Raw genomic sequence first — 144179 nt, forward strand, 5'->3', positions numbered from 1 at the left:
GTAAAATCAGTGTGGAGGTTCCTCAGAAAGCTAGGAATAGATCTCTCATATGATGACGTTCTACCACCCCTGGGCATCTATCTAGAACTCTAGGTCTTACTACAGAGGTACTTGCTCATCCATGTTCTTGCTGCTCTAATCAAAATATTTAGGAAATGGAATCAGCCTAGATGATTGATGAATGGGTAAAAAAATAATGTGATACATATACAAAATAGAATCATGTTCATCTTTAAAGAAAATTGAAATTATGGAATTTTTAGGTAAATTGATTGTCATGATTAGCTTTAGTTATTAACTTGACAGAATCTAAAGTGACCTAATTGTGGAGCCTCAACTAAGTGCCTTTTGCAGATAGGTATAGGCATGTCTGTGAAGGACTATCTTCATTGTTATTTGATGCAGGTGGGCCCAGCACACTGTGAACTGCACCATCCCCAGGCAGGTCAGTACCAGGCTATATAAGAAAGTTAGCTATGCAGGAAACAAAGGAAGCCACCAAGCCATCTTCCTCCATAGTTTCTACTTCTAGGTTCCTGCCTCGAGCTCTTGCCCTGACTTCCTTCAGTGATAAATGATAACTTGGAAGTGTAGGCCAAATAAACCTTTTCTTCCCAAGTTTCTTTTGGTAAGAATGTTTTATCACAACAACAGATATCAAAAGAGAACAGGGGCAGAATTAAGAAATTTTAATACTGAGTAAAGTAACTGTGGTGGTTTGTATATGCTTGGCCCAGGGAGCGGCACTATTAGAAGGTGTGGCCCTGCTGGAGTAGGTGTGTCACTGTAGGTGTGGGCTTTAAGATCCTCATCCTACCTGCCTGTTGTTCTTTATAAGACTTGCCTTCGTCATGATGTCTCTTCACAGCAGTAAAACCCTAAGACAGAAGTTGGTACCAGGGACTGGGGTGTTGCTGTGATAGGCCTGACCATGCTTTAGTTTGAAAAAAAATGTGGATTTTGGGACTTTGGATTTGGACAGCAGTAAAACAGCTTAAAGTTGGTCTTAACGAGCCATTTTTGTAGGAATATGAAAGACTTTGTTGATGTGAATGATTTGAACTATGCTGACCTGGCCCAAGAGGTTTCCATGGAGAACTTTAATATGTGGCAGAGAGACTGTTTTTGTGATGTTTTGGCAAGGAACCTGGCTGCTTTTTGCCATTGTCTAAAGGGACTGCCTAAGGCTAAGTAAGGTAAAGAGATTTATATTAATTGCATTGATAAAGGAAGTCTCAAAAAAGCCCAGCAGAGACTTTGTTCTCTGCTTAAGTCTCACAAAGAGGGTTTTGAACAAGAGTACCAAGCTTACAAAGGAAAAATATAAAATATGTGGTTCAAGTATTAAAGGGGCACCAGGAAGTGAAATGAAATTGAATGTTATGTCCTAGGAGATAACAGACTAAGGAACTTTAGGGGTAAGATTCTACCCAGATAAATTTAGATGCAGCCATGGTTGTACACACCTTTAATACAAGAAGATAAAGCCAAGCAGATCTCTGAGCCCAAGGCCAGCCTGGGACAGAGCTAGTTCTAGGTGAAGAAAAGCTTAAGTCCAGGTACAATGGTACATGCCTTTAATCCCAGGAGACAGGCATGCAGATTTCTGAGTTCAAGGTCAATCTACAGAGCAAGATCCAGGACAGCCAAGCTTAGGCAGTGAAGGAGTTGGAAAACAGAAAGCTGGTGATGATGTAATAGAACAAGGGGCCATGTTCCAGCTCCAGCAAGAAGCAGAACTTGGCAGCTTTGGTCATGTGGCTCTGGCTTTAGAGTTCAGAATACGAGAGACTACTGGGACAATTGGTGCTGGTTAGCTGGAGCTAAGAATTAGTGGTGGCTAAGAAGAACTCAGCATTACTGAGATGAAATCTTCTAGGAAGTGTTTTCTGAGAGCACAAAGCTGTGTTCCAGAGATAGCCTAGGCTGTACCTCATGCTGCAGCTGTACTTGGTAATGTGTAAGAATCACCCAGGTGGTACCAGTTTTGAAGGCATGAAGGGGTCATGAAGAGCAGCTGAGGCTTGGCACTGTGAGAGGCTATGGAAGACCATTGGTGAAGGTGCAGCCTCAGTTGCAGTTAATGGCCCAGGACTGAGGGGGCATGCAAAGGAGTTTAAGGCTTTGGACCATGAAGAAAGCCTATGAGAGGCTACTGGTGAACCTAGTCGCAGAGGAAACCTCAGTGTATTGGAGATGCCAGTACCATGAGATGATCATCAAGAACAGCAGCAGCAGTGGAGTGGATCAACCTGAGCTTAGAGTGTTACAGAGGGCAGAGCTGGAGAAGTAATGCCAGCCCTTTGGAGGAGTCCAGAAGATCATGTATGGATCCCAGACACTGAAGCAAGAAGCTATAACATTGAAGTTGCCTTGGAGACTCCAAGATGTTCCAGATGCCAGAGCCATAGGCTATCTGCTGAGGAAAGCTGCTAACAGGGAGTCGAACCAGCCCAGGAGAAAGAAGTTTGTTGCAGTCAACAAAGATAAAAAAAGAGTTGGAGATCTGAAGACCGCTTTGACACCAGACACGGAGATGCAGAGTTTTGAGTTTTTCCAGCTGGTTTTCTTTCTTGCTTTGGGGATTGCAGTTAAGTGATTGTATGAATCTCAGAAGAGACTTTGAACTTTGGACTTTTAACATTGTTGAGACTTGAATAGACTATGGGGATTTTGGAAGTTGGACTAAGTGTATTTGGCATTATGCTATATTTAGGTATGGCCCCCATAAACTCATATTTTTGGACAAGCCTATGGGGGTCAGGGAGTAGAATGTGATGGTTTGTATATGCTTGGCCCAGGAAGTGGCACTATTAGGAGGTCTGGCCCTTTTGGAGTAGATATAGTTTTGTTGGAGGAGGTGTATCACTGTGGGTGTGGGTTATCAGACCCACTTTCTAGCTGCCAGGAAGTCAGTCCTCTCTTAGAGGCTGGCAGATGAAGTTGTAGAACTCTCAGCTCTGCCTCCACCATGGCTGCCTGGATGCTGCCACGTTCTTGTCTTGATGATAATGGACTGAACCTCTGAACCTGTAAGCCAGCCCCAAATATATGTTGTCTTTTATAAGACTTGCCTTGGTCATGGTGTCTGTTCACAGCAGTAAAACCCTAACTCATACAATAACCCAGACCCACAAAGACAAATGACACATGCCCTCTTTCATATGTACAATATAGCTTTAGATCTTTAGATTTATGTGTTTAACCTAGTGTCATTGTGTAATCCAAAAACAAGGGCCATTGGTGGTGATAGAGGAAAAATATAAGGGAGAAGATAAAAGAACACAAGCAGTATGTATTGGAAAAGAGGAGTAAAGGGAGTATGTTAAGTGAGGAAGGAGATGAGAAGGTAGTGCAGAGAAGAGGGAAGGATAGCTAACATTAAAGACTTTGAAAAAGTTATATAGGAATTTATTTCATAATTTTTCTAAAAATACATAATTTCTTAAAATGAATTTAACTGACATCACCCTACATAGGGTAATGGCATTTCTCACAGAAATAAGTTATCAAACAAAAAGCCTAGTGCTAGTTGAAGAATCTTTCTCTCTTAAGAGTTGCTGTACAAAGGAGTCCCAAGCTGCCATACTCCAAAATAACACAGGTTATTGCCATTGCTCTTGGCTGCCCACCAGAACTTCATGGTAAGACTCTATTGCTGAGCTGAGAATACTTTATATATGCCTTTAATTACCAGACAGAGGTGGGAAATGTTATATGAGTTCAAGACCATCCTAGTCTACATAGTAAGTTCAAAGACAGCTAGGGTTATATAGTGAGACCATGTAGCCAGTCTTTGCAACACTGTAAGTATTTTTTTTACCCACCCTTTATCTCCCTGGTTTCACCACCTAACACTAGATAGGAAAGAAATAAAGATAGAGGGGAGAAAGGAATTAAGAAAATCTCTGAATCGAATTTCTTTCTTTTTGATTCTTCTTTGAGGACAACTACTAACAAGCCACAAACAACTCACCTGAATGACTAACAACCACCCACCCTCTACTGGGGCTCTATCATTTATATACCCTCTGAAGAGGTCCCAGAATTCCAAATATCACAAAACCACAGAAACTTTGTAAAATATGTAGCTGGCAAAACCATACCTCTACTAGAGCACGAAGCAAATCATAGTCAACTGCTGTGGACAATCTGAAACAACCCTAAATATCCACACTTGAGATTAAAATTAAAATACATTCTTATAATATTTTTATGTTTTTGAAAGAAATTAAAGTTCTGTAATTGTCACTAAAAGACCCTGTTCCAAAACAAAATAAACAAAAACCTATGGCTAAAGACAACAGAAGGCACTATGCAAGCTGCTGGGGGAGAAAAGTAATCAACCGTCTTACCTGCAATTATGACTGGCCTGGCAAGATATGTCTATTTTTTCTTTAGTAGCATAAATGTTGTGGGGTAACCAACAGCTTTCTAATTGAATTTAAGGCTCACCCCATAGGAAGGAACTCATGTGTCTTACTGTAAACTGAATAGGAACACATCGCTGGGAAAGTTATAGGCCCTAGTAGACATTACACTATCATTTTTCTACTAAATGGACATAATACCAAACTGCCTTCTGAATACTATCCTTATACCTACAGACATGTACAGATTTTATCCCTCACCAGAGAGTGTTCTTTATGCAGTAGATGGCAGTTAGTATAGAGATTCACAACTGAACAAAGTGTAGAGAATAAGTTCCGATGGAGTACTCAACCCGATGGAATAGGAAACTCCTATTGTTCACTCACCAGTTTGAGAATACTAAGCACTATTATATCATAGTGGTATTTCACTCTGGTGACTCATGTGAAATCTTTAAATAATTTTCCCCAAACCATTGATAATCATGCATTCTACAGTTCCTGTTACTATGTTCTAAATGTTTGTGTTCCTCATCTGTTGAAACTATAACCACCAAGATAATGATATTAAGAGATAAAACCTGGAGAGATAATTCAGATGATCAGATTGCTCATGAGTGGGATGTGTTGCCTTGTGAAAGAGGACTGAGGGAACATGTTGCCCCTTTTAACAGGAAATGAACTGAGTAGGCATCATTTATAAATAACCACCCAATCCCTCACCAGAATCAGTTGCATTGCACCTTCATCTCAGACTTCCCAGCATCTAGAACTGTGAAGGGTAAAGTTATTTTATATATACATTACTTAGTTTATGGCATTTTGTTATATAATCCTAAATGTATTAAGATATCTGTTTAATTTTGAAGATGAAATTAACGAATGAATTATTTGAATGTATCTTAAAGATTTTGATGTTTATCTTGTGTGCAAACTATCTTAATAACTCTCTAGTGGTTAAATGTTCTTAAAGTGATCATGCCGCTGTGTCCTTGTGGTTACATGCAAGAGTCATTTAATTGTATAAAAATATGATTAGAGAAAAAATTTGGAACAAGTACATATATATGTATATACTGTATGGGATACACAATATAAAATATATATTTAATGTCTTCTAAACTTTGCAATTCTTTGTCAATACTGAATCATAAACATTTCATTTGAACTATTCCTATAGGCTCATATATTGGAGACTTGATCCTTAGTTGTTTTACAAGGTTGTCCAAAGCAGAAAATACGGCCTAGCTGGTGAGAGAAATTCACTGAAAGAATGCCCTTAACACATACATGCTAGGCCTAGGATCTGACTGTCCTCTTTTGCTTCTTGGATGCTGAGGGCAAATAGCCTTCCTTAAAACCAGCCCTGCTTCCATGATATTTCTGTCTTATAACGGGCTTCAAATTAGAGAATCCAGTGGGCCATGGACTAAAATCTTTCAAACTGTGAACCCAAATAAATCTCCTTCTTTTAAGTTGTTTATGTCAGCTATTTGCCATGATGAAAGAAACGAGAGAAATCACCCTACCTGTTTGCCATGTAACATGAGTGGTACATAGAAAAAAATTCAACATGGGCTGAAGTATTTAAGAACCTGAGGACCCAGCTATACCATTCCCTGGCATACACCCAAAAGATGCTCCAACATATAACAAGAAAACATGCTCCACTATGTTCATAGCAGCCTTATTTATAAGAGTCAGAATCTGGAAAGAACCCAGATGTCCTTCAACAGAGGAATGGATACAGAAAATTTGGTACATTTACACAATGGAGTACTACTCAGCTATTAAAAACATTGAATTCATGACATTTTTAGGCAAGGCCCGTGCCCTGAGCAGTCCTAGGGTGCCAGCTCTGCACCCAATCCCCCCAAACTCAGAAGAGACTGGACTCCCAGGAGCTCTAACACACCCAGGATCATAAGCAAGAAGGCCCCAACACCCCTCCCCCAAACAGGAAGTAATTACTACCCACAGAGACCCAGGAACTCCATCACAGCCAGTGGCTCAGGATCTTTCTGGTCTGTGCTGGTGCCCTGAACAGTCCTAGGGCTTCAGCTTTGCACCCAATCTCCCAAAACACAGAGGAGGCTGGACTCCCAGGAGCTCTAACACACCCAGGAACATAGGATAATAGGATCACAGGATCTCAGGAGCTTGGGCACACCAGGATTTCAGGAACCCAGAAGCAGCCTGACTTCCAGGAGATCTTACACCCAGTATCTCAGTATCACAGGATCACAGAGACAGCTAAACTATGAGGAGTTCTGACACAACCAAGATAACAGGACAAACAGACTCTAGTAAGAGACAGTGAGTGAAGGTAGCACCAGAGATAACCAGATGGCAAAAGGCAAGCACAAGAACATAAGCAACAGAAACCAAGGTTACTTGGCATCATCAGAACCTAGTTCCCCACCATAGCAAGTCCTGAATACCCCATCACACCGGAAAAGCAAGATTCAGATTTAAAATCACTTCTCATGTTGATGATAGAGGACTTTAAGCTCCTAACCCAAAACATCCAGGAAATCCAGGACACAATGAGAAGACCAAACCTAAGGATAACAGGTATAGAAGAGAGTGAAGATTCCCAACTTAAAGTGCCAGTAAATATCTTCAACAAAATTATAGAAGAAAACTTCCCTAACCTAAAGAAAGAGATACCTACAAGAACATACAAGAAGCCTACAGAACTCTAAATAGACTAGATCAGAAAAGAAATTCTTCCAGTCACATAATAATCAAAACACAAAATTCACAAAACAAGGAAAGAATATTAAAAGCAGTAAGGGGAAAAGGTCAAGTAAATTATAATGGCAGACCTATCATAATTATACCAAACTTCTCACTAAAAACTATAAAAACCAGAAGATCCTGAACAGATGTCATACAGACCCTAAGAGAACACAAATGCCAGCTCAGGCTACTATACCCAGCAAAACTCTCAATTACCATAAATGGAGAAATCAAGATATTCTATGACAAAACCAAATGTACACAATATATTTCCACAAATCCAGCCCTACAAAGGATAATAGTGGGAAAGCTCCAATACTGTTGGGAGCCGACTTTTAGCAGAAAGTAGCTAGAAAGCAGCTATCCACATGCTATCCATGCCATACATGCCTGCAAGGCGCACGTGGTATCTACGCCTGCAAGGCACATGGTGCATGTGCTATCCATGCCTGTAAGGCTTACGTCATATCCACTCACCTACAAGGCAAGTGGCAAAAGTGTATAAATATCCCAGATTTCCCTTCAATAAATGAGACTTGATCAGAACCTCTGTCTTGTCTCTATTCTGTGCATCTCTTCCCCTTATCCCCACTCTCTCTCTCTCTCTCTCTAGACACTGACCCAAAGACCTGAGCAGCAGTTTGAGCCGAGCAGTGGTGGGGCACGCCTTTAATCCCAGCACTTGGGAGGCCAAGCCAGGCAGAGCAGAGCAGGTTGCAACATTTTTGTTATAGTAACTATTCAGGCATTGTTAAGTCTTTTGTCTCTAGCCAGGCAGAGCAGAGCAGGCCACAACATTTTTGATGCTCAACGAGAGGCAGAGGGAACCAGAGACCCAGTGAGGGACTTTAGGAGAAAGTTAGGAACGAGAGACCCAGTTAGGACGTTAGAAGGATCTGCAGATTGCCACAGGAATCTGCTGTGTCGAGAAAGGTATGATAAAAATGGGGCAAGAAATAAGTCAGCCTGAACTTAACTCTCTGTTCTTGTTTTGTTGTTTGCTGCTCACATGTGTTAACTACCTGCTTTTGTTTCACTGTTTGAATGCTGTCTTTCATATTCAAAATAAAAAGAAACTTATATATCTGAAATTAGAATCCAAAAAAAAACAACCAAAGGTTGATGACAATTTGTCAGAGCCAGATTGTGCTGACCTAGAGGAAGAGGCAGTTAAATATTATGACCATGAAAGGCGCTCTCCCAGTGCCCCTCCACTTCCAGAGGCTCCCATTGTGGAGAATGGTGGTTGTAGATCCCAGAAAGGAGTTACAGGATAAAATTTCTATTCTTAAACAACTAATAGAGTTGGAAAAAGAGTATCAGGACTTAATTAATCAGCTACAAAAATTAAGGACAGGAAAGAGGTCTCGAGAGGCCAATTGAGAAAATCCCCTGGATTTTCAGGTTCCTCAACCCAGTGTCCAAAGGCAGTCCCTATCCTCTAGCCTTAGTTCAGCTACAGATCAGCCAGAGGAGGGAGACTCTGAGGCTTTCCCTGTATCAGAGACCAGAGATGCTCAAGGGGTTGCTTGGAGACATCACACAGGGTTTAATTTTCAAATTATTAAAGAATTAAAAAATGCAGTATCTCAATACGGTGCCACCGCTCCCTTTACTCTTGCAATTTTAGAGTCTCTGGCAGAGGATTGGCTGACTCCTAGTGATTGGAATACATTAGTGAGAGCAGCTCTTAGTGGTGGAGACTATCTTATTTGGAAATCAGAGTATCATGAGAATTGTAAAGAGATAGCTAGTAGAAACATTCAGGCAGGCAATGGTTGGTCCTTTGATGCCTTAGTAGGAGAAGGGCAATTTGCTTCTAGTGATAACCAGATGCAATATGATCCAGGTTTACATGCTCAAATTCAAAATGCAGCCATGAAGGCTTGGCGTAAACTCCCGGTAAAGGGAGACCCTGGTGCATCTTTAACAACAGTCAGGCAAGGGCCTGATGAATGATTTTCTGACTTTGTTCATCGATTAATGACAACAGCAGGGAGGATTTTTGGTAATGCAGAGGCAGGTGTAGACTATGTGAAACAACTTGCAAATGAAAATGCCAATTCTGCCTGACAAGCAGCCATTAGACCCTACAGGAAAAAGACAGATCTTACAGGGTATATCAGACTCTGTTCTGACATAGGTCCCTCCTACCAACAGGGCTTAGCTATGGCATCTGCCATGCAAGGACAGTCAGTAAGAGAATTTTTGGCAAGAAAATATTTTTTTAAAAAAAAGCCTGTTTTAAACGTGGCAAGCCTAGACACTTTGCAAGAGATTGCAAGGCAGAAAATGAGTTAACCCAGAGACAGCCCAGCAAACAGCCTGGGCTCTGCCCACTTTGCAAACGTGGAAGGCATTGGGCTAGCGAATGTAGGTCCAAAAGAGATGCACAGGGAAACACCCTTTCCCATAATCAGGGAAACAGGAACAGGGGCCAGCTCCAGGCCCCAAACCAACACAAGCCAAAACAGGCTTATGGAGCAGTCAGTGTCATGCCAGCAAACACCAATCCCTTTCTGAACTTAGTTGAGCAACACCAGGAAGGGCAGGACTGGACCTTAGTTCTGCCACCCACACAGTATTAATCCCAGAAATGAGACCTCAGGCCTTACCCACTGGAGTGTTTGGACCGCTCTATCCAAATGTGTTTGGCCTGATAGTGGGAAGAAGCAGTGCTACTATGCAGGGACTACAAATTTTTCCTGGAGTTATAGACAATGATTATCAAGGTGAGATTAAGGTAATGACCCAGGCAATTTAGAATATAGTCACTATTCCTACAGGAAGGAGGATAGCTCAACTATTGTTACTTCCATTGTTCCCTATTAATCACAAATATAAGAATCCTAAAAGAGGGGATCAAGGCTTTGGTTCCTCTGATGCATACTGGGTATAGCCTATAGTTAAACAAAAACCTATGATGACAATTTGGTTTGATGGAAAGGCATTTCAAGGCTTGGTTGACACAGGAACTGATGTGACTGACTATCCTAAAACAAAGTGATTGGCCTGCTACCTGGTCTCTGACCCCAACCTTAACCAACTTAAGGGGTATTAGCCAAAGTCAAAACCCACAACAAAGCTCTAAGGTGCTGACGTGGAAAGATAAAGAAGGAAATACAGGAAATATACAACCCTATGTCATCTCAGGCCTTCCCATTAATCTCTGGGGCTGAGATCTGTTATTCCAGTTGGGATTGATTATGGGCAGCCCTAATGAAATAATCATGGCTCAAATGGTAAACTCTGAGCTTTCCCCAGGCAAAGGATTAGGAAAAGATGAAGAAGAAATTACTCATCCTACTGATGTTTATGAAATGAAACAATGAAAGAAGAGGCTTGGGGTATTTTTGATGGGGACTACTGATTCAGCTGCACCCCTAGGGCTTTGTGCGGATCCCATCACTTGGAAGGGGGACTCGCCCATCTGGGTGGATCAGTGGTCCCTAACCACTGAAAAATTACAACCTGCTCAGTTGCTACTGAAAAATCAATTTGAAAAAATTAAAAAAGGGGAATGTACCCTACTAAGGGATCCCCCAGAAATTTTAAATTTTCTAACTTTGGATTCTGAAGGAAAATCTGCTGCAGATAGATTCTGGTGGCATCCTGATACCAAAAAGAATTTTGCAACAGTCCTCTGGAAAGACCCATTAACTGGAGCCTGGAATGGGCCAGATCCAGTGCTTATCTGGGGAAGAGGTTCTGTTTGCATATATTCCCAAACTGCGGATGCTGCACGTTGGCTGCCAGAGAGACTGATTAAACAAATAGACAACAATAACAAATCCAGGGAGGAAAAACTCCCTGAGAAGCATATTTTTTCTTTGCAGGAAATAGGAAGGAAACATGAAGATGCTTCACAATTGCCTTCAAACTGGAACAGATCAACGAGCAAACCTGACTTGGGAAGTTCTCAATGCTGAAGGAGACATCACCACCTGAATCTCCAGGGTGGCTCTATTGGACTCTTGATTCTCTGACTTATGATTTATTGGGGTACATTGTTTAAACCCACTACCACAGTTGTTATAGTTGTTTTGGGGGTTTATGCTGTTCAACAGACTGATGGCTTTTGTATGGCAACAGATAGATGCTATTCAAATGAAACCCATACAAGTCCATTATTACAGGCTGGAAGTAGGGGACTCTGAAACCTCTGTCATCAAGACTCACGAGGATTAACCCCTACCTACTCGCTAAGCCGGATAGTCAATAATGGGTAAGAGAACATATTGAGACCCTTGTCCCTAAAAGAAGGGACACCTCACAATCCTAAGACAGGAGCTCAACCAATGGTTGTTGAGTATCCAAGGATGGGAAAGGGAGGCTGGGTCCTTTGTTCCAACCTAAGACAGGCATGGTTTCCATAAGTTTTCCCAGCCTTCCCTTTTGTAAAAATAATTAAAAAGGGGGACCTGTTGGGAGCTGACTTTTAGCAGAAAGTGGCTAGAAAGCAGCTATCCACATGCTAGCTATGCATCCAAGGCTTACATCATATCCATGTGCCTACAAGGGGCGTGGCAAAAGTGTATAAATACCCCAGATTTCCCTTCAATAAAAGAGACTTGATCAGAACCTCTGTCTTGTCTCCATTCTGTGCATCTCTTCCCCTTATCCTCTCTCTCTCTCTCTCTCTCTCTCTCTCTCTCTCTCTCTCTCTCTCTCTCTCTCCCTCTCTCTCTCTCTCTCTAGACCCTGACCAAAGACTGGAGCAGTAGTTTGAGCTGAGCAGTGGTGGCTTACGCCTTTAATCACAGCCTTTGAAAGGCCAAGCCAGGCAGAGTGGAGCAGGCCACAACATATTAACTATTCAGGCTTTGTTAAGTCTTTTGTCTCAAGCCAGGTAGAGCAGAGCAGGTTGCAACATAATTCATCACACAAATGAACTCAAGGACAAAAATTATATAACTATCTTAATAGACACAGAAAATCCTTTAAAAATTTCAATGAGCCTTCATGATCAAACTTGTAGAGTGCCTAGAGATAGCACATACGTCAAAATTAATAAAAGCTCTACATAAAAATCCTATGGCCGAAATCATGCTAAATGGAGAGCTCAATACATTTTGACTAATACCAGGAACAAAATAAGGTTGTTGACTTCCTTCATTCTTAATACAATATGATCTCTGAAATCTTGATTATAGCAATAAGAAAAGAGAAGGAAATAAAAAATATAAATAAGCGAATAATTAGTCAAAATATCCCACTTTGCAGATGATATGATTCTATATGTAAAAGATGCTAATGACTACCCCCAAAAAACTATTTGAGCTAGAAAACATATTCAGTAAAGTGGCAGTATAAGAAGTTAATACACAAAAGCATCATTCTCCCTACATATCAATGGCAAACATACAGAAAAAGAAATATAAGTATGTTGGCTAGAATTATGTCAACATGACACAAATTATAGTCATCCAACAGAAAGGAATCTCATTTGAGAAAATGCCTCCATATGATTGGGCTGTGGGCCAGCCTATAGAGCAGTTTATTAATTAGTAATTGATGCGGGGGAGATCCAGTCCATTATGGATGTTGTCATGCCTAGGCTAGTGATCCTAGGTTCTATAAAAAAGCAGGCTAAGCACACTGTGGGGACCAAGCCAGTAAGCAGCATCCTTCCATGGCCTTTGCATCAGCTTCTGCCTCCAGGTTCCCTGTTGGAGTTCCAGTCCTGACTTCTTTGATAATGCACTACAATGTGGAAGTATAAGTCAAATAAACCCTTTCCTTCCCAACTTACATTTTAGTCATGGTGTTTCATCATAGTAAGAGAAATCCTAGGATTTCACCTAGGATTTCATTCACCACTGCCTTAAAAATAATGAGCAAGAGCATTCTACAGTGAAAACTTTAAAACACTGAAGAAAAACCTGAAGACACTAGAAGAATAAAAGACTTTCCATACTCATGGATCAAAAATATTAATTATGTGAGAATGGCTGACCTAAGTCCAGGTGTGCTGTCATATATCTTTAATCCAAGTGCTTGGGAGGCAGAGGCAAGGTGCATCTCTGTGAGTTCAAGGCCATCTTGGCTTATAGTGAGTTTCAGGTTAGCTAGAGCTAGACAATCAAACCATGCCTCATGTACAAAAACAAAATAAACTGGTAAAAATTGCTGGTTCATATGTAATTGGAGTCAAATTCACAGGCATAAAATAATATTAAAATTTACATGGAGGCACAAAAAGCTTCAGCAAACAAGAATAGGCAAAACATCCTACAAAAATAATTATTTCAAATCCTATTTCAGAGCAATTATCATATAAACATCATGGTATGGGCACAAAAACAGTCACATCAAAGGAAATAGAATAGAGGGCAGAGTTATAATAAGTCCATGCAACTATAGTTACTCTACTTTTTATTTTATTTTATTTTATTTTATTTTATTTATTTCATATACTTGATGTTTTGCCTACATCTAGGTCTGGGCTTCAGTAGTATGTCTGATGCCCGCAAGCCAATAGAGGATACCAGATCTCCAGGAACTAGAGATATAGACGGTTGTAAGCTGTTGTATGGATGCTTGGAATGGAACCAGGGTCCTCTGAAGGAGCAGCCAGTGGTCTTAGCAAATGGGCTATATCTTCTGTCTGCATGCTACCTGATTCTTGACAAAAAATGGCAAAAATGCAGATAGAAGAAAAGACAGCATGTTCAATAAATACTACTGGGAAAACTAAATTTCAATATGCAGAAAAATGAAAGTAGATTCTTATCTCTCGCCTTGCACAGAATTCAACGAATAAGGAATCAAGGACTTCAAAATAAGACCATATACCTCATCCTGCTGAAGCAAAAGTAGAAAGTATACTTCAAATTTTAGGCATAGGTATAAATTTCTAAATAGGATTCTAATAGTAGTGGAAACATGACCGATATTTGATAAATGGGGTCTCATAAAATAAAAAAGCTTCTATATAGCAAAAGAAACTGTCAAGTGAAGAGCCAACACACAGACAAGAAAAAAGTCTTTGCAGCTATATGTCCAATTGAAAATTAGTTCCTAGAAGGTACAAACAACAACAACAACAAAAAAACCCTAGACATCAAGATACATTAAAATGCAGACTCTGGAATTGTGGTTTGCATAGGAATGGCCTCCAAAGGCTCATACATTTGAGTGCTTGGTCATTAGGTAGTAGTCATGCTACTTGATGGAGATTAGGAGGTATACCCTTACTGGAGGAAGTGTATCATTGGGTGTGGGTTTTGAATGCTCAAGTCAGGCCCAGTGGCTCTCTCCTCCTGATGCCTTCAACTCTGGATTAAAACTCTCAGCTACCATGTCTGCCTGTATCTCACCATGCTCCCCACTCTAAGGATAATGGATTGAACCTCTGAAACTGTACCCAAGCTCAAATTATATTATTTCTTTTTGTAAGACTTGCCATGATCATAGTATCTCTTCACAGCAATGGGACACTGACTAAGCAGAAGTTGGTACCAGGGAGCAGGGTACTGCTGTAACATGTCATGCCGCTTGTTGACAGAGTGTGGACTTTGAGACATTGAACTAGAAAAGCGGTTGGATGTTTAAAGCGAGGCTTAATGGACCACACTAGTGGGAGCAGGGAAGACAGTGGTGCTAAAAGCAATACAGATTAGATACACTGACTCAAGAGGTTTCAGAGGACAAGAATATTAGTAATTGTTCCAGAGATTTTTCTTGTGATATTTTGGCCAAGAATGTGGCTGCTTTTGTCCCTTCCCGAAAAAGTCTGTCTGAGCCTAAATTGAAGAGATGTGGATAGAGGAGATTTCAAAGCAGCCTAGCATTGGCTAATAATTAAATAGTTATTAGTGGCTACTCTTATGCTGGTCTTATAATGAAAAGAAGCAAACTGAACAAGGAAAATATACACTGTACAGACTGAGAAGAACGGCAGTACCAGGAAGTGTGATGGAGCTAAGCCCAGTACTCAAGGAGATAAAAAGTTTAAAGAATAGCCTGATCCTAAATGGAATAAAGGGAGTGTTGGCCTCAGGGCAAGACCACAAGCTTCTAACTTGTGAAAAGGAATTAAGAAAAGCTTAGGGTTAGGTGTGGTGGTACATGGCCTTAATACCAGCATGTGGGAGACACAGGCAGGTAGAATTTTGAGATGGAACCATCCTGTTCTATAGAACAAGTTGTAGGACAGCAAAGCTTGCACAGAAAAGGAAACCACTGAAAATAGAAAGTGGTTGAACATATATATGAATAGGATTTAGGACAACCAGCGTAGTCAGTGAAGGAAGCCATTTAAAAAAAAAAAAAAAAAAAACCAGAAAGCTGTTAAAGATGTAATTGAATGAGGGGTTCATGTTCCAGATCGAACAAGCAGCAGAATTTAGCAGCTTTGGCCATGTGGTTCTGGTTTTGGAGTCAAGGATACCAAAAAGGGATTGTTGAATCTCCCTCCATGACTAAGGGAAGCTGTTGAGGCCAGCCATGTGTCAGGGCTGTCCCTATATGGAGGCCAAGAGAGGCCATTGCATGAAGCTGTGGAGGTGAAGCCTGGGTTTCATTGGAGACTCCAAGAAGTTAGAGATGCCAGAGCTGTGGGATACCTTCTGAGGAGAGCTGCTAACAGGGAGTGGAACCAGCCCAAGAGGAAGAGGTGTGTTGCAGTCAACAAAGATGAAAAGAGTTGGAGATCTGAAAAGCATTTTGATATCAGTCATGGAGATTCAGAATTTAGAGTTTGTCCTGCTGGGTTTCAGTCTTGCCTCGGTCCAGTATTTCCTTCCTGTGCTTCCTTTCCTCCCTTGTGAAGTGGTAAACTGCATTCTGTGTTATTGTATGTTGGAACTATGTGGTCTGCCTTTTAGTATTGATTTTACAGGGCATTACAGTTAAGAGATTGCCATGAGTCTCTGAAGAGACTTTGAACTTTGGACTTTTAAACAGTGTTGAGACCGTAATAGACTCTGGGGACTTTTAATGTTGGAGTGAAAATATTTTTGCATCATAATATTTATAACTTCAAGCCTATAAGTGTTAGGGAATGAAATGTGGTGGTTTGAATAGGAAAGGCATATATATATATATATATATATATATATATATATATATATATTATAATATATTTCAATGCTTTGTTATTAAGGAGTGATTCTACTTGACACGGATTAAGAGGTGTGGCCTTGTTGGAGGAAGTATGTCACTGGAGGTGGGTGGGCTTTATGGTTTCAAATGTCCATCCAGGCCCAGTGCCTCTCTCTTCCTAGTGCCTGCTGATCTGGATATAGAAGTCCAAGCTCCTTCTACAGCACTGTGCCTACTTTTGTGCTACCATGAAACCCACAATACTGATAATGAACTAAATGTATGAAACTGTAAGCAGGTTCAAATTCATTTCTTTCCTTTATAAAAGTTACTCTGGTCATGGTGCCTGTTCATAGCAATAGAACACCTACTAAGACTAATCAAAAATATTTTCACAAGGAGAAATACAAATACCTAGTAAACATTGAAAAGAAACACATAACACCCTTAGTCATAAGGAAAATGGAGTTTGAAACTATCTTAAGATCCCATCTCACCACAAAATCAGAATAGCCACAATCAGGAATTCAGATGAAAAGAAATGGTGCCGTGGATGTGGCAAGTGAGAAACTGGTATGTATGGCTGGTGACAGCACAAACTACTACAGCCACTTTGGAACTCAGTCTTGAAGCTCCTCAAAAGATTAGAAATTAAACTATCATACAAGACTATAACACAGCTGCGCATGTTCCCAAAAGACTTTACAGATTACTACACAGACACTTGGACATTCATGTTGCTTACTACTCTTTTCACAATAGTTAGGAAACAGAATCCATAAAGATGCCCATCAAGTGATGAATAGATAAGAAAACTGTTGGTACATACAGGGAATTTTCTCAGATGTAAATAAAAACTAAATCATATTTGCAGGGAAATAGAACTAAAACCGTGTATACTTAATGAAGCATTCAGGATAAAGAGGACAAGTGTGACACATTCTCTCTCATATGTGGATCCTAGCTTTGAACCTTTTGCATATTTAACTTATAGTAATATATATATATATATATATATATATATATATATATATACATGCATATATATACATGTATGTGTGTACATATGCATATATATACATATATATGTATACACACACACATATATATATATATATATATATATATATATATATACATGGAATCCAGGAAACATGAAAGAAACCATTGAAGAGAGATGTAGGAAGATGGCAAGGGTAATAGTATATAAGTAAACTGATAGTGGAGACTGATAGTGCCAGAAGTAGAAAGTAGTTAATGATTTAAGCAGAAAGGGAGATGGAGAGTGGGGGAAATGAAAGTGTGTGCATGGGTACCATATCACCCTAGTCAAAGTAGCTATCATAACAAAGACAAATGGCAACAAATGCTATCAAGAGTGTGTAGAAAGGGCAGATCTCAGGCAGCAGCTCTGCCCCCAATCGCACAGAACCCAGAGGGAGCAGGGCTCCCAGGAGCTCTAACCCTGGCAGTATCTTAGGTAAGCAGACAGCAAGTCTGCCCCAAACTGGGAGTAACTGGGACCTACTAGGACCCAGGAAGTCACTCCTGGCCAGGAGCACTGGTACTTTTCCTGTCTGTGCCTGACCACTGAGTAGATTTTGGGCCCCAGCTCTTACTCCACTAGTAACACCCACCCCACACAGTTCTGATACAACCAAGATAATAGGAAAGACAGGCTCAAGTCAGAGATAGGGCAGGTAGCACTAAAGAGATCCAGATAGCAAAAGGCAAGCGCAAGAATATCAGCATCAGCAACCCAGGGTACTTGGCATCATTAGAACCTAGTTCTCCCACACTAGGAAGTCCTGAATTCCCCATATCACCAGCAAAGCAAGACTCAGATTTAAAATCACTTCTAATGATGATTATAGAGGACTTTAAGAAAGACATAAATAACACTCTCAAAGAATTTGAGGAGAACACAGGTAAACAGCTAGAAGCACTTAAAGAGGATACACAAAAATCCCTTAAATAATTACAACAGAACACAACCAAACAGGTGAAAGAATTGAACAAAACCATCTAGGACATAATCTGGAAGTAAAACAATCAAGAAATCGCAAAGGGAGACTACTCTGGAGATAGAAAACCTAGGAAAGAAATCAGGAGTCATAGACGCAAGCATCACCAACAGAATACAAGAGATAGAAGGGAGAATCTTAGGTACAGAAAATATTAACACAACTGTCAAAGAAAACACAAAATGCAAAAAGTTAACACAAAATATCCAGGAACTCCAGGACACAGTGAGGAGACCAAACCTAAGGATAATAGGTATAGATGACAGTGAAGATTCCAAACTTAAAGGGCCAATAAATATCTTCAACAAAATTATAGAAGAAAACTTCCCTAATCTAAAGAATGAGATGCCCATGAACATACAAGAAGCCTATAGAACTCCAAATAGACTAGACCAGAAAAGAAATACCTCCCGTCACATAATAATCAAAACACCAAGTGCACAAAACAAAGAAAGAATATTAAATGCAGTAAGGAAAAAAGGCCAGGTAACATATAAAGGCAGACCTATCAGAATTACACCAGACTTTTCACCAGATATTATAAAAGCTAGAAGATGCTGGACAGATGTCATACAGACCCTAAGAGAACACAAATGCCAGCCCAGCTACTATACCCAGCAAAACTCTCAATTACCATAGATGGAGAAACCAAGATATTCCACGACAAAACCAAATTTACACAATATCTTTCCACAAACCCAGCATTACAAAGGATAATAGCAGGAAAGCTCCAATACAAGGAGAGAAATTATACCCTAGAAAAAGCAAGAAATTAATCCTCTTCCAACAAATCCAAAAGAAGATAGCCACACAAAGATAATTTCACCTCTAATAACAAAAATAACAGGAGACAACAATCACAGTTCCTTAATATCTCTTAACATCAATGGACTGAGTTCCCCAATTAAAAGATATAGGCTAATGGACTGGATACAAAAACAGGACTCATCATTTTGCTGCATACAGGAAACCATGCCTCAGTGACAAAGACAGACTCTACTTTAGAGTAAAAGGCTGGAAAACAATTTTTCAAGCAAATGGTCCTAAGAAACAAGCTGGAGGTGCCATTCTAAAATCTCCAGCCCGAGAACACAAAGGGAGGGACTCATGGCTCCACCTGTTGAGGGTGGCCTTCCCAGGCATCAGTGGAAGTGGACAGCCTTGGTGCCTGAAAATTTGGATTCCTTAGTGTTGGGGAATTTTGAGAGCAGGGAGTCAGGAATGAGAGGATGGTAGGAGCACACCCTCATAGTAATTGGAGGAGTGGGGATGGGGCAAGGGGTTAGGCATCAGTGGAAGTGGAGGGCCCTGGTGCCTGAAAGTTTGGATTACCTAGTATGGGGAATTAGAGTAGGGAGGTGAAAATGGGAGGATGGTAGGAGCACACCCTCATAGGAACTCCCAGAAGTATATGGATTAGACCTGACAGAGGCAGGCCACCAGAAGACTAGATTCCAGAATTCAAACAAAAAATTATCTTGATACTAAAATTTGTTTTGAGAATTGTATATTGCAGAAGACATAACCTTAGTGTATCTACTCATCAAGCAAGCTGAGCAGACCTACTAGAACCTCTGATGTCCTGGAATTTCAGCTGGATGCAGTGAAGACACAGCATCAGAGGCTTATCAATTTACTCTTCCACCCCCCCGCCCCTCTCCTAATATCTCAACGCCCATAATCAGCTTGAAGTAGTTAATGAAGAGTTGGCATCCCTATTCCCTGGGCTTGGGGACTGAGGTGGTTAATATTGGGTTGTCTTTCTAGGGAAAAGTAGTGGTTTTGTTGGAACGGGGAGGATTAGCTAGGATTTATTGCATAGCCATAACCTACTGGTAGAAATCTGTATAATTATTATCAAGATGAAGTTATAATTTCTTAAATGGTACAAAATTTACTTTGATTTCAAATTTAAGGTTTTCATTGGTATGAGTTTCCTATTGATATAAAAGTCAGATGAATATTGTTACTCTCATAGGCATTGTGCCTGTATAACACATTTAGGAATACAAGGCTTAGACCCAGTCCTTCTTTAACTTTTTTAACTGATTTGAGATGGTTAGCCTGTGAGTTAAGGGCCTATAGCAAATCCATGGCTTTGAGTTTATTGTTAGGGTATTTTCTATATTATGTTTAGAAATAGCTGAGAGGAGTTAACAGACAACAGTCCAGATGACCTTACATGTATAGTTGGTTTTCAAAACATCAGAAGTCCACAGAATTGACGTTACAAACATTTCTATAGTAATGTTCATTTTGATTTGAGACCTGTCTGCTCCTGACAGCTTCCTGTATTGGATTCTAAGAAGAAATTGAGCATCTTTGGAGTTATTCCAAATCTGGTGAGTCAGCCACCAGGCAAGAATTGCCTCTTTCCATCTACAAACAAATTATTGTCCAGAAAAGGACACACTTGCAGAATAGTTGGCTGATTATATCTGCCAAGACAGAGTAATCAGCCCTTAATAATTCTGCATCACTAGGTCTGTCAGATGATTCTGGGCCAGAAGACTGAAGATCAGATGCTCCAACGTTTTGTAGTATAGGGACTGTCCAGGTGTTCAACAGTCTCTATAATTTGGCTAAGTTTTAGAAGCTATGCTTTATGCTTCAGTTAACTCAGTCATTCTGGACTTCTGACAGGATTGTATACTTATAGTCTCATAGCCAATCCTGGCTATTTACTTTGAGAGAAAAGATTTGAGAGGATAGTTTTCAGCTGACATTCATTCTAAAGCCAAGAAAAAAAAACCAGGTTCAGAACTAAGTCTCTTAGTTAGGAGAGATAACAGAGGTTCTGGTTAGTCAACAAAATGATGGTCTGGGTATTTTGTCTATCTTGTACCTTACTGACACAAATTGGCATACTTATGATCTAATGGTATTTTGAGAGAAAAGTTTTATTTTAACAGAAAGGGTGATATGTAGGAGGAGCTAAGTTGGGAGGAGTATGGAGAGGAAGAGGAGGAGTAAGGAGAGGAGGAAGAGAAGAAGAGGAGGATCTAGGTGATGAGAAAGAGAAAAAGAGGGGGGGACATGGAGGCAGATATTCACATGTCTCTGCCAGTCTAAGATAGTTGATATATCTAGGTTGGGTATTGGGTTACACTTTTGATTGATATTGAGCACTACCAAACTTATAAAGCCTTTGGTTAACATTAAAAAAATTGTATAAAAGCAAAAAGGAGAAGGGGGCATGAGATAGGGGTTTTCTAGGGAGGGGAAATGGGGAAAGGGGATGGCATCTGAAATGTAAATAAAATATCCAATAAAAATGAAAAAAATGCATAGCTAAAAATATAGATTAAGACTTCTATGAGACATCTTCAGGCTGGTTGTGAAGATAAAGGCATATGCTGCCACCTGTACAAAGATGTCAGCCCAAATCATGCAAACTGACGTCATAATAATGTGTAGTCGAGCTTACCTCTGACCTGCCACATGGGAGTCATGCTAACAAGAATTTGTTGGAATATTGACTCTCTGAAATGGTTTTGTTGATTTTTCATGTAGATGATCTACCAATTACAAGTGTGTTAATTCTGTTTTCCCTGTACCCTGAGCCTAAGATGTTCAGATCCTCTCTCCAGGGAGGTGATGGTTGGGTCCTAAAGTGAAGTAGTGGAAGAAAGTTGTGTGAGGATAGACATGTGATACAAGCAACCCTTAGTTGTTAATAGTTAATGTAGCTTTCCTTGATATAAATGTCTGATGATTCTCAGTGCCTGGTACACACAGGCCTGCAATTCAGTTGGTGATGAATTGAATGAATGGTAAGAAGTGTATGATATAAATACGTAAGAATTTAATGTATGCCCAAGCCCAAAGGAATGTAAATCTGTATACACCATGATGTCAACCACAAAGATCTGGGGTTTAATGTAATGTAATTAAATGTTTAATTATCTACTTTTGAAGCCTACGTCACTCAGGTTAAATATGTGTGGAGTAATAAAAGTCATAAATAATTCAGTGTTTACAAAAAAAGAATGTGTAGAAAGGAGAATCCTTATATACTATTGGCGGGAGAATAAATTGAATTCATTATGAAATACAGTGTAGACGTTTCCAAAAAAAAAAAAAAAAAAAAAAAAACCTGAATCTAAAACTACCATATGATCTATCTATACCAGTCCTAGACATAAATACAAAAGGCTCCATATATTCATACACAGAAAATTGCCATGTGCATGTTTCTTGTTGCCCCATTCACAATATCTGGGAAATAAAAACAGTCTAGACATCCATCGACTGTTCAATGGATAATGAATATATAGTACATATCTGCAGTTTTGTTCAACAATACAGAAAAATGAAATAAAATTTGAATGAAAATGGGTGAAACTGGAAAATATTATATTGAAAAAGTATATAAGTACAGTAAGACAAACAAAAAATCTTCTCTATTTGTAATATCAACAGATATCAGGAAGCTAAAATAAGCTCATAAAGGGTGACTGAAAAGGTCTTAAGGGATGATGAGATGATAAAACACATGCTATATAAAAGTAGTGGGAAAGGATACTGAGGGTTAAAAGTTAAAGTGGGGATGTGGGCAGGTAGACAGGAAAGAATAGAGGGCTGGTGTACATTAACACAAGCAAATGATACATGAAAAATCTTATGATGGCTCATTATTCTGTAAGCTAATAAAACTATAATTTTTTAAAGTTTGAACATTTTTATGGGTAGACAATGCTTCCTCTATATGACATAGGTTATTTAATGAAAATCACAGTGCCAGGTGGAAGATACCTCCCTATGAGTTACTGATAAACATGGGCTATTTTCATTGCTTTTTTGCCTGCCCACAATAAATAGAAGGGAATACCCTACTGTTGAAGACATAACACACTTTGATTATGGGTTGTAGAAAAAATAAAGCTAGAACTTATCTGAAAAATGTCTTCTCTATTTATTGGCTTTCATAACACCAGAGGTACTATGCAAAGAAAAGTCAAGAAAAGTCATCAATGGACCTAGCAGTGAACCCCAAATGCTGACCAGACAAGCAAGATATGCTCCATTGGTGCAATATTGGCATGAAAATTATGGAGGTAATCAACCAGATTTTTTTACTTGATTTGAGGCCTTCTTGATAGGAGGAAATTTAATTACCTGATGTTGTAAAGCTATTAATGTTATTTTCCTAAATATTTATGTTGTTAAACTTTCTAAACTTATTTTTATACATATAGATCTACATACATGCATGCAAAATACTCATAAAAATAAATAAATGTATCAAACCAGTAAAAGTGTTCCTCTTTCTAGGTTCATGCCCTGAGTTCCTTCCCTGATTTTCCTCAGTGATGAACTATAAAGTCTAAGCTGAAATAAACCATTTCCTCTCCAAGCAGTTTTTGGTTTATGTTTTATCATAACAGTAGAAACATGATTGGGACACAGTGTATTGATTATAATTCCACCATTTGGGAAACAGTTACAAATTTAAGGCAAGACTAGTATACAAAGTGAACTCTAAACCAGCATGTGCTACACAGCTAGATCTGGTTTTTAAAAATAAAGTTAAATCTAGAAATGTAAGCTAATCTACAGAATCAGGAAGCCAATCACTTTTTTCTGGGGCTAGAACTGGAAGAGATGAAGTGTAAAAGAAATAGAGAACAAAAAAAAAATCTCAGTATCTTGATTATAACAGTCGTGTGTGTGTGTGTGTGTGTGTGTGTGTGTGTGTGTGTGTGTGTGTATAGGGGGCAAGGTGTAGAGAAATTTTAATCCAGTAACATGGATGCTCTGATTACATCTGTGTGATCTGGTTGGAATGCAGATATGCCAAAAACCTTTAAACCCTCTGGCTGGAATATAGACATGCCCTTAGTATACTACTTTAAGAAAAAAAATTACTTCGTAGAAGGAAGCAGCCATGTTTGAAAGTGACATCTAATTGAGGGGCAGACAAAGTGATGAATCAGAGAAAGATTTGACAGGATAAGTCAGAGATATGATATTCCCAACTCTCATAAGAACAGAGAGGAAAGAGAAGCTAATTAAGAGCAGTGTAGGGTAAGAGAATCAGTCAGTTGGAATTAGTTCAGTTCCTCAGTTGAGTTCAGTTGAGTTGGGAGTTGAGTCAGTTTGTCAGTCAGTTGGGAGTCAGTGCAGTGAGTGCAGTGCCATGGAGTTTAGTTTATTCATGAGTTCATGCAGTGCAGTTCAGTGCAGGTCAGCAGAGGCAGCTGAAACAAGAGAATAAGAAGAAGCCAAAAGATTAGAGCACATTGCCAGAGTTAGCTTGAGGCCAAGCAGAGCAATTCAGTCAGAGGTTGAGAAAGAAGCCCGATTGAATCAGTCTGCTTGGAAAGGACTTTGAGCCAGAACAGCTGAGTTGACTGACATGCCAGAGTTCAGAAAGAACTACAAAGGGTGAGCTTATTCAGTAGTGAGTCTTTGAGATGACAATTGCATCAGGCAAATGAAAGTTACTTTTATGGGGGGTGGGATATTTGTGTCAAAACTATGAAACTGTGTTTTTTAATGGACATCCTGTGCTGTATATAAACATTTCAAAAAATGGAAAAAGTAATTCACATACTACTGATTTTTTTGAGATTGTTCAAGTAGGTCATATTTTCTGAGGCCTCTAGGCTAATATTATAGTGCTCTTTCCCTTAGGACATGCCTTACCCTCCTTGTGTTTCCAACCTCACATAAGTGAACTCTGTCTCCCTCCTTTAAAATTAGCTTCCTGGGGCCATGGCTCATCGGTTAATAGCAATTGCACTGCTTACAGAGGACTGGAGTTTGATTCCCAGAACTCAGATGGTGGCCTACAAACTGTCTGGCCCCCAAGGCCACTAAGCACAATTGTGGTGCACAAAGACAAGCCTACACAAATAAATTAAAATTAAAGTGAAAATTCGTTTGCTGCTAGCAGTGATAAAGCTTTCTCATAAAATCTGTAGCAGGTGACCTCTTAATTCATGTGTGTGTGTGTCTCTGTGTGTGCATGTGTGTGTCAGAGAGAGACAGAGACATGGGGGGCTAGGAGACAATAGAGATTGAATCTAAGGCCTCTCTTATGTAAAGTGGTCCTCAAGTGTATAAGACAGCATGAGAAATGCTGCAAGCAGTGTTCTTCCACAGTTTCTGCTTAATATTGATGCCCTGTCTTCCCTCAGTGGTGGGATATAACCTATACATGAAATAATTTCTCCTCCCACCTAAGTTGCTTTTGCTCAAGTGTTTTGATACAGCAATAAAAGAAACTGAAACATGTCATTAACACTCTCCCACTGTGCTAGATCCACAGACCTTTCGTTAACTTTTATGTTGAAACAAAGTCTGTTTAAATTGGGAAGGTCAGCCTTCAAATCCTTCTGTTGAACATAACAACCTTGAGCTTGAGACCTCTCTCTCTGTCTTAGCACTACAGATAGAATTACAAACCAGGTTTGGCTTGTTGTTGTTGTTTTACTATGCAGTCCAGACTCATCTGGAACTCACTATGTAATTGAGCCTTGACTTGAACTTGTAAACCTCCTGCCTCAGCCTTGAAAATACTGGAATTATAGGTGTCTATCTAACACACATGGCTCATGTACTTTTCATTGTTTCTATAGCATTCCATACACATAGAAATATATATATCACTAAGACGTTCACCTTCTGTGCACATCAGACAACAAGGTCTGAATCATAAATTCCCACTAGTATCCCAACAATGTGGATACTGAAAAATGTCCCAAAGTGTTCACCATAACACTGGAGAAAATTTCTTAAGGATTCCACTTCAATTCAGTCCCCAAAATATGGTATGTGTTATCACTTGAAAGCAGATTAGCAGTCTGCTGGTTTAAGCAAAGTGAAAAGACTACAATCATAAAAACTTTCCCACCCACGCCCCCAAATCCCTTGAGTATCAGCTTTCTTTCCATACAGGTCACTAATTATCTCTAACTCACATATAGACGTGAACCAAAACACTTGGCTCATCTAATGAATTAGTGAATTCTACATTGCTCCAGGGATACAATAGGGAGGACATAACTAGAATGCATGAGCATAACACAACTATTTCATGTCAGAAATTATTTCTTACCAGGATAATTGTTCAAAAATGGGAAAAGCTATTTCAGGCTTTATGTACATTGCATGTGAGTGGAGCACTTTGAAAGAGGTGACCAACCATATGCCCTGGAACAGAAGATGAGTATGGTGGTAACTAAAGTCCTGATTTGCCACTGCAGTTGCCCCATCCACTTTTATATCCTTTTCTTTGCTTTCTTTTCTTGAGTATTTTTATGATTTTTTAAACCTTTTTCTTCTTTGTACAATTTTTTTTCACTGTGGAAAATCAGAACTTGAATAAAAGGAGACCCATGAGTCAGAATCTGTTGTAGTTGGCAGTTGAGAGCCCAGAAGCTGAGGTCAGACATCTCTTTTTTTTCAACCCCATGTCTGCCAAATCTGTAACTTTAAATTCTTTAATGTTTCTTATTTTAACCTTTCTTTCTTGTCTGTATAACTTGCGTAATGTTCCTTTCTTCACAAATGTTATGAGAATTAAACAATATAATGCATGCAAACCATCTAGTTCACACAAAACATTTACTAAAAATATTATCTCGATTTTCAGTTCCTACAGTTGATAAGCAGAACATCCAGGTGTAGAAGTTCATTCCTATAAGCCTCACTTACGAGGCAGAGGCAGGAGGATTGTTCCAAGTTTGAGGCCACCCTAGCCTATATAATGAGACCCTGTCTCAAACAATCATAGCAAAACAGAGCATTCTGGCATCAATCCAAGCAATTTTGAATTGAGTTCAAAATTTTTAAATGATGAAAAATCATTTAGAACAGGCTGGCATGGTCTGTTCATCTTCTAATGCCAAATGCTAAGGTTTTATTGACACTCAGTAACTTTTGTGCAATAGTGAAGTGATCCAGGAGATCTTGATTGGATACGTTTGCTTTCCCTCAAGATTTAAATGATCTTTGACTCAAGACACTCATGTTTTCTATTTCAAAATTAACCACAGAAAAGCAAAGGGCATTCCAAAAGTCATTTCCATAATAGCAGTAGTTATATAATCAAGGAGGTTCTTACTAAAGTCAAGGACTTTAAGAAATTAATTCAAACTCAGGAATGCGAGCAAAGGCATTCTTTGTCATTGAAATCAGCAAACCATCACATATCTGTGAAGCATTAGTCACCTATGACAATAAGATATGTAGTACCTTGACTCATGCAGTCTTTTCTGATAACATTTAAAAGGCTGAATTTTCCCAAGCTGAAGTTCAACCAGAGATATTTACTCTACAATTCTCTCTCAAGTATTCTTGTTACTTTGGTAATGCCTGCAGTTTCAGTTAGTGAAGTAAAGCAGACTAGAAGTCAGATGTGGAGGGATGACTCCTGTGTCTTAATATGTGAAAACTTTCATGTAATTTTTGCTCACTTCTTTTAAATACAGTTTCAGGTACCCCAACCTGGCAATGAACTCACTATGTAGCTGAGGCTGGTCTTGAACTCTCAAGTGCTATAATCGTATCCATGTATCACCATACCCTACAACAAATGCAATTTATGTATCACCATACCCTGCAAGGATTGCAACTTGTATTTTAAAATATCTAACTATTTGAAATGCAAGGTTGAAATACAATATGTAAGGCTCTGAATTATGTAGGGCTTAAACATGTCAGTTCCAGCATGGAAGATAAAGCTAAACCCATCAATCAGCAAGTAAATTATGGAGCATCTATGATGGCTCTGCCATTCTAAGACCAAGTGAAGTTAAATATAAATGTTGACTGATTAAGCTAGTCAACATTCCTGTCCAGTCAACATTCCAGTATATATAGGGACAAATGTAAGCACATAGCATCTTCCCTAGAAAAATGTTTAAGTACATGTATTAGTATGCTTTTGGTTACTATAATTAATTTCCTGAGGCTGGGTACTTATAAATACATTGGAAGCTGACTTTAAGCAGAAAAAAAGCAGCTAGAAAGCAACTATCAACTTTGCAGCCATCTAAAACCATATACCCTGATAGGGACTTGTTTTTCAATAGCCTACAACAGATGAAGCACACTCTGATAAATGTCTTGTTTATCCCACATAGCTTGTTTTACTGTTTAGTGACCCCAATTACATGGTACACGTGATAAAATGTTTTCACCTGTGTTCTCCTACTTGTGCTTATAAATACCCAGGATTTCCTTGTAGGGGAGTGGTGTGTGGGTGGTGGTCAATAGAAGGTGTGAATTTAGTCTGTGGGAGACAGTAAAGGAGACTTGACTACAGATCCTCTGGCTTGTCTCTATTCTTCGAGTCTCTTCCCCTTCTTCCCCTGCCCCCGCTCTCTCTCTCTTGCTAGACCCTGACCGGCAGAACAGGGCGGGCCATTACATAAATAAAAGAGGTTTTATTCATGTTAAATGTTCATATTAAATGTCCCAACATGCCAGTATGGATAGGGGAAGATCTCATAAGGCCTCATCCCTAACTGAGATGCTATAAACAGCTAATAGATGCTGGAGGAAAAAGAATCAATTTTCTCCAGGGCTGTGGCCTCTGGTAGGTTTGCCATCCTCCAGTAGATATCTTGATATCTAAGCACACATCAGCAGCAATAATTAATCTCAGTAGGTTTAAAAAATAATGAAAGGTAGAGGGAGTCCAGGAGGAGGGGTTAGATATGATAAGTTTGTATTGATCAAATATACAAATATACAAAAATATATTTGTGGATGTGTTAAATTCTCAAAAAGTAAACTAAAAAATAAATGTAAATGCTGAATATACAATAAATATACAATGAAATAACTTTTTCAGGGTAGATATAGTTAACAATCAGGTATTTCGTGTGTAATATTTAAATATGGTTTGAGTTTGCCCCCTAAGGCAATAGTTCTGAACCTGTGGGTCATGACCCCTTTGGCAAACCTCTATCTCTAAAAATATTTACATTATAATTCATAAGTATAGCAGAATTGCAGTTATGAAGTAGCAGTGAAATAATTTTATGGTTAGAGGAGTCACCACAACATGAAGAACTCTATTAAAAGCTGGCAGCATTAGGAGGTTGAGAACCACTGCCCTATGGGTTCATATGTTGGATTCTGCTTGTTCATTCAGTGATGTAGAAATGGTGGAGCCTTTAAGAGATGGTGCCTGTGAGTAGCTTGTTGCTCCTATGGGACTCCTAAACAGTTGGAGTAGGGGTTATTCCTGACTCTCTTGCCTACATATGGGACCCATTCCTCCAAAGTAGGTTGTCTTGTCTAGCCTTGATGTAATGTTATGTGCCTGGTCTTATTGTAGCTGGTTATGTTTTGTGTGGTTGATGTCCCTGGGAGCCTGCTCTTTTCTGGGGGGAGGTGAAAGGGGGATCTGGAGGAGAGGGGAGATGGGAGATAGGAAGAAGACTGGGGAGCAGGGGTGGGAGGAAAAAACTGCAGTTGGGATGTAATATATTAGAAAACAATTTTAAAAGGAGCAAAAGAGAGATGGCACCTAATGGGAAATCTTTAGGTCACAGTAAGCTCTGCCCTCAGAGGAGATTAAGGTAGTTGCCCTGGGACCCAGAGTTTGTCCTTATAAGAAATTGATTTAAGATATCTATCTTGGCTCCTCCCCTCACTGGCATTTGGATCTAATGGATCCTCCTGCCACTGTGATGCCATCACCCACTAGGAGATACAGTTAAGAGTGCCCTTAGGTGGGGATTAGAGTCGGCTCAGTGGTTAAGAGCACTTGCTGCTCTTCCAGAGAACTTGGGTTTGGTTCTGAGCATCCATTTTGGGTGCCTCGCAGCCTATAACTGTAGCTCCAGAGGACCTGACACATATTCTCACCTCTAAGGGCACTACAAACATGTGAGACACACACACACACACACACACACACACGCAATAAATCTTTAAAACAAACAAACAAACAAACAAACAAAAAAAGACAATGAAACAATAAGTGCCCCAGTAGAATCAGTGTACTACATTTGGACTTTTTACCTCCCAGATGTGGGATTGAACCTCTTTTATTTATAAATACCCAGTACTTAATATTACATGCACTTAAGCATTCTCAAGGGCATATGCCATGTTAAATGTCTATGCCACCAATAAAGAAAAATTAAAGAGAAATAAGAAACTTTTAAAGATGATGGATATGGTTTCATTGACTGGACTGTTATATTATGTATGTATATATATATTTATATGTGTGTGTGTGTATGTATATATATATATAACTTGATGCACTAATTATAGGCACTTGCTTTATACTAATTATATATCAGCAAAGTGAAAATATCTATAGACTATTGACCTAACTTTTATGTAATTTATGTTTAATACTTAGATATATAAGTGCATATAGACACCATAATGTACTCTAAGGAAAGATTAAGAAAATTGTGATCAAGAGGTGAGAAACATACTCTGTAGCCAGTTTGCTTTGGTATGCATCCCAAGGAGCTCTGTAGCTGTTTGCCTTCAGTCTTCTTTTGTTTTTGTTGGATTTTGGTTTCTTATATTTGATTTGTATGTTTATGTATTGATTTTGTTTGTTTTAAGACAATGTGTCGTAATGCCCAGCCTGGCCTCAAACTAACTTTGTAATGAGACTAGTCTTGAATTCCTGATCTTCCTGACTCAGCCTCCCCTAAGTGTTGGAGGAATTGCAGGTATACCCCACGGCGCTCAGGTACACCTCAGGCATGGTCAAGCCTTTGGTACCTTAGTTCGTTCACCCGCAAAGTGCAGAAAATGATCCTATAGATCTCCTTGGATTGGAATTACTTAGTGTTTCTGACGCATTTATAACAATACCTGCAACTGAGGGTTGTAGTTCTTTGGTAAAGCACTTGCCTATTATGTATGAGGCCCTGGCTTCAAGATGCAGCACCTCAGGGGGGAAAACATACAAAACAAATAAAAATACAAAATATGTAAAAATACAAGGATGCTTGTTAAGTACATAAAAGAGATTAAAAAAAAATAAAGAACACATAACGCTTTGATTCTGATTGTCTAAATAAAAAGTTCATTTACTTTTATCAAGTGTTAAATGTATCAAACAAAATGGTCAAACTGGCAATTCACATTTCAATGAGGGAATTTAATTGACTTGCCCCAATTAATTCTTATGCAGATGATAAACTACAAGAAGTAATTAGAGCACAGGGATAATACTGATACAGCAGTAAATGACAGCTTGGGTTTGAATTTGAGCTCTCTTGACTGTCAACTATGGAAAATAGGGCACTTGGTTTCTCTGCACTTTAGACATTTAGCAAAATAAGGAAGAATATAGGGTCATCACACATATTTGAGAGTGTTAATACATGTCCCTGACATTCTTATAGCTTATAGTTATAACTGTGCTTTGGTGTACACATTCTATTACTTCAGAACTATTATAGTGGTATAAATATTGGATATTAGATTGCTAAGGATAAAAATCAAATTACCATAGGTTATATTTATGCTGAATCAAACAACCAGATTGGCAAACTAAACCATCAGGGTATTTGTTATGGAAATATTGGAATGTCTACCTAATTATACAAGAGTCAACTGTCCTGTTTTGAGTCTGAGCCTGGTTTCTTGTTTACTCTAAAACCACAATGATCATTTTAATAACAAACCAACTCTTTCCTGTTTAACACTCACTGATTCTTCATCTCTCACTGCCCAAATCCATCTCGCCTCAAATAACAAATTAAATGATCATTATAATCATATATAACATTCGTCTTTGTTTCTAAGAGGTCAATTTTCCCCTCAATTTTTTCTATACCGTTATATTTTCAGCTCTTTTTTTCTTGCTTTAAACCTTGTTCTGCAAAGTCTCTTTGCTCCCCTGAAATCTGATCCTTTCTCTAATGTTCCCAATGATGTTTCCATTAATAAACACTATCTCTCCCCTTGACTTAATACCTAACACATATGTAGTCAGTTGTTTAGCCCCTTTCACTCTCTCTATTATGAATAAGGACTGGATAAGGACAGTAGTTGTTCTAAATGTTGAGTCCACAGGACTGAGCACAAATTTATCCAGGTATTGCAGATGAGGTCAGCAAGTATTTGTTGAAAGGAGAAAGAGAAAAAAAAAAAAAAAAAACACAACGCAGCATAGGCAGTGGGCTTCTCAAAGCCTCCTAATGCTGTGACTTTCTAATACAGTTCCGCATGCTGTGGTGACCCCCAACCATAACATTATTTTCATTGCTACTTCACAACTGTAATTTTACTACTGTTATGAAGCTGATATGCAAGGTGTCTGATCTGTGACCCTGTGAAAGGGTCATAAAACCTTCAAAGGAGTTGCAATCCACGAGTCCAGAACTGTTGCAATGAAGCATTTAGCAACAATTTCCCTGGCTTAACCCCAATTCCCTACCCTTCCAAAACATGTTTCTCCATTACTACTGACCCTAGAAAACTCAAATCCTTTGCCAGTCCATGTGACCTAAATTCTGCTTCTTGCCACCTTGCCCAATGAGATAATTTTAAAAACTGGATTCAGGGTTTCCCAAACTCAATGCTACTAAATAGATCTTTTCCTCACGATGTCCCTCAAGGGTCCACATTTCAAGCATAAGAAAATATGATTAGCTTATATGTATGCTACAATATGAGAAAATTCTGTCATATTCACCAGCGCAACTCCCATTTTGCAACAGTTCACTCCTTGAGCAGTGATGGTATCCTCCTTAGCTTGAGCCGCCAGCTTGACAGAGCCTAGAGTAACATGAGAAGGGGGTCTCAGATTGGCCTGTAGCTCTATCTGTGGGGCATTCCCTTGATTATGAATTGTTATATGAGGGCTAAAGCCAGTGTGGGCAGACATCCCTTGGGCAGGTATATAAGAAAGCTAGTAAAGCAAGAGTCTGTGAGAGAGGCAACATGCAATGTTCCCCCGTGGTTTCTGCTTCAAGTTCCTGCCCTTACTTCCCTCGATCATGTCCTGTAACCTGTAAGATGAACTAAACCACCATGTCCCTTAAGTTTCTTTTGCCCAAGGTGTTACCACAGCAACGACAAGGAAACTAGAAAATATACTAAAGCTGGCTTATACAGTTGCATGGGAATCTACTGTGTATATTTGTTCTCAGCCTGGTATTCAGTGACAGCATATTCGTAGCTTAAAATCACCCACAGTAGGAGAATGTACAGCACAGGCATCATCAAAAGCACTAAAGGAGGATAACTTTTTCCAGAAAAAAACATTTACTGGGACACTACTGACAGCAAGCTCCAGTTGCTACCATGGGAACAGTAATCAGTCCTTGATTAAAATGTAGTATTAATGCTACACTGAGCAAAGTGTATTGGTGGGGATAGCTTACACATGAATATAAACAACAGAACTATTTCTTCAGGCTGTGTATTTTAGCTCAAGATGGCCCATAAGTAGGTTTCAAGACCAGGGTTTAAGTGCAAGTGACAAAAATCCCAAAGAGCACCAGCCGCTTGTCAAATGTGGAAGAAATACAAGGTGCCCTTGTGAGCAGCCTCCTGTGATGGGCAGTTGAGGGACAATTCCATTGAAACCATTTGAATTTGCACAACTCACAATTATTTCAACTAAAAATTAGGATGGGGCGGGTATTTACGTACAAGACTCTGCCCACAATAGGTCTGCAGGCTTTAAGTCCATGAGCTAGTTTTTAACCTATCAAAGCATACTTGCAACATGTAGAAAATATTCTCAAGCAGAAACTCAGAAACACACACTATGAAAAAACATGGGCTTGTGTTAAAGAGGGCAATAATGTGTCAGAGAAATGAATGATCCTGACTTAGCACTGCAGAACTTTTCCGCTGGAGATATTCAATCTCAAAATGTTCTTTTTCCCACCAAGGTGATGTGCCATCATGACTCTACCATCTACCAGAGCAGACAGACTAAGGCTATTTTCCAATTAGTCACTGCAAAGTGAGCAAAAACAGTAAGTTTCACTAAAATGCATCTCGAAAAATATGAATATTAGTATATGAGAAACAAAATAGAATGATGACATTTGACTTGCCTAGGATGCTGGGCTTAATATTTTAACTGTGAGTAATGGACTTTTGTTAAAGTGAGAACCCTCTTAAAGTGATAGAGACTCTTTTAAGCAGGGGCAAGGCTGTGAACTGAACCAGTGTTGAAGAACTTGCCTAACACATGAAAGGATGTGAGCTCCATCCATCTTCTGTACTGCCAAAAACTTTTTTTTATCTGTAGAAGGAAGGGTTCCGGTAAGAAACAGAAGGGCATTCACATACATAACTTGAAAACACATACATGAACCAAAGACATTTCTCTTACATAGTAGGACCTGACTACATTATTTGAAATGTATTACAATTAGAGTTTCTAAAATTTAGTACACATTATTTGAGTCATCTCACAAGATGTTCCTCTTTTTCAACTTAGTCTTCCAGTTATTGTAAGGCATTTTAAGAAATTCTTTTTATTATAAAGGGATAATGGATGAATAAAACAATTATATGATATTATTTGAGCAGGTCCTGTTCACATCATTGAAAAAGGAGACAGTGATAGCATAGAGTATACAAATGTTATTTTGGTTTTATGCATAAAGAAGTTAAATATACAACAACAGTTGTATTTATTTAATCATGTGTTGGGAGCCAACTTTTAGCAGAAAGCGGCTAGAAAGCAGCTATCCACATGCTAGCCACGCCATACATGCCTGCAAGGCGCACGTGGTATCTACGCCTGCAAGGCGCATGGTGCACGTGCTATCCATGCCTGTAAAGCTTACATCATATCCATGCGCCTACAAGGCACATGGCAAAAGTGTATAAATACCCCAGATTTCCCTTCAATAAATGAGACTTGATCAGAACCTCTGTCTTGTCTCCATTCTGTGCGTCTCTTCCCTTTATCCCCACTCTCTCTCTAGACCCTGACCGGAAGACCAGAGCGGCAGTTTGGGCCGAGCAGTGGTGGCGCACACTTTTAATCCTAACACTTGGGAGGCCAAGCCAGGCAGAGTGGAGAAGGTTGCAACATTTTTGTTATAGTAACTATTCAGGCATTGTTAAGTCTTTTGTCTCTAGCCAGGCAGAGCTGAGCAGGCCACAACAATCATGTATTTATTTGCTGTTCAGTTTTTCTAGGAGTGGAATACAGGGACCCTATATTCAAGCACTCTATTACTGAGCAACAACATCATCCCAGAAATGGTTCTTGAAACATCATATGAGAATATTTAGAGATCCCTGATACTGTCTCGTGGCTTCCTGAAGTCAAATTTTCTTTCCTAGTGCCAAGGTTCTTTTTTTCTTTTTCATTTGCCATAGACAATGGAATATATATTATTCTGTATAACTCAGTGATGAGGCCACTACTCTTTCCTGGCAGCCTATGGAATACATCTTTTTATATTCTTATGCTTAAAATAACAGAGTTTTAGTTGTTGTTGTTTTAGACAATATCTTACTATTAAGTTTTGCTAGGTGGCCTGGAACTCACAGTGTAGAGCAGGCTGAGTCTGAAATTACATCGGTCTTTTTGCATCTACTTCTGGAGTGCTGGGATTAAAGGCATGTGCTATATTGAGCAGTACACTATTAATTTGAGTAGTATACATGTCAAAGGATTGAGTCAACAGAAACAAAAGCTCTTCAGGGTTCAAAGTAATTTGGGGGAGCCCTGGGGCTAAAGTGCTTGAAAACCACTGTTCTATGGTATTCCTTAGTATTAAGAAAAGGCATCTACTATAAATAGGGAGGGGGTAAATGACTTGATATGCAAGCATCAATTTGGATACTGAGCGCTCATGTAAATGGATAGGTATATGTCTATAAACCCAGCACTGGAGAGACACTGTCTTCAAATATAAGGTTGAAACTGATTAAGGAAGACACCTGTCCTAGGTATCTTTAATTAGCAATTTGACACAACCTAGACTCTTCCTTCATGAATGAAAAGCCTTGATTAAGGAATTGCCTATACCAGATTGGCTTGTGAGCATACCTGTGTGAGATTGTCTTGATTGTTGATTGATGCAGGAGAGCAGAGCTAACTGTGGCTAGTACTATCCCTAGGTAGTCTCTGAATGTCTAAGACAGATAGTAAACTGTGAGCCTGTGACTTATCCAGAGAACAAGGCAGCAAGGAGACTTCTTCCAGGTTTCCTGCCTCAAGTTTCTGCACTCATTTTCCTCAGTGGTGACCTGTGACCTGGAAGTATAAACCAAATAAACCATACCCTCACCAATTTGCATTTGGACAGTATGTTTTATCACAACAACAGAATTCCAACTACAATATCTAACCTGTCATAGACCTCTGGCCTCCACATGCATGTATAGTCACACAGACTCAAGAACACACACACACACACACACACACACACACTTTTTTAAAAGAACATGTATTTAAAAAAAAAAGCTGGAGATGGCACAGTGGTTAAAAACACTGGCTGCTCTTCCAGAGGGGTTTGATTCCTGGAACCACATGGTAACTCACAACTATTGATAACTACAGTTCAGGGTAGCAGATACCCTTTACTGGCTTCTCTAGGCTCCAGACATGTACATGCAGGTGAAACATCTACCCGCATAAAGCAAAAATAATTTTTAAAAGTACACTGAGAAAATTACAAAAACAAAAACAGGAATAGAGACAAAAGAAGAATTTTAAAAGGTGAAAGGCCTTTTGTTTCCTAACCTCTTTTAGATAAATGGAGAAAGTAAAACTGATAGGTATGGTTTCAGATAAGAAAAGAAAGGCCAATTATTTCACCTCTCCTAATATACTTTTTTAAACTAAAACCTGAGGATAGTCTTTCAAAACAACATAGAGAGGTATCCGAAGTAAATGCAAAGAAATCAGGGGTTATTCTACCTAAGATCACTTTCTCAGATTCCTTACTTTAGATTAGGTACTCTAAATAAGTCCCAAAGTCTTCCTAAAATTCCAGACATCTGTAGATGTAACTTCAAGGGAAAACACACAGAATACATAACTGGGCAATAGTTATGATTGTAATTAGTGGGAAAGTGGGAGCAATATACTAGAACAGGTCAGCTTAGGAAAAGGATAATAAATATCATTTCTGAAGTGTCAGAAAACAGGCTTCAAACTCCTAGCTGTCAGAACAATTGGACTTGAGAAGAAAGGGGGCAAGTATGGCAAAAACTATGAATAACCGTAGGCTTTCTCTGTAATATTTGTCCTTTCCATATGTTCTGCTTTTTACCCAGAGTCATATCTTCTAGTTTATGTTAATAAAGCTAAATTCAAATCAACAAATGAGGTATTTGCTGATAAAGACAGCTTTCATCCTGTGACATTTATATTTCAAACAAGGTCTCAAATGGCCAAATAGCTTGAAGGCCTAAAGGAACATACTTATAAATGAGAAAGGTCAGACTAAATATCCCTTCTGACATCATCTGTAATATTTTCAATAATATGTAAAATGCTACTGTATAACCAAGGAATACATTATGAAGCAATCAACTTATTCTTAGAAGTATCCTCAATGACAATAAACTTATTATCTTTATTCATCAAATATGTTGGACAATATCTCAAATGCTGTGAACTAACAATTATTAACCAAGGTAAAATCTGCTTACAAAATAACTTTCATGAGTAGAGAGCCTAGCAATAACTACAGTGTGGTATTTAAATTAAGGGTCACCTGCATTTTCTCTGTCATCAACCATGCATGACTTTGGACTGCTATTTAATCTTCTATCTCTTTCCCCATCTGTAAATAAAAAAAGGATCACAACAGTAACTGCCTCAAAAAGGTGCTATAGAATAAGGGAATAAGTATTTCTATTTAGTACAGTGTTTCAGTTACTTTTTTCTTTTACAGTGATAAAATACCCTGACAGAAGCAAGGAAGGAAGGCTTTGTGTGTGCAGTCACAAAAGTAAAGAAGGAAAAGTTTCTTTTTGGCTCACACTTTGGAGAGACTGTCCATCATTATAGGAAAAAGTCAAGGCAGCAGGAGTTGGAAGCAGCTGGTCATATTGTGACCATAGTCAGGAAGCAGTGTTCAGCAAGCTTTCTCCTTTTTATGCAGTTTAGGGCTCAATCCCAGGGAATGGCACTGCTTACTTCTAGAGTGGCTCCTCCCACATCAATTAACCTAATCGAGATAACCCCTCACAGCCTGTATAAAAGCTACCCTTACCTAAGTAGTCCCCCATAGGTGTGCCTGAATGTTTGTCTCCCATTTGATTCCAGGTCCCATCAAGTTAAGAGCCAACACTAACCGTCACATAGACTAACTCAGATGACCTGTTCTTCTTAACAGATCAAAAAACTGATTCTAAAGTGAGGTTGATATCCGTGCTATGTGTCAATATTAGACAACTAACAAAGTAGACAAATTTACTTGCTTTGTAAAAAAATTGCTATAAGAAAAATTCTAAATAGGAATAAACTTCAGGTCTACATCCTATGAATACCGGCAACAATACACAAAGAACTCAAAAAGTAAGCACCATGAAAACCACAACAAACAAACACTTTTAAAATATGCTACAGAACTAAACAGAGAGAAATCTCAGAGGAGGAAATGCAAATAACTGGGAACAGTTTCTATTCAACTGCCTTAACCATCTGAAAAGTTCAAATTGAAACCTACATACTGCTGGTGAACGAGTAAAGTAATCCAGCCACTTTGGAAATCATTCTTAGGTTTCTCAAAGAAACTAAAATTAGAACTGCCATATGAAATTATATAACACTATATAATTATTATATGACACTATATAAGATTCATATATTCAAAGAACTCACTACCCTAAAACAGGGATACTGACACACCCACGTCCACTACTACCATCTTCACAATAGACAGGAAATAAAAGCAACCTAGATGTCCATGAAGTAATGGATAAGCAAAATGTACTACATATACAAATAAAATTTTATCCAGCTGAAAAGAAAAAAGCGAAATTATTAAATTTGCAGGGAAATGGGTGGAACTGAAAATACAAACACACATACACACACACAGAGAGAGAGAGAAAGAGAGAGAGAGAGAGAGAGAGAGAGAGAGAGAGAGAGAGAGAGAGAGAGCCCACATATTCTTTCCTGTGCATAGATATTGGCTTCTACTCCTTAAGTTCTTCTTGTTGAACATGGAATGCTTGTTCATGTTGAACATGATGGAAGCCAGGGGGAAACGTTAAGGGAGATGGAGGGGGGGTACCTTGGATGAAGGAACATAGTAGAACAACAATCAAAGGAAAATAAAAAGACAGAATACTATAGGTGGAAAGAGTTACGTAAGGAGAACCTGTGTTCTGGATTGGAGAATGGTTAACAGTCCCAAGTATGAGATACTCCACAGGAGTGCCTCATGGTCGGTCCAGAAGCCTCCAGTAATATGAGCTCTTATCAATACTGTTGGCTGCCTAGCAGAACTCGAAGATAAGATCACATTACAAAATATACCACACACCTTGACTGTAAGAAAGCAGGCTGGCACTGAGCTGGAAACATCCTTCATACTGGCTAGCATCTGAACCACCAGAGGGTGCTGAGGGAGAAAGGAATCATTGTCTTAGCTAACTGAATGGGAAGATATGCCAACCTGTGCAAAAATGGCATGACTGTTGTGGGGCTAAACAACTTTCCTATAATTGGATTTAAGGCTGCTTCCATGGAGGGGTAGAGTCAATTCAAATCTGATACTGTATGTCCAGCTAACACTCAAGGTCTGGAGAGGTTACAAGACCAGGCAGGAAACTTATTGCTGATGTTTCAAGTAAACTGACATAGCAGAACTATCTTCTAAATATTTATGGTTATTCATTCTCATAGACAAAGCCACATGTAGTATAATTATAAGCATAAAAACAATCTAAAAATGAACACCCTCTTCTGAAAGAAAGAAAATCAGTGATCTAGGGGAAAGGCATTGACCATGAATTGGTCATAGGCATTAAGGAAAAGCAGAAATGTCTTATTTGTGGTAATAAATAATTGCATACATTCAATAGAAACCTTATACAGCAAATAGTTCAATTTAGTGACACTTTGAACATAGATTAGAGCATAGTAAAGCTACATTTAAAAAAATTAACCACTGGGCATGGCATCTCACACATAACCCAGCACTCAGAAGGCTTAGTCAGAAAGATTATTATAAGTTTGATGCCAATCTAGATCAGCTGAGGCAATAGAGTAAATCATATTATGATGATAAAAAGAGTATTTATAAATTTCATAGCAAGAAACCACAAATTATCTAATTTTCTTTAGAAATAGAAAATTAATTAATTTTAGTGTACTGATTTCCTAAGATGTTATACTTCTCTAGAAAGAAGCAGATATTCAGAATTACAATAATACCATTTATGAAATTTTCATAAATACCATTTATGAAAAAATTATATATAAATGATCTGCCTTCACCATAGTTCTAAAATGAGACTATTGTTAACAAATGAAGAATCACCATTTTATTATAATGAAAAGCACTATTTCATTGTAGCTTACATAATGGATTATTCTTTAAATAAAAGAATCATTCCCAACTCAAATGTAACAATAGATGTGCATTCATTAAAATTCCCTTTCTAGAACCAGGTGTGTTGATTCATGCCTATAATATTAGCACTCGACAGACAGAGGTAGGCAGATTGTTATAAATTTGAGACCACCCTGGGCTACTTTCTTAGAATCCCATTGCTGTAATAAAGACCCTGATAAAAAGCAAATTGAAGTTGGGAAGGATTACTTGGCTTACACAGGGTAGATCACAGTTTATTGAGGGAAGCCAAGACATGAGGAATTCAAGGTAGAAACCTGGTAACAATAAAATTGCAGCAAGAATGTACTAGCTAGAGCTTACATCTGATCCACAAGCAGTGGGCAAGGAGAGAGCCTAACCTCAATGACAAATCTCCTCCAATAGGGCCATACCTCCTAATCCTTTGCAAACAGTTTCAGCAACTGGGAGCCAATTACTCAAACATAGGACTCTTTGGTCTTCATTCTCATCCATAATATAACATTTCACTGTGTACTCCCTTAGCTAATCAAAAGGTAATCACGAATTTGAGAAAGAACTAGGGAATACATGGAAGATGCTGGAGAGAGGAAAAAGGTAAACAATGATGTAATTACATTTTTAATATAAAATAAAAAACATAAGAAGTTCTAAAAATAATGATAAAGATAAAATAAGAATGACTGAAGAGATGGCTATGCTGCTATGAACCCTGGCTGCTCTTCCATAGGACCTGGGTTCAATACCAAACATCCAAACATCCACAAGGTTGCTCGTAAGCATCTGTAATTCCACTCCTAAGGGTCCAAACACTTTGTTCTGACCTCTAAAAGAACTCATACGTATGGTACACAGACATATATGCAGGCAAAACACACACACACACACACACACACACACACACACACACACATAATATTGTATTGTTAATTTTAGTATTGTTGTTTGTTTTGTAGAACTGTGTTTTGTTTTGTTTCATTTTTGTCCCTGGTTACAAAGAGTGATTACACTGAGATGAAAATGGACTACTGCAGAACAAATCATTTGACAGTTATTAACTTTAGGCAGTGACATCCTAGCTTCTCAAAACACAGAAAGGGCTTATTTTTCAATGTTGGGAACAAGAAAAACACCCTATCTAACCCCATTTAACTCTTTGAAAATATTATAAGAAATTCAAATGTTAGGAGGTTACCTTGCCTTGACTAGAACCACTAGGAAGTTTGTTGTCCAGTCATTACCAGTGGATACTCATATTCTACCCCAAGTAGTCCCAAAAAGTGTAGCTCTTTTGCTATGTCTCTTCAGTTCTTCAGGATATCAGATGCCATTATATCCAAAACCACAAATACAGGGGTAACTTATAAAGATGTTCAGCTATATATTGTCCTGTACTTCAGTATTTTTGCTTATGTAAGATGAATTCACTGTCCAATGTCATTAGAAGCTTTGCTGCCTTAGCCACATCTTGCTGAAATATAACTTTCTATAATTCTCAGACTCGTGTGAGACCAAGTATCAACAGGAGCTGATACAGACAAGGCTTTCCAAGTAAGTCAAAAAAAACTGTAGAGGATGAAACATAAATATGGCACATATATGATGGTTGAAATGGACAAAAGGGCTGGCTTTTAAAATAAATTCTGGTTTTATTAATATTCACTTTTATAAAGAACTGAACTCTAGTCTTCTGTTTAAGACAATGAGGTTCTCTTATTGGTACTGGTCTAGGGATTCGTAACATTTCCAACAAAAATATTTTTTAATATAATTGTTTTCAGCTAAGCTTTCAATGATTTTCACTGCTTGGGAAACTGAGTGTTTACAAAATCAGAATTTGTTTTAAAAATCAGTTCATTTTTTTTCCCTGAGCTTTGTCAAATGTTATACAAAAATTGGTTATTTTCTACAAGTTGGGTGAAACAGCAGACCAACCTTGGAGCACTGAGCCAAAGAATGAGAGGATGAAGAAGACAACCCATAATTTGGTGCTCCCCCCCCCCAGTGTTATCTAGAACTTAGGAGGTGATGGGACATTTCTAAAAGGGTCCAACAACTCTGTACGTTGTCTGCTCCCTTGATCAGAGGATCTGTGGAAAGCACATACGTTGGACTCTAACAAGTTTTCCTTCTCCCCGGTCACTGCAGAGAGAAGACACATGGTCACCAAGGCCCTGGCCCATCCCAGCAGAGGATACAACTTGAAGAGGAAAGATAAAAGGCACTGAGACCTTTCCTTGAGACTTTAAGGATGTTTGACTGACTTTGACAGTAAAGAGAAAGATTAATTTGAGCTGCCTAAATGGTCTTAAAACACCAGAAGAAAAATATAGCCATAAAACAAAATACCTAATAATATAAAAGAAACTCTACAAACCCACAGCCAAGATTCTCACCTTGGCCTTGTTCAGCCAGGAAACATAGCACTCCAAAAAGACCTACTGACATTGTCATTTAGATAACCAGCTTTAGCCAATTTGAAAAGGGCAGCAGTCCAGTAACTGTCAAACTCCATGGTGTTTGTTATCTACTGGGTTTACCTGTCTGGGATAAAAATCATTTTCCAGGATGTGCTCAAAACAAGTTATAAGAGATCCCTACTGGGAAGCAAACTAATAAGGGATTGATAATTTCAGTTTAGAAGGAGGCTGTCAATGTTGTTATGTCAAGGTTCCCTCAGAAAAGGGTATTAGATCCCCTTGAAATGGACTTACAGGCAATTGTGAGTCACTTAACATGGGTACTAGGGACCAAACTCTGGTCCTATGGAAGAGTAATCAGTACTCCTAGCCTCTGGATGATTTTCCCAGTTCCTGCTTTGGAATCCTTTATTATTCAATGACTGTTTTGTGTTTTCTTCTGATTTTTTTCTCAAGTTCAAAATCAGCTGGTATCCAAAAGTGCTTCATCTTCAAAAAAAATTTTCAAGGGAAAGACCTCTACGAGGTGTTATGAAATACAGGTCTCTGATCATCAAAACAAATCTGTGCAAAAATTCCCAGAACTCTAGCAAAACAAACAAACAAACAAACAAACAAACAAACAAAAAACCAAATAAAAGCTCACAGTTTAAAAAATGTCTCACCCGGGGCTAGAGGGATGGCTTAGCTGTTAAGAGCACTGGCTGTTCTTCCAGAGGATGCAGGTTCGAATCCCAGCAATCACATTGCAGCTCACAACCGTCTATAACTCCCAAGATCTGACACCCTCATACAGGCATACATGCAGGCAAAACACCCATACAAATAAAAATAAATAAAAAAAATTTTTTTTAAAAAAATGGCTCACCTAAAACAAACAGAACTGGGGTTAGTAACATGGGACTGAGTAACGGATTCTGAAGACAATGACTGGAGTGTTTATGGCCTTCCTACTTGAAACCTTGCTGCTCTGTTAAGTTTCCCCACCCCCACTCCCCCAGATCAAAAATTCTCGCTTTTCTCTCAAGCTGTCTATAATGCACAGAATTTGGTAAGGTATAGCTTTGCATGTGAAAATTCAATATTCCTTTCTCTGCCTAACTGTTTCCTCTAGAATTTTAAGTTCTAATTTTCTAGAAAATTAAGCTTCAATAAAAATCTGTTATAATAGGATGTGACTGAAGACATTAATTGTATTGCTAAGGCTTCGGCTGAATATCACATTAAAAAACTATGTGTGTAGCACCAGATATAAAACAGATTCAAGAAACTAAAGTAGATTTTACAGGACCAATATTTATAAATGCTCTCCTTGAATATTAGGATGACACCTGATTTATGAGGTTCCTACATTACACATGAGAGAGTCACTCTGTGGCATTCCTAGAAACCTCAGTATAAACACAGAAATCTCAACAACAGAGATATTTGCCCCACTCTACAGCTACTGCAGCAAACTCTGTTGTCAAACACTTGGCTTGGCCTTTTACTATTAAGACTATTCTAAAATTTTAATTTGATTTTTTAAAAAGATTTATTCATATGTACCAATGTTTGTGCTTTTATATATGTCTGTAAACCACATGTGTGCAGCATCCAGAGCAGCCAGAAGAGCAAGCCTGATACCCTGGAACTGGGCTTACTGAAGATTATGAACCACGATGTGGGAGTGGAGAATTGAAACCAGATCCACTCCAAGAGCAGCAAATGCTCTTAACATCTGAACCATCTTTCCAAACCCTAATATGATATTTGTCATGGGACATTTCAGGAGCTCTGAGTAATGGTGGTACATGCCTCTGATCCCTGCACCCTAAAGGCTGAAGAAGGACAAATGTGAATTAAATTCCAGCCTGAGGTGTATACATAGTGAGACTCTGCTTGCCCCCAATAACCAACCAAACAAAAAGTTTTCTAACTTTGAAAGTCCTACGTGGTCAATTGCCATTAATACTGGGCTTATATAATAATCAGGCAAACATCTAATGCAACCAGATCTCATTGGCAAACAAGAGTCCAAAGTGGGGGGGAAAGGTTTCTTTAATGTAGGGTTACAGATACATGCCATCTATGGGTCTAAAAGTATGTTTTTTAGAAAAAACTTAGAAATTATCCTGATGCAGGAGGTGGAACTATAGTAGCTTCTCTTCTAGGGTACATGACACATAACGCATCAGACTCAGATAGCTAAGTTTACATCATCAGGCACAAATTTCCTCCAGGTAGAAGGGTCTTAAGTTCAATTAGACAGCTGTTGGGTACCCTCAAAATGACAGTGCCACTACTGTACCATTGGGATGACATTGCCATGTTGGTTATTGCTGTGGTTTGTAGGTTTTACAGTTGGATACGACTATAATTACTTTTCTCCCTTGGCAGGTTGCATAGCACCTTCTGATAATACGAGGGCCTGTCCTCAGGGAGGAGGCTTCTAGGTCAATTTTAACCAGATTTCTCCAAGCCCTGTGTCTAAAGTATGGGTTATTGTCAGCAATAAGGATTTACCTTCAAATTCTGGGAGGTAACCACAAACAGTAGCAGTAAACATTTGTGAGTCGCTTGGACACACACCCAGGGCCAACAACTGAGATGAGTAGAGCTCTCACTCCTCATTAAAGAAGTTTCTCTATGCAGCAGACATAGGCAACCTCAGAGATGCACAGTGCATCAAAATGAAGGGAACAGTGACTGTGAGTTCTCTGCCCCCAATTGATACATTACCACACAACTAATACAATTAAGGCTCAGGAAATGTCGAAGGAGGAGTGTAAAGGTCATATGAGTCAGATGCCAGGTCACCTGCTGTGAGATAGTCTTCTAGACATGAAATCTCAACAATTTGGTGGCCTAAATATACCTGCATAATGACACCAGGCAACCTGCCAACATGGATGCTGGAAATTTCTAAAGACCCCACGTATAGACAAAGAGCTACAGACAACCACTGGTTGTTTGTTGATAGAGAGAGAATCCATTTTTTCTAGACATGAGCTACCTAATAGGTTAGGAGCAATATCAAATGTACTCAGTAGGTGTGGGTGTAACAATAATTAGGGAATAGGTAATAATTTGAGGTAGAATAGGAGAACATGGGAGAAATTAGGGAAAGAGTGTGCAGTAATTGTGTAAATATGGTACTAATATATAAAATTCTCAAAATTAAAAAAAAAGAGATATAACATAAGGAGAAAATTTGTCTCAATGGCACACTGTTCTAGTTTCATTTTTATTACTGTGATAAAACATTCTGACCCCAAGTAATTTAGGAGAGGAGACAAATTTTGTGGCTTATATATACTTCCAGGTCACAGACCATCATTAAGGGAAGTTAGGACAGGAGCTCAAGCAGGAGCTTGAAGTAGAAACAGAGGAGGAACATTTACTCTTGGGTTCATGCAATCTTTTTTATACAACCTAGGGATGGTTCTGCCCACAGTGGACTGAGCCCTTTTACAATAGTTAATTATTAAGACATTCCTCTACACACATGTCCACATGGCAATCTGAGCTGGATAATCTCTCAAATGAGACTCCCTTCTCGGGCAAAATCAAACTAGTTCAAGTTGACAAGAAAAGTCTATAGACAACCTTGTAAATTCCTGATTATTTTTCCCTCCTCTAATTCCTATTAACAATTTTTCAGACTGGTGTTTCCATCTTTTCCTCCAACTCTCTTAATTTTGCACCTCTGAGAATTAGCCTTTTTTTTTTTTCCAAAAACATCTAAGCTACAGCTAGGTGACACAATGTGAACTTAAAGGAATTCGTATTAACAGATTATGTGCAGGCAATCCCCAGGCCTGATGTTATAGAAAGGCTCAAAAATCCATCAGAATACAAAGAAGGCATTCGAGTGCAAACCGGGAAGTTAAGCAGAATGTCACTACCACCTCAAGATATTTTGAGCTCGGTCTAAAACTCTGCTCTTAATGGGCTCAGAAACTGAGCTTGCAACTCTTAACTTTGTTTTTCATTTGTTTTCACAGAAAGGCTCGGGTTTACATGTCTGATACCTTGTATCATCCAACAAAACAATCTAGGAACCAACTTGCTTACAATTGCTTGAGCTAGACCTTAACTACCAAAAGCTCCCCGAACAAGCTGTGGATGTCCACAAGAGAAAATAATATTTATTAAGAAAAAGGAAAACTGGAAAATAGTCTTCTTGGATGGAACTTTACTCAGTGTCAGGTGAGCCCTCTGATCAAGTAGGACAGACTTCAAGCTTCCTGCACTGTCTTTATAGAATCTAGTTTAAGGAAGAATCCTGCCAAGTCAGTGCTTCTCAGCCTTTCTAATGTTGTGACCTTTTAATACAGGTCCTCATGTTGTGGTGACCCCCATCATACGATTATTTTTGTTGCTACTGTAATTTTGCTACTGTTATGAATCGAAATGTAAATATCTGTGTTTTCCCATCAGTCTTAGGCAGCCTCTGTGAAAGGGTTGTTTGACCCCTAAAGGGGTCCCCTCTGTGCTAATTCAACTCATTTGCAAGTCTCCCTTAGTGGTCCTGACCACCCCCAATTTAGGTTCAAATTCCTCCAGAAAACATCAGGGTGTTATTGGTTGCTCTGGTCTGCCTTCAGTAAAACCCATGTTCATCATTGGTTTTCTATTTAGTTATTGTGGTCTAGGGATGTTGATCAGGTTCTCTGACAGTTAAAGAATTAAAATACAGCAACGATCTCAGTCATAGCAGGCGGCAACAGGTGACATATGTAACAAACTTTATTACAAATGAAGAAGGGGGTGAGGGAGAACAACTCCCTGCAGAGCAGAGAGTAGATCTAATTCCATGAGGGAATTAAATGATTTTGGTGGTCTGGGATGGGTTCCCCTCCCCTAATTTTGGTCTGGTCAGCTTAAACGAAGAAAGGGGAGCTGATTGTTCCAGTTTTAGGTAAACGTGTTAATGACGGACTGTTAATATATCACTGGCCTGGACCTATCACCTATCAGGCAGCAGGGGAGCCCTGCTAGTGGGAGAAAAGGCCCACCAGAACTTTGACAGCAGGGACAGGAAGGAGTCAGAAGTGTGCCATCTTTAGTTTTCAAGCAATAATTCTTATTTCTATAGTGTTCACCCCTTGTTACCATAAGAACGTATTTACTTCTTAATTCACCGCATTTTTCCTTCCAAAACTGTGCTAAGAGTCTCAGTATAAAGGAGCTCTTACTGTCTTTTCTTTAACTACCAGAACTACTATAGTACTTAAATTTGTACTAACTACTGACACTTTCCTCTCTGTAAGAGAGGAATCCAAGTGAAACGAAAGGGAGACAGCTTTCTTAGTTAGTGAAATACTATATTCTGATGATGGGTCTGGACTAGCTTTGGAGTGATAAGAACTGAATTAGTGAAATCGTAACAGTTAGGATAACCAAAAGGGATGATCACAGCAAGCAAGTAGAGATGAGAAGGGGAGGAAGGGGCAAGGAGATAAGCACTGTGGAGGTCCTGAGAAGAAATTCCCTGCCACAGGGAGCAGCTAAGGTCTGAGGTCAAGTTGAGGAGAAGCAGCTATAAAAATCAGTGACACTGAGCTACTTTCCCTTTACGATTCAGGAGCTTCCCACACACAAAAGTCTTAGGTTAAATTGAGCTGAGGATACAATGAACCATACATCAAGAAAAAGGACAGAAGAGCCCATAAGAGACAGAGAAGACTGAAGGGAATGGCCATTCAAACACAGAGCAGAGAATGGACCTACTCTGTAATCAGATGAGAAGAACATAAGCAATCTGTTAGGGATGCTTTGTGATATGGGATGAAGGACAAGCATAAGCACCATTTAATTTGAGCATCCTCCTACAGTCTCTTTTCATCAGTCAGTGTAGTATACTTCTTATAATACATCAAAGAAGTAAGAGAGAAGAAGGTGACAGGATGCATAAAAATCACCTCCCATACCAGGGAACTGTCAAAAGAAGTGGCATGTGATACTTGACATGACTCACTTAGGTAGGAGATGACAGTGGATAAAATTAAGAGAAGTCTGAAATAATGTGATACATTCTTTAAAGCAATACATAATCATAAAGGAAAAACGTCAGAAAAATCTGCATATGTACTTAAAATACTGACATATTATGGACAGAAAGAATGTACTGATGAAAGAATTCATGCTTATGTTTATGAAGAGGCTTATTATTATAAGATAACTTGTACACGTCACAGTTGATCCACTCCGGTGTATGAATAATGCATTTGAATTATTTCAAAATATTAGAAAATATGCAACACTAATGGTTTTAATGGCAGTTTAAGCCTACCAAGAGAATTATCCTTAACATCAAGAAAACCAAAGTCATAGTACAGAGATAACTAAGATAAAATATAAACCAAGAAAAAAAATTTTTTTTGCCTGCAAGGAGTTTTAAGGAATTTATTTCCTAAGATAGGGGGCACAATTACAATTGATGTTAGACATTTATTTTACCCAAAGACAATATGAATATGTTTGAAAATGGTCTGGGTCTCAGTGTGGCTTGGTATTTTAGTGCGTGAAAGTCAGATCAGCAAAGATACTTTCATGGAAGAGCCAAGAAGTCCTGGTGATTCTTATCCACAACTCCTTACCAGTCAGTCATTGGCTAAAGGCAAACTCTTGGGCGCCTTACCCAGAGTACAAGGTGAGCTTGCCACCTTGGCCACAGAAATAGCAACGAGGCAGACAGTAGCTGTAGCAGCTGGTTTACCTCAGGTGAACGCGGAAGAGTTTGTGGGTTAGTTTTTTGTCAGTGTCAAAATACCCAAGGAAAACATTTTAAAAGGAGAAAGGATTTATTCTTGGCTCACTGTTTCCGAGTTTACAGTCCATGTGATGGATTTCTTTCTTTTTTTTTTTCCTATGCCTGAGGTAAAACATCATGGCAGAGAGAAAGGGTATGCTAGGGCAGAGCTGTTCATCCCATATCCAGGAAGCAGGATGCAGGAAGAGAGGAGAGGAGCGAAATACATCACATACACACTCAGAGACACAGACCCACACTGACACAGACAAACAAACAAACAAACACACACACACACACACACACGCAGTGAGAGAGAGAGAGAGAGAGAGAGCAATTAATTCCCTGCAACTAAGAACCGTTTTCCATGACACCTCCCATATCTATTCAAATCCCTAATCTAACAATAGATTAATCAACTCATTAGGACAGAGGCCTCAGGATCTTTCCTATCTGGAAACACCCTCACGAACATACTCAGAGATGTGCTTTACCAGTCTTTTAGGCATCTCTTTGTCCAGACAAGCTGACAATCAAGAATAACCAGCTATAGTCTCAGAATGTTTTTTTGACAAAGACAGGTTACCTTGGCCATCATGATTTTGTTAATGTCAAGGATAAATTCAATGATCCAAAAGCAATAAGGAAACTTAGATAGTATACTGAAAAATGGCCACCAGCAACCCTCTCCATTTCTTTTTAGAACGATCAGAGCATGAGTTGAGTGTGGTAAGGAATCACTCTCAATTGCTGCTCTACGATGGCTCTAGTAAACGGGAATCCCTAAAGTTGATGAGCTTTACCAGTCTCTCTGTGCTCTTGATAACCAATGTCCCTTTTCTCTAAACCCCCCATGTAAAAGGCATTGCAGAGCATCATAGATAGATACATGCATGCATGCATACATACATACATAGATGGATAGATGCTAGAGATACGTGATAGAGATAGAAGAAGTGTGTGTGTGTGTGCGTGTGTAACTAAAAGAAACAAAAATTTCAACTGATCCTTTGTATCAATTCATCTGATCCTATTACTGATTCATAGCACCATATAGACAACCAGTAGGAATAAGAGAATCCCTTTGCAACTTTTCCTAAAGCTTTATTTCCAAAAAAAAAAAAAAAAAAAAAAAGCCTTAAAAAATGTATACAATCGCTTGCAGGAATAACCGAAGTCCCCAGACTCTGGTATTTACCTTTGACTACAATAGTTTACTCCTGTTTTCCCCCCAGTAAGACTCCTGTCAGTGTTCTATCGTGGCCACTTTCCTCAGGGTCACCATACAAAAGAGAGTACAACAAACACCGTAAACACATATATTTACTACAAGATTCCAATAAACTCTTTCCTCTCATTTCATGTTCCTAGGTGGACTTTTGTGTAAAATATGACATCCTTGGCTAAGTTACATTATGTATTATATTATATACCTGTCCATCACTCAGAATAATTGCTTGTAATCATTAGCCATTGACTGAACCAAGGCCCTGATTCTATTAGCCACTGATTATAGCAACCCTTGATCCAATAAAGCGGTGATTAGATATGCCACTGTTTGGATCAACATCAGATTAGATCAGTATAAGTTTGGATAAATCCCTGAAAAGATTAGCCCCAGTAAAATTCAGCACTGTTGATTCTCTTATTAGATTAGCCAGTGCTTGGATCAAAACCCTGGTTTGTAACAGTTTTTATCGGATTAACCACTGATTAGGGCAAGCTCTGACTGGATAAATCCTGGATTAGGCTGGCAACTGATCAGGCCAAATCAAATCTTGATGAGGATCAAGTTCTGATCAATCTCTGATTTGAATTGATCATTGATTAGATTGGACCCCTTTTTACCTCACAACTCCATTGATTGAAACTGCACCTGATTGGATCAAGACTAAAAGTCTATAATTCTAAGAAAGAATTAATAAGGATAATTAGATCACAAAAATTGATTTCAAAGGTTACCAACTGATCTGGGGTTTAAATCCAGGCTGCAGAAATGTTTTATTGTCCTGCCTATTCATTTTCCTCTTTCAAAAACTCAGAGGCTCATCAATGTTGGTCTCAAACTTGGCAACATTAGACCTAGGTTGTATATAAACACAGATTATTGTATTTGTTGTCAGGCACTACTGTATACTTTCTGTGCCTTCAGACTCATTGGATGTATAACCTACTATAAACACAATTTACAACATAAAACGTTTGGAAATGTAACACTTTCTTACCTTGTACACAAATGTCTGGTACTTAGGGAATTGTCATTGTGAATCCAGGCCTCTCTGACTTCATCAAATGCAGAAAAATATATGACTTATGAAGCTCAGACAGTTCACCTAAGATGACAGTGTACAGCACATAAGACACTTCAACAAAATCTATTTCCTGATATGTACTTAGAAATTCTTTTCTTAACTATCTCAAGTCAAGTCCTGTAACTGTCCTACGGAGGTCTTCTCTAAACATTTCTACACCAACATCAGCACAGCAAGGGAAAACTAAAGGAATAAATGTAGAAGCAAATCATGACAAGAAGTTAAGCTTAGGTAATAAACGTGTAGGGGCTCGAATGGTGGCTCAGTGGTTAAGTTAACTGGCTGCTCTTCTGGGGGATCCAGGTTCAATTCCCAGCACCTACATGGCAGGTCACAACCATCTATAACTCCAATTTAATGGGATCCAGTGCCCTTTTCTGGCCTCTGAGGGCACTAGGCATACATGCATACATATTGCAGGCAGGCAAAACACCTATACACATGAAAAATAATAAAAAATAAAGGGAAAATTGTAAGTGAGAGAACGGTATCTTTAAAAGGAAACTAATAGTACTAATTAGCTCTCAAGTCATCCTCACAAACTTCATGCCAAAGTATTTATATAAATGCAAGCTCATGTGGCTAGGTGCATGATCTAATAATAAATACTTTAGAAGGTCATTCTTCATTGGGATAATAAAACAGTTGCTAAATGACATGTCTTAATATTTCAGACTAATGTATCAGAACTAAACTGAAAAATTCTAAGCTCAGCTGATAAAAAGAGAAAATACTAAATATTTGAGCTTTACTGGGGACTCTATGCTCTTTTTAAAAATATTTTATTTTATTTTATTTTATTTTATTTTATTTTATTTTATTTTATGTGCGTTGGTATTAGGGTGTCAGATTCCCTGAAAGTGGAGTTACAGACAGTTGTGAGCTGTCATCTGGGTGCTGAGAATTGAACCCTGATCCTTTGGAAGAACGATCAATGCTCTGTATCACTAATCGATCTCTTCAGTCCTGACTCTGTGCTCTTAATAACCCAATAATATTTATATTTTTCTGAAAACTTCTATGTAAAAATCATTGCTATGCTCAGTCGGAATCCTTTGCTATTAGAGTGGTGTAAAGATTCAACTTTATCTCACTTAATATTATAAATAACATAATGTATATACAAAAAAGAATCTTTATGTATAAATACATACATAGAGAGAGGGGGAAGAGAGAGAAAAAGAGAGAGGAGTAAAAGGTGAAAATTGGGAGAGAGAGAGAGAGAGAGAGAGAGAGAGAGAGAGAGAGAGAGAGAATATTCAGAAATGGAAGTCGAAGTCTTATTTGGAAAGCTAACACTTAACTTCAGTTCTAAGTTTGTTTTCATTCGAATCAAAGCTTTAAAGTGTGTTACCTTAGAAAAGACAAACTGAGAAAATATTAAAGAACTAAAATTGCAGTGTGAATAACGATTTATGTCAACAGTGCAAAGCAAGCCATGGGGTGAATCATGCCAAGGTTTGAGGTGAGATAGCTACTATTGGAAAGATACCACCTGAGAGCAAAATTTTTCTACTTTGTAGGGCAGTTCAAGGACTACTAAGTTGGTTTTTGAGCACCTGTGCTTGTTCCAGGGACATATTTTGATGACAGAAAACTGTATGCCGTTTTTTCACACACACACACACACACACACACACACACACATATATATATATATATATATATATATATATATATATATATATATATATATATATATACTGCAGGTCCAATAAAACTACTATACTGCTGTGAAAATAAAGTTTAAACATGCAGATGGGTCATATATGCTCTTGTACAGGACTATTGCCTTAACCCATGACAACATTATAGCATTCTACCATGGTAGAAAATGTTTGAAAGAAACAATAAAGAAAATCTGTATTGTATGCATGCCAACCATTAAATCCCTTTCTGTCTGTATTAGTGAAATCACTAGATTTAAAGTACTCAGCAAGTGCCCTCTACTCCCCTCCCTTGATATCTTCACAGCTGATGTCTACCTGCCGGATGTGCCCATGGGAAGAAGAAAGAGCCTTTAACCAGCCAATTCCTCACTGCCACGCTGTTGATTCACCATGTTGCAGAGGTTGTGGATCAAATTACCTGTAACTAGGCAACTTTGAGCAACAATTCCCAGTCATGACCTCATAATTCTGCAGGTCAGAATTTTGGGAGGGGATAACTTAGGTGTTCTGGGCTGTCTAGACCAGTTTCTCTAGAGGTTCTGCTGGAGACAATCACCTTCAGCATAAGGTTCAAAAGGTTCCTGGAAAATGTTTTCATTAAACTTTCCAGTTGCCTCCCTTTGCTTGTAGAGACATCAGCATTTCTTCTCAAATTATCCCCTCCATGTCAAAGCTAAGGATTATTATTATTATTATTATTATTATTATTATTATTATTATTATTTTGACTCTCTTTGGCATTATCTTCTCCTATCTCCCACCATTAAAACTGGATATAGTTCTCTGCCCCATGAGTTTGTATTTGGATTAGGGCCAATTAGTTTACTTCAAACAAACAAACAAACAAACAAAAAGGCGTCTGTCCCAAATGGCAAGCCCCAATGACAGAAGTATCTCATATCCACAGGTTCTGGAGATAGAGACAAAGATGATAAATCTTAAGTGCCTGAGGAGGGAACACCCAAGGTTGACCTTTGACCTCCACACAAAACTACATATACACCTATACACACACATGGTATACAGGAACATAAATACACACAGACACTCGCACCCACAAAAATAAATGGTAAAGACATTTGAGTGGTTAACCATTAGTGACTCTAAAAGATATCTAAATGACGGTTACTGAAGCAAGATGATGTCACTATTAAAACAGTGTAATTTTACTAGTTTTGATGCACCAGGTTTATGATACATGGTACTTCCTGGAGATAAACACAAAGATACTCCCTGTGGCATTCTGTCCTCTTCATCTGTTTTGAGGCGGTTGAGGTGTCTGTTGGGTATACAGTTCTAACTGCCACATCTTCTTGATAGAAAAGATTGGCATTTTATCATTTAAAATTTTGCTTCTTTATCATTGCTACAATAGTGTGGTGGAGTATATGTGGTGGAGGATATGTGGTGGAGGATATGTGGTGGAGAAGTGTGCATGACCACGAACGTCTGTTCCCACAGGCACTTGCATATAGGGGATGGAGGAGGGGCACCAGGTATCTTCCTTTATCACTTTCTGCCTCATTCTCTATCAACTGAACTGGTAGTTCAGTGGTTCATGTAGGCTGGCTGACCAGTGAGCTGCAAGGATCTGCTTGTCTCTAAGCCCCAACGCTAGGGTGATAGGCATGCATGGCCACATGGTCTTTTTATGTGGGTGATGAGAATTTGAACTCGGGTCCTCATATTTCTACAGCAAGCTTTCTAACTCACTGAGCCATCTCCCCAGCTACTCTGGCAATGGTTTTTTCCTCCTTTTGCATCCTTTTGCATTATTGTTTGCATCCTACACCTTTTTTTATCCTTGAACTTTCAGCCTATTTGTGGACTCTAAATATAAAAAATATCTCTTGGAGCCAGTAAATAGTTGACTGCTTATGTTTTTTAATTCAGTCATTCCAATTTAGGCCTTTTAATTGGAGAAACTAATTCACTCATATTTAACAAGATTACTAATAATGTCGGATTTGTCTCTGGAATTTTCAAATTTATTTCTGATATTTCTCATGATTTTCTTGTTACTCTGTTCCCCCACTATTGTCTTTTTGTGTTAAGACAGTTCTGTGTAGTATACAGATTAATTCATCTGTCATTTCCCTTAAATATTTTTCACTTATCTCATTAATGTTTGCCTTAGAAATGTCAATTAAATCAACTTTTTTTTTTCGTATTAGATATTTAACCTCTGTATCTATAGATACATGCCTCAGGCATGCTCTACCACTGAACTATGTCCTTGTGTTTCTATTTTATTTTAGAAATCTTGTTTCACTGAGATTTACAGGCTGACCTAGAACTTACTCTGTCGATGAAACTAACCTTGAACTTTTGATGGATCCTCTTGCCCCTGCCTCCTGAGTAGCAGTCTTACACCACCAGGCCCAGCAGTTGAGACATATTTAACTACAAAAGAATAAAAAAAATTTTTGCCACAGTTTATCACCAGTCCCTACTCCATTCTTATGGTACTATTGTTATACCAATTAGAGCTTTTAACAGGTTATAAGTATGGATTTGAATTGTTTCTTTTTTTAATCAGATGTGATAGAAGAGTTACAGATGAAATGTCAAGTTATACTGCCTTATATATGTGTATCTATATGGTTACTGTACTGGTACTGTACTGTACTCTTAATTTTTTGTGCAGATTCAGATAGCCACTTAGTGTCTTTTTCATTTCAGCCTAAAAGACTCCATTTAATCCTTTAATTGAAAAGTCATCCATCATGTGACAAATTCTAATAGGTCTTTTTGGTTTGTTTGTTTATCTGGGTATAACTAGGTTTTGTTTTTGTTTTTGTTTTAAGTACTTTGAGTATGTCAGCACCCTACCTTTCAGGAGGTAAAGCATTATTGTATACTTTCATTTTCTCCTTCCCTCCCTCCCTTTCTCTATTTGTAGCTAAGATCTCATTTTCTAACTCAGGCTGGCCTTGTACTCATGGGTGTTCCTACTGCCTCAGCCTCTCAATGCTGAGATTGCAGCTGTAAACTACCATGCATGGTATCCTTTATTTCTGTTCTGTTCTCTTTGGTTTTGCTTTGCTTTGTTTTGTTTTGTGACAAGGTCTCAGGGTGCTCAGGCTGACCTTAAACTCAATATGTACCAAAGACTGGTCTTAAACTCCTTTACTTACTGTCTCCATTACTGGAGTGAAGAGCAAGATGCAGGTATGCAACACCATGCCCAGCTTCCTGCAGTTCTTAAGGTATTTGGGTTCATTTATTTCTTTGAATGTATTCCAAGTGGCTTTTAAGTCCTTGTCTAATAACTCCAATATCTGAGATTCCCTCTATTAGCTACTTTTATTATGAACATAGACCATACTTTGTTGTTTTAAATGTCTCATAATTTTGCTAAAATAAGGACATTTTAAATACTGGAGTAACTCAAGATATATTTCTGTCCATTTCCCAGGGTTTCTTAGTTTTTTGCTTACTGATTCCTTCAAAATAATTTTGTGAGGTCTGTATTTTTTCTCATGGGTAGTCTCTTGGAAGTCTTCTTATGACCTCTAACATTCAACTAGTAATTGGATGCAGATTTCCTTAGATGTCTAACCTAGTAAGTTTTCCAGTTTCTATTGAATGCCTCTGAATAATTGATAAAGCATGGCCTCAACACACAGCCAAATAGTTCCCAACTCTGCCCCCCTAAGACTTCTTCAAAGTTAGTGTGACAGAAGGAGCTAGTCTGCTTGGGACTTTACTGAACACGAGTAGAGTTCCAGGAAAATGTCGAAGTGTTCCAGAGTCCCTGTGGACCTCATTCTGAGAGGGGCTGTGAGGCAGCAAGAAAGGGAAGGAAGGAACCTGCTTCCCTAGTACCACATGACACACATGAATACAACAGCTTCAGGGCTGATGCAAACTGTGTAATTAGTGTAATCAGATAACCCCCTTTATGAGTGACAAGGTTGGAGATCAGTAACTCTTTTTTAATGAAATAGCAAGTGTTTCTCATGCCTAAACTAGGTAAGGCTTCTTAGTTAACTTATTCGGCCCAGTTGTTATCTACCATAGGAAATTCGAAGTTGCAATCAATCATGGTCCGTGGTTGCTTGAAAAATTCCTTGCAGGAAACCTTTTCCATAGTGGACAAGATCCACATCAATCCAACAAAGACAGTCTTGAACATGTTCTTCCTGGAACCACAGCCAGGTCAAATAAGGGTACTTCTCTGAACTGTGCCTTTGAACACATTCCAGCTTGTTGAGTGGCTTTCAGAATTCTTATTTTCACTGTGACTATGGACAATGGATTCTCAGTGCTCTCCCAGTGCTGAAGGTCTGGGCATAAGCATATACAAAGTTAAGATGTCACAAAGCTTGCTGTTCTTATCCAGCCAGAGCTGGGCTTTTCTTGTATTTATTTTTTAATCCTTGGTGGAAATAGGTCAAGGTATTTAGCCTGGCCCCAGCTCAAGGAGAAGCAGGGTATGCTCTGGCCTGCTGTGCCCTTTGCTCAGGCTAGCTCAAGTTAGCTGGAGCCCCTGTGATAACAGGGGCTATAATAAGCCACAACGAACTGCTGAGAAGGCACAGGACTGAGTAGCGGCATTTGCTGATTACTTTGTATGTCCAAATTTTATAAGCTTTTAAAGTTATATATATTAACTTTGCATAATATATAGCTTAGATACACAGCTATAGATGTCTTTAGTCACACATACATATGGCATTAAGTATATTAAAATCAGCTTAAAATACCTGCTTACAAAGCCGCTATTTAAGACTAACACAGACTGATACTCAAATGAACATTGACTTTGTTAACACAATTTCCTAAGTCAACAAAACTTACGAAAAACAAACAGCCAAAAAACCTCATTTTTTATCAAACACAAAATCTTGAGTTTATCACAAAGGGGAAGAAAACTATTTATGAAGGTCTCACTCCTTAAGACACAAGGATTGGGTTCTAGTTTCAAAAGTTTAAAAATTATATACAGATAGGGAAAACAGAAGCAGACTTCCTAAGAGGGCTGTTTCCTTTCTCATGGGAAAAGCCAAGGAGAAAAGACCTGCTCAGGGTCAAACATGTGGGCCAAGTGCTAAGAACAGTGGGAGCACTTAGGACAAAGTGATAAGGATGGAAGGAGGAAAGAATCTTATAAAATGCCTAACTCAGCTCTATACAACCAACTCTGGTTTTCCCTCCTACCTCAACAGTAGCTGTCAACTTGTACCCAATAATACAGTTGCTTTCCATCTTTCAGCATGCCTTCTGTTTTCTCTCCTCGACAGTCTAGTCTTTGCCTGCCCCACAAAACTCACGTATATAGTCTTGCACTGGCATATTTATATTACATTAACAATTTTGAAATAGATGAATTTTATTAGTTGTCAAACTGTGGAGTTTTAGAATTAGGGTGAGGTATCCATTTCCCTCTTATATTCTTCCTTTTTGTCATGCTCTAAATCTTTGCTAAAGACCGACAAAATTTTTAAGATAAATGCAGAAAGCTGGAAGTGTATAAAATTTAAATTGTTAGATGAGATGACAAGCAGTTATTTACAGATTGTCACATACATGTGATATATGTGTGTTTATATATGTATATATATGTGTGTGTGTATATGTGTGTATATATATGTGAGTATATATATGTGTGTATTATATATATGTGTGTGTATATATATATGTGTGTGTGCATATATATATATATAAGGTCCCCAGTAAACAAATACCATACAAAGCATGTGAGCCAGTTTTAAAATAAACACCTGTATCTATTCACTATTCATTTTAAGGACTAAGTAATTTAAAAATTGAAAAAAAATCTTTTTATAATAATTACCAGCTAAATTTCTTAGTTGATTGGCAATCTTTATAGTTTAGCAAAATGCAAACTTAAAACATTGGTTGATTAGTTACTATGTATTTCTTAAACCATACATTGAGGTGAGTGAAAGACACAAATACAGTCACATTTTAAAACCAATTAACTGTCAAAACATTAAAATGTTAACTGCTTTTAGAGAGGAGCAATCAAAAGTAGATAGTATGAACCACAGAAAAAGCATTTACAAATATTGACTTTTTTTTGGCTTTTTGGCTTTTTGGCTTTTTGAGACAGGGTTTCTCTGTGTAACCCTGGCTGTCCTGGAACTCACTCTGTAGACCAAGCTGGCCTTGAACTCAGAAATCCACCTACCTCTGCCACCCAAGTTCTGGGATTAAAGGTGTGCACCACCACTGCCCAGCAAGATACTGACTTTATATACAGATTGTGTATACAGATTTTATAAAGAAAGCTTTTGCTAAATTTGAACTGGGGCTGTATAGACCATGCTCACGTGTAGGTGGCTTGCTTGCTTAGAGCTGCCTTACTAGAAAAGGGCAGGCACCCTACTGAGAGTCTGCCTGTGAATCTGATTTTAATTTTTTAAGAGAAGCTTTCTGAGTTTTTAAGCAGTCAGGAGCACATCTCACATGCTGGGCTTTCATTGACTAAATCTCTCCTCCTTTTCCCTTTACTAAGGGTTTACAAGTAATTCCTCTAACAACTTAAGCACAGAGTCATAACAGAAGATAGAAGGCAGGCTTGTTACAGTTTTGAATATACAAAACACTTGGCAGAGTCTATTGTGACTCCAAATTTTGAAATGGCAAGTCAAATACTCCAGGGAATATAACTACCCAAACAAAGGAGAGAAACTGAAGAAATAAAGATAAAGAAAGTACACAGATAAAGAGCTCATTGTGTTTAATTAAAAAAAAAACTAGAAAAGAGGGGCTGGAGAGCTGGCTCACCTATTCAGAGAACTAACTGCTCTTGTAGAGGCCCAGTTCAAAACCAAGAACCCACATGGCTGCTCACAACCATCTGTAACTCCAGTTCCACAGGTGTGTCCAGATATCATCTAGAGTCTGTGAACACCAGACACACATGTGGTGCACTTGCAGACATTCAATCAAAACATTCATATACAAAATAAAAATAAATAAATAAATGTTTCAACTGGATGTAGGTAAGGAACACCTTTAATCCTAGTATAATGTATATGTGTATATGTACATACATACATATAAATGCATATGTAAATATAGAAAAGAAAAAGCAAGCTTCCAAATGGATTCCATGTTGAAGCTGTTATGTTACTGGTAACAATACACACACACACACACACAGAGAGAGAGAGAGAGAGAGAGAGAGAGAGAGAGAGAGAGAGAGAGAGATCAAACTATTGCGTTGTGTTAGTTACATAACACATACCATAAGAATATTTTATCTATAAACATGAATATTGAGTTTAATAATTCAGTGAATGTAAACTCTTTGTAAAAGATACTTGTTTTATCTTAAGTATTTTACAAGGTACATTGACACCAAACTGTTTAAGCTTAGAAGCAATTGAGGGTTCACCTCTTCCTTTATAATCTTTAGAGTCCACTGTTTGAACAATCTGACAGCTAGATTAAGAGACTCAAGCATTTCAGCAGAGTGTGGTGACACATGCCTTTGATCCCAGCACTCCAGAGACAGAGGCGGGAGGATCTCAGTAAGTTCCAGGATACCCAAGTCAATATAAGTTGACCCTATTCAAAACAAACAAACAAAAAAGAATATCTCATTTCTGCCAGGCCATTTCCACTATTCTAATACTCAAAATGGTTGCCTTCATTGTCAGCTCTTTGAAAATTAAGTATTCCCTCTTTAACAATGGAATTTATCTTGGATGTCCTCAGTAGTGTTCCCGGGTACAGAGAGATGTATAATTCTAAAGTTTTCATGCCTCATGGAGCTTTTAGAGTGTCAGAAATCAATTTCGGTTTTGGAGATGTGGAGGTTTTAATTGTCCAGGAAGAGGAACCTCAGCTGAGAAAAAAAGCCTCATCAGACTGCTTGGCTAGTTCGTGGGACATCTTCTTGAATACTGGCTGATATGGGTGGCTAAGTAAGCCAGCCAGGAGAAGCAAGCCAGTAAGCAATGTTCCTCCATGGCTTCTGTTTCAGTTCCCACCTCCAAGAACACAGTGATGGGTTTCTTTATAAGATTCTCATATACATATACAATGTAATTTGGCCATATTGCCTTTCTTGTTCAGCTTTTACTTGCAGTGATTCCCTCTTCCCAACTAGTCTCATTTCTAGTTTAATGTCTTTCCTTGTTTTGGTGAAACAATGAATTTTCTTAGGGTTACTAAAAGAAGCATAAGTGAGAGGTTATTTACAGAAGCATAGGCATCTCATTGTGGTTATACTGTTTGAAAACAATGCCCCCACACACACACACCAGTGACCATTAGCTTCCTATAGCTTCTCAGGGAAGGGAGGGGCCTTGTATGCTCTGCCCCCTTTAGCTGCAGTTAACTGCCTATCAATCCTCCAGGTGGAATTGAACCTAGTGAACTTTTATACCTTGCTACAGTTAACTGCCTATAAATCCACAGGAAAGGGGTGGGGCTTCATGAGCACCCCGCCCCCATGACTGAATGTTGATAGGCCTGTCTTGTGCGTGCAGTCACAGCTACAGTTTGAGCTACAGCAAATGTTTGAGCACCTAATACAAGCCTAGCAACTTTACAGGTAGGTATTCTGAATACAATAGCAAGCAAAATAGAATGCTTGCCTTTATAGAAAGTGCACTTAGTAGGCAAAAGAGGAAACATACAAACATACAACATAATAGCAGGTAGTGATAGGATGCAAGATTAGAGATACAGTCTTTTACAAAATTGTCAGGGAACGTTCTTATTTTAGAAAATTCCTGAACGACATACTTCACAAGTAGTCCGTGTTTAATGATCTAAATTTTAGCTCAAAACTTAGTGAACCTCAGCTTCTCTTATTCTCATTATATTTAGGAACAGTAAATTTGTCTTCCACCTTCCAAAATCTAACAGACTAAAATCAATGCCAAAACGTGTGCTGTTGACATTGGAATCAGAATCAGAATGGAGGTCTCTTGTTAGAGATATCACAGTGGATTTGCTTCAACACTACAAATACATCAGCTACCAAGTCCACACACAGTATTATAAAAACCTGTCCCCAGATTTTATTTGAAGCCTACTTTAAAAACATTAGTATTGAGGTTAACCTGACTGCATCAGTGAGAATTTGGACTGCACCACATTCATGCCTTTTGGAAGTGACTCAAGTACCTCCCATCCAGAGACACACATATTCTGTTTGTGTCTGAGTTCAGGTACAATATTTAGATACTGACTTATTTACAAAGATTAAGCAATTGAGGGCTTGAAAAAGATTATTTCTTGTATCCCTGTCACTGCCATGAAAACATATCTGGGCTAACCTGCTGGGGATGTGTCACTAAGATTTTGTGATTGTCACGGCATTAAAGCAGTGATAGATATAATTCTGTATATGTTTCATGGGGAGGGAATATACTTAACAGAAAAGACAAAATAATAAAGTCTGAATTTTAAGTGAGTTGAGGCTTCTGCACTAAATGAATCAGGAATATCCTCTTCTGCAAAAGTAGCTGAAGAAGCAAAAATGAATTCCCTGGTGTAAAAATCTACAAAAGACAAGAAGCTTGGTGTTGAAATTTCATAAACAACTTTAGGGACCTAGGCTCCTTTCATCTTTTTGCTCTGCTATAGTTACTCTGTCTTGAAAATTATTGTCATCACATCTGTTATCAAACTAAGGGGGAACTAGGGGGAATGGAGGGATATGGATTTTCCTTCCTTCAAAAATAGCTTCTGGGAGACAGGTGTGGTAGTAAAAGCCTATAATTCAAACACTCCAGAGGCTGAGACAGAAGGAGCATGCTTTTGAGGCTGGCCTGATTCTCTCTTCTTCATTAAAATGCATATGTCAAACTCAATGATAAAGAAAACTAGAAACATAATCTGTATTCTGAGCATCCATGTTCTCAGAACACCGGGTTCTATAAACATGAAAAGGGGAAAGGGGACATACAATCATAGCTAGCTGTCTTCACCCCACAATCATAATGGCTGAGTAAATAGGATTAGTAAATCATTAAACTGTGGGCTTTCCTCTCAAAGCATAGATAAGGTTGTGAAGATACCAGATCTGATACAGGAAGGACTCGAGAGATGGCCTTAGTCATTGCAAACTCACTATGGATACAGGAGATTCTGCAACAGTAGTTTGAGGGCTATTAGCTTATGCTGTGAAAGTAATTTATTTATTTGACTTAACCAAAATTTCCCCTGAATTTCAATTACTCTTTCATTTGACTTTCTTCAGTTAATCTCTGGGCCACCTGATTGACTTTAGAATTCTTGTCACTTTTAAAATTTAGTTTTACAAGAATCACAATCAAATTGGTTATAGTTTTTATTGCTCTCAATTATAGCAATAAAGTCATTTTAAACAACTACATGTGAAGGTACCTTGTACTCTACTTTTTTCCAGCTTTCTAAGAAGCCTTTTTAAAGGAAGACTTCTTATTTTATGTGATGGGTGTTTTGCCTGCATATGTGTCTGTGCACTACCGGCATGCCTGGTGCCCATGGAGTCAAGAAGAGCGTGTTGCATATCCTGGGACTATACTTACAGAAGATTGTAAGATGACATGTGGGTGCTGGGAATTGAACCCAGGTCCTCTCAAAGAGCAACTAGCGCTTCTAACCACTGAGATATCTCTCTAGCCCTTAGATGCCCCCCTCGACCTTTTTTTTTTTTAAACTGGGCCAAAGAAAGGAATGTTCTCAAAGGCTTCTGAGGTTCCTCAAAAGTTATAATTTGTCTTCGATCCTGCTAGGCTCACCTCTTTAATCTTCCACAGACACTTCCACAGTCTTCTACCTGCTCCTCAGTTCTGGTCTCCTCTGTAGGTTTCCCTTCCCTTCCGCTAATCTTAGCAATACTTTCTCTTGTTCTTGTTCATCGGCCCATTATTTCCATTGAAATAGGATAAATGCTGTCACTTTTATATAAAAGATTAAACCATTATTTTTTTCAATGTTACTGAAGCCTTGTGGTAAGCAGAAGATAATTTATGAGTATAGAAATCTGAAAGCTCATCCGTCACAAGCATCCTCAGGGGAATCATACTGACTGACTGTGCAAGGCTTTCGCCGCTATCCTGCCTGCTTACTGCTAAGGAGAAAAGTCACTTTCTCCTCCGTTAAAACACCTCTGTCCAGTGCTCTGTCCTATACATCACTAGCCCTATAACTCACTCCTTTCAAAGGCAGCAAAACAGGAGGGAAGTCCATTAATTCAATAAAATCCTTCAGAGACAGTTCCAAACCAGACTTTTTTGTTTGTTTTTCCGAGACAGGGTTTCTCTGTGTAGTCCTGGCTGTCCTGAAACTCACTCTGTAGACCAGGCTGGTTTCAAACTCAAAAATCCACCTGCCTCTGCCTCCCAAGTGCTGGGATTAAAGGCATGCGCCACCACTGCCCCCAAACCAGACTTTTAAAAAGATAACACTTGACATTTTTAGACATAACTAGATCTAGGCTTTGTCTCAACATTACCAAGCTATGCATTAAGGTGGTGTTTCTCTCAGGTACACAAAAGCTCCTAAATGTCCCCATGATAAATTCTGCCTTTAACTTGGAAATTATATCCATAAACTTTAGTTATATTTTTAAACAGCAATTTCTGGTCCTATTTAATGATTATAAAGCCTACATGACTGGGAAACAATGAAGAGTTTTCCTGTGTTATCACTTAAATTCTACCTTCTGGAGCCAACTTTTATGGTTCAGTGAGCAAGCAAATGACCTTAATGCAATCCATAGGATCCAAATACCGGAAGGAGATAACCAGCTCCTACAAATTGACCTCCACATTCTTGTTCTGGCACTTGCACACACACATGCACACACGCACGTACACACGGACATACACACACAGACAAACATTCACATATTTACACACAAACACAGATAGACACACTTGCATACATGCATGTGCACATACAATAAAACACTAAAAACTCTAACTTCTAAGTTAGAAATTCAGTAGCTTATAATTGCTAAGAAAAACTCACTACCATTGAAATAAATGCAAAAGTGGAAATTAAATGATATAAAGAGAAAATAATTGTGCAGGTACCCAGGGATGAGTTATGCAAAGGATGAAGTCTGACTTTATACTTGTTAGAAGACAAAATTAAGAAGGTAGCTTGAAGCTAGGAGTGGTGACTCCCATCTGTAAGCCCCAAACCTGGGAGGCAAAAGCAGACAGAGCACAAACTTGAGGTCAGTGTCCTGTTTCAAAACTATTTCCAAAAGACAAATATGAACACTAAATATATGAGTGGTGTATATGTTAATTATTCTAGTTTGATCACTATAGACTGTGTAATAGATCATATTAAACCTGATGCATATATGCAAGTGTATGCTAATCAAAACAAAATTTGAGTGCAACCTGAGTGTTTGGCTAGTTTGTGTATTGTGATGGGAAATAAATAGTCTAGAACTGTCTACCCCAGTTTATGTCTCATATGCTGATGTAATTATTAACACCAACTCTTTTCGTTCTCAAAGATATCTTGATTTGTTTTAAAGTCACTTTACACTAAACCACCCATTAAACCAGAAAGCCTGGAACAAAGATTGCACTTAGCAAGATGCCTCTGGGAACTAGGCCCAGGCCTATATCTACCAGTGTGCTCAGGGCTTGCCTAGAATGTGTCAAGGCTATAGTTTCAATCCCTAGACACAGGAAGAAAACAACATGGGAACCATGATTGCAGATTTGTTAATGAGTCACCCAAATGTGAAAGAGTTCACTGAATGTCTTAGTATTTGAATAACATAATTGCCTTTTAAGTTGATGTAGCATACATTTTAATGGATTATGATATGTAGACTTATTCATGAGGCCTCCACAAAGAAAGTAAATGAGAAAAAGGTACCACCATCTACTGCTTACTCTAAATCATGCTATTTTCAATTAATGTTATGAAATCTGATTATCCAGACCAAAAAATAAAATAAAAAAATAAAAAATAAAAAAAAAGATGGCTGTTGCCTACTTGAGCTGTAACCAGCTGTGATTCCCAACAAAAGACCTACACATTACAGAAGGAAAGGGGCTCATGAGACCCTGCTTGTTCCTAGGGATTTATAAACAATCAGCAGTTGCTGTGAGAGTTTTCTTCAGTAACATAGCTGCCTAAAAGTTGTCCGTGGTCCCACAAATAATCTCAGTGAAGCTCATTGGCTCACAGAGCTGTACTTGAGAACTGTGTCTTTGTTTCTGTTGTTGGTGCCGTATATGGGATGAGTAGACATTTATTCACCTCTCAGAAAAAGGTCACACCATACTCTAATTGAGAGTCTACCAGAGGTTTCCTATATGCAGAATGCCATACTCTATAAATAACAGTTGTCAGAGGTTTTTTACATGCAGAAGGAAGACTTTGCTCTTTCTGAGTTTACAAGATTTTTTCCCCCAAAGTAGAGAATCTGCATCTAGAAGTCGTATCAGACACTGTCACCTACTGGTGAAAATGTGACAGAGTGCCTACTACACAAAATCCACAAGGCAGAGAGAGGTATCAAGTTCTTCTCAAGACTTGCTACTAACACACAAGAAACGTCAAGATGCATAAAACATTGTTAGAATGTCCGTGACAGGCATGGTGCAGTTGGCAAGCCTTGCTAGCTAGCAAACCAATGATTACCAATCCCATAGTCGAAAATACTCTATGTTATTACAAGAGGAAATAGAAATGCAAGAAAGCAATGTTCAATTAAAATTTCACTTTAATTTCTATAATTTATCAAACAAATGTTTGATGAGTACAGCTTGTAAGTCTGTAAGCACACACAGAACATTCTATCATGTATTTATATTTATGTCAACTCTCCCCCAGGAGACTATGTAAGGTTTTGAAAGTAACATTTGTCTCCAAAATATCTTTGATATTTGATAGAGTATTTGATCTTTGACAGAACCCATTAAACATAAGTCCACATACTTGAATGAATGAATAAATGAATGAATGAAACCCAGAATTTTTTGATTAAGTTGTTAAACATTATCAGGTCTCTGCTTTAACTTTGTCTTACTGCCAAATTCCATAATTATATTCATCCCTTGAAAACTATTGACCCTGCAGACCCAAAACAAGTCTGGATTTGAACCCATAGACTAAATTTTGTTTTCTTGGTAAGACAAGCACTTGCTAGCTATGCATCAGAGTTCAGCCTCAACTTAATGGTCCTCCAGACTCAAGCCTCCTACAGGCCAAGACTGCAAATATGTAATCACCACATTGGTCCCTATAGATATATTTACATAGCAGTATCTCTATGTCTCCCAGAGATGCTACCTGGAGAGCCTTTTCAGGCAAACAAGAGAGAGTAGTGGCAAAGCCATGAACATTCTTCTGAGGAACAGTTGACTCAGTAGAGTGATAGAGAATAATGTCTGTTTTGCACAAGAACTATTTGGTGGTGCTTGTAATGAGAATACATGGTTTCTGCCTCTCACATGGGAAAGAGGGAGGAATTTATGACTCCCACAGGTAGGGGAGAAGGAAGGCCCTTGTAATTTGGTTTTAAGGCAAGAGTCAAGGAATGAGGATGGTAGAGAGGGCTACACAAGAACAAGGGTGATTTTAGTCAATGTGCCATCATCAGACAAGTGTCTTTTCTGCAGCATCACTGCTCAGTCTTATCCACAAGCCTAAAACCAAATAGATCTATTCAGTGGGCTTTGAGAAAACAGCCCTTGTCCACAGATTGGGAATGAAATGGGTCAGGTAGAGCCAGTAGTAGCTTGAAAAGTCAGTTACTAGGAAACGAAACTGACAAAGAAAAGTAGTTATGTGGTCGGCTAAGTAAGGGAACTGGAGACAGTTACAATGAACTTGTGAATTGTGAGCAAAAGCAAACAATCAAGAAACAGAGCTCCTTGAGACTAATGGAGGAAGAAATGAATCCCTAGCAGTTACAAATCATGGTCCTGACTTATGAAAAGGAGAAAGGGAGAGATCATACACCCCTTCCACCTATCTCTGAAATCCAAAGAGCTAAACACAATTTAATTACATTACAGAGATCCTTTTGATTTCAAGGGTAACCAAGGACCTTGCCAGAAGGCACACGTAAGAACTGTGTACACACATTCCTCCCAGACTCAGCTCATAGCATCAAAAGAAAAGGAAAGGTGAATTTAAATGTTTTATAAAGCCATTCTAATTTACCTTAGACTAATATTTACTTATTAATTCAACTGTACCCTTTAAATGGACCATAAATGCTAAGTCCTAGATTTTTTTTTTCTTGTATGTCCACATGCAGTTTTACTCTCTGATACTTGAATCCTATAACTAGAAGTTTTGTGAATCTCTGCCTTGGAGGTTTTCCATCCAACATCATTTTCAAAAGAGGAAAAGTGGTCTTTTCTCCATTATCCTTGATCTTCGTCTATTTCATGTGCTCAACCTGTCACAGGAAGCCTTCCAAAAGAAAGAGCACATGGCTAGGAATTAACAAGGTTGGAAATTTAATCTTTGTTCTTTAAAATGATGAGCTAGAAGGGTTGGCTGAGGCGGTTCAAAAAAATGAATGCCTCAGTTAAGAGACTATAAAAAGGCAAAGGGGGGGGGACAATTGTCCTTTCAATGCATACCAAATGAATGACAGGAAACAATCAATGGCCATAAACTAATAAGTTAAATGCTACATTTGTAGCATTGCACTGTCAGAGTGACTCACTGCTGTCTCTTCTACTCAGAATTCCATTTCCAAAGGAAACAAAGATACTCTGACGTCTGTCCTCCCATACTTACTATCATGTTGATTTAATTTCATGTAGAAGATGCATGTGGCTTTCTAATAGGTGTAAAAGATAGTTCCACTGTGCTTTGCTCTGGAGAGGACCAGAGGGTAAGGGAAAGTTTATGACATAGAAATGCTAGCAAACACACAGTATTTGAAAGTGTTGGCTTAAAGAAGTCATGTAACACACACACACACACACACACACACACACACACACAACTACAACCAGTAAATGCCAATGGCCTTGCACTTTATTTGGTGTAAAGACACATTCTGGCTCTATGTGTCCTTAGGTAAGAGGTAATTATCTTTAAGACATGGATCGTTCTGAAATACCATATTGTCTGTCCTTAGGGAAGTATCTGAATTATTTCCCACCCATTTAGTGGGAACATCCACCAAGGGGGATGTTTTAGGATTCTTGGTAGCATAAGGAGCATAGCTGAAGAGGTTCCAAGATTCATGATAGCTTTGATTTATTGAAAGCTTCTGACTCACCCAGAAACCTGTGAGGTATCCAGAGGCATCAATAGATAGCACGGGCCACAGGAAAGGCAGTTGTGATATGGTGGCTAACAGGACAGAGACAGAATGACTTAGTGTAAAGCCGGGCTCCTCCACTTCCTATTGTTATGTTACTTATCTTCCCCATGCCTTAGTTTCTTTATCTCCAAGGAGTAATGATCACCTCTTAATGTAGTTGACAGAGTTAGATGAGAAAATCAATCACATCTCCTGGTTAAAGCTCTTGCAGCTTCCAGCACCTCACTCATGCAAACTACATGGAGGAATTTGAAGCAAACTAAAATGCAGAATCCCTTTCTCTCTACTAGTCTAGAAGCAGTAAAGGAATTGGATGACTCTTGGTAATATAGGGATTCTATGGACCTTTAATAGTAAGAGCAAAGTCGGAAGTTAGGTCCATGTGTGCACGGAGGTGCCACCTGGGCACTTTAACTTTCTGCTGGAGTTCCAGAAACAGAATCCCAGGAACTAAAGACAAACTACATGCGTAAGGCACTGATATGCAGACTCAGTTAATTTGTATTGCCCAGACACTAACAGGTAAACTGTTAGTCATTCTCTTGGGGACATAGAAAGCTCATCTAGGAATGAAAACAAAATCACAGCTGTTTCATAAATTTAGAGGCAAGAACAGTAAAGAAAGGCTGATCAAATCAAGACAACTGGAGATTTTTAGTTAAGCTTTTCCTTAGTCTAGAGCAGACAAGGCCTTGTCTGGTAAATGATAGATATATAAGAAGAGCCAGAGAGATCTTATGGAAAGGATAAAAAGAGTAAGAAAAGGGAAGAAAGTCTATGATATCCTCAGAGGTCAGTGCTTACACTGGTTGCCTAATGAAGATGAGTCTATAGAGAGGGAAAGCCAATCTGTATTGGCAGATATTCCCTAGGTACAATGTTGCTTCTACTCTGGCATCTTATTGACAGGATATATTTGACCTTGTGGTGAATGTTTTTCATAACATACAAAGAAAACCACTTCAGGGAATAACAAAAATAATGAGTGGCTTCCACAATCTCCTAGTTGGCCAGGCAGATTATTGACCCATATTTAGACTTGTCATCAATACACAATGATCTTTAAACCCAATGATTAAATGCACAAAGCCATATGCCAAACACTGTTTTGGCAATATCAGAATATCTTTTGATCCTGCAAGTAAATGTACCTGTCATGTTGCCATTGTTGGGAATTTTGCCAGACCGTATGCTTATGAAGCTATACATACGGCATCCCATAGGCTTCCTCCCACTCTCACTAGTAACTAGACAAAGGTTTCAACAGTACCTATATAGCCAAATACAAATTTTCATCAAAACTTACTAAAAATTCACTCTTTAAAATACTGCAGAAATAAAATCATTCTCCTTTTTGTTTGTCTTATTTAATTTTCTAATATCAGGAGAAACATGGTTTTGCCTTTTACATTAAAACACAAAAAGGTCACGAAAATGTTTCGTTCAACAAATATTTAACTAGAATATGATCTTCAGGAGGAGAAAGAAGAACAAATAAAAGTTCCATGTGGCCAATTTCTAAAATGGTACTTTACAAATAAGTACCTACACTCAAAGGCTTTTCATTTATTAAAAATGACTCTAACCATTGTTGCCCTGTGCTCTATACCAGGCACAGACAATCTTTATACCTGAAGAGAGGAAATGAATTTACACGTGACCAGCTTAAGAGGTCCCCTGTAAGGTATTTAGCTATTTGGGTCACAGAAATTGACTTATGAGTATAGAAGATGAGATGATATAGGCATTTGTTTCTTCGCATTCACACCTCAGAAGAAGCAGGCAATATGCCTTTCTGAATGCTTTTGCTGTATCTTTTTACTCCTGAACAGAGAAAGTGGGAAAAAAATGAGGTCAAAGTCCTTGTTTTCAGTGTTCAGTCTATTGAAAGTAAAATGTTTAACCTGAGCTTATTCACAGGCTACCTATTCAGCCAGAAACAAAAGAGAAAAAAAGCAGATTGTTCCCTTTGTCATCCTGAAGATCAAAACCAAACTGTTTTTCTGGAGCCTTTGAACTGGAATAAAAATTCTGGTACAAAGCATTCATTCCCAAGGCCCATGTCTTCTTCCCTTGGGATTTCAAGTTGTGTGAAAATTAACAGTTTAACCAAGCCTATGCAGTGATAGATGATTCAAAGGGAATCAAGACATATAATCTTCCCTTTACATCTCCATGACAGATATTAGAAAGTCTTTCTCAATCTCTTTCTAGAAAACCTTCTTGTACTTCAGAGTATAGAATGATTAAAACACATACAGAAGAAAACAAAACAAAACTTACCCCTTTGTTTCCTGACTCTCTTGCAGCTAGAGTTAAATATGTTTTTTTTTAAGTTATACTAGTTACAAACATCCACAGTATGAATAGAATATGGAAATCACTGATTTTTGCAAGCACTGAGTTGTAGCAATACTGCTTTCTCTGTGGGATGTCAAGTGAAGAGCCTAATATGCATTCTAGTATTACAATAAGATAAGAAAAGGGAAGTTCAATCTAAAAAGTATCGTGTTGTCTAATTGGTGATGCTGTCATGCAATCAGCATTGAACAGGGTTTTATGGGAGCATACACAGGCTGGACCTGGCACATATGTAGGAGTTGTGCAACTCGATCTTCATGTGGGAAGTTCCCTCAACAACTAGAGCAGGAGCTAGCCTAAAAACTGTTGTCTGTATGTGGGATATGTCCTAGTAACTGGGCTGCCTTGTCTGACCTCAGTGGGAGAGGATGTACTAAACCCTGCAGAGACTTGATGTGCCAGGGTGGAGGGATACCCTGGAGGGACCCCATCCACTCAGAGGAGAAGGGGAGGGAGAAGGTATAATGACTCCGTGAGGGTGGACTAGGAAAGGGGCAGCAATCAAGATGGAAAATGAATAAATAAATAAATAAGTGGAGAAAAAAAAGAAAAGGGTTTCATAGCCTTCCCAGAGATTCTTTAAAAATGCTGGTGCCAGTTATTCATTGTCACCATAATGCTGTGACGCTGTAGTGAAATGTATAGTAAAGCCTTTGTGTCTGGCTTTGAGTGAAATGTTTCAGCAATGCCTTTGTTATGTTTGGGTTAATCAGTAGAGGCTAAGAAATTGTTTTGAGACTATTTGAACCTTAAAGAATGTTGTCTCTCTGGAAAGTCTGCACTTGGTACTACATGGGAACTTTCAACTCACAGACCTTGGTCCTAAGACACTCCAGGCAAACTTGGAGTTCTTACTTGCTGTAGTCCTATACCTATAGCATGTGTGTGTGTGTGTGTGTGTGTGTGTGTGTGTGTGTGTGTGTGTTATACCTATAACATATATATGTGTGTGTATAGCATACACACACACACACATATATATATATATAACATATATAGGTATATATTCACACATATACATATATATGTACATAAATATATATTCACACATACATATATACATATATAGGTGTGTAGATATATGGAGAGAGAGCATATATCTTCCTATAGTGCACATATATACCTATAGCATATATATGTATATATGTGTATATATGTGCTATATATACCTCTATATATACCTCTATCCTATACTTAGGATAGCTTCAGCTGCAATATTCCATGACTTAGTTCTGAATTACATGTCTCTCATCCTCCAGCAAGCCAGACATAATCAAAAGTGATTGAGATTTGTGTGGGTTGTCTGCTGTCATGGGCAGCAATGGCAAGATAACTTTGGTAGTTGAAACCTTTCCCAGCCCCAATTAACCTTGTATAATGTTTGAATAAAGTAACTAGAATAAGGTAGCTAGGTGTCAGTCTTTTCGAAGAAGGCTGAACCTCTCTGCTCCTTTGGAAAATGTTCGTGTATCTGTGCCGTGGTTAGCTGCAACTCAGATCCCAAATGTCTAGGTGTCAGGTAGTTGTCAATCAACCTAGAATAGCTTCAGCTGCAATATGCCATGACTTAGTTCTGAAGTACATGTCTTTTATCCTCCACCAAGCTGGGTTTGCCATGTTCTCTTGAATAACACAAAATAATGAACAGAAGAACTGTGCAAGTCCTCCGTGTCTATACAGTAGCATCCCATTGCCCAAAGCAAGTTGTATGGTCAGCCTCAGAATGGAAGGGTGTGGAAATAGTCTCCTTTACTGAACGAAATTAAAAGTTCTCATGTCTTCAAGCCATGGTTAGCAGTGGGGAGAAATGGAACCATACATATCCCGCCGAATAATACCCTCAATTAAAGACATCTGATTAAAGTAGACATCGCTTGTTTGCTTATCTCCAAATAAGAAAATTGACTTACATGGCCACACTGTATGCTAGTCAGAGTTTGAAACAGAGAACAGCACCATAAAAAAAATAAATCTTGGGAAACAGTTTGCCAAGTGAATGTACTGCTAGAATTAAGAATTCCATAATTCTTTTGTCTGCCAGACCCATCCCACATACCCATTTTTAGCTTTACTCTCCTGTCTCTTCGTGGCCTTTTCCCTTAGAATCTAAAGTAGCAGATTGACAGCTACTGCATCTAGAGAATTTTTATTGAAATAGTAGTACTAGAACCTAGGAGAATAGTTCAGTGTTTAGGAGAGCTTGCAGTTCTGGTAGAGAATCCAGGATTCAGTTATCCACATTTGAAATCTCATAGCTATGTATAACTCTAGCTCCAGGGGGTTCAATATCCTCTTCTAACTCTGCAGGTACCTGCACATCTGTAATATATATACTTACACTCAGGCCCACACAAATATACATCAATAGATGTTTAATAATAGCAATGACAGGACTTCCTCTGATAAGGAGTACAAAGGCATGAGAATGGCAGTAAATTTTAATTTTCACTCTGTACTCTTTTACTGATGAATTTCTTTTACTGTGCCTTTTATAATAGAATTCACTATGTCACTAGGTTATTCATTTAGAACAAAACCCTAAGGTGTTACATACAAAAAGACTATAATGAACAGATTCCACATGTATCCACTGATTTCACTTTTTTTCCGTGCTTAGGAACCAGAGCCATAGACACAGAAATTCATGTCACTGGTCAAAGATAAAATTAGATTGTTGAATTATGTGATGAAAATTCATTACTGTCAGTCCTTACTGGCATAAACAAATGCTTGACTGAATGAATATGTAAGTAAATTAGAGAGAAGTGACAAATCTCCAGGGCAGAATTTCAAATAACTTGTTTTGATACTTTACCTTCAAGGAAATGAGACGTAATTCCTAATTCCTCAGTGGGACCTGTGCCTAGTGACTTGGTTTTCAGTAGGAAATCAGGAGCAAAGATTCTCTTTCAGACAATGTGACCCGACCAACAGCCCCTCAGCTAGTCAGTGGCCACGATAAACATCAAGGGTTCATCATGATGACAGTATATACCTATATCACTGGAGGGTTAGAATAACATTTAACCTTTATGGTCTTCCTCTCCAAAATACACAGCACCATTGTAGTCCTATAAAAAAGGGCATAAGACAAATTCTAGTTGATCTATGTTCTTTAAACTGTCAGGATCATCACTAGCCAAGGCATTCTAAGAAATTGTCACAGCCAAGAGGAGCTTAAGAGAAATCAAACTAAATGTTGTTGGGGAATTACTCAACATGATATCCTAGAATAGATAAAAGCTTATTAGTTAAAGATGTTTTTAAATCTAAATAAAAGATAGACTGTATTTATTATGGGCTTATTTAATGGTGGCATATCAATACTGCTTCATCTAATGAACATGCCACACAAACTACTCTCCTAATTACTGGGTGGACTGGATGTGTGCAGATGGATCTCTTTGTCCTATCTTTGTGATATTTTTCTGTAAACAAAGCTATCCCCCAAATAAACTATAATATCCTAGATTATATATTATATGTAAAATATAATATATGTATAAAATAATTATAATAATTAATTCTGGAGAAATAGTTAATTTATCATTGAGTCAATTCATCAATGCATAGTCTAGGATATACAAATGAAATAACTAATCACGTTCATACAAGGAAAAAATTCAAACAGGATCCAGGTGTTTGTGTGGCCCAGGAAACAACCATGACTAAAGCTATAGCTTAATAATGAGCACATCTGACAGGGACTCTGAGCTCAGAAAGGAACCAGCATATATAGACTGCCTAATAAGTACACACTATCTGTGCTGTGTGTTTGAACAGTCCTAATTTATGGGCAGTCAGGAAAATGTTTCTTTTCCTCAAGCTTTAAAATTGTGATGTATTAAGGGCTGGAGAGATGACTCAGTGGTTTAGAGCCTTTGGCTGCTTTTGTAGAGGATCCAGGTTGAATTGAGTTTCCACCACCACCACCCACATGGTGATTTACAACTATCTGTAATTCCAGCTCAAAGGAAACTGGTATCTTCATCCAGACTCCATTGTCACTAGGCATACACATGGTATACATGCACACTTGTGAATAAAATAAATAAATAAATAAATAAATCCTTTTTTTAAAAAAAAAGAAGATTGTGCTGTTTGAAAGCAAGAATGTTAATGGAGGCAGGGGCTTAACATAGGCTCTGCTTACTACTTACTGCTCACCCCAGTAGAAAAGCTATGAAGAAGACAAGCCATGGGGTGCTGAAAAACCACTCTATGCTATCTATCATGTGGGGTCCAGCAGAGAGTTATTCTGCAGTAGATGGCTTTCAGTAGGAAAACAGAATGGAATCAAGAGATTGATTAATTTAAGGCTAAGAGCAATGCATCTGACTAGGAGGCAGGAGTTCCAGATGGAAGAATGGAGACCTACCTGAAAAGGATTAGAGTGGAAAGTCCTCAGAAGCTGTGTGAGGTGAGGCTGGGGCCATGGATGCACCTATATGTTCTCCACCTTTCATTGACTAAAGTGCCATTCTTGTGGCATGTGACTAGACAACACTTGGTATTCACTTTATAATTATTTTTTTCTCCTCTGCTGTTATTTCAAGTGAAATGGCTTCTAAGAATGTTTTGATGAATTTTAGAGGGACTGTAAGACATCACTCAGTTTTAAAGTACTTGATCCCTAGCACCCATGTAGTGGCATACAGATTTCTAATTCCAGTGCTAGTGATGCAGATACAGGGGAAACTTAGTTAAAAAAAAAAAAAAAAAAAAAAACAAAGCCCTAAGACAGGCAGATGAGCTGGCCTAATGTGCCCCAGATCTTAGTAAGAGACACTATCTCAGAAAAACAAATTAGAAGCTCCTTAAGAATGACATCTGTTATCTACCATATAAACTTGTAGAAAAAAAATCCACATGATCATCTCCTTAGATGCAGCAAATGCTTTTGAAAAGATTCAACACCCCATCATAATATAAGTCCTGGAGTGATTAGAGATATAAGGGACATACCTAAATAAAATACAGGCAGTTTACAGCAATCCCATAGTCATCAGCAACTTAAATGGAGAGAAACTTCAAGCAATTCCACTAAAATGAGAAACATGAAAAGGCTGTCCACTCTCTCCGTACCTATCAAGAAAGTACTTGACGTTTTGGCCAGAGCAATAAGACAACTGAAGGAGATCAGCGGATACAAATTAGAAAGGAAGAAGTCAAAGTTATCTTTATTTGCGGATGATATGATTGTGTGTGTGTGTGTGTGTGTGTGTGTGTGTGTGTGTGTGTGTGTGTGTTCATATCCCTAAAAACCCCACCAGGAAACTCCTACAATTGATAAACACTTTCAGCAAAGTAGCTGGATACAAAATTAACAGGAAGGACTGTAGGAGTCAGAATGATCAAGGATACCACAAGAAAACCTACAGAATCAACAAACCTGGACCCACAGGAGCTCAAAGAGACTGAACCAACAACCATAGGACTGACTAGGCCCTCGGCATATATATTACAGTTTTGTAGCATTAGCTTCTTGAGGGACAGCTAACAGTGGGAGTACTCATACATTGTTGGTGGGAGTCCTAACCTGTACAGCCATTATGGAAATCAGTGTGGTAATTCCTCTGAAAGGTAAGAATCAATCTATTTCAAGATCCATCACTATTGGGCATGGCCCCAAAGGATGCTTCATCCTACCACAGAGACACTTGCTCAACCATGGTCATTGCTGCTCTATTCGTAATAGCTAGAAAATGGTAACAATCTAAATGTCCCTCAACAGAAGAATGAAGAATATGTGGTACATCTATTCAATATAGTGCTACTCAGCCATTAAAAATAAATGCCGTCATAAAATTTGGAGGTAAATAGATGGAACTGGAAAAAAATCATCCTGAGTAAACTGTTCCAGACCCAGAAAAAAAGGATGGTATATATTCAGTTATATGTGGATATTAGCTGTCACGTCAGTGATAACTAGGCTTCTTTCCAGAAACTGACAACAAGACCCTATTGCTGAAGACAACACTGTACAAGTCAGACGGAAATGTCAAGCCAGTACCTGCATAGAGACTTCACCCATATGCTCTGGGTATTTGGGACAGGAAGATATTCTGAAAGTTCTCAAAGGATTGATGTAAACAACAATGCAGCCACAAATCCTTTATCTATAATGGTGTACTCCCTACAAGATATGCTAGGGCAATGGTGGCATAAAACTCCAACAATTGATTTAACTTAAGGTCTACTTCACAAGATGAAACCCATTCCTGAGACTGTGCTTTGCACTTGGAGATTAGATATCCCAGGTACCTAGAGTAAAACCAAATAATACTGATCAAAAGGGAAAGAAAAGAAAAAAACTGCAATGATAAAATGACTCATCAATATTCTTCTATACTCATAGATCAGTGCCTTATGCATCCATCATCAGAGAAGCTTCCTCCTGCAGCAAATGGGAACAGATACAGAGACACACATCCAGACATTATGCAGAGAGTAAGAGATCTTGGATAATTCTTTCCTAAATGGGATGTCTCCATCAAATCCTTCCCCTCAGAGCTCAGAGAATTCCATGGAAGAGGAGGCAAAAAGAGTATAAAAGCCAGAAGGAAAAAAAGACACTAAGAAGACTCTTTAAATCAATCATATAAGTTCATATGAACTCACAGAGACTGAAACAGCAAGCACAGGGTATGCACAGGTCTGCACCAGGTCTTCTGTGTACACATCATGGCTTCCTGTTTTGTGATTTTATTGAATTCTTGAGTGTGTAAACTAGTGGGTCACCAATTATTATGCTCTTGGACACTTTTCCTTCAGTTGGTTTGTCCTGTCCAATTTCTATGTGAAAGTTTTTGTTTTATCTTATACTTTATTTTGTTATCTCTTTAAAATATGAATGAATAAATGACAACCTAGCGACTATGGTAAAGACTAACAACAGAACTGTCCCTTATACCTGCTGGGAGAGGGAAAATCAGTTTTCTCCATGGAGTGACACTGGGTATGTCAACCACTCCAGGACAGGGCTCATCTTCAGGAGAAGTTGCCCAACATATAGTGGACTCTGCAGATTTTGTGTGTGCTTTTATTTGGTTACTATTTGGTGGTTTTGTTTTGGTTTTTGAGGAGGTTTGGTTTTATTTTGTTTTCTTGGTTCTGGGGATATTGTTGTTGCTTCAGGGTTTTGGTTTTAGAGAAAGAAAGTTGGGAAAGTACAGAAGAGGAGAGGAACTGGAAAACCTTTGAGGAGGGGAAATATCACCAGAATGTATTTAAATTTAAAAAATCATTTTAAACAATAAAAATGATAAAAAGAATGGCATCTGTGGTTGATCATTACACACACAGGCACACACAAAACTTAGAAACTCTATTCACTTGAATGGGAAAAATACATTTTTACATCTACTAATCTCTAGCTGAAATTCAGTATGTGCTTCAATTAAAAATGCAGGCAACAAATTACAGTGACATTAGCAGAATCCATGACTGTATCACCCAAAGAAACCCCAGGCATCATTCATGTCACATTACAGTACTGGTGATATTATGAAATGCAGATATTTTTGAGACAAGGTCTCACTATGTAGCCTTGGCTACAAAATGTTCACCCCAACATGATTCATAGTTTTAAAAATCTAGAATAATCTAATCATCCATTTATAGGAAAATTTATAAGTATAGTATTTGTTTTTAGAATGAAGTGAATCAAATATTGCTATAAGGAAGAATCCGGACTCATTATATATAAAATATTGAGTAAAAATTAAATCACCAGGTATTACTCTATCACTCTTATGAAACTCCAAACAAACAGTACTATATGTCTGTAGAGATGTTATATACATATAATACATATAATACAACTCAAAGAAGACTTTTGCATTTAGCATTCACTACACACCTGCATGCATGCACACACACACATATATACTGCTAACAAAGATGAGGGACTAGCAAGGTGCAGCCTCAGTAAAAGTTTCTGTTAGTTTTCAGCCCAGCAGCTCTTAGAGCTCCCTGTTTTTGCTTTTCTCACTTTGCATCCCCCCTTTTAGTCAACTAGAATCAAAGGAAAAATGATTTTGTTTCTCTTACCATTATCAAGACTTACATCTTGTACAAGTGGGAAAGAGAGTTTCACTGTGTCCTGTGTGCCTCTGTGTCCACTCCCGTCTGTTTACCATGCTAATGTCCTACCCAGTGCTCTTTGATGTCACTAGTACAGCTGTTACTTTGCTTCTTGTCTCAGCACAGCATCCATATGCTATATTTTTCATTTGTTGAGGGCGTGTGCGTGAATGTGTGTGCTTGTGTGTGTGTGTGTGTGTGTGTGTGTGTGTGTACCAGAGAACAATTCTCAGGAGTTCTCCTTTCCTTCTGAGAAATGACACTCATTGTTTGTCTCAGAGATGGATCTCAGGTCACCAGGCATGGCTGCTGCTGCCTTTACCTGCCAAACCATTTCCCCTAGCCTGACTCAGACTTCAAAGTAGACATGATCATAAGACACATTTTGTGCCTTGGATGTGGTGCTGAAGCCTTTAATCACAAAACTCGGGAGGCAGTGAATCTCCAAGAAGCCAGCCTGGTATATATAGGGAGATCTAGAAGGGGCAGCTGCATTTCATGATATTACCAGTACTTTAGGAAAGATACATAAGATGTTTTTGGATGACAATGTCATGGATTCTACTAATATCACTAAATTTGTTGCCTGCATTTGCAATTGAAGTACATGCTAAACTTCAGAGAGTTAGAGTTTTCATAGTTAGGTTTCTCTGCCTATGATAAGCAAGCACCCTGACCAAAAGCAACTTGGGGAAGGAAAGGGTTTATTTTGGATTACACGTTATAGTTCATCACCAAGGGAAGCAGGTCAGGACCCCAACCCAGGAACCTGGAGATAGGAACTGAAGCAAATGTGATGGAGAAACACTGTTTATTGGCTTGCTTCTCCTGGCTGGCTTGCTGAGCCCCTCCATATCAGCATTAGTCAAGAAGATGTCCCACAGACTAACCCTAACTCTATCAAGCTGATGGGGAAAAAATCAATCAGGGCACTGACTCATATTCAGAATTTCTCTAGAGAGTATAACTAGGAGTAAAAGTGCTGAATCAGAGGGCTTGTAACTTCAACTCACCAATATAATGTCTGTGTGAGTCTTTTCTCTTGATGCAACAAATATTTGAGGCTGAGACTTTATCAAGAAAAGTGCTTTATCCACCTTACAGTTTGGGAGCCCGAACTCTCAATATTGGGCAACCAATCTGTTTAGCCTTGATGGCATCCTCCTGAGCTGCACCACAACATAGTGAGCTAGAAAGGCAAGAGACTACACTCAAAATAAAGTACATAGACTGACTTTAATGTATAAGGATCTGCTCTCATCATAACTAACACTGTCCCATAGATAACTACATTGATCCATAACTTAATCCTTTCCTGCTACGCCCTACCTCTTGAACTTTTATGATTCCAACACCTCTTAAGATCCCACAGATGAAGCTTTCAGCTCAGAAACCCTTAGAAGACACTCACAAATCATACTCAAACTACAGCGGCAACAGATTTTGCTTTTCCAAAATAAACCCAAATTGTACTTGCACTGAAAAGATGTATGAGTGTCTAGTGAGCCACATCCTTACCAGCACTTTGTGGTTATCACACTTTATCATGGGTTAGGACATTTTCACACCAAAGATAATGTTGCCCCATTATTGAAAAGCCATAAGAATCAGCAAGTGCCACACATACAGTTCAATTCAAGGCATGTGCTATGTCTTATATAAGTTCCTCTGGAATACAAAGACTGGAACTAAGGTTTGTACACAGGCAAATTTGTTTGGGGTAGAGTTTCCACTGAATAGAAGTAGGCAGTTGTGTTAAAAAAAAAAGAATATAGGAATATATTTCTAACTTATCCACAACTATAGAAAATTAGAGTTTAATCTAATTTGGATCCTCTGAGAACCTCTTAAAAACAATCTCCACTAAAAATACAAAAGAAATTTGTGTATTCAAAGGTAAGAATAAAGAGGGATCCATCTCCAACTCCCATTTGACATTAGTCAAGGATTGAATCTTGGAGTGCTACAGAACTCCAATAAACATCTGTGTGGAAATATCAAAGAAGCCCTAGTATAGAACCTGAGATATTCACTATGATTTAGGGGAGGTATTACCTGGATATACAAGATCAAACACTTAATTAAAAGTGGCTTGGCTGAATCTCTGAGGGCAGTCACTTTTTATTTAATTTGTGGTTTCTAGATTTAATGTAGACACAAAACATTATGTATATATGTATGTATGTATGTACATATGTATGTATGTACAAAATAAAAACAGAAGTAAAACTGTGCGAGCATGAGCCAGTCAGATGGCTAAGTAGGTAAAGGTACTAAGGCTGATGACCTGAGTTTGATCCCAGATCCACATGATGGAAAAGAGAACCAACACTTGAAAGTTGTCTCTTGACATGCACATACATATCGTGGCACAGGCTTCACAACTACAAAATACAAATCAGTAGACAGACAGACAAACAGACAGACAAACGGACAGACGGACAGATAAATGTTTAACTGGCAAGATGACTCAGCCAGCAAAGAGGCTTTCCACCAAGCCTGGTGACCTCAGCTCAATCCCCAAGCCCCAACGAAATGAAAAGGAGAAATGCTTCTTAAAGTTATCCTCTGAGCTCTGTGTACATGTTCATATGCTAGTACTAGTTCAAGTGCATGCATGTGCTTGTGTGTGGGTGCACACACCCACTCATTCACAGAAATAAATAAATAAATAAATAAATAAATAAATAAATAAATAAATGTAATAAATATTTTAAATCATCAAAGGGGACAAGAGGAACTAATACCAGGGGGAAGGGTAAGACAAGGAAGAGTCAATGGATGACTGAGAATATTATCAACATGTAATATATACATGTATGAGTTTTTAAATGAAATTTAAAAGCTGGGCTGTAAGGATGAATACAGTAGACACAGCTAGTAAACGGCAGAATCGAAACCCAAACACATATTATAGTTAACATATTGGACCTTTGGTACATACTATGTAGATACTGTCTACCAAATAACCATTATGATTTTGCTTCCTCTGGTCAGAGAATGTCAGTTCTGTTAGCAGACAAATGTACCTAGAGTGGAACTGCCACAGAAGTTCCCTGGTACCCACACAGGCCAGGTTTTCTTCTTCACTTGGCTGTTCCAAGGCTAGCTTACATCCAGCAGGTTGCCCCCATGGTCTAAGATGGCAGCAACTATCATGTGTGCATTCTCTGCCTGAAATAAAAAGAAGCAGGGGGAAGGAAAAGGCTCTCCTCTCAAGCATGACAACTCCCTGCCCTTTTCTCTCACTGGGAAATTCTGCCATAGCTTCACATCCATTCGGATGTAAGAGATGCCGCACGATAGACTATTCATGAACTACGCCGCCACTAACAAGAAAACTGGACTCAGTTCCTAATAGAGAAGGTGAGAATGGGGCAACTCACGATTTCTGTCACTAGGAGTGGAAAGAAAACTACTCGGAGGGTAAGTGGGAGTGAGAGATCAACCCAGACTAAGTTTATATAAAAATGCCATAAAGGACTGTGCTATTTTTCATGGTAATTTTTAAAAATTAAGTTAAATTTTAAGAAATTCTATCACAGTACCCATGTGATGCAGGGCAATTTTTAAATCTACATATCTGTCTTTAAATTATGAAATGAAAATATCTAATAACTCACAGAGTTAATATGAGGGCTAAATGGGATAAGGTAAGTAAAATTGCATGGTGCTTGGTATGCAGAAATGCTTAATATTAATAAATGTCGGCTGGTTTTAATTCATTTCAGTGAGTCAGCGGCATCCGGACTTGGCATGGAGCCATCTGTCAGATAAGAGATCTTATCAGTGCCCTTGAATTGATCAGGCCTAATGGTGCAGCATGCTGACTCATTTCCACAACAGTCCTAAGTGTTTAAAGCCAGTACTGGCTTAGTAATTTACAATGAAAAAGCATAACTGTCAGGCAGACCAAATATCCTGACCAGGTTATCCTTTCCCTGTAGGCAATAAACATGTGGCACCATAAGGTTGATGGCTCAGCATGAAATCAGAAGAAGCAGAATTCACTGTAACAGTTCAAATATTTAATCCCATTGTATCCATCTTAACAAACGGGCTTGTCTTATCAAGTGAGACAGATGCTTAGACTATAAACACTACCTAAAACCTCTTTCCCTAGACAGTGCAGGGGGCAAGTGATAACAAAAACAACAAGTGCAAAATGTGGAAAAGCCAGGAGGTAAACTCAAAACACTTACCGAATGGGGAAAAGATATCACTTGCTCTTTTGGAGCTAAAAGAATAGCTTATTCAGCATGAAAGCTCTTTATATCAAGCATAATTTCAGAAAATGTACTAGAGAAATATTTTAGCAAAATATTTTTTTCCTATCTAGCTCCAGAGCAAAAGGGGCATACAGAAACTTCACTGTGGAATTAGGGGAGATAGCCAGTATTTAAGAGTGCATACTGCTCTTGAAGAAGACCTGAGTTCAGTTACCAGCACCCTCATTAGGTGGCTCATAAATAGCCTGTAACTCCAGCTCCAGGGGATCTGATACCTTTTCCTGATATTTGCATAAACATGCACATTGCCCACATACACGTCCATACCCACTCACCCCCAAATAATTAAAAGTGATAAAAAAAAACTTCAAAAAGTATAATCTTGTTTTATTGAATTACAAATGAATGCATATAATGTATATCATTAACAATAATGATATACATAAACATGTTTGTATTCATGAGAAGATAATATAAAAGTGCTAGATACATATTTTATAAATGATTACAAACATCCACAGAAACAAATCTTACTCATTTAACTCTCAAGGAACACACAACATGTTTTTCTCATCTCCAGTTATTTGAGGAAGAGATACCATTTAATGTAGTACACTATGAGTCTCATGTAGAAATGATGTGACCAAATAAGAAATTATTTAAAATTAATGTGTTTTGAGAAATTCCCATTGCCCCTTTGGGAGACATACATTCCCTAGAGTGATTAAACCTTTTAAAGTTGCATAGACATCTTATATAATCATCTTTAAGCTGGTAAAAATAGCAAGCTGCAAGTTAGCTCTCTTCTTGGAGAATATCAGTAGAGACAAGTGAGGCTACATGTGTCCACCTACCTCTATTTCTACAAGACATGCAAAATCCCAATGAAGCATTTTCTAATCCTCTGTTGTATTTGAGGGAGCTAACCTTGGCAAAAGAAAATGTAATAATGTCAGTATTATGACAGTGAATGTCATAAACTTCACATAGCCTGCTCTATGCGATGACCTTGACTTCACCAATACCATAAAATGTCAAAATGTGAAGGTTCTATAGCTTGCAAAAGCATCATCCCTAGACAACAACATGGACATCACCTGGGAACTTGTTAGAAACGCAAATTCTTGGGATCTACCCAAAACTAATAGAATCGGAAATTCTGAGATCAGACCCCAGAAATCTGTTTCCAACAATTTCTTCATGTTGAGCTTGGTGACTCCTACAGTTTGTTAACCAGTGATCTACACAGACCATACTACTTAAAAAACAATCTATGAGCCAGCAACATTATAGCACCAGGAATGTGTAATAACTGTGCACTCTTATGTCTCATCTTCAGATATGGTCTCTGCATTTTAACAAAGTTTCTAGGTAATTTATACACATCCAAATGTAAGAACTGCTATGCTTGTACACCAGTCATAGCTGTCATAGGTTGAATGGCACCCTTCCCCCACGTTGTTATGTTCAAATTCTGACAACCGGGCCCTGAGAATATGACTATGTTTGGAAACAGGTCCTTTAGCAATGTGATCACATGAAAATGAGGGCATTAGGGTAAACTTTCTATTGTGATTTATGTCCTTAGAAAGTGGATTTCACACCACAGATATGCATAGAAGGAAGGCTATGCACTAACACAGCAAGAATGCAGCTGCATACAAATCAAAGAGATTAGCCATACAAGTAGAAAAGCCTATTGATGCTTTGATCTTGAACTTTTTATCTCCAGGACTCAGAGAAAATAAATGTATTTTCTTTATCTCATTTCCTTTGTGGTATTTTGTGTGGCAGTTGCAGAAAATTAAGAGTCTCCAAACTCAAGTACGTACAGGTATTTATAGAAGGAGTTCTTAAAACACCAATAATACTTGGTTTCCATTCCCAAAGGGTCCAATATAAATGATCTAAGGATTAACCTGTAAATCTGGGTTTTTTTAAAAAACTCTTCAGTGATTGTTACTGCGAAGCAATCTTTGAAAGCTATTGATATCTACACCAGGCTTAACAGGCAAACCATCCAAGAGTCAAAGCTCTAAGATCTAAAATCTACAATTCCAATCTCTTAATCCTTATCTATTCAATCTCCCACTGCTATGTTTCCAAAACTGGACATTCTATACATTCCTACTTGAAGGAACTCAAGAATCACAGCTGGCAGTGTGTGACAACAGTCTTCCCCTCATACATCATCATTTGTTGTTTGCCTTCTATTTTGGTTTTGTGTCCCACTCCCACCTGTGCCCTTCGGTAGGGCATCTTCCACAGCACATGTACAGAGAAGTCCCTCCCTCAAGAAAATCTCCTGACCTAAGGTGTTGGCGCCCATCTTTGCTAGGTTTTCATAGGTCCTCCAGTTCCATTGCCTTCAAGCTCCCGAGGATCCAAAGGATAACACTTGGATTCCATAAAGCCTCACACCAGGGTTCTGGTGCCACAGCACTAAACAGCATTTAAGTACTACATCTTTTCCACTTTTTCCATATCCCTACAGCTCTCAACAGGGTTTCACAAAGTAATTGGCGGAGAATGCTCATAAACCTCCCTGGTCTCCTCCTCCTCCTCCTTTTTCTTATAAAGCCACAAGTATTCCGTGATGAAAGCTCTACCCCAAAGATAATCTCGAATCCTACTCTTCCCAAAGGCCTTACTTGTAAATGTCAGAGTCTGATTGTCAAGCCTCTTTAAAATCTCAAGATGTATAGACAAGAGTCATAGTGACCTGACCCCTGAATACCTATGCTCCTGTGTCATCCCCTTCCCCACATCCTGCATTTTTGTGTTTATAACCCCTGTGTTAAAAAGTAAAAATTATGACTTGATAATAAAATAAAAATAGAAAAAAATCTCAAGATGTGCATTAATGTTCAATACATGAAGGTTTCATAGACAAAACTAAAATAGGATACAGTTTTGGACAGACGGAATCCTTTCTAAATGTGATTTTACGACCTTGAGTAGTACTTGGCCTAACCAATAACATAAATAAAACTTCAAACAAAAAAATGTCATAGCATCCTAGCAAAACTTCTGGTCAGCTCTCCAAATCCATCAACAAAACCCCTTTCCAATAAAGCCTTCCATTATAGAAGCTAAAAGGCCTGTTATTTCCCCAACTACTCTTGCCACAAAGAGCAGTTTATATGCCCCCATACCCTGACAATTAGATAAAAGGGGTATTTGTTAGAAAACTTTGAGAAAAAATTTTGTCTGCAAAGAGGAAGCTACATGAAGAAAAACACTTTGCTCTTTTCTATCCTTTGTTTCTTGTCCTTGAATACAGTGTAAGGGCATCATATCTGGAGCTGTTGAAGCCATTCTAAAATCATAAAGATAAGGTGTTATCCAAGGACCCCAACATTGCTGGACAATTGTATCCAACTGTTGTCAAACTTCTCTATTGCTAAAAGCACATCTAAAATAGATGTGTGTATGTGTGTGAAATATACAGACATGTATATATGCATAGTTCTATTTATTTATAAAACAATATAATCTGATGATGCACACTTTGAATACCATTGAATTATATAGGTTATATTATTATATTCCAGGGCTGAAGAGAAAGCTTGCCCATAAATTTATTTGAGAAATCAGAACTGCAATGTGATGTAAGCATTCACTCATGTTTCCAACATACCTCTACTTTACTAAATCAAACTGATAAATATGTGAACAAGAGTCATGACAAAGGTGTGAAGAGCTATGTTATCAGGGAAGTGGGAAGTATAACTTATTTGAAGGGTTTCCTTGGGGGGGGGGGGTGCCATTGAAAAGAGAGCATCAAGAACTCTCTGACTAATTATCTAAAAGTTTTACTAATTTTCTTCCAAGAGGGACAAGAGAGGTTTGTTCCTATAGTCATAGATTGTAATTCATAGGACAATTCAGAAAACAGACATCTATAATCAGGGGCTAATAAATTGCCACAAAATATTCCCATATCCATGATAAAAGACAATCCTGGGGATAAGAGTACTTTGGTACTATGCCATCAGGTAAGTTTTCTAGGACAGAATAATTTTGTGATGTGAATTCAGACCACCTGTTAATACAGTACATTAGACTGAATAATACTGACAACTGTCAACATGAGCCACGGATTCATGGATATCACATGTTCTCTCTGTTACTTCTATTCAAAACGACAGCAATAATAAGTGTGTAATGGCCACAGAAACACTTTGCTGTTTAAAAGTAATGAAATGACAAACGCCCCTTCCCCAAGCTGATTTTTCTAAAAGCAATGAGTTTTGACAATCCCTCCCCAATACACCGATGGAGGACAAACTAACATGTAGCTTTGTACTGGCAAATCCTTCTTTAAAAAACAGAATAGGTTCTCATTGATTTTCCTGCAAAGAAAATAATAGGGTTTGAAGCATCTCTGAAAACAGAAAATAAAAAAGCAGCAATAGCCTCCAATTTTTTTCCTAGAATATTCCATGAAGTCTTTCAATGAATTGTTTCAACATTTTTGTTGCATTGGCACAGATAGCCCCTCCAAAATATTTTGATGCTGTCTGTGATCACTTTATAGGTATGCAATAACTGCAGTTCTTTTCCAGCTCTGGCGTGTTCTGGGCTAAAGGGTCCCTTCAAGATCCCAACTCAAGGCACAGCGTGACACCCTGCCACCTTGCTGAATGCAGAAAGCAAAGCATCCAGGAAAGGATCCCAGCTCAGCTCTGGAGTTCGCCTGTCCCCACCTCTAAAAATTGCCCAGGAACAAAAGGGTGGGGGTGGGGGTTAAGTAAGCAAAGACGAAATAAATCAAACATCCATTGTCCCATAAACGCCACATCAAGACATTTGAAGGTACCCGAGAAATTAAGAACACCGCTCCAGAGTTTGGTTTTAGCTGGGGGTCTAAAGCATGGATTTGATAGTCTCTGATGCGTTTTCTTTAAAAATCTAACTTTCTGTCTACAGTGGAAAGAACCAGAGGAAGGAAGAAAAAGCAGACAGAGACACGGTCTGGAAGACCCCCCCCCCTGCGCCCTCCCCCCCCCCTTCACGCAGCCAGCACCCTAACATAGGACATCAAATGGCGAGAACTTACCTAGTCCTCACCTATAAGGAAAGGAGACTGGTCCAACCTCAGATAGGAGTCGCACAGCCCAGGAGAGTAGCTGAAGGAGTCGCGGAACTGGAGCGATGCGCAGACCGCGGGGAGAGAAGTCCTGACGCTCCTAACCCAAGGGACAGGAGTGACTCACCCACTCGCTTGGAGCCCGCCTTTCTTCCTCCCCGCCCCCAGCAGGTAGAGGGACCGCGCGGGAGGCGGTCTCCTGCCGCCCCTACCCACAGGCTCAGTGCCAAGCTCTACCAGGCGGCGGCGCCACAGTCGAGCTCCTCACAGCTTGCCCTGGCATGCAACTACCCACCCGCCCGCTGAGCCTGTCGCGGGGCTCCGTCACCTCTCAGCCTCTCTATGTGAACCCTACATACCTTCCACACTCCTTCAAGACTCAGTATTGCTGAGGCCCTCAGGACCGACTGACCCCTCACAGAGGTCCCTCACCCCATCCCTAGTCTCCCCCTTGTGGTAACGCCAGAACCCACCCAGCCTAGAGGTGTGGCTGGTTCTTCCAGCTAGCTGGATCTAGGAGGGACTCACTCCTCAACCTGCCTGCCAGCTGGGTATTGCCAAGGTCAGACGTCTTGTACAGTTAGCAGCTATCCCTGAGGTAGCCTACAGCCCACCACAGGCCACACGCTAGCTACTCTGCCTCTTGAGACCTCCCTTTGATACTCTCCTCTTGCGGATGCCCAGGATCTGGGAAAAATAGTCAGAAGGAATGATGAACTCACGCTGTAGCAAGGGACACCCTCTTCATTAAACCCGGAGTAAGAGGAGCAACGAAGGCTCTACCCAAACTGGGTTTGGGGCTGGTGCTTCCTTGGTACAGTTGAGATGCCCTAGTTTGGAACCTCCATCAAACCAAGCTCTAGATTCCACCCTGGGACTTGGTGTTGCCTTGTCAACGGTCTCTTGTTCTGCTGGGGTGATGAAATGACATCCCTGCCTATATCGTACCCAAACTGAGACCAAGCTGTAAGAGGCAGCACATTCCTGTAATCCAAACACTCAGAAGACTGAGGGAGAAGAATGTTCATTCCAGAAAAAAAAAAATCAGTACTACCACCTTAACTTTTTTTGGTAGCCTTGGCTGGCCTGAAACACCCTAGGTTTTACTCTGCCTCCCACGTTCCGGGATTAAAGGTGTGCACCACCACATCTGGCTACCTTAACTTTTTATTTAAAGAAATATACTGAAGCAAAGAGCATATAGAAATGAGTTACTTTAGCTTTGAAAGAGTGAGAGGTCAGAGTTCATGGACAATGAAGCTAAAGTAGGAAGGCAGTAGCAGCATTTTCCTTCCCACCAAGGACACTGTCAGCTGCCACATCTTCTACAGCTTGGTAAAGGAGGAGTTTGCCTATGCAGAACGGTGGGTTATCGTCCCCAAATACACACCCCTCTCGTCTCTCCACTTCTACTTCCTCATCATTAGAAACATAGATCTCTCTCATAACAGGGTACATAAAAGCTAGGAGGTTTTGCCATTTCAACTTCCCCTTAACCCTGCTGACGGCCTTTACTCCGAAAGCAAGGTGGTTATCATACAGACCGTCCCTACATTTACTGCCTGTTTTTCATCTTTACCGTCTTCCACATCTCTACCTACTATACTGGATAATGGCACCACTCAATTTCTCTAGCTTGTCTCCTTAATTGCACAAAGCAGTGCAGTTTAAAGAGTAAGGCACTGGCTGGACCTAGGCTCCCTAAGCATATGTAGCAGATGTGCAGTTTGGTCTTCATGCGGGTTCCCCAACAACAGGAACAGGGGGCTGTCCCTGAATCTATTGCTTATCCGGGGTGGGGGAATAGTAGGGGGTGATACCTAGAGGGGGGCTCCCCCTTCTCAAAGGAGAAGGGGAGGGAGGTATGGTGGGAAGGAGCTGCATGAGGGTGTAGCAGGAGAAGAGAGCTGATATTGGGATGTAAAATGAACACATTAATAAATTTAATAAAAAATAGTAAGGTTTTTTTTTTTTTACCAACTTTGCTCTCCTTTGTAATGCCTCCCTACCCTACATGTTCTTTTCTTGCCTTAGTTTCCAATTTTTTAAAAATCTCAATGAGTATGCTATAGTTTGGATCTTAGGTGTCCTCCAAAGTCTCCTGTGTTGAAGATTGGCCCCTAGCCCCTGGTGCTATTAGAAGGTTTGGCCTAGTGAGAACATGCAAAGTCATTAGGGATACGTACTCAGATGACAATAGTGGAACCCTGGTACCCTCCTTCCTCTTTTTATCACTGATCTGAACAATTTTTCATAGCAGTGTACGTCTACCTTACCATGGGGACAAAACAATGGAACCAATTGATTGTGGAGCAGAACGACCAATATTATAAGACAAAATAAACTTTTTCACTTGGTAAGTTGTTTGCCACAGGTAATTACAACAATACTGTAAAATTAGCAATGAAATGTTTTGCTATATTTTTGGTTTTAGCTTCAGCAAAAACTCACACCTGTCAACTCTACCACATTTTTCAACAAGTAGCTTATATGTATGCAAGACATCCAAGGTGATTAGGCAAATATATTAATATTACCTGAATCATATATTCATTAATTCATTTAACTCACATTTATTATGTGACATCTGTGACCCAGGCATTGAGTCCTAAGTATATCAACATGAATAAGGCAGGGTCATGACCATTAAGAATGTCACTATGGGGGCTGGAGAGGTGGCTCAATGGATAGGAGCACCTTTTACTCTTACAGGGGACCTGGATTCAGTTCACAGCACCTACATGCTGGTGATTCATGATCATCCTGTAACCTCAGTTCCAGGGAATGTGACCCTCTTTTGACTTCCATGAGCACTGGGCACTCATGTGATACAAAGACATACATGCAGGCAGAATAGTCACAAGCAGAAAAACCTAAAAGTAATCTTTGAAAATATAAAAGAATGAGGAGAGGTCACACGGAGGTGGGGTGTGGACCTAGGAAGACTGGGAAGTAAGTGTGACTGGGATGCATGATGTAAAATTCCTAAATAGTCAATAAAAAATATCATGTTGAAGGAAACAAAATAATGCTACAAACATGAATGATTGAGGGAGGGAAAGTAAGCAATTAAAGAGACATAACAATGCTGTAAGAAGGACATGACAGGACAGTACAGGAGCAAAAAGGAAGCTTGCATGTCTTTGTGGAGAAAGTAGAAGAGTTGTAATCAATTTCACCAGAAGATGGCAATTGAAATGAGTCTTGAAAAACAATTATGGGTTTTCTAGAACCACAAGAATGAGAGAAATACATGGACTAATTTGCTTTGAATTTGTAGACTATATGTCTCCTGTTTTCTATAATCATTTTAAGGTAGATAGTGTCTAAGATAGCTCCTAAGTTAAGAGCTCTCTTTCCTGATAATATTCTAGATCATTCTGATAGCCTCTACTGGATCATGTGTCTATCCCTAAAATAATCACCACGACCACTAGGCAGACAGTGGATTCTGATTGTCTGGCTCAGCTCATATTAGAAAGACAGGTAGCTTTTTTCTGATTAGCTCACATGGTTCAGGATGATAGGTACGTAATGTACAAAGATTGGCCACCTTGAATAATATTTGATAAGAAGACAGTATACTTTGTTGAGTAAGTCATATGTTAGACAGGCACATGGTCTGTTCCAGTTAGCTAGCTTGAGTCATAGTGCATTGACAGGTAACGAGTTCTGATTGGGTACTTGGGTCACAATTGGCAGTCAAGTAGTACACTGTTCTGATTGGCTAGCTCAGTTCATGATGAACAAGCAAGCAGTAAACTCTGATAGTGCAGCTTGGATCCTAAGAGATAGGCATGTAGTATATTCTTATTAGCTAATTCAGATCATGCTAGAAAGGCAGATGGTATACTCTGACTGATTAGCCTGAGATGATAGGCAGTGTTCTCTGATTGGGTAGACTGGTAATGAGGGATAGAGAGGTAGTGTTCTCTGATTGGCTAATTCAGGCCATGTTTGATAAGCGGGAAGTATGCTTTGATTGACTTGTTTGGGTCATAATAAACAATGTGGTAAAACATTCTGATTGGCTATTTCTGAACATGTTTAATGGCAGGAAGAATATTAGCTGGCTACTTTGAGTCATGTATCAGGACAGACACTGTAATAGGATTGGTTAGCTTGAATCATGATGTATCAGCAAATCCAGTTAATGTATGGCTTAGGTCATGTTTAACAACGGGTAGTATACTCTGATTCATTTGCTTGGATAATAGATAATCTGGTTGGTTGGTTGGTTGGTTGGTTGGTTGGTTGGTTGGTTCATTGGTGGGATCATGCTTGAAAGTCAAGTAGTCTAGTCTGGTTGGATAGTTTGAGTGGAGTTGGACAGATAGGTACTGAATTCTGATTGGCTAGCTTGGGTCATAATGAAGAAGCACGTGTATGATGGTTGCTTGCTTAAGTCACGCTGAATAGCCAGATACTTTAACTTGGGTCATGGTAGATATAGTCATGCACTATACTCTGAATCTCTATTGTGGGTAAAGATGGACAGAAAGGTGCTTATTTTGATTAACTTTACATTTGACAGTCAGGTACTGTGTTCTGATGGGCTAGCTTGGATAGTGGACAGCCAAGCAGTTTATCATAAGAGACAAGTTTTAGGCATGTGCTCATCCCCATTTGTTAATGTTTCTAGAAATACAGGAGAACTTATGCACCTGACACCCTATAAGATAGGCATACTTTTTAAAGGTTAAGAGGTTCAAATTGATGTTGATGAATGCAACATGTCTCCCTATGTGTATGCAAAATAGTTGTAATAGAAATTGATATACTCTACCCTAAAAATCTGTTACCACACAGGAAAATCCCAAAAGGCATCCATGAGAGCTAAACCAGGCTTAGAGGAAAAAATAGAGATGAGGCAGAATGTGTCAGACTTCTATGACTTTATAAGCAAAGCAGTAACAAAATTTAAAAATTAATATAGCTGATGACGACTGAAGCAACTCAGACACACAGCTTGGTGTGTCTAGAGAATTAAAATGCAAGAAACTACCAGAGAGGAAATTATGCCTTGACCACTGAGCGAAGCTGCTGTAGAATGAGCCCAGGTAAAAGAGCAATCTGCCTGGGGCAAGAACCATGTGAGGCTACGGGTTATCTCCTTGGAGAGGAAGCCCTCTGTGCAGAGCCTAACTTTTGAAAAGGCTCTTGGATTTGCTGCAGCTAAGGGGAAGGTTTTCTTTTTGCTCCTATGTACAAGATTTTTGTTATTGAAACACTAGTGTATATTTATTTATTACTGTTTAAATATTCATAAAGCACCTATGATCTAAACCTGGTTCATGTTTTAAGTTTCCAATTATTTGATAATGACTCTTAAGTTACATATTTTTCTAAACATTTCCTTTGGATTGCAGACAACAATCTGGTCAAGGTATTCATCTTTGTGACTAATAGGACTCTCAAATCTGTCTTACAGAAAACCCATCTCTCTGTATTTCCTCCTGATTTATGCCTTCTAATATTTTTCAAATTTTTATTTCAAATATATGTTCATTTATGAGGGCTGGAGAGTTGCTTTTCCAGAGGGTGCAGGTTCAATTCCCAGTACCCATAGGGTGACTCAGAGCTCTCTCATAGGGTGATTCATGTTCCAAGAGATCCAACATCCTCTTCTCCCAGGCAAAAAAGAACTTTATTCACATACAATAAAAGTATAATTAAAATTTTTTAATTCATTTATTTATGTGCATATTCGTGTGCCTATGTGAGTTTATGTGTACCACATTTAAACAAATGCTCTCAGAGGCCAGAAGAGGGCATGGGATCCCCTAGAACTGGAGTTTCAGGCAATTATGAACCTTCCCACATGGGTGATGGGGCAGAAACCCAAGCCCTCTGCAAGAGCAACAAACACTCTTACTTACGACCCTTAACCACTGAGCTATCTCTTCCACCCTAACTCCCTTCATTTTTAGTGGCAGTTTCAAGCACTTTGAAACTCAAGCACTAACAACCTTAAATCTGTGTTTTTGTTCTCTCCTGATATCTCATCACATAATAAATCAACTAGCATATCGTGTTCATTCTTCCTTTAAATAACATCTGGAGCTTGATTATTTCTTACAATCACCACCACTACTATCCTTATGCAGCCATCATTGGTTCAGTGTTACTACTACAAGTAGCCTAACTGGTCTTCTTGCTTCTGCCTTTGTCTCACACCATTGATTCTCCTAGTGTGAGATAGAAAGGACATTTACAATATAATCTCATGTGTACATTATATATACCACATAATTTAGATAAATAGATGATAGATAGATAGATAGATAGATAGATAGATAGATAGATAGATAGATGATAGATGGATGGATGGATGGATGGACGGACAGACAGACAGACAGTACTAGAATATATATTCACAAGCATTCATTCATCTGTGAAATATTTATGAAAACTCAATGTGGACATAAGTTGTTTTGTATACTAATTTTTAAAATAGTGTTCATTCTACCTCTGGGGTTGGGGGGGATCCTCCATTGTTTCTATCTCCTTCAGAGTAAAATCTTCATTTTTATAATGGTTAGGGAGCCTCTGCATGACATAGCTCCTGTCATCTTCATCAATCTGCTCACTTGCACTGCTTCCCTTGTTTACTGGTAGTGGACTCATTGCAAGCTAGTACATTGCTGGAGCTCTCTCTCCCCTGCAATACCACCCAGGCGCACACTCTCATCTTTTGTTTCCTATGAGTCATCTATCACTGAGAAGTTTCTTCACACTCTATTTGAAATAGTGATCCTCTCACCTAACCAATAGCAATCCCTGTCCCATCCCTCATTCTTGGTTTATGTCCCCCTCTACATTACGTCACTGTCAGACATACTAGATATAATATCCATTTCTTTCTTCATTCTATGCCCTATGACTTTATGATATAAACTAGAAGGAAGTATAGATTTCTGCACTGTTCAATGCTGTATCCCCATGACTAAGAACACATTCAAGCATGTGGTAGACACTCAAGAAATATTTGAGTGCATATCTTCTGATTATATGTCAGATACTATAGTAGGCATTAGGAATGTGACAGCAAATAAAAAAAGGCAGGGTTCCCCACACTGTGTGTGTATATTCTATTCACTAAATACTAGGTTTAAAAAAATAACACCTGCTTTATCTCCATTCAACATATTACATATGTATTATATAAACAAAGTTGGTGTGCATAAGAGAATATGTGATGAATATGACATAATTAACATCATTCTGCATCCTGCCAATATTTGCAAATTATATAACTATATAAAGCCTACCTAATGTGTTACTTGATTTTCATTCTTTTTTGTTTTCATTTTATATGTATGCATATTTTTCCTGCATTTATTCCTGCATGTATGACTGAGGATGCCAGCGAGGCACTGGATGCTCTGGAGCTGGAGTTGCACACTATGTAAGCTGCTATGTGGGTGCTCAGAATTGGACTTGGTCCTCTAAAAGAGCAGCGAGTGCTCCCAACCACGGAGGCATCTCTCCAGTCTTTCCGATTTAAAAAAAAATCTAAAAAGCCTATTTATCACTAATTCTGATTCAATTCAACCTTTTCGTTGTTAGCAGGTAATTTTATAACATTGCGGCATTAAGCTACACTAAGCTAGCACTACATTTTGTCATAGAAATGGTCCATTTTTTATCAGTACTAGACATAAAAGGCAAGGTATAAGAAGTAAACATATAAAGAGGCTTCATAGCACTGAAATAACATGATGGTAATTATGGAGTAGCAGACTAGTGTCACAGAGCAGCACATAATTAAATGGCAAAAGGATCAGGGAGCAAGCATGTGTTTATGAGCTTAGAAGTAGAACTCCACCTGGTAGCTGGAATAAGGTCTAGGTGCTGGGTAGCATGCATTTCTCTTCACTGCATGTAGTACCCTTAAGGTTTAGAGTTATAGTAGGAAAAAATTAAAATTTAGCCTCAATTTCTTTACAAGTAACGTGAACTTGGTAAGCACTGCTAAAAGAAATACCAAAGCTATAACTAATGTTCTTTCCAAATGAGTAATAGATTTGTCTTCTTTCTTTCTGGTCAGGAATAACTGATTCTCTGTGGAATCCTTCTCTTTCCTTTCTGGCATGTTATTGGTCTCTTACTAAAAATTTCCAATTTTCTCAAGTGGTCTTACAAATCTAAAATTGTATTGCCGTTCAGGAACAATGGGCCTCTAGGGACTGCTATTATAATGGGAATGGCTAGCAGGAAAGAACATTTTCTGAACAAGACTCAGTTTGTAGAGTCTCAATAGCATACCACCTAACTTGTCACTGGCAAGAAGTTTCTAGAATGAAACTTCCACTGTCCTACTACAGTGGAAGAATGCTTGGGCAACCCTGATTGGATGCTGAAAGATACCGGATTCCCCCAGGAAGTGACTTCATGGAAATACTTGGAATTTTTCCATGAAGCAATGCCTGAATTTTTAAATGTCTGCTAAATGGGCTGGAGAGATGGCTCAGCTGTTACAAACAGCTGTTGCTCATCCGAAGAACCTGAGTTCAAACTCCAATATTCACATGTGGTGGCTCACAACTGCCTGCAACTCCAGCTTCATGGGATCTGCCATCCTCTTCTGGATCCATGGGCATCACACACACACACACACACACACACACACACACACAGCATACACACAGGCACACACATAAACAATAAAATAAATACTTATTTTTAAAAGTAAATATCTGCTAAAAATGTGGGGTGTTAGATGAGATTACCTGGGTCTGATTCTGCACTGCATTGACTCACCGTGGCATTAATTCTGTGACCTCTGCTAGCTCATCTGCAAAGATCAGAGAACAATCTGAGTAGTTACTCACAGACTTACTGTAAAGCTTAAATAAGATGATCTACATTAGCATTTAGCTTGGTGCTTGACACACAATAGTCATTGAATGGATGCTTAGCTGTCATTATCCTGTTCTATAAGCACAGCTGGGGGAGATGAAGGATACAAAATAAGTTGAGGGAATTATTCCTATCTTGAAGAAACTAATAATCCACTTCAGAAGAGAAGGAATATATTAAAGAACTAGAGAGAAATCATAAAATACTTATATTAGTTAAGGCTCTTTTATTTGCAAGCAACAAAAAACTAACTTTGCCTTATTTAAGAAAAACAATGTATACTACAGCAAATTCATCATAATGAGAAAGGAACAGCCCCCAGATTAATAAACAAAATAAACTCTCAAGCTTTGACAAGGCTTGAGATCATGTAAGCTCCTGAAATTTAGTATCTAGGTTTTGGTTTGGATTCTGGGTCCCTTGGGGGAATGTTAAGGTCTGAATGTTTCTGTTTCCCCCAAAATAAAGTATATTGAAACCTAACCCAAAATACAACAGTGTTATCATGTTGGAAGATTGTAGGTTTTGCCTTTTTTTCCCTCCCTACTTTGTGTGGCTACTTCTCCTGTCTCCTATCAATAGTCTCTGGCCCAGCTTCCAGTTCATCTGTCACAGCTGTCTTCTCTTCTCACTCTGCTTGTCCAATTCACTTTGAACCATCTCCCATTTTCACCCTTCCCTTCTCTGGCTCTATTCAATCTTCTTTCTTCTTGCACCAACAGTCTTCTCTGATCCTACTCTTCTGCCACCTGGACCTTACTCCTCTGTCTGTTGTACCTTACTCCATCTCTCTCAGCCTCTGCCAACATTTATATAATCTTCCTGCTCCCAGAAATCCAAGAGGCAACTGACACTGAAGGTCATAGGGTTAAGCAGTTCTAAGGGGTAAGGATTCTCAGAGTCAGTTGACTAGCCATTGGTGGGGGGTGGATATTTTAAAGGGCTGCAGCTAAATCTTTTTGTCTTCTCTGCTCTGAGAACACACAGCAAACAACAAAACAATAACAAATGAAGAACACAGTTGTCAGTGAATTAAGAGGCAAGTCTCACAAGAGCCCAACTCTGCATGCTCTTTGATCTTGGACTTCCCAATCTTCTGACTAACTAGCCATAAACTTCAGTTGTCTTCAAGCTGTCTTGTTTGTATTTTTTTTTCTTCCAGCTGCCTAAAAAGTCCAAGATTGCTGGTCAGCTAGTGATCCCACCTCACCTCTGTATTAGTTACATTTCCCAATGCTGTGACCAAGTATCTGACAAGAACCAACTTAAGAGAGGAATGATTAATGCTGCCTCACGGTTAGAGGGAATACAATCCATCATGTCTAAGAAATCACAGCATTGGGCAGTTCTGTGGCAGTTGTGGATATCTCAGCAAGGCCAGGAAACAAAGAAAGGGAGATGCTGGTGCTCAACTCTGTTTCTCCTTTTTTCCACCTTTACTTCATCCAAACACTCAGGCCATAGGATGGTGCCACCCACATTACAGTTAGGTCTCTACTCCTAAGTTAATTCACAGGCATGCCCAGAGGTATGCTTCAAATATCTTGTGGGATACCCAAAACAATCAAGCCAGCAATGAAAAAGTAACCATCCATTTCAATAGCTCTCACTGTCTGGCTTTCTCTGTTTCCCCATTCCTAGTAGTGATAACTTGGTTGTCCCAGTTTTTATCTGTCTTATGCCTCTGGATTTATTAATTAGACTTACCTCACTTGAGGCATGACAATCTATTGGAATACCATCTGCCACGGAGAAGCTTCCCAAATGTGGCTGCCACCTAGAAAATATTTCACCTTGTTGCCTCTCTGTCATCATCTTCTGTGGGAGCCAGTATTCTGACATCCTTGCGTCAGAAACTTCTTTCTCACTTGCCATTTTCTTGGGTAGGCATAGTCAGTTTCTATTTTATTCTTTTATTTGTATGAGGGGATTTTTTTTCCTGCATGTATGTCTGGGCATCACTTGCATATGTGATGCTCACAGAGGCTGGAAGAGGGTGTTAAACGCCATGAAGCTAGAGTTAGAGATGGTTATGAGCCACCATGTGAGTGCTAGAAATCAACCCCAGGTCCTCCGGAAGAGTAATCGGTGCTCTTAACTGCTGAGACATCTCTCTAGCATCCATCCATATTCAGTTTCTTAAATAGCATCATGAATCAGTCCTTTATGCCTTTCAGATTACATTCAAATGTTATCTTCTCAGATGGCCTTGACTAATAAAGTTATTTAAAATTTCAATACCAACTATACACACCTACACACACTTCTTTCTCCTCTTGTCTGCTATACTCTGCAGGAATTATAACTTTCAGTACTACTGTTAGGCAAGAGATTAGCTTCTGTTGGGACTGACCATCAATACCCCCCAAAAGGACACATAATTGACAATAGGGAGTGATGGTCACTCCAGCTGGCCTGTAAAGATAATTTGATGGTGTGAGTTAATGAAATAGCATACAAAGACTATTTTGTGGTGGTTTTTCTACTTGAACCAGCTCAGGACCTCAAAACAGATGACAGTATACCCCTTTAATTACAGCATTTAGAGCTAGAGGCAGGTGCATCTCAATGAGTTTGAGGTCAGCCTAGTTTATATAGTGAATTCTAGACTATCTAGACCTAAATAGTGACACTTGGTCTATTAAAAGGAAAAGAAAGAAAAACAATAGGTGGTAGTGTTCTCTAGCTGAGTTAGCTAAAAGCAATTAGGAGATTTCCTAACTAGAAGTATGTGTAGAGAGCTGTTACCCTTTTTTCTAGTAAACTTTCAAGCTTGGAGGTATTTAAACTCTTCTTGCATATTATTGTGTCATATATATATATATATATATATATATGTCATATATATATATATATATATATATATATATATATATATATATTATACCCATATAACTATATGGGTATATTCTGGGTGAAGTGGACTTCTGGGAGGAAGTCTTTTTCTGGAAGTGCACATCCTGGGGGTGACACAACAGAATTAATAATAGGGAGAAAAGCCACTTCTGCGAGTATAGAAGCACCACCACTTCGCTATGCCCTATTGTATTTTATGTATTTTCAAAAGGGATTGTGGGACCTTTGTATCTCATAATTCTCTATCTCTGTGTCTGTCTGTCTCTTTCTCTGTCTTTGTCTGTCTCTATCTGTCCGTTTGTCTGTCTCTATCTGTCCGTTTCTCTGTCTCTGTATCTCTCTCACTCCCTCTGTCTCCTGCCTCTTCTTCCTCTCAGTGTGTGTATATGTGAGTGAGTGAGAGTGTGTGTGTGTGTGTGTGTGTGTGTGTGTGTGTGTGTGTGTGAGGGTGGGGGGAGAGAGAGATTTCACAGCATTTGTATAAAGGTCAGAGAACAATTTTGCAGACTTAGCTCTTTCCTTTCAAAGTGGGTTCTGGGCCTTTTGTCAGGCTGGAATAGTGAGTGCTTTTCCCCATTGAGCCAGCCCACCAACTCAGCCCTCTGTCTTTCTAAAGAATATTCTTCCTTGCTTATTCTAACTAAATGCTGTGCTTAGTTACTACTACTATGTCCCATCGAATTCTCTATTAAGAGCACTGGAACTGTGTAGGAGGAGCTAAGGTGGGAGGAGTAAAGAGAGGAAGAGAAAAAGGAAGAGAAGCTGGGGAGAGCAGAGGATGAAGAGGATGGAGAGCCATGCAGGTATGGAGAGCAGTCCTGGGTAACAACTTACATTTAGGTCAGCTAATTGGGAAACACCTCTAATTGTATAGGCATATTGTTATTGAACATTACCAAATATATAAAGCCTTTGATTAATATTTAAGCTTTAGAGTCTCATTTTCTACCAGGCCCGAATGGATGGAGGGATGGTCTGGGCACAGCCCAGCTTTGTGGAGACAGTAGAGAAGATTGGCAGAGCTATCTCCCACGCTGGCGTCTCGTGGGTGGCAGGGCTGGTGTCTCCGGTCACCTGAGCCGGACAGCCTGAAATGAGCAGCGACAGTAAGCCGCCACCGCTCATGGCCACAGACAGGCCTAGGCTAGTCGGGAACATGGCAGCTGATGCCGTTTTGAATATCACCCACTACAGAACTGAGGCTGTGGATAGAAGAAACTGGAGCCCACACATATCACTTAGCTCCTGCTATATGTCAGATACCAGAAACAAACTCGGCAGGAAAAGGACAACCATTTTGCTTGGGTCATGTTTTTGAGGTCTGGAGGAGCAGATGTCTTAATGTGGCCTGTTTGAGCTTGTCTCTTCTGGATTTGCTCATATATTGGGGACCAGCTGGCTGGTAGAACAAGTGCTGATCGGGTTATCTAAACCAGTTTTCCTCACATGTCTAGTGTCTGGTAGACTGTTAGCTGGGATGTCTCTGTCTCTTCTGAGTAACTTCCTCATCTTCCAGCAGGCTTCCTGGGATCTGGGCACATGGTGCTCTCAGGGATTGAAGAGCAATAAAACAGCAAGCCTTCATCAAGTAGTTCTTTGAAATGTCTAATATCTTATTGATCAAACTGAGACACATGGCCAGCCTAGAATCAGGAGGTTGAAAAATGGACTAGGAGAATTGGCACTAAAAAAAACAGTTATGATGGAACGTGAATTCGAGGATTGAAAGGAATCGTGCCCATATTTGCAATGCACTACCATTTTATCATAGTGTGTACTTTAATTTTTATTATAAAAGTAACTCCATTCATTCCCAAAAGAATGAACTCCATTCTTTTGTACAAGAATGACTTGCAATGGTTAATGATACAAATAACACTATTTGCCTCAAGAATAATCTTGAGTGAGCAAGAAGATGTGTAGAATGCTGCGGTTTTATTGTGTGGGGTTGTTTAAATGCAAGGCATTTTCTTTAAATCAGTGCAGAAGCTGCACATCTCTGTGACACCACTTCTGTGCGGTCTTCCTTCTACCCATTTTCCTAACACTGTGCCTTAACTACGATAGCGATTACATGAGAAGAAGCACCATCCCACGTGGACATGGAAATGAGTGCAAACCAACCTAACGGCTGCCCTAGAGGAAGCCCTAGAGGAAGCATTATCATGCAGTGAATACTTGCTCTAACTGATATTATATATGCAGATAGGACTTTAATTTTGATATGCTGTCTCACAGACACATCTTCAATTCAGTGCAGTTCTCCTTATAATATATTATTATAGGTGAATCGGTCTTATTTTTTTCAGTGTGTTTAACACTGATGGACAATCAGGGTTTAATTTTCACACCAGGTGATCTGTCTTCCAATGCCTTTTGTTTTTTCTCCTTCAACTGTCCTCTGCCCTCCTTCTTTTCTCTATGCCACTACAGAATTTTTGTTAAGATAATGATAATTATTAGCATTTAACACTGTCACTATTTTTGTCAACTCTCACTGAGAGAGAAAGGGAGGGCTGGAGAGATGCAGTTAAGAGCACTAACTTCTCTTCCAGAGGTCCTGAGATCAATTCCCAGCAACTACATGGTGGCTCACAACCATCTGTAAAGGGATCTGGCGCCCTCTTCTGGTATGTCTGAAGACAGCAAATGTGTACTCAAATACATTAAATAAATAAATGTTTTTAAAAAGAGAAAGGGAGTCAAAGAGATTCCGGAAGAAGGGGAGGGAGAGTAGGAAAGAAGAGGGGAAGGAGGAAAAAATAGGAGGGGAGAAGAAAGAGAAGGAGCTAGAAAGAAGAAAGGTAAATTAGGAGTGATTGACTAGCTGCTGGATAGCAAATATTAAACCCATAGACCAGTCCCATGGAGTATATGTTATTTTTCTCACCTAACAGCAAAAAAAAAAAAATACTTTACCAAGAATCAAGAGGTTATTAGGTGTTATTTCATATTGACTCCAGGTCTGAAGAAATAGAAATTTTCTCAAGTCTCAGCAAATATGGACTAAGGCCAGGACTTTTGAGACTATTATAGACTATAGCATTATTGTTGCTTGGCCATTTTTTCCGGTGATATTGACAAGATTTGGAGCACTATATTTGTTTTTTTTCCAGGGTAACAAAGGCACAAGGACACATAGAGAAATGTAAACCCAGAGAAATTAACACTTAAGAACTGCCTTACGGAACTGTAGATGCTGAGAACTCTCCAGATCTGTTGCCTGCAGACTGTAAGTGTATATTTCGATGTATTTAATCAAAGGCTACTGTGAAGAATGTCCTATAGTTATGTAAAAACGTATAGCGGGTGCCCTGTGACATCTTTGCTCTGTAGAGCCTAAGACAATCAGAGGGCTGGATGAGAACAGGATGGAAGATATGGTTTCATTTATAAGAAATTCAAAATGTAAAATTCATCAGTTAACAAGTTCATCTTACCACAGTAAGATAAAGGAACATCACTGAGGGGAAGAGCAAGAAAGACCTGTCTGAAGTGAGGCATTCTCTGTGCCATGACCTGGCTTGGGATAGTGAGGATATCAAATTCTATCAAGGTACATATTTAAGATTAATGTATCTGATTACATGTATGCTAGACTACAAAAAGTTTTAAATTTTTTATTGAAAAACATGTTTCACCCTCACTTGCTACAAGTTTAAATAAATAAAACCTTTAATACTTAGTGGAAATCAATTTGCTTGAGTAATTGCTCTCTCGTGTGTCTGGATCCTTACATTCATGAAATAAGTTTATGCCCATTTATTGCTGTGTACTTAGCCAAAAGGTCTTTACTACTCTGCTCAAATGTTTGCTTCATCCATGGCATATCTGTGATTCATAGAGTAGACGAGTAGCTGACCTCCCATCGTTTATGCAGTGATAACCATGTTAACAGCCATTCCTCTCTCCAACAGAGCTTTGCTTTACCCTAGTTCCTGACTCAAACAGAATTAAGGAGTTCAAACATAATTATTGAGTTAAAGTGGAGTATCCATTTCTTTATAAATTTCATATAGACCTTATTTATTTAAAGAAATGAAGGATGTGGGGCAGGTTTAGCATGTATGTCCCTTTCCATAAGCATTCTCTGCCCCCCTGCATCACTTTTCCCTGCATCTACTCAAGGACCAGAAAATGGAATGTGACACCAGAAGACACATGGAAAGCATTGCCAAGAGTCCCAGGCAAGATTAAGGAGAATCACACCAATATTCTTCACAGGTAAACCTCAGACATTTGTCCTAAGTTACATTCACTCATAAAATAATACGTTAGAATATATACATGTGGTTATATCATATCATATCTGTGTGAGTATCAGCCTCACTGAGATATACTCAGATTGTGCAATTTGGCCATTTAAAGTACACAATTCAGTGATACTTAGAAGTGTTTGTAGAGTTATGCAGTCATTACTACAATTGATTTCAGAACATTTTGATCACTGAAGCTTCTCCCAAAAGAAACCAGAGAACCATCTGCAATCACTTCTCATTAGTTTCCAACTCTCCAGCTAAATATCAAGTCCTAATCTATTTTCTGCTCTTACAGAATTTTTTTTTCTCCTGGACATTTCATATAGATGGGGTAGTGCATTGTGTGGCCCTTGTGACTAGCTTTTTTCATCTAGCATATTATCAGGGTTATTGTATGTCATCCATACTTTTCATACATTTATTTCACTGAACAACATTCCACTGTGTCCACACAACACATTTATTCGTCCTCTGATACAATTTGATTGTTTTTTTGCTTTTTAGCTATTTTAAATAATGCTTTTAGGACCATTCATGCAACAGCTTTTGTGAATGTGTTTTCATTTCCTTAGGCATACTTCTCAGGGCACAACTGCAGGATTATATGAGTATGTGTGTTTAGACAGTGAGGATTCCAGTTTCCCCATGTGCTCACCAACAGATACTAGAATCCATTTGTTTCTATTAGTAACGTGGCCATATATTGGCATAAAGTTGTATATTATTGTATTTTTTTTGAGACAGGGTCTTACTGTGGAGTCCTGGCTGGCCTGGAACTTGTAATGTTGACCAGGCAGGTTTCAGACTTACAGACATCTATCTGCTTGCCTCTACCTCATGAGTGCTGGAATCAAAGATGTGCGCTGCTATGCCCAGTTGTCATAATTTTGATTTGCAGTTGATGTTGAACAACTTTTCAATTATAATGTATTTACTGGCTACTGATACAGCTTCTGAAGCAAAAGGCCTTAGAGTCTATGCTCATGCCTTTTTCTTTTGGTTTGCTTTTGAGTTTGAGTTATTTTTTTATTGCTTTCATGAAGCCCAGGCTAACCTTGAACTTACTTTGCCTTCAAAGTTGGGCTTGAACTCCTGACCTTTCTCTTCCTGCTTCTGTAGCACTAGAATCACAGGCATGAGCCACCCCCCGCCCAGCTATGTTCATTTGTTACAAGTTATTTTAATGCTTTTGAATTGGCATACATTAGTCATGTAAAATAATGGGTTTCATTATGACATTTTGGTGCATCAATATAATTTGATCATATTCACCCCATTACCCTGTCTGTTCCTGTTGCAGGCTCACTGATTCCCCTCCTCTCCTTAACTAGTACCACTTCTAATTTCTTGTACTGTGTGTGTGTGTGTGTGTGTGTGAGAGAGAGAGAGAGAGAGAGAGAGAGAGAGAGAGAGAGAGAAGTGGGGAGGGAGAGGGAGAGAGAGACTTCAATAATTGTGGCTTTAGTGTAGTGGGGGGATTTTATTGGAACAAGGCTATACCACTAGGAAAGCTGTTTCCCTCTCCCCCAGCCACCATTAACTGCCAATAGCGTCCCTCCCCTAGCAACTGTTAACTGTCTATAAATCTTCAGGGAGTGGTGTGCTCATTTTTAGTTGTGGAATGTTTACATGAGTTTTAGACAAAGCAAAATACAAATGAAAAACTTACAGAAGATAAAGGGGCCATTTAAAACTTCTTTGGTGTCACAGCAAATATACAAGTAAATTTAGGGCTGTCAATGTTCATTGAAAGAGTTAAAAAAATTTAAACCTTCCACAGATGGAGTCAAGAGTACAGATCAGCTTGTTCTGAGTTCTGGGTCCTAGGAAACTAGCTATCCACAAGACAAAATAGATGATAGATTGAATAGAGTTCAGAGCTGGGAGTTCAAGATAGCGTGACCAAGTGCTATGGGTACCAGGAACTAAAAAGTGACCATAAGATAAATTGAATAGGGTTTGAGCTGAGAGTTCAAGTTAGCGTTCTTGTGCACCCTGGATACCAGGAGAGTTTGAGTTGGGAGTTCTCAGTGTGCCCATGCATCCTGGATACCAGGAACAAAACGAACCACAAGACAAATTAAATAGTGTTTGATATTTCCCCCTCGTTTCCCTGGGTTGCGGTTCTTACTATAAAAACTCTATCTTTTCCCTAGGTGGGGGTTGTACTTCACTGCTTGCCTCTGCGTAGGACAGGCTGGAAGTGCGACCTCAACGCATTGATTGAAATATACCTTTGCTGTTACATCAAGTTCGGTGTCTTTGCAGTTATTGGGGTGGCCGTGAATTCCCAAGGGCAGGGAGGGAGTTCCTCCCTGCCTGTCTGGCCTTACACATAACATGAACCAAAAACAAGAGTGCAAACTCAGGGATGTTTACATGTTGTTTTCATTTGTTTATTAATTTGTATGTGTGTTTTGCTGGCTTGTATGTTTGTGTGCCACTTATCCTGCCTGGTGAGTTGGAGGCCAGAAAAGGGCTTAGGATCCTTTGCAACTGGAGCTACGGAAGTTGTAAGCTTCCGTGTGAATGCTGAGAATTGAACCAGGTCTTCTAGAATAGCAGCCAGTACTCTTATCTGATAATCCATCTCCCCACCCCCAGTCCGCATTTGCTGTATCATTATCTTCTTGAAAAACAAGTTAACTCCAGTCCTACAAGACTGCACATTTTCCTTCGGTATTTGGAGCACTCCATTTAATTAATTTTCCTTCAGCTAAAAGCTAAAGAACTGTTAAATTGAAAAAAAAAAAAGCTTTCATTTTGTCAAGACTAAGATTAAAGTAAGCAAGAGAAGGTAAAGTAATGCTTTCCCAGTGGATGGGCTCTTAGGAAAACTGTACTTTGTTTTTCTTTTTTTTTTCTAAGAATTTATCATGGAGAGATGGAGAGATGGCTCAGTGGTTGAGAGCTCTGGCGGCTCTTCCAGAGAACCCAGGCTCAATTCCCAGAATTCCCATGGTAGCTGGCTCACAATCACCTGGAACTTCAATCTCAAGGAATCCTACACTATCTTCTGGCTTTTGAGGGTACCAGGCATGCGCTTGATGCACAGACATATGAGCAAAACATCTATACATATAAAAATAAGTAAATGTTTTTGAAATGACTATATAATTATCTCTGAATAGAAACTCATCCCCCATAGAGGACCTATATGGCTTCATATGACCTCATTACAGAAATATTAAAACCTTTCTTTATACCAAATCAAGACCTTCTGGCACATGCCTTTAATTCCAGCAGTCAGGAGGCCAAGGCCAGGTAGATCTCTGTGAGTTCGAGGTCAGCCTGGTCTACAGAGTTAATTCATTTAGGAATGCACAATGAAACATTGTCAACAACAACAGTAATAACAACAAACAAACAACCCCCACTAACAATAAAATAAGTGCTTGTAATATACAAAAAATGTCAAGGTTTTGCATCTGTATCAGTAAAGTCAACTTTCCTTTCTTTTCTCTATTAATATGAACCTCCAAAAGGAACCTTAAAGTTATTTGCAGTGGATTGGTTCGTAGCCTTTCATCAGTTTCCAAACGTGAAAAAGCCTCAGCTTTACCAAGACTTCCACAGAGAAGTATAATTCAGCAAACACATGGGAGTCTAAACCCATTAAAGGATCTACAGCAAGAAAAAAAATGCTCCAATCTGATGTCACACAGAGCCCGAGACTTTTCTTAGCACTCCACAATGAGTGGTCTCTGGGTTACCTGCAGCTTCACTTATTAACTAGACAGAAACAGCCCAGTCATGAGACATCTGCTTATTACTCTCTTGCTGTGATTAATTTAGTGTCTTCTGGCAGCTTAAGGTCTTATCTTTGACATCCAGGTCATTTGAAGTTCCCCCTCAAGACAGTACTGACAAAGGAAGCGATGTAATTCCATCCATCTATCCATCCACCCATCCATCCATCTGTTCACCTACCCATCCATCAGTCCATCCATCAAGGCACTCATGCATTCACTACTGTGCATAGTGCATATTTTCCTCTACTAAACCTGCAGAGTTCAATTTCATGACACCATTCCTTTTACTGAGCCCACAATTCCTGTCATGGCCCTTTTATCTATGCTAAAACTGCTTCTGAAAACATATAAATGTTCCCTGAAATAGTCAGGCATAGACCTTTCCCAGATTTATCTTCTAAGACTTTAAGATCAAGAAGGTGTAAGTGCCAAGTTAAATGGTCCTGTCAGACCTGACTTCAAGCCTTGGAGCTGCCCCTTGGTGGGTGTGATGCCTTGGGAGTGTTCATCTGACTGGTTCTGTGTCTCACACTTCATGCTCTACTCTATGTCAAGCAGGAAACAAACTGAGAAAGAATATTAATAAGTACACTGTTTGGGAGGACTGCAGGATTCATCTTGATGCAAGACCCTAGTAGCAATTCCTAGATTACAAAGCCAGGCTAAACTCTTCTGTTTTACCTATGAGGAAACTTAAGATTTTAAAGGGTAAAGAGGGGGCTAGCCAGATGACTCAGGGGTTAACAAGACTGTTCCTGCCCTTTGGTTAAAGTTAAGGACCATAGTAAAGTGGAGTGGCATCCAAAAGATAAGCACACACACACACACACACACACACACACACACACACACACGATTAACAAATATGAAAAGGGTTTTTTTTTTTTAAGTCCATCTGATCATTCAACTAACCTTGTGTAGCACCTTTTCTTATGCATCACTAGGCCATTCACCTTCCTTAAAACACCCCTCTCCTCTTCCTAAAAAATCTCCCTGGTACTTCTCAGATAAATCTGCAGCCTTTCCAGATTTGTTTTTTTTTTTTTTCTGAGACTAGCTCACTATAGGCTTTTCATATGCAAATTAACACACTGCCTCTGCATCCTCTCCTTTTTCTCTCCACTTAACACCTGCTCAGGAACCTTCAGTAACTTGAGATTTTTCAAACAGAGGAAGAAGGAGAAGGGCTGGGAATAAGACTCATTACCATTGGTCCCTGCCACAGTGAAAAGCAGGATTGCAAGGGGTTTGTGGAAAGTTAGCAACTTTGTCTCATTCTTGTTTCCTTTTCTGCTGATTCAACCTCTGTGGAGAGAAAATGGGGTTATCATGGAGTTACCATCCCCTTCTATACTATGGTATTTGTATTATGCCCTCTGTATTCTGAAATGTAATGACCACCATCCCCTTCTGCACTATGGTATTTGTTGGGAGCCGACTTTAGTAGAAAGCGGCTAGATCAACTTTGCAGCCATCTGGAACCATATACCCTGATGAAAGACTTGGTTGTCAAAAGCCTATAACAGCTGAAGCACACTCTGATAAATATATTGTTTATCCCACATAGCTTGTTTTGCTGTTTAGTGACCTCAGCTGTATGATGCACGTGGTAAAATGTTTTCACCTGTGTTCTCCTGCTTGTGTCTATAAATACCTCAGAATTCCCTTCAATAAGAGAGACTTGAGAAAATAGAAGAGACTGAATCACACCCTGTCTTGTCTCCATTCTTTGCGTCTCCTGCCCCAAGAGCCCCACTCTCTCTCTTGACCAGAGCACTTAGCCCCAAAAGCGTTGAGGCAAAGTGTTGAGGCAGAATGTGGGCCTCAACAAGTATTTATATTATGTCCTCTGTATTCTGAAATGTAATGATTACCATCCCCTTCTGCACTATGGTATTTATATCATGCCCTCTGTATTCTGAAATGTAATGAAGAGTTACAGACCTCCTGCCGAGTGCTACCAATCTTGGAATAACAGAATCTGCTTTATTAAAGACAGGACACCAAACTGGTACTAGGCCTTGGCATTTTAAAAACAGTTACATTATTTCTCTCATTTCCCTCTGTATTGCAAAGGCAGGATTAAAAACAACAACAACAAACAAACAAACAAACAAAAACACCTTTAAAACAAAGAATAGAAAGAAGGAAGTCTCCTGGCCCAGAGATCTAGTTTGCCTTTTCTGCTGAAGGAAAAGAAATTTAAACACAACTGAAAAAGCCAAAATTGCCTAATGGAAAGTATTTTCCTGAAGACATTTGCCTTAGTTAGGGTTTTCTTGCTGTGAAGAAACACCATGACCAGAACAACTCATATAAAACAAAACATTTAACTGGAGCTGGCTTACAATTTCAGATGTTGAGTCCATTATCATCACAGCAGGAAGCATGGTAACATGTAGGCAGACATGGTGCTGGAGAGGTAGCTGAGACTTCTGCATCTAGATCAACAGACAGCAGGAAGGGGGGAAGAGAGAGAGAGAGAGAGAGAGAGAGAGAGAGAGAGAGAGAGAGAGAGAGAGAATGGGTCTGGGGTCTGATTTGGGCATTTCTAACCTCAAAGCACACCATCAGTGACACACTTCCTCCATCAAGACCACATCTATTCAATAAGGCTACACTTCCTAATAGTGCCACTCCCTATGAGCCTATGGGTGCCATTTTCATTTAAACTACCACAATATTCAAGTGAAGATGTTAATAATAATAAATAAGGTCTGGAGAGATGACTCGGCAGATAAGAGAACTTGTTTGTTTGTTTGTCTGTTTTTCTAGAAGAGCCAGGTTTGATTCTTAGCACCCATATGAAAGTACACAATAAATTGTAATTCCAGTTGCAGGGGATCCAGTTACATATTTTAGCCTCTGAAGGTAACATGCATACATGTTACACAGACATCTATGTAGGCAGCATTGTGTTTGCCTTAGAACTTTGTGGTACTTAACATACAATATTTAAGACTTGTTTCCAGCTTTCCCAAAAATGAGATATAGATTATTTAAGAATTTTTGTTGTTATTTTCTTGAGATAAGAGCTCCCTGTGTACTTCTGGTTGGCCTGAAACTCAGTATGTAGACTAGCCTGGCCTTGAATTTATACTTATCTTTCTACCACAGTCTCCTGAATGTTGGCCTTACAGGAGTGTGCCACCATACCTAGTTCAAATATAACTTGTTGTTGTTGTTTGTAGAAGTCAAATGTCCAGCATCCTAAAGAATCATTTATCTCTACAAATTTCCCCAGCTCTGTTAAATCCACAGAAACACTAATCATTCATAACATCAACACCAAATTGACATCCATAACTCTGTAATGGCTTTCTTGATATCCTGAAGAAATTTGTTGCTGAAAATAGGATATACCATTTTATCTTTTTAAAGAAGAATGTAAGCAGCTTAATTAACATGTATCATACTGGAAATATTTTTCTTTCTGGCATTTTTATTCTAGGTTCTAATATAATTTTGAAAGATAAAATGTTTGGACACATTGCTCATTTCATGTAATTATATATGCATAAAACAAGATCCTGGTCATATTACATGGTGTAAACATCACTGCATTTTAACATAGGAATAACAGAAGATTGGTTGAATGTTGATAGAACAAACAAATACTCAAACATTACATCTAGTTACTGGCTATATTTTCTCTTGCCTTACTTATTTCTATTACAGTAAATTGTAAAGATTGATTAGTCAAGTAAAGAAAAAATGTTCAAAGAGATAAAACGTAAAGCAAGATTATTCTTTGTAAGTCCTGCATTATCCAATTTCTTATCAAATCAAAAGTGCAGACTTTATTTTTAGACAGGTCCTTGATATGTAGCTCAAGGCAACTAACCTCAAACTTACAGAGATCTGCCAGCCTCTGCCTCCCCAAATTAATGGTCTGGACTACCCACTCATCATCAGACACATTCTTTTACATGTGTGTATATTCAATACATGTACATGAATCCCTCTGATAGCTGAGCCAGGTACGGAGTCTTCCTTTGTGGTTCCTACTGTTCAAACCCTCTATGCTCCTGGCAACATTTTATGTTTTGCTATATTTTTGAATTCTATCTCCTTTGTTTTTCCATCACAGTTCTTCATTGTATCTGACCTATGAAGGGCTCTCTTTCTTGTTTTCCATCACATTCATAGGCTTACTTGCATATATTTGCCATTTTCTAGGCACACACTCATGGAATAAAGGGTTCTATTTGGAGAATAACAAACTAAATTCTCAAATTTTCACCAACTCTATGGTAGATTAAGCAGGTCTCTAAATGTGTATTTTGAGTTGATCATCATCTCTCTTAATGAACCGGTTACATAGCAAATCCCCAGGATAGAAACTTGTCAAACACTTGGTTTTTTTAATTATTATTAATTATTATTAAACACAATGCTACTAATTGTCCAGCAATATGCATACTCGCCTTTCTCTTGATAACCTAATTCTTAAATTTATCCCTACTAAGCTATCCATATCTAAACCAAAGACTACAGATTCTAGCTTCTCTTGTAGCTAGGTATGACTATTGGTAAATTCTGGACAATGGGATACAATGGAAATTAGAGCTAACACTCAATTCTTGGGACTAGGTGCTTGATTTCTAGTTTCTTGTCAGTTTCTGTGATATGAACAGTGCAGATATTTCTGCTTTTAAGCTACCATGTCACTGAATGGAGTCTTGGAAAGAGATTTGCAGCAGCATACTATTACATAGTAGGCCTTCCATACAGATAACAGAAATGGAAATGCCCTCAACAGCATAGATCATAGAAAAAACACTAAAATAATTTAAAGACATAGCAAATGTTTACCTCACTTTTAGTATAAGTGTGTTCCATAATGATTTTATGGAATTTAGTTTTGTGATGACTTTATTGAATCAACTCACACAGATCCTTGAACATGAACAAATGCTTCAGAGAGTTGATGCATGAAAACTCTGCACACCCCTAAGTGGAAATAATGCATCAAATTCCTGCCTCATTCTTTAAAAGAATGTTCTTGCCTTCTACTTACCTTGTTTCTGGAATGTAGAAGATTAAAATCTTAATAAGCACCTTTAACACAGCAGATGAGGAAACATTCTTGGCAACAAGAGAGATGAAAGCCAGATGACTTCTGTAACCAGTTGTCCTACATGTCTTTCTGACTCACAAAGTAGGCTTGTCTGTGAGGAAAAAAATAGAGTCTATTTCAAGAAATTACTTTCCTTTTTATTAAACATTAAATTAAGACATAATTATATCACTTCTACATGTCCTTATAGTCCCTCCAACCCCGATCATGTCCCCTTCCTCCAATATGGTCCATGCATCCCACTCTTTCTCAAATTGGTGCCCTCTTTTTTATTATTATTGTAATATATATATGTATAAATGTGTAACATAAATTTTATTTGTAACATGTAACATATAAATACAACCTGCTAAGTCCACTGAGTGCAGTTTGTGTGCATAGGATTTCAGGGCTTACCAGTTTGAATTGGACAACCACTTAGGGGGCTCATCCCTAGGATAGGCTAACCCTCGTTCCCATAATATTTTGTCTATGGGTGGAACTCTGTGAGATTTCCCCCTTCCATGTTAACATGTCTATTGCTATTATTCTTTTTCAAGTCTTGTTTAAGTGGCCATATTGTTGAGACATCATGGGGATAGGATATCTTCCTTGTTTCTAGGAGATACTATCACAGCCAGCTTCCTGGTCCTCTGTCTCTACAATACCTCTGCTTCCTTCATAAGGTGTGTAAGTCATGTATACCCATGACCTTATATTTATTGTGTATAATTTTAGATAGCGCATTTGAATAAGCCAACACTGAATTTACCCTCTGAAATAAGTCTGAATTAACAGCATAAATACTGAGTTATTTCTTTAGCATTTGTGAAATAAGAAAAAAAAAACCCTGATATTCCTGATATTCTCTGCACTATAGATAAAACAGTAGCTCCAAGTTTCACTCTATAATCAAGCAGGCTTTGAATTTATGATTCTTTTGCCCCAGCCCCCGAAACAGCTGAAAATTACAGGCCTGCAGTACCCCAATGCCCTCTCAGGTCTGTCTCAAAACTATTTTAAATAATTATTCTTGACCATCTTGCAAAGACCAGACCAGCACAAAGGTTCAGATAAAAGTTTTGCCTTCTCTCCAAAACTCACTGTTTCAGATGCCTTCAGGTTAGTCAATGCTACTCTTGAGTGCACAGGAAAGAAAACCAGGGGAAAGGACAAGGACTGAGCAGAAATGTTACTAAGTAAAAGAAAGTGTTGACAAACCTAACACGTGCCACTGATGTGTTCAATCGTTTATTCATTCTTAAAAGGACAAGCTGTGGGCTTTACTTCCTTTCCCTCTTTCCCCTATTTGTTAGCACAGACATGCTGGTAATGAGTCAACTATGACTCAGAAGATGAGCAAAATACCATAGAAGATGGCAAAGCTACAAGAACAAAGGGCTGTGATTCTTCTAGTGATTTCCGTGGATCCCATGCTGTTATCTTTCTCCTAGCAGCTTGAACCTTCCTATGCAAGAGAAATAAATCTCCCTTCATGTTAAATAGCTCAAATGGCTTTATCGATGTATACATGCTGATTTCTTACTAATTCCAATAGTCCCAAATAAGATAGCAATATCATTGCTAGAAAGTCCCTCCTTCAGAATTAAATCAATTGCCAGTAAGGAGTCTGTTGAAACATTTTATGGGACAGTATAATTTTTCTAGAAAAAAAAACTATATTTTTATGCAGTCTCATATTTCTCCCCAAATGATGTTTTAATTGTGGTAATTATAGCCAATTTATTATTTCACTTGTTGAAGAGCTGTAGATAATATTCTATCTTTTTCATTTCATTTTGAAAAGTTTCAACCAACTTTCCTTCTAGGTCACTGATTCTTTCCCTAGCCATGGCCAGTATAATGATGATCCCATCCGAAGTGTGTTTTATTTTTGTTAGATTTTTTTTTACTTCTAGTATCCCTTTATTTTTAAAAAATTCTTACTCTCTGCTTAAATTAGTTGTCTGTTTTTACATGCTGTCTGTTTTAGATTCTATAGTCCTTAATATATTAAATAGCTATGTTTTTGAAAGATTTACTGATTTTAATTATATGCATGTACATACGTTTTCCCTGCATGAATGCATAAGTAGCACATGCATGCCCGGTGCCCACAGAGATCAAAACAAGGCATCAGACCTCCCAAAACTAAAGTTGCCAATAGTTGTGAGTCACATGGAAGTACTTGAACTACAACCCAGGACTTCTGGAAGACCTGTAACTACTCTTAACTGATCTTTCCAATCACCTACTTAGTCATTTTAACTCTACTCTTTGGTAATTACTACAACAGTTGCTTGGCTTAATTTCTTTCTTTCCTTCTTTCTTTTTCTTTCTTTCTTTCTTTTGTTCTTTCTTTCTTTTCTTCTTCTTCTCCTCTTCCTCTTCTTCCTCCTCCTCCTCCTCCTCCTTCTACTTCTTTTGAACAAGGTCTCTTGAAACCAAATCTGGGTTGGGCTTCTGTATACTTGATAACCTTGAAATTCTGCTCCTCTTGCCTCCACTCCTGAATGTCAAGATTACAAAATGGGTATGATCCACCACATCAGGTTTATGCGATGCTGAGGATAAGACATGAGGCCTCATGAACTCTAAATAAGTATTCTACCCCTTGAAATATATCCCCAGTCCCGTACTGTTATTTTTTTTACTGATTTTAATTGATTCTTTGAGAATTTCACATCATGCACTCTGATCACACTTATTTCCCAGTCCTTCCATGTCCATCTTCCAATCCTTGTTGAACTCCCTAAAACCCACAAGACTAAAAATTAAAACTAAACAAAGAAAATTTAAAAAACAAGTCTAATTTGTGTTGTCCTTATACTCACTGGAGCATGGTCACACTCTGAGTGACCTGACCCTTAAATAGAACTGAGTCCTTCCCCTCCTGCATCCTTGCCAGCAGCCACTAATTGTGGAGCGCTAACTTCAGCTTCTCTACCACACTTTTAAAGAGTTCTCTTCAATGGCTTCCTGTTTAGACTGCTACTTTAGGGGGTAGGGTGAGAGGAGGTGGGAGTAAAGGATGTCACAAAAGTTCTTTGAGTCCCTCTTTCTTAACTGTGAATCTGAAGTCATTGATGTCACTATGAAATTGGCTCCTTTACTCTTTACAGTCAGCAGGAACGAGGATCGTGGGCTTGCACATGGTTTCTGGCAATAGTACAGACCATGAATACAAACCACAGCTACAATAGGACCACAGACCCAGACAAGACCCTCAGAAGCAGTCTGGACCATAGTCTTGGGTGGCAGCACAAGCTATTGACATCAATTTGCCCCCCCCCCCCATGGACATTAACATGGCTTCAGGCTGCAGCCTAGACCACAGACATCCACATGGTCTTTTATCAAAGTAGGCCACAGACATCAACACAGATCCTGGCTGCTGTGGTGGGACCATAGGCCTTGATATGGATGTCTAGGTCCAAGCTGCCACTGAGAGCCTTGTCTTGGCCCAAGGTCCTACCACAGCCAGGGTTTGAACTGATTTTCACTCCTTTTAAAAATGGTTTGAATTCTTTATTAAAAGTCAAACACATTATATTAGCTAATAGAAACATGGCCCTTCATTTATAAATCCCATGTTAATCTGGTTAGGAGTTGGGTTGTGTTTGATGTTATCTCTAACTGTGGGCATCAGAGCTTATGAAATCTTTTAAGGTAGTTGTTTACTTATTTAATGTTTGTTTCTAGTGCTAGGGATGACGCCTGGGGTTTCATGCATATGAGGTAAGAACACTAACACTGAGTTATACAGTAAGCTTTGTCTGTCTTTTTAATTTTATTTATTTATTTTTTTGCCTACTAAGAAAATACAAGAGTTGGGCTGGAAAGATTGTTCAGTGGTTAAGAGCACTGGCTGTTCTTCCAGGGGTCCTGAGTTCAATTCCAAACAACCACATGGTGGCTCACGACCATCTACAATAGGATTTGATGCCCTCTTTTGTAACGTAGACACACACGCAAATAGAACACTTATAGAAATGAATACATTAATTTTAAAAAAGAAAATACAAGGGCTGAAGACATGTCTCAGGGGTTAAGAGCACTGACTACTCTTCCAGAGGTCCTGAGTTCAATTCCCAGCAACCACATGGTGGTTCACAACCATCTGTAATGGAATCTGATGCAGTCTTCTGGTGTGTCTGAAGACAGCTACAGTGTACTCACATACATAAGAAAATACAAGTGTCCTCAGTAGCGTACCTCCCCAGAAGACTCAGTACTAGTCTACAACCAGCTTCTAGCAAGTTCTCAAAATCCCTATTTAAATGTTCTTCCCAGTACATGGCATGTTTCTGTTGCTGGCTGTGACTCTCCGAGTCTCACAGTATTACTCCCCTAAGCATCTCAGCTCTGTGATAGGTCAAAGATGACTGGTGATTGTTTTTGGAGGTTGTATTTTCTTGTCATAAAGATGGGTCTGGAAACTTTCAAGATCTACATATGCCACATCTAAAACTAGAAGTCTAAAAATGCTCAATGCTTGAATATTATGCTTGAATGCTATTGAAACTTTGAATGAAAGTTGCAAAGGATTCTTTGCTTTGAACCTTGGAACTTGCTGAACAGACTGTTTAATAGCATGAACTTCAGATGTTCTAACAAGCTCTTCACATAAATAGCTGGGTGAGAGACAGGGTGTGTCCTCTCAAATCATGCTACAGCCACTTGGCAATTTTTTTTGGCATCCTTTTATGGATGTTCTATGAATCTGAGCCAAATCTTTGGTTATATTAGTAGATTTGTAGTGAACTTGAGACAGATTCATGATCCCCTGGAATCTGGATCTATTGACATGGTGAAGTGGGCAGAAAGACAAATGGTATCTACAGTTCAGTTCAGGACTATACAGACCAATGGAATCTAGGAAGAAAACAAACTACAGGGATTACTCAAAAACAAATAAACAATAACTTCTAACAGACTCCTATGGCATGGGTAATGGGTCCATAGGGTAATGCCAATGCTCTCAGAACAGTCTCATATACTGGAAATATAGACAGATCAGCATTGTGGACTCAGCAATGTGGTCTCGAGGTGGAGAAAAATCTCACTCCAAGATAGTTCAGTTCCAAGAGCCTGTGTCACTTCAATCCACCATTGATTTGTCTGACTTCCCTGTCTGGGGCCCTTTGCTCAATATCCCCTCTGCAGCCAGATGGTTGTTATTAACACTGTTCGCTTCCCTTTGCTTGTGTAGCAAATGATCCAAATCCATTTCCACCCACCTGCTCCCTCTTGTACTGCAAGAGTGGGATATTTCCACTAAAAAGAACCTGTCACTGTTAATTAGGGAGAGAAGCCGATGTGGCACCGTGGAGGCTTAATAGACGAGAAAATCCCCGTGGAGGTTCTGTAAAACACTTTGGATGCATTGACAAGTTAATAAAAAGCCTGAGACGGTGGCATTTTTTAACACACTAGCATGAAAAGTGTCACTGGAAAGAAAGCCACTTTCAAAGGAAAATTTGTTAAGCTGCATAAAGAGATATCATTGAGCTTAAACCTCTTCTATTTCACATGGTTTCTGTGCTGGTTCATCACTGAACAACTGCTAAGGGAGTTATATTCCTCATCAGGTCCCATAACTTGGAAACAGCATCATTGTGGTATTTGAGAACATCATTGTTTGAGAAACTCCTTCATCCAGACTGTAGGCTTAGGGCCCCAAGTTTCTCCTCTTCTAATCCTACATTCATATAGAGCTAACTAGAAAGGAGAAAGGGGGAAAAAGCAGATGGAAGAAGATAATCTACGATGCCACAGATGGAGATATGTGAGCTCTGGATGAGGACAACCAGTCAGGAGAACCACTGATAGTCACAGCTTTGAGGACACTAGATTTGATGTCATTTGTTTTAGCTGTGTTAAGGATTATTTAATACACAAAAAAGCTCTCGTCCCTCAATCCCATCACTGTGTGCTTGAGATTTACCAAAGCTCTACGTTGTTTGTGAAGCCAGGCACACGTAACCAAACAATTCAATGATGAATTTGTACTTGGTACTTTGTTAGGTGACTAGGGAGAGGTGAGGGAAAATAACATTAAATAAATGACAAGAACCCAATGCTACTAGAGCTAGCATGTCAACATGAAAAAAAAAACTGAACCATATGAAATTCTTATATTTTTGGTTGTGAGCCTAGCCTTTAATGGCTGAGCCATCTCTCCAGCCCCCATATGAAATTCTAAGTGTTGCATGTTTACCCATATTTATTACTACCATCACAGACCTCTTATTAAATTTTATTTTTATTTTATGTATATGGTATTTTGCCTGCATGCATGTCTATGCACTGTGAATGTGTAGTGTCAGTTGGAAGCCAGACGAAGGCCTCAGATACTCTGGAATTCCAGATAACGGTTAACTACCATATGGATGCTGGGAACCGTGTCCTTTGCAAAAGCAACACGTGTTCTTAACCACTGAGCAATCTCTCCATACTCTATTCCTGACTTTTTTTAAGACAGAGTCTCACTATGTAGCCCAGGCTGGCCTGAAATTCACGCTACAGACAAGGCTGATCTTGAACTTGCAAGGACCCACCTACCTTTGCCTGCCAAGTGTTAGGACTAAAAGTAGCCAGCTTTCCTGATATTTTAAATCGTCTATTTTTAACTGATTTAAGATAAGTTGAGTTGTGGACATTTATTGTCCATCTATATGAAGCTGGTAGAGTTTCCAGAATCATGACTTTCAATAATTATTCAAGAAAACAGACAATGTGATAGATGATAAGTAAAAGTCTCTAGTTTTCCTCCTTTGAGCCTATAAATCAAATTTGTTTTTAAGATATGTTCCTTCTTCAAATAGCCCGAGTCTCTTCACTTACTTTACTATAAGTTTCTATCTCTAGTTCCTTTTTTTTCTTGAAATGTCAATTGCTAGGAGTCACTTCTATAACAGACACTCTGCACTATTAACCCCAATTATTGAACTTTTCTTTCTGGTACCCCTTTACTAGAGTATCTAGAAACATAAAACCTGAATTTCTCCTTGGCAACAAGGGAGGTGACGTGACATGGCTCTGTCAAAAGAGGTTAGAGAAGGGCCTGTGAAAGGCCCCCTTCCTCCTTAAGAGAAAGCCCTGGACTCCTCCTTCCTCCTCCCTGTTCAGAAGTCAGGAGGGACAATGCCCTTGTCTAAAAGCTGATAATGCAACTACAAATATCCAAGCCACATAACAAGGAGGAGGAAGAAGAATATAGTGATGTAACAAGAATGATACCACAGAGTTGCAGTATGACCTAGGTCCCTTTTTCAGGATTTTTGTCATATGACCGTAGCTGCCCAGCAGCCACGGACAAACTAGATTCACCTGAAAGAGAGGCTGAAAATGAAAAAGAGACGGAGAGAAGCATAAAGCCACGACAATCAAGGCTCAAAGTTTAATATTCAGCTCTTGTATATATAGAGAAAGCCCCATTGAACTCATCCTTTGTTTCAGCTGGATTATGTCCCAAGGCAAGCTCAGTGGGCAGTCTATTCTTCTAAGTTCCTGTAGGAAGTTGTACAGGCAGCCTGGGTGGATGACTCCACTTGGGTCTTTAAGCTCCCGTGGAAACAAGCAAACAAGGTCTTTCCAGCCTGCTCAAGGCTGGGGGAGGGCACATATGACAAAAAACAACTCTTCTTTAAAAATCTATATATGGCAAGGCTTTCTGCTGCCCATAGCTGACCTGACCAGGTGCAGTTACACAACTTCTTCCCGGTGTTGTCCTTTGGTTTTCACTGTCTTTTGCCTTCACTTCATCACACTGCACGGAAACATTCCAAAGTAAAAGGCCTCCACTCTCCACCTACCCCAGGGCAGAAATTATGAGGCCTTCTAGAGAAATCATACAAATCTCAATACTCACCACTACAAATTTATAATCCCATGTTACTTAGTTCTCAGGAACAAAACAAACTTTCTGTCTTTTCACCTCCTGGCAGCTGTTAATGTTTATCCCTCTTTGTACGTTATTTTATTCTATCTGTGTGCATATTTCTGTGTATAGACTATGTGGAAACGTGTGTGTGTGTGTGTGTGTGTGTGTGTGTGTGTGTGTGTGTGTGTGTTTAAAAGTTAAATCTCTGTAACTACCATCCCTCTCTTTAGTAAAATTTAAATATTCCCTCACTTTTGAAGATAGAATGTTGCTATGTTCCTCCTGGGCTCGAACACTTCTCCTGCTTTTCTGAAGACTTCAAGTATGTGCCACGGTGCCAGGCTGAAGCAGCTGTGCTTGTTCACACGTGCTGAGCCTTCCGAGTCCTCCAGACACTTGCTCCTATTGTTAACCTTCTGTGCACTTCTGCCTTCATTACTCTGGTTACTATTCTAGCCTTCCTCCGAGATTCAGCCCACGCCAACATCCCCTCCTAACGCCTCCCATTCTTTAAAATCTAGAAGACAGTGAGAACATAGCAGGCCACCCAAATCAGGTACTGAAATGAATTTTTCAATAAGATTATCATGAATTCGACTTTGTGCCAGAAAAGGTTACTCTACTGAACAGTCACACTGAAATTTGTTTTCAACTATGTAAATAGAAGATGACACACGGCCAGATGTTTATACTGTTTCTTCCTCTTGTTCCTCTTCAGGAAGGAGTCATAACATGGTATGCTCTATCTGAAAATGAATGATTCATTTAATATGAACCTGAAATCTACTCTCTGAAGGATGGGCCTTAAATGGGCCTTTTACATCCCAAGTATATGATATGAAAGGGGGACCCTTTTTACATTCATTTTTATTTACTATACCAATGGTTGTATTCTTTTACTTTTGGAAAAACATCCTAAATGTTTTAGAGCTTAAGGGCTGCAAAATAGATGAGTATTTGAAAAGACAACAAAGCAGAGCTGAGTTTATCAGCTAATCATCAGATAGTCCCATATTCCCCAAGAACCTCACTAGAAACAGAGACCAGCAAAGGCCTAATAAAACACTTATAGAATCAGAAAACCTTTACCTTTCCACGTTTTATGGTGATTCCTAAAAGAAATAGCCAAAAAGTCAATGAATCTGGGAAAGGTGATCCCAGTGAAAAGCAACAAGACCTGACAATCTTGAAGGTCTAAATCATCCAGTACACCAAGAATTAATAATTAAGGATAAAAATAGAGATCAGACTCTTATCTCTATACCAGACAGAAAAGACTTCCTAAAGAGCATGTATTATTTTTCAAGTCCTCTCTGTGGCTATGTGTGGAAGGTCCTTGGTGACTTGAGCATTTCAGTCAACACACTTCCCCAAATTTTTACCTTACAGTGGTTCATTGAGAAATCAGAAGTGAGATTAACCATGTTTCCTCAGCACATTGATCAGTATCTATATCATTATCTATAAAAGATAGGGCACAATGATGCTAATTAGTATGGAAATCTACCAAGCCTGTTAATATGAATGGAGGTCAGTCTATGTATGCTACTCTTTGATTATGCATTTTGAAATGTGTGCTGCAGCCTGTATTATAGAAGCATACATGATTGAAACTGTGGTTCCGTTGTGTGGGGACCATGACACAAATGGGCATTTTGTTCAAGTTCAGTCTTCTTTCTCAAAAAAACAAGGGGAAAACAGCACTTTGTTTTAAAATTCAGTATTTCTAAGTCCTCATCTGGCCTATGAATAAGAATTTTAAGTGTGCTTTGACTATCAAAAGGGTCATTAGCATATAAACTTTGACAATAACTGATTTCCTTTCATAAAGCTGCAGATTTTTGTTGAGCAGAATGATTCAACATAATGAACCCATTTTATACTTGTAAATACATTGCTCCATCTCTTCCAAAGCACCAAAAAGTGTTCTTCCTAAGGCATGGTGGAAGAATCACAAAAAGTTAAACACTGAGTGAGACTGAAAGGATCTCCTTGCACCTGTTCTTTTCCTGGAAGAGAGCTGAACTAATTCATACAGCACACTTATTTTTCCAATTGGTTAGCGATTCCCTTCAGGATGATATAGAACTACCATGGGCAAATGGGGTCAGATTGTATAGTCTAAGTCAAAGCATTTCTTGCCACTCAAAATCAAGAGACTAACTGAGAAAAGGGAGGGTTTTTTTTCTCTTCAAAGGAAAAAAATACTCTAAATCTTGTTATTTATTTAAAATATGTAATGTATGTATGAAATAGAGCATATAATATCCATAAAATAGTTTTAATTACAATAATTTTAAAAGCTTTTTGTAACCTTTTTTCTTAGAAAAATTAAAAGCACGAGGGACAAAATTACACATAAATGAAGATTTGGGTAAAGCTCTAAATCTTAGGCAAAGATGTGCTTATTTTTAATCATGTATTTATACTGTGTGAACATGCAGAACTTGCTGGAGGCATAAATGTCATTCCGCCCCTTTCTACATGAACAGATACTAAGTCATAGTACAATTTATGGTAGAGAAGGGGACAGGAAAGGGTACAAATAGATGTCTCCTGAAACTCAAGGAGAAGGATCAGCCTAGGTAGAAAGCTTCACTTTATCCTGTCCCTCCCCTCCAGCCCCCACAGTGTCTATTTAATTTCTCTTACCTGATATGCCAACCATATTATCCTACTCTAGGCTTTTCACTCGCCTGTCTTTACTCACTTATATCAAAACATAAAGCAAAGAACCAACTAATAATAATAGTAGGCTAACACCTGCCTTACATGCTGACCTCAAAAACATTTCATTTTCAATCATCAAACTTTCTTGCCCTTACTTCTTTCTTCTAAACCATAATTTCAGTTATTTTATTTCTTTGATTTCATTTGAACTTTGATCTAAATATCCCAAATAGTTTGCCACTATTCCTACAGCTTTGAACTACAATGTCTCCCCTAAAAATGCTTTAAAAGCCTCATTATCACAGAGTAACAAATGTTTAAAACCCTCTAGGGAAGGTTTAGTCCTGGTTGACCCTGCTTGTCTGAAGATATGTGTGTGTGTGTGTGTGTGTGTGTACATATATGTGTTGTGTGTTAGAGTCAATCAATAGCATGTATAAATAGACATTATTTTAATGACATCAGGAAGCAGAAAACTCTTGGTACCATGGGGTCTCAACCCTGACTGCATGATATAATCATTCATCCAGGAAAAATATTTTTAAAAAACTACTGATACAGAATTTTAGGAAGTGGGATTTAGAATAGCTCTTAGATATTTATTGTATTTTATGCTTGGTTGATTTGCTCCCATGGTTTGTGGACCATGTGTATGCATGCTGGTGCCACCAGAGACCAAAAGAGTGTCTCTGATACCCTGGTACTGGAAACAGTCTGTTGTGAAGTAGCATACATCTGGGTACTGGGAACCTGTGTCCTCCGCTAGAGAATAAAGTACTGTTAAACACCGAGCCATCTGTTCATCCCTATAATAGGCCTTTAAAAAAAATCTCTCTCCCTCGGACCTTGGTCCTGTGAAGGCTGGATGTCCCAGTGTAGGGAAATGCCAGGGAGAGGAGGTGGGAGTGGGTGGGTGGGTGGGGGAGTTCTCTCATAGAGGCAGGGGGAAGGGGAATAGGATAGGGTATTTCCAGAGGGGAGATCAGGAAAGGGGATAACATTTGTAATTTAAATAAATAAAATATCCAATAAAAAAAAAATCTCTCCTTCTGACTCCAGTTTATAGTCAAGGTTACAATCTTTCCCTTTTCAATACTCCAAAGACTAATTCTGTAGCATAGCAATCTTCATCATCAGGACATTTCTCCTCCCACACTGCCATTAGTGAGCAGTGATTCTGAAATGGAAGAAAGCCTCTCTCAGCACAGCCTCTTCCTGTTCCATTTAGATCCTCTACTTTGTCCTCCATTGTTTATTCATGTTCTCCTTAAGTCAGGTAATTTAAAAATTAGTGTTCTGCTCCTGATAATTAGTTTGAGTATTAGAAAAATTGCATGACTTTGCAACTCTTCTATAGTAATGATGATGTGCAGTGGAACAAAACTCATTTTGTCATAGTGGGACCAGATATTTACAAGGCACTGGAGGTAGTATTGTACCAGGAAGTTTTGGTGAACCTCAAAAGGCCACCGAAGAGCCTACCCCAATGTTAAGGTCTCTTTATTACAAACTCTACCCACAGGGCGGTTTGGTGAAGCAGCCCAGAACTCTCATCTGGACAAGGTTTTATAGAAAATGGAAGCAAGTGAGGGGGTGCCCACCCTGGCAAGCATCTAACTGAATGACTATTGTAAGCGCACAGGTGGGTGCTCTGAAGCAAGACCGTATACAATCACAAAGGGTCTGAAAATACATCTGAAACAGTCAGACTAATCTTTGATTAACTGTTGCTAAGGAAGTAGCCAGGGAGTAACTCTGGCCAAGGACAATCTGTAGGGTCCTTCCTGGTACTTAGGTGCAGCTTGGGTTCTGCTGTAGGTCAAGTTCTCAGGCTTTTTTTTTTTTTTCTTTAAGATGGAGGCTGGTCCCAAGATGGAGTAGGTTTGGCCTCTTAGTTGTACTGTGCAAGGCTTGAGTACAGTAACCAATATCCAAAGAGCAGGAAAATTATACAAGCTGACAACCTGAAACAGAACCTGTAGGGAAATGAAAATAGAATTTAAAACTGGAAAAAATATCAATATTGACATAACATATAATAGTCTACTAAATTAATAACTGCCTGATGAAGACAAAGAAAGTGACACATCTCTTCTTGGTTATTGGGTCAGTGTTAAGTACTGTTAAAATAACTGTCAGTGGGTCTGGAGAGATGGCTCTATGTTTAAAAGTACTGGTTGGCCTTCCAGAGGACCTAAGTTCAATTCCCAGAACCTACTTGGCAGCTCACAGTCATTTCTAATTGCAGTCCAGGACATCCAATGCCATCTTTTGGCCTCTTCTGGCATGAGGTATGCAAGCATAAGGTGTGTCTGTACACAGACATACATATAGGCAAAATAACCATACACATCAATTCTTTGTAAAAAAAAAAATCACTGTCACTATTAATGATAAACTTTTAAGGTCTATATTGTAAGCCTATGTCTGGTGCTTATATTCCTGTAAACAAGCAAAGAAGAGCTGGGGATGGAGCAACCTATTTTCCTGATTCGCAGCAACTGACTTCTCTTGCTGCCTGGGCTGCCTTGAGCAAAAGGACTATCAATCTAACAGCCAGCTGGACTACCCTTATGCCAGCATCAACTATCTTGAACTATACTCCAAGGATGTTTTGAGACAAATATGCAAAAAACTGCAGTTGATTTCCTGGGCCTCTGAAGGCACAGCTCCAATGAGAGTTGTTAGCAGCTATTCCTACCAGAGTGTTTGCTAGCAGTCGGTAATGAACTCTAGATGACCCTACTGCGTCTAGTTTGTCCAGAGAGGAAGCATTTTCTCCAGTGGTCTAGTAGAGAAACAGTTTGGTTTTGTTTTAGTATTACATGTATTTTTATTGAAAATAAAATGTTCTCATAAAATATATTCTGTATTCTGATCAAGGCTTCCCCTGCCTCATTTCCTCCTAGATTCTTCCCCACCTCCCCAATCCAACTCTATAATGTTGTTCTCGATTAGGAAACAAACATGGAAATAAAACACACTAGAATTCCCTGGATATAGAAGCACATTGTTTACACTCAGAATCATCTAGGAGACACGCTTCTATGCTACATTCTCTGGTGTTGCAAACTTCAGCCCAATAAAGGGTCCTGTAGGGTGATCATCTTTTCTTGCCCACTTTCAGTAGTAAGGAAGAAGCCAGTAACAGAAAGAAATACTAGAAGTAGCAGAGAATAATGATGGTTTTAGGCATTGCCAAACCTGTCTGGGTTTTGGTTACTTCATAGCAGAAGAGGTACCGGTGGCTGGCTCCTGCCTGCAAGCTGTTCTCTCACACTGCACTCTTAACATCCCAGCTTCTTTCCAGCACTCAGGTTTTCTTTTACTTTTCTCTTCTTTCCTTTTTTGGTGGTTGCAGTAGGGAACAGGAGTAGGGAAAGGTCTTGTGTAATCCAATGTATCCTCAAACTCTATAGTTCTACTTGGCAGATGAGAACCTTGAACTCATGATCTACCTGCTTCCACCTCCCAAGTGCTGGGATTACTAGTGTGCGCCACCACTCCCAGTTTATGCATGCTAAGCAGTTACCTATCAATTGGACTATATCACCGTCCCCAGGCATTCAGTTTTCAAGCCTATGACCCAGATGCTGAACATATAGTCTGTTGGTGACTGGTGCTTGGCAGTTGAAACACCTCTCAGTATGGATTACATACCTGCTAGGAATCCCATCCGAATGTGAGCATCCACCTGCCCCTTGTCAATCCCACCAAGTTAATGGGCACTTGTGCTGGGGCCCATTCCAGCCACTTCTGGATGCCCAGTTTTTGGGTAGCTTGATAGGTGCCTCAGCTCACACCTTAGCTTATCATTTCTTTTCCTGACAGGAGCAGCTAGCCCAAGCTATCCTCACCATGGCCACTGCAGAGTGGAATGCATCAGCCCCAGCTGCCTAACAACTGTAGTCGACTGAACAGTGTGTGAATGGCCAGGACAAGAGGAAGGGAAGCAAAAGTAGAAAGATTGGAGAGATGATTTTTTAAGGTGTACAGAGACAGAGAAGAGAATCATCAGGCCCCAGTTGCTAGAATTGTTCCACAGAACAGACAAGATTTCAGGGCCAACGCTGATAGATAGATAAATAGATAGATAGATAGATAGATAGATAGATAGATAGATAGATAGAAGACAGACCAGACAGACAGACAGATAGACAAATAGATAGACGATAGATAGAAGATGACAGACAGAAGATACAGCCAGATAGATAGGGAGCTAAAATAGTAAAATTAAACTGCTTCTTCTTGCCTACCCATGGTTTATATCTAAGTAAAGCAACAGACCCCTCACCCAACTGAGTGATGACAATTCAAGGATATCATTCAAATATAAAATATTTTTTATTTCTTCTGATTATTATTATAATTTGTTATTTAAAACATTTTAAATTTAAATATATTTTCATTGTGTTCTTCCCCTTCCCCCAAGTCCTTCCAAATCCTCTTTTCCTTCCTACTCATGAAACTTTAAATTCTTTCTCAAAGATTCAATATAACAACAAAAACCCTAAACCTAAAAAACAAAATACAACAACGCCCCCCAAAGTTATTTCCTAAGTTGCACCTTGTATCTTGGTAAATGATCCCATATTCTCAAAGATAAAGACTCCTACTTGGGGATGGTGGATCACACTGGTAATCCAGATATTTGGGAGCTGACGTAGAAAGACTGATGTGAGTCTGGGGCAAACCTGGGATACACCCTGAATTCCAGGTCAGCTTGAGCTACAGTGTGAAACCATATCTCAAAAAGCCCAAATCATTGGGTTATTGTGCCAATGTGGTCACTGTTGTGGTTCTCAAGCTTTAGAGCTGAGTAGCACCTTCCAACACTCTGAGAGGTTACCAGAGTAGTTCTTCAAGCCCTGAGATGTGCTGTCTTCAGTAATGAGGTTGTGGTAGCCAACCAAGAGCAATGGTAATAAAATTACTTGGGGGTCTCTTGGAACATCTGACCAACAACTTGAAGGCTAATATCCCTTGCCTATTCCCTAGTCTATGATTCCTGGTACAGGCATTATTCTACCATTTAGGTTAATAAATTAGGATATATATATATATATATATATATTTAGGTTAATATATATATATGTCAGTGTGGTCACTGTTGTGGCCATAAATATGTATGCATATATTTATGTATATAGTATATGTATATATAAGAAAGCTTATAAAATGATAGATTTCTCTATTGCTTTTTCAAACATCAGTAGTGTTGTTTATTTCTCCTCATTCTCTGTCCCTCTTTATTACCTCCCCTTACCCTCCAGAAAGGTCATGGGCCTTAAAACAGAACATACTACTGCCATGTTACAAAAGTCATGTGGTCTCTACCTGCCTTGCAAATACTTATCCTTATATCCATGGATAAGTGCTGTCTTCCCTCTCAAGAGAAGTTTGTCTTGTCGTAGAGGTAGCCTATTAGAAAGAACAGTAGCTGGTCAAAACGCAGAGACCATGTGGCTGTGGGGTGCCCAGCTTCGAATGAGCCATCTCTGACATAACTCCTCCACCTATGGCTCAGAGAACATCATGGCAGAGAAGGTGAAAACATTGTGACAGCCTGAAGGCTGGCACAGCTGCTAAGAAATCTTGTCTTCTGAATAGGACAGAGTAGATACACTCCCGAATTCTAAACGACAGCATTGTTTGCATAAGACCTGCAAAGATCACACCAGTCAAGAGGTTAATATGGATGGAGAAAAATTTTCCCAAGGTCCCACTCTAGATGGATAGCTATCAGTTGGCCGTTCTCAACCTGTGAGCTGTGATCCCCTTTAGTAAGCCTCTATCTTCAAAAATACAGAACAATTATGGTTATGAAATAGCAATGAAAATAATTTTGTGGTGGGGTCACCACAACATGCAGAACTGTATTAAAGGGCCTCGGCATTAGGAAGGCTGAGAAGCACAGCTATAGGTAGTCAGTAGCTGCTGATGGAGGGAGAAGCATTTTAGGAGTAATCACCAAGGCTAAGTGGTCAACGCTGAACACATGCAAATAAACACAATGCTAATTAGTGTATTGTGTAAAGATCAAATATTATTAGAGAAGAGGTCATGAACTAAAGAGGGGGTGAGATGGAGGAGTTAGAAGGGAAGAGTAAGGGGTGGAAATGATGTAAACACAGTGTCCAAATGTATGAAATTCTCAGATAAATTAAAAACAAACTACGATATGGCTAGTCTTGAGGCAAAACAAATGTTTTTGCATTTTGCATGGGAATTATGTACATGTTTATAGTTTGACAATGAACGGCTGACAGCTACAAAACAAATAACTTACCTATCACTAGATTAGAAATATTTATAAAAAAATAAAGCTGATTAAATTTCCTAGCAAGATAATCTAGCTCGCATAACTTTTTGTACTTCAAAAAAATGTATTTTCTTCTGTTGTATTCAGAGTTCTACATGTGTCAAATAAAGTATGACAATCATGCTGATCATGTCTTCTTTATTTTTTTTTTCTGATGTATTTTGGCTTGCTTGTTTTGTTACCTATTGACATTATATCATTAAAACATCTCATACTAGAGCTGGTGAGATGGCTCAGCAGGTAAAATTACTTGACATTATCCTTGAGTTTTCACCCCGGGGGCCCACATAGTGGAGAGAGAACCAACACCTTCAAGTCATCCTCTGATTTTCACAGGAACATTGTGGCATGAATACAAGGTCAAGTAATCAACAAGTGTTTCCTCTTGAGTCTTATTTTTTAAAGCTTACTAAGAAACTCAATATACAAAATTATTGCCCCCAAAGAAAAGACTCATAATACTATGAATTTATCATTTTTGCCTTTTGACTCTATTACTTTCTACTTCTCATATTTGGAAGTGCATTACCTACCTAAAATTCGAGGCTATTACTTCCACTTAATGAACTGAAACATTATTACAAAACCTGTCTCTTGTAGTAGTTTTTTTTTGTTGTTTGTTTATTTCTAGTTTTGTCCTATAGTGGAGTGAGAATTTGGGTTTCTTTAAAAAACACAAACATGTTATGGAAATGTGTTTTTTGTTTTAATCCTGGGTGTGGGATATGGAGCTGTTTCAGATTGTCCACAGCAGCTGACTATAATTTGTCTCATGCCCTGGCAGGGGAAAGACTTTGCCAGCTGAGATAGTTTATGTTTGGAGTTCTGGGGACTCTTGAAGGTATAAAACTGCCAGAGCCCCCAGAGGCTGCTGCTGTTGGTGGTGGTGCACTCCCCACCTCCCTCATTGCTGTTGTTTCTGTTGTTGCCAGGTTGCCTGGTTGCCGGGTTGCCTGGTTGCCGGGTTACCAGGTTGCCGGGTTGCCTGGTTGCTGGGTTGTTGGTTAGAGATAACCTGACAATGAAAATTGGGCTTGCCCCAAGGTACAAGGGACATGCCTCTAATTAACAAGAAGTAGTCTAATGAGATCTATGCTGGCTGCCTTGCCCCTCTAACCTTCCTTCTCTCCTACCTAGTGTTGTGGGGAAAGGAAAGGATAGGGTGGAGTAAGGCGGTAGATAAAGGAACCAAATGAAGTCACTAAAAGTACAGTTACACTATAGCTTTGAATAAATACAATGGTATATCTTTTTATGGCTTTCACTTTAACCTTTTGTGCAGCCTTGATTTGTGTGTGTGTGTGTGTGTGTGTGTGTGTGTGTGTGTGTGTGTGTGACTTTTGTAAGTGACATGTAGCTGGATTAGATTTTGTTCTGTCCTTGGGCTTGTAAGTGGAACACATGACCTGTGTATACTGATTATCATCATAATACTTGAGATGAGACACCCACCTCTTTGTTCCACATGTACTTCCTCTGCTCCTCCTCACCTAGCTTTGGGGCTTTTGTGAAGTTGGGTATTTTTAACATTATATTTGCATAATTTGTTATTGTGGTAGGTAAACACTTAAGAGTCTTTTTCCATTAGTGATTCTCCTGCATAAAGTAGTTTCTCTCATCGTGCTTGAATATTGCATGGTAGTTTTACCCATTTCCTGGACAATGAAGAAGGTATTCAATAATTAATTCATGTATCTGTATATCAATTTATAAGCTCTACTCTCCTGCTGTGTTTTAGTTTTGTATATATTGTAAAACTCCATATTTTATAAGATATTTGTTTATATAAAGATTTACCCCCTCCTCTTTAGCTGCTCAGTTTTTATATAGCTCAAATTTCTTTTTTTATTTTTATTTTTATTTTTATTTAGGACTCACATAAGGGTGCTTATTTCATACAGGGCTCTGTACAAAACATCTACACATATTTTTTACAGAGTAAATAAATACCTGAAGGTAAATTGACAATGCTTTCTTCTCAGTGTTAGGGGAGTCCTGTTATGGGCACAGACCACTCTTCAGGTCAGCACAAGCCAGTGCCACCTGCTTGTTTGGATGCAGAATAGTGGCTTGGACCTTGAGCCCATGCCCCTCCCTCAGCCAGCAAACTTCCTACAGTTTTCAAGCAGGCTAGAGGCATGAATGACAAGCTCCCATGGTAGACTGATAGTATTTGTCACCTTAGCACTCTGGATCCTAGAATCATCCTTTATCCTGAATGAATCCCAGTGAATCACTCACTCCAGGCAGGGCTCCTGTGTGGAGAAGGACTTACCACTCCAGCTTGACTTAGTTAAAGTGCTTTGTGTAACTTAGCCTGGACGCCTATATGCTCTGGCTTCGTGGCTGCCAAGCATGCAGTGTCCCACTGCATACAATAGGCACAGGGGACAAGGGGATTGGCAGGAGACACGTGTGGGGTGTGGACATGGCAGGACTGGAGAAGAGTGCCCAGGAAAGATTAGGAAACTAGCTCCCCACTACACCCTCTAAAGCAGCAAACGGCACTTTTGTTTTCAAGCCAGTTACTATAAAACACACCTGGCTTCACCTTTAACAAAGCCATCCTAGGAAGACCCAGTGATCCCATGGATCCTGTACACCTCTCCTGGAGGAGCCCAGGTATAGCGAGGCTGGTGGTGTGGGGCACCTGCCAAACCCTTCTACATGCTGGCAAGTTTCCAAGGACATTCCCATCCTGAGACCAGCAGCTGAGATCAACAAAGACAGGCCAAGGTAGGTAATTAGAGGAAAATAAGAAAAAGTGAGACAGGAAGTGGCACTGTAGGGTATGGGGGTATTCACAAACAACTTTGGCTAAACTGAGCAGGGAGAATATCTCAGGTGCAATCCTGCCATCCCAGATAATTGGTAGCTGAGGCAGGAGGATAAAAAAAAAAAAAAAAAAAAAAAGATGGATCTGCTCAGTGGTAGAACACTTGCTTCGCATGTGAAAAGCCCTGGGTTCCATTCCCCTCTAAAAAAGGAAAGAATAAATGTTAGCCCAGTAGAAGCTCAATGCTCTGATAGCTTCTCTCACAAAGGAACTATGAAAGAGGCTGGAGAGCTGGCTCGGCAGTTAAGAGCATGGCTGCTGCTTCATCAGAGGCCTGGCAGTCAGATCCCAGCACCCACACCAGGCTCCGGGAACCCCAAAGCCCAGCTGTGGCCCCTGTCTGTGGGCACCTGCACACACACAGATGTACACACACATGAGTAGTTTGTTTTAAAGTGAAGAGTACTTGCTACGTGAGGTGTAGTACACGATCATAAAAACAGGATTAAAAACGTCTTTGTATCTTTGTCTTTGTGGCTTGTAGAGCAGAAAGAACAGGGAGACACAGGCAACACTATCCTGGTGATTAATCTGCATGTGAGCTCTAGGCTGGGATCATAAAAATTCAATTAGAACCCAGCTCAAGTCTATCTCTGATTCAGACCAGCTAATAGGGCCGCTTTTAAGAGGGTTCAGCTGATTCCCAGGCTAGAGTTCTCGCCCCTTGCTTTCCTTCCAAGGCTGGACCATCCTGCCTGCTTTGTCTAAAGATACTCAAGACACGTGGTGCTGTAAGGAGGGCATCACTGGGCCCAACTTTCTAAGCAGTGAGTTGGGTAGCCAGGTGCTCCAGAGCCACTTCCAACAGGAGAAGAGAGAGGTGCCCGGAAGCACTCGGGCCCTGTAAGCCCGGTCAGTGTCGCTAGCCACCAAAGCCAAAAGACAAGCTGCCAAGGGTGGCAGACAGAACACCCCTGACAGAAACCCTTTAATCACAGCAACTTCACCCTCTTTCTGGAAATGGGGAGAGCTTGGTGCCCTGGGTGAGGAAGTGGCTGCTGGATGACTTTAGGGGAACAGCTGCAGCTGGAACTTGGGGGCCCACTCCAGGGCACTCTTCACCACTGCCAGTGCTGCTGCTGCAAGGACCACCGTTAGCCCCATCACTGCCAGTTTCACAAAGCGGTTGGTCCTCGGTTTGGTCAGGACATCTTTTGTTCGAGCCTCAGAAGTCCCCGAAGCCGCTGCCGCAGCACCGTGTCTGGCTTCTGCTGAGTTGATGCCAGCTCGGTCTTTGAAAGTAGAGGTTGCCATTCTCTCAGCCTCCTGCTGAGCAGCCGCCTCCCTTGCAAGTTCAGAAGGGGGAAAGTGAACAAAAAGGTCTCCTGCTCTGCTGAGGAGCATCTCATAGGGCAGGTCCTGAGGGATCTGGGACAACAGGTGGTGGACAGAGGCCATGTCACAGTCACAATCCAGGACTTCCTGCTCCTGGTACTGCACGATCACAGCTGCAAAGTAAATGGGCATGAGTGGATGGCAGGCCAGGAAGAAGTCATATAACCTCACAACGTGCCTGAAGTCCAACAGGATGTGTCCAAACCAGGTGATAAGCCAGCTGAGGGCAAAGATGGTCCCCACCTCAGTACTCTACATGAAGTCATGGAGTTCTCGGTTCACTTGGTCAGTGATGGGCATCAGATAATTTAGGATGTGCTTGGTGTTGTCCATTGTGGGATCCATGATATCTCTGAGGTGGTGGGTAGACAATTTTTCTACCAGGGATGTTGCCAGCCTCTCGCTCGCCACCAGCAGAAAAGTGACCATGATGTCCTGGTGGCCCTGGTAGTAGTGGAGTTGAGGGTTGCGATCCAAGATGAGGAGGATGATATGGATTAGCTCTTCCTGGAGCCCTTCTCTCTGCTCATCTGGCATGGGAGGAGGGAAGCGCCGAAGAGACCGCCTGACGTCCAACAGCACTTGTTGGTAGTCCTTGCTCATGTCTCGAAGATCCTTCCTTGACACAGGCCACCGGTGGCTCTCTGGGGCTGACACTGAGGAGCTTAGGCCAGACTTGGTACCTGATCTCATCAGTCAGGAGCCCTCCCTCACCGATAACCATTCGTTGGAGAGCAGCCACTTCCACAGGATCACTGTTCAGAGCCTGGTGTATCTGCGCCACCTTCTTTTTCCTTTTGGCATTAAAGTCTGCCTTTCCTGTGCCACAGTCCCAGTGGCCAGCGGAGCCGTTGCCCTTTGAGGGCCAGAGGGCCATTTCTGGGGGCCCGGGCCCCAGTCCGAGCCCCGGCTGGCGCTGGCGGCGGAGCCTGAGGTGAGCAACTCTCAGTTCGACGGGGGCAGGATCTCAAATTTCTATTTAGCGTCATTTGTATTTGGACAAAAGCATAGATTTTGGTGTTCCTTGCAGAGTATTCCTGCTTATAACTGATGTTCTCCACGTTTACTTGCATACGATATTTTAAAGCTTTGTTTTCTACCTGTTAAGATATATAAAAATTCATTCTTATTTCTATTTCTTTCTTGTTTAATATCATAACCCATTCTTAGTATTTATGTAAATAGCAACAAGTAACAACTCTGAGCACTGAAAATGATTTTAACTCATTCACATGCATCCCATTTAAGCTGAGTTTTCATGGCTTATTTTTCATAGCTAACCTGCTATGCTATTATTCTTCACTGGTTTGTCTTCAACATATTGACTAGAGACTATAACTGGAGTCTGTCTATTGTCTATGAGCCAATGCCTGCATGTTGAAGGCAGGCTTAATTCTTCCTGTGATATTGGAAGGTAATGAAATATAAATTTGAGGAAAAGTCCTCAGATTACAGGAACTTGTTCTAGAAGGCTTTCTCTTTTGCTCATTGTGGTGCCTTTTCTTTTGCACTGTTGAGAAAGCTTAATCTAGCAACATGGCTGCTCTGGCAAGGGATCATATCCAAAGACCTTCTAGGTATGTGTGGCCAGGCTAAAATCCAGACATGCTTTTAATCACAGGAGACAGAGGCAAGCATATTTCTGAGTTCAAGGCCAGCCTTGTATAGAGCAAGTTTCATGTAAAGAAAAGTTTAGGTCTAGGCCTTTGATCACAGCACTCAAGAGACAGAGGCATGCCAATCTCTGAGTTCCAGTCAGTTAGTTGAGTTTAGTACAGTGGAGCTCGTCTGTCAGTAGAGCCAGTCAGTTGGGTTGAGTCAGTGATTTGAGAGGCAGCTCAGTGGAGTGGAGTTCATTGAAGTTCAGTTCAGTTCAGTTCAGTTCAGTTCAGTTCAGTTCAGTGAGTTTCAGGCAGTTTCTATAGGGACAGTTTTACAGAGACAGTTTGAGGAGAGAACTAGCTAGACACAGGTGAAGACAGAATGAGCCAGAGAATGAGAAGCAACCGGAAGATTAGAATAGATTGTCAAAGTGAGTTTGTGGCCAAATTGAGCAATTCCATGAGAAGCTGAGAAAACTCAGATAGAATCAGTCAGCTTAGAGAGGAGTTTCAGCCAGAACAGCTGAATTGAGCCAGCCAGAGTTCAGAAAGACCTAAAAGGGTGAGCTTCTTTAGCCTCCAGGATGACGATTACATCAGGTAAATAAAAGTTGAGTTGCTTTTATAATACACATACTTTCAGAGTTATAGGCCAACATTTTCTGCCCATAAGAGAATTGAAACAATTTAGGTGACTGCCTATGTCTCTCTAAAACTGATTCTAAATAAATGCTTCCCTGTCTATGACTTTTTTTTTTTCAAAAAGGGGCAGGGTTACAGATATAATTAAGGGTCTCCTGATGAAACTGACAAAAATTCTGCCAAGAAACAGTTCGGATGCTTAGTTTCCTGTCATAACACAGATAAGAAACAAGGAACCACAGACAAAAAGCACATGTGAAAATGAAGGGAAGGGTTCTGTTAAAACTTCTAACAAGAGGAGTTCAAAATTCCTGGGCTAATAGCCTTGCACAGAACAGAATTACACAGAAAAGCCCTTCACTTAGGCCTCCACTTGCTGAGAAAAGGCAAATGAATTTTGTTGCTTTAACCCCTCTCAGTTCTTGGAAATAAAAACATGATTCTTAATGTACATGATATATGACAAAGTAATATGAAGGCTATAGTTTATTGAAGCCGTTATTTAGCTCCCCAGCCCTTAGCTGACTTCTGACAAGTCCCTGAGGCTAACACACTGCTCTTTCCCTCCAAAGAGAAGCCATTGTTTTAGAGAAGGCTCTGGTTTTATACAAGGGAAAATAATTAATTGGATATGCAGTATTCATACATTTATTTTATTTACAAGAAAATTAGAAGATGGTTTGTTGTGATTAACACCCTGTACATGAAAGAAGCAAAGGCTTGTAAAATGTCTATTTTCTGTATTTGAGCTACTGAAGTACATGTGGTAACTTACTAGTGCCATAGCCTACCTTTCCATTAATAATTTTACTCAAACTTACATGTATCCATAACAAAACATTATATGTTGCTTTTAGCCTACAACCCTGTAATATTATCTCATATTTATTTATCAATGCTGAGGCTTTGGATATATTTTGGGATGATAACGAGAATTCTGGTTTTTTTTTTTTGAATTTTGATAATTTAAAGAAAGCATTAAGTCCTGGCACATGTGTAATATGTTGTATATTAAAATCTGTTTATTTTTATTGGATATTTTATTTATTTACATTTCGGATGTAATCCCCTTTCCCTATTTTCCCTCCATAAATCCCCTATCTCATCCCTCCTCCTCCTTTTTGCTTTTATACCATTTTAATTACATTCAAGTATTAAGGTCAGTTCTAGGTTGAGGGTCTAGCAATACAATAGATGCAAATAATCAAGGAACAAGCAAGACAATAAACACAAATAGTCAAAGAACAAGCAAGGCATTAAACACAATTCCATGAACACTCCTGTGATCACTGTTTCTAAGGGCTTATCAGGATGACCAAAGTATCTGAGCCTATTTCCCTGTACTAGCCCAAAGTCATTTTCATGCCTGAAGCCTACTTCTTTGTTCTAGCCTAATATTTAGATTCCTGCCTGAAATTACTTCTTTGTTCTAGCCTAAGATTTAGGTTCCTGCCTGAAATTACTTCTTTGTTCTAGCCTAATATCAGATTCCTGCCAAGCAGCCCATTTCCTTGTCCTTGGCCACTGTCAGATTTCTACCAAAAGCTCTCCTACTCCCCGCCCCCCTTTTTTATTTTATTAACAATATTGAGCCTGTCTTAGGTCATTCTAACAAGAATGCCTTCCTTACCCATTGTGGAATATGCATTATCAAAAGCAATACACTTCTGTCTTAGGTTGGTAAGGCTCTTGCAGAATCTTACCTGTCCTTGGCTTGCCAGCCTGTTAATATAATAACTCTGTCTGGGGGTCCATTTTTAGTTTCAAGTCATGTACTTTGCCTGCCAACATGTTGATGTTGTTAAAGAATAGCTTTCACACAATGGGCAGGAATAAAAGTATTCTCAGGACAACAAGGGCTAGCATGATCAAGCTATATATGCTATTCTTGAAGCTTGACCAAAATGGAAATACTGACCTCAAGCCATGGATAATTTTATCAGCAGTATCTGCAGCATCAAAGCTCAGCAAAGCAGCATTCTTTAAATTTATAATCTTACTATGCAAAGGTAAAACATCCAGAGAGGTTTTAGAATTATGTGAAATACCCTGCCAGTGTCTTTAAACGTTTTCCTAATTATAATGACTATCATTGTAAATTTTAGAAGTAACACAATTCCATTGGTATTTGGCATGACACTCAAGATGGCTCTTTACTCTTAAACTCTGAAACTCCTTCCAATAATTTGAGTAGGATAAAGAGCATCAATCCAATGTTCCAAATGCCTATCTAAATCCACTTGTATGTCAGGGGCAGCCTTGCTTATACAGTGAAGACCTAAAATCAGCCATAGGCCTAAGTCAGTCTGCTAACACAAAGTTCTAGTCTCTGTGGAAAAACACTGAACAGATGGCTATAGGATCTTGTAAACAAGCAGCCTTGGTGGAAATTTATAAGCCTGGATAGTCATAGACCTTGTAGATAGGTAGCCTTGGTGGATAGTAACAACTTAGATAAGGACAAGTGATTCATAGACAGAGTCATAGTGCCCTGTTCCCTGAACCTTCACCCGGCTGATACCCTGTTCTGGAAGATATCTGTACTCCCTCTGAACACTTACACTCCTACATCATCCCCTTCCCCACATCCTACCTCTATGTGCATATAACCCCTGTGTGAAAAAGTAAAAATAGCAGTTTGGTCAGCCTATAGACAAGCTACTCGTTTTCTGTGTCCCCTGTCCGCCAGTTCTCTCTTCCAGGTCTTCTGATCCCAGTTCAATGCCCCGTGGGACTGGGGCATTTGTATACTCAACACATTAGTAACATTTTTCTTTGCTAAATTATTAACAAAAGTAGCTGTCTTAACTTCATGTTTCAAAGCAATTGCAGAAGCAGTGGTACTAGCAATTAATGTAATTAAAGCTGTTATACCAGCAATAATAATGCCCACTACCCTCTTGCTTCTGCTTAAAGCCTAACTCACTTCTTCCAGTACTTGCAAGCTTTTTTCAGAAAACCACAGTTTTGTAATACTCAGGGCAATAAGACAAAAGCTAGTTAATAGAGCCCGTAACAGACATACCAGGTTTCAACACACTAACACAATTAGAAAGTGTACAATCAATGCAACTTATAATAAATACTGTAGAAGAAACAAAAGTAATTTTAACTTGACAATTAAAAGAGCCTTAACCTATGCACTAACACTTATTTGAAATCTAGATCCTGTCCCAACTTTATGTCTTGCTAATATAACATCATAGAGAACTGCAGCTAACTTCCAAATATGACTCTGAAAATGCCCAGATCCAGCCTTCCAAATGAAGACTCATATTTCCAATATTGGATTGATTTCTAGACTAGTACATGATTGAATCTGAATAACTGGTCATATTTAATAACAATACAAGAGGCATTATAACTTCTCTTTTTGATCCTCTGTTCTACAAGGTCTAAAAACTCAAGGCAAGGCAGCTTGTCACATCAGGGATATAGAAAAGCAAAGGTGGGTCAGGAACATATGTCCAATACAGCTTCCTAGTCACCATTGTCAGGGCACTCAGAGAGCTCACAGATCAGCATCATTCTTTGTCCCAGCATCAGCATGTCTCACCAGATTAGGCTCTGGAAGCCACTATGCTCCTTCAACATCCTGAAAAAAAAACCCCACAAACATGCCCTCTTCCACATAGTAGATACTTGATCAGGGTCATGCCATATGTCAGTAAGTGGATCCTTCCTTTTCACTTAGGCATAGGTATGCCTAGTTGGAGGGTGCCATAGACACTCAGCAGAAAGTTCCTTGGCATCCAAAATTTTTAATTGGATATTTTATTTACATTTCTTATGTTATTCCCTTTCCCCATCCTCCAAAAACCCCTTATCCTATCCCCACTCCTGCTACTTCTATGAGGGTGTGCCCCTACCCAACCACCCATTCCCCCCTTTTTGCCCTCGAATTCCCCCACACTGGGGCATCCAAAGTTCATGGAACCAAGTACCTCCTCTCCCACAAATTCCTGACAAGGCCATCCTCTACTACATATACAGCTAGAGCCATCCCTCCAAGTGTTTTCCCAGGATTGTGGATTAGACCCCAGGAGCTCTGGTTGGTTGGTATTGTTGCTCTCCCCATGGGACCACAAACCCCTTCAACTTCTTCAGTCTTCTCTCTACCTCCTCCAAGCACCCACACTTTGGTCTTCCTTCTTACTGAGCTTCATGTGGTCTGTGAGTTGCATCTTAGGTATTGTGAGTTTTGGGGCTAATATCCACTTACCAGTGAGTGCATGCCATGTGTGTTCTTTGTGATTGGGTTGCCTCACTCAGGATGATAATTCCTAGTTCCATCCATTTACCTAAGAATTTCTCAAATTCATTATTTTTAATAGCTGAGTAATACTCCATTGTGTAAATGTACCACATTTTCTGTATCCATTCCTCTGTTGAAGGACATCTGAGTTCTTTCCAGCTTCTGGCTATTATAAATAAGGCTGCTATGAACATAGTGGAGCATGTGTCTTTGTTATATATTGAAGCATCTTCTGGGTATACACCAAGGAGTGGTATAGCTGGGTCCTCAGGTAGTGCTATGTCCAATTTTCTGAGGAACTACCAGACTGCTTTCCAGAGTGGTTGTACCAGCTTGCAATCCCACCAACAATGAAGGAATGTTCCTCTTTCTCCACATCCTCACCAGCATCTGCTGTCATCTGAGTTTTTTATCTTAGCCATTCTGACTGGTGTGAGGTGGCATCTCAGGGTTGTTTTGATTTGCATTTCCCTGATGACTAAGGATGTTGAACATTTCTTTAGGTACTTTTTGACCATTTTCTCAGTTGAGAATTCTTTGTTTAGCTCTGTACCCCCCCTTTTTTTTTTTTTTCTTGGTTTCTCGAGACAGGGTTTCTCTGTGTAGTCCTGGCTGTCCTGGAACTCACTCTGAAGACCAGGCTGGCCTCGAACTCAGAAATCTGCCTGCCTCTGCCTCCCAAGTGCTGGGATTAAAGGCGTGTGCCACCCCTGCCCGGCCGTACCCCATTTTAAATAGGGTTACTTGATTGTCTATAGTCTAATTTCTTGAGTTCTTTGCATATATTGGATATTAGCCTTCTATCAGATGTAGGATTGGTAAAGATGTTTTCCCAATCTGTTAGTTGCCGTTTTGTCTTATTGACAGTGTCCTTTACCTTACAGAAGCTTTGCAATTTTATGAACTCCCATTTGTCAATTCTTGATCTTAGAGCATAAGCCATTGGTGTTCTGTTCAGGAACTTTTCCCCTGTGCTCATGTGTTGGAGGCTCTTACCCACTTTTTAATTTATTAATTTCAGTATTTCTGGTTTTATGTGGCAGTTCTTGATCCACTTGGACTTGAGCTTTGTACAGGAGATAAGAATGGATCAATTTGCATTCTTCTACATGCTGACCTCCAGTTGAACCAGCACCATTTGTTGAAAATGCTGTCCTTTTTCCACTGGATGGTTTTAGCTCCTTTGTCAAAGATCAAGTGACCATAGGTGTGTGGGTTCATTTCTGGGTCTTCAATTCTATTCCATTGATCTTCCTGCCTGTCTCTATACCAATACCATGCAGTTTTTATCACTATTGCTCTGTAGTACAGCTTGAGGTCAGGGATGGTGATTCCCCCCAGAAGTTCTTTTATTGTTGAGAATAGTTCTTGCTATCCTAGGTTTTTTGTTACTCCAAATGAATTTGAGAATTTCTCTATCTTTTTTTTTAAGATAGGAGAATTTCTCTACCTTTTTTTTTTTTTGAGAATTTTTCTATTTTTTTTCCTGGCATTTCTTTTATTTATTTATTTTTTTAAGATACATTTCAGATTTTATCCCCTCACCCCATTCCCCCCACCACCCAGGAACCCCCTATCCCATCCCCCCTTCTGCCTCCACAAGGGTGTGCCCCTACCTACCTGCCCTCCCCCCTCCCTACCCTCGATTTCCCCCTGCTCAGTGTTCAGCCTTCATGGGACCAAGGATCTCCTCTCCCACCCATGCCTGACAAGGCCATCCTCCCTTAAGTATACAGCTGAAGTCATGGGTGCCTCCCTTTGTGCTCCCAGGCTGGTGGTTTAGACCCTGGGGAGCTCTGGTTGGCTGGCACTGTTGCTCTCTTCTTGGGGCCACCAACCCTTTCAGCTCCTTCAGTCCTCTAACTTCTCCACTGGGAACCCTTGATCAGATCAATGGGTAGCTGCGAGCATCCGCCTCTGGATATATCTGACTCTGGCAGACCTCCCAGGAGACAGCTACATCAGGCTCCTGTCAGCATGCCCTTCCTGACATCCATATCAACGACTATCGTTGGTGACTGCACATGGGACGGATATTAAGGTAGAG

General features: G+C 39.2%; 1 pseudogene; it reads right to left on the reverse strand.

Annotated features, from left to right (window-relative positions):
- Window positions 1-135181: 135181 nt before the first annotated feature.
- On the reverse strand, window positions 135182-136545 carry LOC117694826 (TBC1 domain family member 20 pseudogene; annotated as a pseudogene).
- Between the last annotated feature and the right edge of the window lie 7634 nt (window positions 136546-144179).

This window comes from Arvicanthis niloticus, chromosome X (assembly GCF_011762505.2).
Source record: "Arvicanthis niloticus isolate mArvNil1 chromosome X, mArvNil1.pat.X, whole genome shotgun sequence".
Classification (NCBI taxonomy): Eukaryota; Metazoa; Chordata; class Mammalia; order Rodentia; family Muridae; genus Arvicanthis; species Arvicanthis niloticus.